Source organism: Ovis canadensis, chromosome 21, assembly GCF_042477335.2.
Source record: "Ovis canadensis isolate MfBH-ARS-UI-01 breed Bighorn chromosome 21, ARS-UI_OviCan_v2, whole genome shotgun sequence".
Lineage (NCBI taxonomy): Eukaryota > Metazoa > Chordata > Mammalia > Artiodactyla > Bovidae > Ovis > Ovis canadensis.
This window is the reverse complement of record NC_091265.1, coordinates 60,016,267-60,149,598: the sequence shown is the minus strand read 5'-3', so window position 1 is coordinate 60,149,598 and position 133,332 is coordinate 60,016,267. Positions and strand designations below refer to the sequence as shown.

Sequence of the window (133,332 nt, the reverse complement as noted above, 5' to 3'; positions counted from 1 at the left end):
AGGCAGAAGTGTTGGTGGTGAAGCAGGATGACCACGAGCGAGAAGAGCAGGAACTGGAGGAACCCCCCGAGGCGCTGGAGCGGGACTGCGTGAGCACTGGGGGATAGGGTTGGAAGGGAGCCCGGGTGGGAACCGCAGCCCGGATGCTGAGCCAAGGGCCCCTTCCCGGCCCCCAGGACCGCTTTATGGGAGCCACAGCCAGCTTCAGCAGCTTCACCGTGTGGGGCCTGGAATCTATCCCTGGTCCGGATGCCAAACTGCGTGGGGCCCTAAGCTGGCCCAGCCTCGCTGCAGCGGTGAGTAGATGGATGGGCCCTCTCCCTCCCAGGCTTTATCTAACACCGAACCCCCCCGCCCCCCACCCCCGGCCCCACCCCAGCCTGAGTGAATTTGGGGCTGGGGCGAACAATGGGGCAGATGGAGACCCAGTCTGACTGGAGGATTAGACTGGGTAGGGACAGCATGGCTTCCCCAGCACTCTTCTCTGGCCTTCTAGAAGGGCTATGATTCTGAATATCTGGGCCACCCAGTCACTATACTGCAGAAATCCAATAGTAGAGGTGATTCCTGTTGCAGATTCACGCACAGGTACCCGAAGACTGAGAACCAGAGCTTGACATTGAAAGCCACCGAACCCCTCACCCCAGTGTGAAGCCAGAGTCCTTCACCCAATAAAGGAGCTTTTCACAGAACCTGTGAGTTTGCCAACACTGCCCCTTCTCCCACAGAACCTTCCATAGCTCTGACCTCTAGGAACAATTTATTGCCAGGGGGCAATGGGGCAGAAGAGGCCATAATTTTGCAACCAGTACCCACCACACCCCAGCTCCTACTTTACAAAAGAAATTTGTACAGCCGTCAGTCCTCTGTACAAGGCACCCCACCCACCCCTCTTACTATATACACAGCTGCCTGGCTCCCTCTGGTCCCTGGTTCACAGCAGGCCTGGGCCTGCAGCCAGCTGACCGTGGAGTTGCCATGAGCCCTGAGCTCGCCTTGGTGCTGGGCACCAGCTAGCCTTGACCAGGCCCGTCCTCTCCTTTTGGAGTGGTCCTCAGCCCTGTCTCCCTTGGTGTGCCTCTTGGAGACCCTGCTGGGGGCGAGATGGCTGCCAGCTTCAGTTCTGCTGCCTTTGCCGGCATTCCCCGGGCAGCGTCCGGTCACCACTTTCCCCTCTTGCTCCAGTCCTTGGGAGTGAAGTGCAGACACTTGGAGTCGATCCGAAGAAGCCGTTTGAGCATAGCCCGTTCGTGCCCATCCACGATGTCCTCCGACAGGGTGAGGATATACTGGCCCTGGACAGGAGATGGGGCCAGGCAGGTCAGCTCAGGCGGGCCTGTACTCGGGATCCCTGCACACACCTGTCTCCCCCTGCCTGCCTCCCTACCTTGTAGTAGTTGATGAGGTTGAGGTACTGTAGAGTGGATATGACATCCTCCTTCTTGATGCTGGTGATTTCACTGATCTCACTGTGGGAGGGCAAAGATCAGGTCCCCTGGGGGCCTCCATCTCTGCCCAGGCCCCAGTAGCCCAAGGATTGAGAAAGCCCGGGAACAGAAGGTCATGCCATGCACCCCGGGGTAGGCAGGGCCAGGCTCACTTGATGGTGATCTGTGGCCTCTCCCCGCTCTCTGACTTCAACCCCATCAAGATCTCCAGGATGGTCTGGGACCAGTAGCTTCGGTAGGACAGGAGGCCAAGGTCCGAGAGGGGCTTCTCAGGGGTCCCCGTTTTCCCTTCCACTTTGGAGAGTTCATAGCCTAAAGCAATGGAGCAGGAGGAGGTGGATAAACGATCACAGTATTATGCCACTAGTGTCTTAAGAACGCAGGCGATCGGGCAGACTGCATGGCCCCGTCTTGGGCCTGCCACGTGGTGGTTCTGTGGTCTGGGTATGTGGCTTGTCTGTTCAGTGCCTTAGTTTGCTCTAAAGGACTAGCACGCCTACTCTTCAGCTGTGTGCTGAAGCTACAGTCAACCAGGAGCCAGCAAGGGCTTACAGGTGGGACGGGGAAGTGCAGAGAATGGCTTGTGGAAAGAAAGTGCCTCCAGTTTTCCTCGGTCCTACCACACTGGGTATGTGAGGAGAAAAGTGGGCCAGGCCCCACCTCTGGTCCAGGCCTGAGGATGCTCAGATTCTCAGTCATAACAGTCCCCCAGCTGTGAACAGAGAACCATCAGCGGCTCTAAGACCAGGCTGGGTGGCTGGGAGGAATTAAGGGGAGTGATGCCAAAGCACTTCCCAGTCAGAGGAGGCCATTCCTCAGCAGTAACTGCCTTTGCCAGGGCGCTCTCCCTCCCAATTCTACTGCTCTGCCCTCCTACGCGGGTGACCACTGAGCAGGCAGTTCCTGGTGAGACCCTCAAGCCCTGCAAAACCCTGAGCAGTTTCACATCTGTTGGACAGAGTCATTTTTCCCATCAGGGCCCTGAGATGTCTCCACTATTTCTAGAAGCCCTTCTTCACCCTCAGTCATCACGAGCCTTGTGTTGGAGCGTAGCCTTTCTGCTTTCCCCTTGATACGTCTTTATTAGCCAGTCTGACCCTCTTGCCCAACCTCCTGTGACTTCCACCAAAAAGCCTGGTGGGGAGGACAGAGAGGCCTCTGCTTTGGAGGCAGGAAGCAGGGAAGAGAGAAGGGGCACACTGGAGTTCTCACTCAGCTTTGCTGGGCAGGTGTGCGTGCAGAGTCCTGACCAATCAACTGGAGGCCACGCTTGCCTCCTTAGTGGCAGGGACTCCTGGCCCCTCCCAGTGAATACCCCCTGCCCCCAGGAGCTGCCTGAACTGGTGCTTCTGGTATCCTGTCTGCTCCTGCCAGGCACAGTGAGCACGTCTCCTTGGTGGCCCCGCACACATCCCATCTCCACTGGGTCTGAGCTCTAAGGCTTAAGCTGAGTTTCCTAAGCATCCTCCTGCCCTGCCAGACAGAGGGCTTCCTGAAGATGTGACCCCATCTTGGCATCTTTCTACCAATAAAACTTCTCAAGGTGACCTGTGATCAAGTCAGGCTTCCACGTCTTCATCAGGGAGCCAAGGCTCCCTCCTCATCTCCCAGGTCAGAGCTTGGTTATCCCAAGGGTGCAGTGAACAGTGAGGTGAACAGAATGAGGGGAGGAGGCTGGGCAGCGAAAGGGGCCTTGGAGGCCAATGCAGAGTTCACATTTGACAAAGGGCAGAGGCCAGGTCCCCTGTGAGTCATGTTGACGTGACATCCACTGTCTGCAAGGCTCAGGCGACAAGTGGAGAAATGAGCCACAGGTCCTTGCCCAGGAACGTGTACAACTGCACAGGCCCAGACAGCTGATCAAGAGTGGCTCACTCAGCTTCTGCCCATGGCCCTGGGCAGGGGCTGATGAGTCAGATTTGGGAACAGCTGAGTGGTGCTCAGCACCATGGCCAAGGAACTACGAGGGACTGAGAGCCTAGTGCAGACGAACAGGGGAGTCACCGCAGAACGGAGAGAACCTTGGGAGGGGCCCACCTTTATTCCTGGCCAGTTCCCCCGGTGACCGGACTGCAAGGCCAGGGCTGGGAACACAGCAGCCCCATCCGTCTGTGTGTACAGCCCAGGGGCCTGGGCCTGCCTGCTCCCACCCTGGCCCCCGGCCCCCGGGCAGCAGCGCAAGTACTCACTGAACTCGATCAGCAGCTTTCCGTAGCCCCGGCGCTGGTAGGGGGGCAGGGTCAGGATGCAGGCCACGTTGTAGTCTTCCGTGGACTCCTTTTCCTGGAAAAGCCGGGCTGGAGTGAGTGTGAGGGGAGGGACCCAGCTCAGGGCAGGACTGAAGGACCACCTGCAGGAGTGCTCACCTTGGAGAAGTAGCCCACTATATGGAAGCCCTTGCAGTCATACTCTGTCATGACGTAGAAGAGGAAAGGGTCTGTGTCATAGTACAGCGTCTTGTGGTCGAGGAAACACTTAGCCAGAAGACACAGGTTTTGGGAGTAACTCTGCGAAAGACAAGGTCTGTCACCACCCCGGTGGCTCTCTTGGAGTGTGGCCGTCAGGCTGGGGTCAGCTTGGAGCTTCTTTTTCCCCCAGGCTGAAAGGGTTAAGCATTCCTCCCTGGGGCCTGAACCCATCCATGGGCCAGGCTGTCCCGAGGCACGGGCCCTTCTTAGCATTCAGGAGTCCCTGTTCCAGCTGTGATGGTATTCAAGCACCAACCTCCAGGTGAGCTGGGCAGGTTTGCCCCTACTCCCCGTACCGCCACCTAACTGGCCTGGAAGGCTTCCACTGCCCTCTGCCACAGTTACCAGTCAACAAACTGATGAGTGCCCCCCAGGAAGACTGACCAAGGCTTATGAGAAAAGCTCTGCCTGTGTGACAGTCTCAGGAGTCCAGCTGTCAAAAAGCCACAGTACTCTCTTGCCCAGTCACATGTCCTGAAAACACATCTGCTCGTCTACAACACGGGTGAAGAAGTCTGGGGTCTCTCAAGGGCTGCCCCAGTAAAATTCATCTTGCAACTATACTCCATGCTCACAACTCTCCTGCATATCACCAGAGGCTTTTTAAGCACCTGCTAGGCTCAGAGAAGGCAATGGCACCCCACTCTAGTACTCTTGCCTGGAAAATCCCATGGACAGAGGACCCTGGTGGGCTGCAGTCCATGGGGTTGCTGAGAGTCGGGCACGACTGAGCGACTTCACTTTCACTTTTATGCATTGGAGAAGGAAATGGCAACCCACTCCAGTGTTCTTGCCTGGAGAATCCCAGGGACGGGAGAGCCTGGTAGGTTGCCGTCTATGGGGTCACACAGAGTTGGACATGACTGAAGACTTAGCAGCAGCAGCAGGAGGCATGGCCACTTGGATACCAAAGCCTGCACCTAACACAGTTAACGGTGGTTAAACCAGCATCTTTCTCCTAAGCTCCCCCAGCACTCAAGCCAGAGTGCTCTCCTGCCAGTCAGTGATTGTCCTTCCCTCCCCACCCTCCAGGGCCCAGGGATGGAGGCCTTTCACTCTTAAAGGTCCTTGCAGGCTATTCCCTTCTTCCTCCTCACAGCCAGAATAAGGCAGGTGTGAAGCCCCAGACCTGTAATGTCCCCACTTCCCAGCTGACCTCAGTCCCACCACCTGAACTCTCTCCTTGTAACAGAGCCTTCCTTCATCCTGTCTGCGCTCCAGCTGGAAGGACAGCTCTTTGATGCTCACTGTCTGCACAGGCACACCTCATTTTATTAGCTTTCACAGAGATTGCTTTTTTTTTAAACAAAGGTTTGTGGCAACCCTGCCTTAAGTTTATCAGTGCCATTTTCCCAACAGCATTTGCTCATGTCACATCTCGTCACCTTTTCATAATTCTTGCAATAATATTCCAAACCTATTCATTATTATTGTATTTGTTACAGTAATCAGTGGTTTTTGATGTTACCACTGTAATTTTTTTGAGATACTGTTATTGCACCCTTAATAGACTAGCACAACATAAATATAACTTTTATAGAGTTTGGGAAACCGGAAAAACTCTCGTGACTGCTTTATTTCAACGCTCACCTTGTCACAGTGGTCTAGAACTGAACCTGCAGGATCTCTGGGCTCTGCCAGTACGTCCACTCCTGCCCTTCAGAACCCGCTGCTGGGGATTCCTGTACCCACCCTACCCTTGTGTCAAGGTTCAGAGGTTACCTCCTCTTTGAAGCCTTGCTGATCACCCTGGGATCCTGACAGCCCACTTTTCTCATGAAACATATCACACTGGGATCCAAACTGCTACTGGCCTGTTTGTCTTCCCCTGTGAGCTCTCAGAGAACAGAGATTTTGTCAAATTCCTGGTCACTCTGTATCTACCAGCACCCGGCCTACAGCAAGAATGCAGTAAATGCGGTGAAGAGATCTGTCCCCTGTAACTGTCAGTGTCTTCCGGAGCTGGAAGAAGCTACTCACTCAACTCCCCCAGACTCCCGGCACCAAAGCCTTCCCGCTGCCCTTCAGCCCCTGACCTTGTTCTTACGTCCGTCGATCTCAAAGAAGGAGATGGTGCCCTTGCGGTAGATCTCATTGCCAGGAGGATGTCGCAGGTCACACTTGGTCTGAGGAAGAGAGGAGGATCAGGCACAGGGGCGGAGGTGAGGGGGTGCTGCTAGGAGGGTGGCCCCTGGGACTCCCCATACCAAGTGACGCTGCAGACACTTGAGGCTTCGGCCATACTTGAGGCAGAACTCGCAGAGGTAGAGGACGGGCAGCGCGGTGAGCTCCTGAGGGTACGGGGAGAAGTACCAGGGCTTGAGGCGGTGCCGGCCCAGCTCGATGCACTCGATGTTCTTCATCCGGGTGACGATGTCGTCGTGGCTCCGGTCAGATACCAGGCTCCCAGTCATGCGAGGAGCGGACGGGATTCCATCTGAGCTGTCCTGGGAGTCCTGCCCAGGGCCCGTGAAAGATACCAGGTTACAGAAGACAACGCAAGCAGCACACTCCACAGCTCACAGCCCTTCCACAGGTTTCCTAACAGCGACCCTCCTAGGGGAGGTACTGCAATCCCCACTTGCCAACTGAAGAAACCAAGACTTGGATGATTTTCACCTGGAAGGTGAAAAAGATCACCTAGTGCAGGATCTGAATCAGTTCCGCCTCACCCCTAATTCCAACACCCTTTCTGCCCAGTACCCCTTGTTCATTTTTAAAGTAGTCACTAAACCCCGTGCCCTCCTTATGTCCCCTTCATTTCACCCTTCCCTCCTCCCCAGACCTACCTCATCAGTGCCCAAACAATTTGATTTCCGCTTCCGCCCGGGCTGAGCTGCCACTGCCCTCCGGGCTGATCCATTCTGCAAATGATAGTGGAGGGACAGAAAGAGTGGCTGTGAGGTGAGCCCAAAGGGGCTATCAGAGGGTAGGAGGGCAGAAGAGATGGCTTGGGGGACTCACCTGGGGGAAAACTGAGGCCGGGGCTGTCTCGCTGGGCACTGGAGTTGCTGGTGAAACCACCTCCACCTTCCGTTTCTGCAGAGAGAAACCAGGACAGGTGGGTCAGAAGGTAGAGAAGGTGGGACCTGAGAGGAAAGCAAGGTCCCTGGAATTGCTGAGGGTACCGTTGAGCGGTGGTTGGGCTGCAGGCAGGAGCTGGAGGAGAGCGGCTGGTCGGGCTCGCCACCGGGAATGGCCTCCCGCTCCTTGGGCAGGTTGAAGCGGAGTGTGATCTGAACCGGGATTGGCAAAGTCTTCCCGCTGGCCTGGGCGGAGGCCGGCTGTAGAGATAGGTCCAGGGTCTTCCTCTGGGGCTGGGATGGTGGTGGGATGGGGAAGGGGAGTAGGGCCCCCTCGGCATGGAGTGATCAAACCCCACCCTCTGCCCTCTCAAGGACACAGGTACAGTCACTGGACTCTGGAAGCTACATCTGCAGTCTGGGCCCCATCCTTTACAAGCTGAAGCCAGGGTGGGAGGGCACAGCCTCTCGCCCATCTGGGAGCCACTGAGGCCAAGAGATTTTAAAAGTAGGCAGGAGAGAAGAGGTGAAGCAGGGGACCTACTCACCACCTCTCTCTCTGGAGAGCCGGGTCGGGACCCAGGAAGTCCGTTCTTAGTGGGGGTCTTGGCCTCTTTCTTGGGGAACTGGATCTTCTTCAGGTCCAGCCGCTCGTGGGTCACCCATTCATCCAGGCGTTTGTTGACTGCAGCAGTGGGTATGGCTCAGGAAGGAGTGCCAGAGGCTGCCCCCCAACCCTCCAGCCCCACCTCATCCCGGCCCAGAACTCACAATCAATGTAATGGACGTAGAAAAGCTTCCGGCCACTGATGTCCTTCACGCTCAGAATCTCAGCGAGTGCTGTGGGAACAGCAAAGGCAAGGGCCTTAGACTGGCCAGGCCATGAAGCTCCACCCTCCTACGATCTGAACTCCACCACCAGGCCCGAACCCTAAAGCCCCAGCACTTGGAACCGCTCTCAAAAGCCCCGGTCAGTCACCAAGTGCCATCCCCTCTTCAAGCCCTGCCCTGACCAGCTCTAAAGGCTAAAAGCCACGCCCCTCCTGAGTATCTGCGCCCCGCCCGCTCCAGGATTCTAGAGGCCCCACCCCCTCCCCGGGGTTCGGTTGACTCTCCCCCCGCCCCTCGCCCTCAGGTTCCTTAGCCCCGCCCCCCGACGTCACTCACGCCACTCATCTTCGTTGTCCTGGTTCCGCCGCAGCACAGGCAGGCGGCAGCCCTCGATTATCTCCCCCTGGGGAGACAGCGCGGCGCCAGGGTCGGCTACTGGGGGGCCTCGGGCTCTACCCACCTCCCCTGGCTCCCTCCGCCCCGCCCCAGGCACCGGACTCACCACCTCCGCCATCTTCCCTCCCTCCACTGCCACTTCCGGCCCCTCTGGGAGCCGTCACTTCCGGGACTGAGCACGTTGTAGGCCCCGTCTTCCCCGAAGCGGCTTTACGAGTAGGTTCTTAAGAGACACCGCCGCCCAGCTTGCTGACGGAGCCGGCCAGTTTGGCTGGCGGGGGCATAGGGTGTTTTAAGGCTCAGGTCAGGTCCTGGATGGAATCCCCACAACGTGTGCAACGATTGGAGGAAAACTGAGTCAGTCACGTGACGCTCACCGGGTGCGACGCCGGTCACGTGGGATTGGTGTTTGTGCCTAGCGGGCGGCCGCTTGGGCGTCTCCTAGTGGCGTCAAGGCTGCGTCATGGGGAGTGAGCTGCGTGTGCTCGGCTGGGGGATTGAGGGGCGGATTTCGAAAAGTGGGCACCAGGACCCCCGCAAGTTGTGGACTTTCCTAGGGTTGGGGGTCCACGGAAGAAGGTTTATAGGTTTGTTTTGTATGTTAGGTTGCTAATTATACGAGTTGTTATTGTTCAGACGTCTAAGTCGTGTCGACTGTTTGTGACTCCCGTGAACTGCCAGGCTCCTCTGTCTTTCCCTATCTCCCGGAGTTTGCGTAAACTCATGTCCATTGAGTCAGTGATGCTCTCCAACCATTTCATCCTCTGCCCTCCCCTTTTCTTGCCCTCAGACTTTCCCAGCATCAGTGTCTTTTCTTCGCATCAGGTGGCCAAAGTATCGGGGTTTTCATGTTCACCGTCAGTCCTTCCCATGAATAGTCAGATGATTTCTTTTAGAATTGATTAATACATTCAACAACTGTTTAATAATCTGTTACCGTGTCCCAGGCATTTTATCTAGGAGCCTGGGATACATCAATGAATAAAATAACTTGCAGCTCCTGGAGCTTGAATTCTTGGAGGCTGAGAGGGAAAAGAGGGGTGTGGATCACAAACAGTAAATATATTTTAAAAATAAATTATCTAGTCTATTAAAGAGTGATAAGTGTTTTGGGAAACAGCAACAACGAAATACACAAGGTGCAGGGAATGACCAGGTAGGCAAACTAGCCTGCAGGTCAAATCCAACCCTATTCTAGTTTTCCTGCTCAGTGGGCAAAGAATGGTCTTCATACTCTTTTTAAAGCTTGGGGAGACATAAATAGAATATTTCATGATACGTGGAAATTCTGAAATTCAAATTTCAGGGTCCATAAATTATGTTTTATTGAAACATAGCCACCATCTCATTCACTGACATTTTGTCTATGACATCTTCCACGTTAAAGCTGAATGCCCACAAAGCCTAAAACATTTACTGTCTGGCCATTTACAAAAAATGTTTGCCAACCCATGCTTTACCTTCTATTGTGCTATCAAACAGGGTGTCCCTGGTAGCTAAGTGGAAAGAATCTGGCTGCAATGCAGAAGACACAGGCTCAGTCCCTGGGTGGGGAAGATCCCTTGCAGGAGGAAATGGCAACCCACTCCAGCATTCTTGCCTGGAGAAATCCATGGACAGAGGAGCCTTGTGGGATCACAAAGAGTTCCCCATGGGATCTCGAAGAGTTCAGGCAGGACTGAGCAACTAACACATATCAAATACAAAAGTAGATTCTTAATGTGTCTGTTGTTCTGTGACCAGCTTGTTCACTTAGTAACATAAATCGAACATTTCTCACATTCTAGAGCACTATTTTAATGGCTACATAGTGTTTTGTTGCTTCAGTTCAGTTCAGTTGCTCAGTTGTGTTGGACTCTTTTCGACCCCGTGAATTGCAGCACGCCAGGCCTCCCTGTCCATCACCAACTCCCGGAGTTCACTCAGACTCGCGTCCATCAAGTCAGTGATGCCATCCAGCCATCTCTATGCACCTTATCTGCCACAACCAATTTCTTCTTGTTGAATATTCAAGTTCCAGCTTTCCCATCTTACAAACAGTGCCACAAAGAGCATCTTGATACATACAGCTTTTCACATATTCGTCCCAACATGGTAGCAGTTTCAATCTCTGCCACCTTATCCAAGTCACCAGTGACCCCCATATTCTTCATCCAATGGCCACTTCTCAGACATTTTGTCCATGACATTTGGCATGGTTGGTTACTTCCTACCTTGAAACTCTTCTGTCCTGGTTTCTAGGATACCAGGCTTTCCTGATTTCTTTCCAGCTTTCCCATTGCTCCTTATCTCCTTTATGGGTTGCTCCTCTTGTCTGTGACCTCTAAACCTTCCCAGGCCCCGGGTTCAGTCCTGAACTTCACCTGTATATCCACAATCACTCCCTTCGTGATGCCCTAGAAGCTCATGGCTTTAAATACCATTCACATGCTGAGGTTTCTCAAATTTATACCTCTGTATTTAGCCACTTGGCTTACTCCCTTACTTCATTAAAGTCTGTTCAAATGTCACCTTCTCCTTTAAGTCACCCCTGACTTCCCCAGTTGTCTGCTCATCCCCCACCACCTCCGCTCCCCTCCTCTGTTTCATTTTCCTTCATAGTATTCAGCTGTCAGATCATGTCTTCTCCTTATTCGCTTATTACTGTCTTTCCCTCACTAGAATGTAAGATCCATGAATGCAGTCTTTATGCAGTTTGCCCAGTGCTATTTTCCCAGCCTCCACAGCGCCTGTCTCATAGTAGGTATTCAGCTAAACTGTCAAATGGATGAAGAATGGGGAGCCAGAGATGTGAACTGACATTTGCTGCCAAGAGTCTTGTAAGTTGGGCTCTCCCTGGGACTCAGGGAAAACAGCTTGAGGTGGGGGCCCAGGCAGGGGTCTCAGAGCATCTGATAGGCGACCTGCAGTTGAGAAGGGGGGGTAGCATTGGCTGGAGAAAGGGGTTGGGACTGTTTCAGGCAGTGAGGACAGAAACAGCAGAGAGAAAAGAAACACTTGGTGATGGGACTTCCCTAGTGGTCCAGTGGTTAAGACTCTGCACTTCCACTGCAGGGGCCACTGGTCGGGGAACTAAGATCCCACGAGCCACTCGGCCTGGTCAAAATAAAAGAGTTAGGTCATCGGCCATTCACCAGTATTCACTGAGCACCCACCGTGTGCCACCCCTGCAGGAGCAACTTGAACAAGTACAGATGAGTCCCCTGCTCTAGTGGGTCAGACATGAGCAGCTGACAACCCAAAGCATAAGAGCCCCTTCAGACAGCAGTAAGTACTGTGACAATGTGGAAACAGTGTGAGGAGCTGGTCAGCTGGGGCCTCTCTAGAAGCTGTCACGCAGGAGTCACACAGTGTCCCTCGCCGGCCGCTTCCAGAGGGAATGTCTCCATCCCTGTGGATCAAACGTGGGCTTCAGGATGGTCTCATCTGGAGACTAGATGAAGTCACCAACAATGTGGGTTCTGTTCCCAGTCTCGCCTTGCCAGGGTTAGTCTCCTCCTACATTCAAGGTGGCCCCTTCTTATAGTCGCAGCACAGCTGCCCACGGTTCTAGAGCAGGGGTCCCCAGTCTCTGAGCCAAGAACTGGTACTGGTTCACAGCCAGTTAGGACCTGGGCCGCACAGCAGGAGGTGAGCGGCAGGCAAACCAGCGAAGCTTCCTCTACAGCTTCCTGTCCCTCGAGTTTCTGCCTGAACCATCCCCACCCCACCCATCCCACTCCCGGGCCATGGAGGAATTATCTTCCATGTTACTCGTCCCTGGTGCCGCGAAGGTTGGGGACCACTGCTCTAGAGCCTACATGTGTCCAAGGCCTTATCTATGGAGAAAAGCTGTGGAAGGAAAGCCCTAGGATTGAACCATTTGGGGGCATGTGCCTCCGCCACAGCCAATCTCGGTGACCAGGAGAATTCTACTGGTGTACACAAGCCAGGGCCCACCAGCAGGGGTGGGGGTGGGGTGCAGTTTAGTGTATCCCAGGAGAGAGAACCTGGGGTGGGGTTGGGAGATGGGGGGGAGTGATGATCCAGGAATCAGAAAGCAGGCCAATCCTGGCCTTTTATGGCACTTTTGTAAGGAAGTCAGGTATTGCTTTAAGTGCAGCAGGAGTCAATGGGGAATTTAGAGCAAGAAAATTAAGTATTGGATAGATAAAGAAGATTTGGTACGTATGTACAATGGAATATTTAGTTTATTTTAGTGAAGTTGCTCTTGAGAGTCCCTTGGACTGCAAGGAGATCCAACCAGTCCATTATAAAGGAGATCAGTCCTGGGTGTTCATCGGAAGGACTGATGCTAAAGCTGAAACTCCAGTACTTTGGCCACCTGATGCGAAGAGTTGACTCGTTGGAAAAGACTGTGATGCTGGGAAGGCTTGGAGGCAGGAGGAGAAGGGGACAACAGAGAATGAGATGGCTGGATGGCATCACCGACTCGATGGACATGAGTTTGGGTGAAGTCCGGGAGTTGGTGATGGACAGGGAGGCCTGGCATGCTGCAATTCATGGGGTCGCAAAGAGTCGGATACGACTGAGTGACTGAACTGAACTGAACTAGTGAAGTTGCTCAGTCGTGTCTGATTCTTTGCAACCCCATGGACTGTAGCCTATTAGGCTCCTCCGTCCATGGGATTTTCCAGGCAAGAGTACTGGAGTGGGTTGTCATTTTCTTTTCCAGGGGATCTTCCTGACCCAGGGATTGAACCCAGGTCTCCCGCATTGCAGGCAGACACTTTATCGTCTGAGCCACAGTACTCTAGAGGTTAGGACAATGGAATATTACTCAGCCATTAAAAAGAATGAAATAATGCCATTTGCAGCAGCATGGATGGGCCTAAAGATTATCATACTGATGAAGTCAGAGAAAGAGAATTATGGTATGATATCTCTTGTATGTGGGGCTTTCCAGGTGGTGCTAGTGGTAAAGAACCCACCTGCCACCTGCCAAACAATGCAGGAGACAATAAGAGGCATGGGTTCGATCTGTAGATGGGGAGGATCCCCTGGAAGAGGGCATGGCAACTCACTCCAGTATTCTTGCCTGGAAAATCTCATGGACAGAGGAGCCTGGCAGGCTACAGTTCATAGGGTCGCAAAGAGTCAGACACAACTGAAGCAACTTTGTACACAGCACACATACTTGTATGCAGAATCTAAAAAGAAATTATACAGGTGAGCTTATTTACCAAACAGAAACAGACTCACAGACTTGGAGAACGAACTAATGGTTTCCCTGGGGGAAGAGTCTGGGGAAAGGATAGTTAGGGAGTTCAGGAGTGATACATACACATTTTTTAAAATGGATAACCAACAGGACCTATTGTATAGCACAGGGAACACTGCTCAATGTTATGTAACAACCCAAATGGGGAAAGAATTTGAAAAAGAGGAGATGCACGTATATGTGTAACTGAGCTACTTTGCTGTCCACCTGAAATTAACACAACATTGTTAGTCAACTGTACTCCAACATGAAAAGTTAAAAACAAATAAAGAACATAATGTCACTGATTAAAGGTTCAAAAGATGGCTGAGGAAATGATACTTCTGGAAACAGGATATGAGTAGCAGTCTGAGTGTAGCTAGAAGGTTCTTGCTGCTGCAGGGGCAAGGACTGACGGTGGCTGGAGACTAAGGTATGGCCTACAGTGTGGTGAGAAAGAAGGCCTGGCAGGCACAAGAAGGCAGGGGCTGGCAGCCCTCCTGGGCCCCAGATCTCTGGGCGCCTTGGATCCTGAAGAATGAGAACCCTTATTCCATAGTCTGTTTGGAAGAGAGGAACACAGACATCTGTTTTCCAAACCCATGTGCTATGGTTGTGCTTATAAGATCCAGACCCATCGAAATGCTGGCTGAATTCACAGTGGGAGTAAAGAAACACTTCCTCTAAACTGCACTAATGATGTGCGAGAGATTGTTTTCTAATTTATTTATTAATTGAAGGATAACTGCTTTACAGCATTTTATTGTTTTCTGTCTTGTGATCTTGAGAGCTGAAGATGTTTCTTCCGGGTAAGAGCTCTCTGGCTCATGTGTTTTCCAGCACAGAGTTGTCATAGCAGGTGGGCTGTGATCCAGCTCATGGCCTTTGTGGAACGTTCCCTGTCACAGTGTCATGGAAGCAACAACTGGTTCGCGGGAAAGAATCCAAGGCAGGAAGGGGCCAGGAGCTGAGCCCCACTGAGCTCAGAGGCTCTCTCATTGAGGAAAATGGGCTTGAGCTCTCCTTGAGATCTCAGGAGATCTAAAAAAAAACAAGCACATGAGACAAAACTCAAGTATTCAGAACGATACCTTTTTGACCCAGAGAAGGCTTAAAAAAAAAAATCCATGAACACAATTCATTTTCATTAGCTCTGGTTTTCAGAGGGGTTTTTTTTTAAGTGCATTTGCTAGGACACCCATTAAAACACTTTCTTTAAAAGGTTGCCATGAGCTGTACTTTCGGGAGTAGGAAAAGTGAGTGTTGGTGGGGATGAGGCAAGGAACGAGGGCAGCAGGGGCCCATCATGGAAGCTGGTTTGCGGCCGTGGGAGAGGAGGTGCTATAGCATAAACCTTCTGCCAGCTAGGGGACTTACTGAAGTGCATGAGGAATGACTGCCAGTTGTTCTAGATTGACAAGGTGTTAATTTCTCAGTAGGTTGGAACTTTAAAAATAAGAAATTGGGACCTCCCTGGTGGTCCAGTAGTTAGGGCTCTGCCCTCAGTACTGAGGGCCTGAATTCAGTCCCTGGTCAGGGAACTAAGATATCACAAGCTGCGCAGACAAAAAAATAAATAAATGGAAAAAAATTATTTAAGCATTAAAGCAAACAGACAAAAACAAAAATGTAGGGGTAAAGGGTGCTTGCCAGGGGTTCCTAGGTTGCCGGTTGGGTCTGGGACTCCTCAGCGTGGATGGTAGCAAGGATAGGAAAATACCAGCTGGGCTGGGCGTTTGGCTGGTCATTCCAGACTTCGAGGGCACCTTCTGCAGAGGTGGGGGTGGGAGAAAGTCAGGCTGTGTAGGGGCCAAGGAAATGGAAGCAGCCCATTTGAGTTTGCATGAAAAGATAAATTTTTCTAATGAGTTTTGGTTTTTTTTTATTTTAAGGAGAGTGATTAGAGGGGAACCAGAGGGGGCTGCACAGATGAGAAAGGGCCTTTCTTTAAGACATGCATTAGGACTTTTCTGGTGGCACAGTGGATGGGAATCCACCTGCCAGTGCAGAGTGATTTGACACAGGTTCGATCCCTGCTCTGGGAAGATCCCACTAAAGCCTGCGTGTCACAACTACTGAGCCTGCGTGCTGCAACTACTGAAGCTTGTGTGCCTAAAGCCCATGTTAAAGTCACTCAGTCATGTCTGACTCTTTGTGACCCCATGGACTATACAGTCCATGGAATTCTCTATACAGTCCATGGAATTCTCCAGGCCAGAATGCCGGACTGGGTAGCTGTTCCCTTCTCCAGGGGATCTTCCCAAATCAGGAATCGAACCAGGGGCTTCTGCATTGCAGGCAGATTCTTTACCAGCTTTTACCAACTGAGCTACGAGGGAAGCCCACGCTCCCCAACAAAAGAAGCCACTCCAGTGAGAAACCTGTGCACGGCAATGAAAAGTAGTCTCGCTCATCCCAGCTAGAGAAAGTGGCATGCACAGCAACAAAGAGCCTGCACAACCAAAAATAAATAAATTATATAAAAAGAGACAAGATGTGCATGCATTATAAATAACAGGAAACAAAAGAATAAGCTTCAAATAAACTGGAGTTCTTACCTCCCTGGAGGTGGAGCAGCTCCAAGACTGGTCAACACTGTGACTCAAAGATGGCACCTTCACACACCTGCTCAGGGTCTTGGCTTTGTTTCCAAGAGGATTCCCCTCACGGCAGCCCAATGCTTGCTGCAGTCACTGGGCCACATGCTCTGCTTTCACACCTCCTGTCTCCAAGGGGAATGCCTTCTTCGCATTTCTCAGGAAGTTTGTGTTTGCTAAATCCTGAGAAGGGCTGACTTCATGGGTGTAAGACCCGTGCAACTAGGGCCTAGAGCTTAGAAGGGTCCTGCACTTAGTTTAATGCTCTGTCGCTGACATCTTGAAAATTCTTAATAATTTTTGAACACGAGGCCCTGCATTTTCATTTTGTAACAGGCCCCACAAATTTCATGGCTGGACTTGATTCTGAAAAAAAATCAGGAAAAAAAAAGATATTATAACTCTCCCTCAACAGTTAAGGCTTAATGATTCTGCTTCAGAAGAACTCACCAATGTTAGGTTAAAAACAAAAGGCAGAAATAGGACTATGAAAGCGAGAAGTCATCATGATGAAGTCAGTCTTGCTTCTTGTATTAATAGCTGTTGCCATATGTGAGTCATGGTTCATGGTCCTAGCTAATAGCAGTGAGTCATTTTTTGTTAAGCTATGGTAAAATACACATCACATAAAATTTACCATTTTAACCATTTTTGAGTGTGCAGTAGTAGTGACATTGTCATTCACTTTGTTGTGCAACCATCTCAACTTTCCATCTCCAAATCTCTTCACCCTCCCCAACATAAACTCTGTACCCACTAAACACTAACTCCCCAGTGCCCCCTTCCCAGACCCTGATTGCCACTTTTCTGCTTTCTCTCTCTAAGAGTCTCACTTCTCTAGGTGCCTCATACAAGTCAGATCATAGAATATCTGTCCTTTTGCATATGGCTTGGGCTTCCCAAGTGGCGCTCAGTTCAGTTCAGTCGCTCAGTCATGTCCGACTCTTTGTGACCCCATGGACTGCAGCACGCCAGACCTCCCTGTCCACCAACTCCCATTGAGTGGATGATGCCATCCAACCATCTCACCCTCTGTTGTCCCCTTCTCCTCCCGCCTTCAATCTTTCCCACATCAGGGTCTTTTCCAGTGAGCTGACTCCTCGCATCAGGTGGCCAAAGCATTGGAGTTTCAGCTTTAGCATCAGTCTTTCCAATGAATATTCAGGACTGATTTTCTTTAGGATGGACTGGTTGGATCTCCTTGCAGTCAGACTGCTAAGAGGGGGCGCTAGTGGTAAAGAATCCTCTTGCCAGTACAGGGGACACAAGAGACATGGGTTAAATCCCTGGGTTGGGAAGATCCTCTGGAGGAGGAAATGACAACCCACTCCAGTATTCTTGCCTGGAAAATTCCATGGATGGAGGAGCCTGGCTGGCCACAGTCCATGGAGTCGCAAAGAGTTGAAAACAACTGAGCGCGCGCGCGTGCACACACACACACACACACACACACACTATTTCACTTAGAATAATGTTTTTAAAATGTGCCCATGTTGTAGCATGTATCAGAATTTCATTCCTTTTTAAGGTTGAACAATTTTCCATATGAATAAGTCATTCTGGCAACTAAAATATAAATGAATAAATTTATAAGCTTGCATTCTTTATACAAATTTTGTGAATAGTATTCAAGAAATAACACCTTTTGGAAGTAAAATAAGTTCTTAATTTGGTCATTTCACCAAGGGATTTTGTGTAGTTCTGCTAATCTTGCTGGAAGACCCAAATATTACCTTATTCAAATACGACCCAACAGTGTTCACAGTAGCCTGGTATTTTAAATATTCATGGTAGGCTACAATGCTTTGTGACTACTTCAAGATGAGAGAGAGAGAGAGAGAGAAAAAAAAAGATGTGGATGTTATATAATACTCCAACAGGAAACCAGAAACTGATCTGAATTAACAGTATTGATTTCAATAGCAAAACCAAAATCAGGACTAGTAGACAAAACATTTTCCTGATTAAGGAAGTGAGCTTTTGCAAAGGAATGTGTACTCCCTAGTTGAAGATGCTTGTGGACGCCCATTCAACAATTTGACCAAGATCGAAGCAAAATGAAAGAAAAAATTTTCCATCTGAAATATTTGTTATGAAACAGTTATCAACTTTGTATGTTTTATCTTTGCATTTTAAGAATAGTAATTCTAAATGTTAAATGTTTCCAGTAGTATTTCTCCATCATTGGCTTCTAACTTGCATTTAAGGTGTTTATTTCCTTTTCTTTTTTTCTTTTTTCTATTATCAGAGGTCTGAATCAGGTAGAGATTATTTTTATTTGTCATGGACATAGTCTTATGATATATTGGTTCATAATAATACATGTTTGAATTATTATTATATCTTTTTTTACAGAAATCTCAGAAACTTTTGGAACATACGTTCAGTCATTTTTATTTTTTTCAGTCATTTTTATTTTTTTCAGTCATTTTTATTTGAAACCTATGGAGTATTGAGGAAAATACTGTAAAGAGTAACATAGTTTTAGCAGGATCATCCATGGGGAAGGGGAAGAGAGAGAGAGAGGATAACAGAAAGAATAAGAGAGAGAGGGGGAAGGAGGAAGAGAGACTCACCCTCTAGAGCTGGAGACACAGTAATAAGGACCGTTGCCTTTCAAACCATGTCCTGGACTCTATCCTTTCCCCCATCAAGCTCTCTCTTAGGCCACTCCCTGCTCTTTCTGTCTCCCCCTCCATCATGCTTTCTCAGATCAGATGCCTCTTCCTTCAGGAAGACCTCCAGACCTCATAGCCCCAGTTACTTGTCAACCAATGACATCTACTTCCCTCCTGGCTTCCTCAAACAGCCTTCATGGGGTCAGGGGCTGTTTCTGCATCATCCATCCTTATTTTCCTAGAGCCAGCCAGGTGCCCGTACAAAAGAGACTGTCAGTGAACACTTCCTGGAGGAATGAATCTGATCCTGACATCCCTCTCAGGTTAGATGCTGTACCCATTTAACAGGTGAACCACGAAGGCTCAGAAATCTGAGGACTCAACCGAGCCATTGAGCCAAGCATTAGCAGAGACATCATTCAAACACAGGCCCTTCCTTCCAACCCACTATCCAAACCCTTGGCAGCCTAGCTCCAGGAAATTCAGAGCCAGTGGGGCAGAGACCCTGGGACCCAGATCCCCCACCTCAGCAGAGAGACTGGGGGCATGGTCTAAGTGGCTACAGCAGCACTGGCTGGCAAGCAGGAGATCCTGAAGTGTGCCATCTTAAAGTTTATCTGAAATTTTCTTATTCTACTTTGGCAGAGTGGACTTTCATTGTTGTCAGATAGAATTAACTGGTGCTTACTCTATTTGTTCGAATAAACACACTTTGGCAGGCCGGGCGATTTCCCAAGCTGTAGGTTAACTTGAGCTCTGCCTAGAACACTCTCCTGAAGATGGAGGGCTTGTGAAGCCTTTTCAAAAACATTTTTTTTTTTACCATGTCCCACCACTTGTGGTATCTTAGTTCTCCAGCTGGGAATTGAACCTGTAGCCCCTTACAATGGTAGCACGGAGTCTTAACCACCGGACTGTCAGGGAAGCCGCTCAAAATTTTTATTTCATGTGAAATGAACTTTTTTTCTTAAAACGATTTCTATTCTCTGATTAGACACAAACATTGGAAGTCCTGTTTATCTCCTGCAGTGTCACCATCCTTTATTGGCCACATACAAAGTAGCTAGCAGAGAGAAAGGCCCACACTTCTACATCAGCCTCAGGGATTTGGCTTGAAGGGTACGAATAAAGTGCTAGGGGAAATGGGCCTCTGGTCAGGCGGAGCAATCTTCTTCAAGATGGCACCTGCCTTCCATTCTACATGTCACCAGCACAGGGGCCCCATCTACATTCCACCTCTTTAGAAGAGTTTCTGTGCAGAAGCACTGGAGAGATACTCCTTGCCCTATCACAGGGGAAAGATGGTTACACCTACAGATGATGCCCATGCAGGTCGGGTACCATTTCAGTACATCGTGAGCATCCAAAAATCAGTAGGTCTTATCCACAAATAGCATGGTTTAGTGTTCTCAATATCCCACTTATGCCTGCTGTTGCAAAACTGCAACATATCTGGAGGAGATGCTGCTTTGCTCCTCTCCCTCCCCTTCATATTCTCTGTGCACAGGGAAGGCCTCTCACTGCATATGCCTGCAGCTCTGACAGAGACTTCCTGGGACCACAGGAGGGTATCCAGCCAGTACATAGGGAATGCTGGAAATGAACACCTCCAGAAGCTACTTCTCAGCCAGTAACGGATGGGAGAAGGAGGATAAACACCCAGCTCCTTGCCCCTAGGGTGTGATCACTCCAATGGAGGGCAGATTTTTAGTTTGAAAATTTTTTCAGATGTATTGCTTATCTCAAATTTTACATAAATGCATATATGATCTTTGATGGTTAATTTTATGTGTCATCTTGACTGAATCACAGGGCACCTAGATATTTGATGAAACCTTATTTCTGGGTGTGTCTGTGAAGGTGTTTCTGGATGAGATTAGCGTTTGAATCAACAGACCTAGTATAGAAAAGGGCTCTCCTCACTGTGCCAGGGGCGGGGGCGGCGGCTGGGGAGTCTCCTTCAATCCGTTGGTCCAGAATAGAACAAAATGGCAGAAGAGGAGAACTGGCTCTGTCTGACTGTGTGAGCTGGAACATCAGTCTTCAGCCTCAGACTAGAACTTTCACTATTGGTTCTCAGACCTTCAGATTTGGACTAGAACTAGGCCACTGGCTTTCCTGGGCCTGCAGCTTGCCGACAGCAGATGGTGGGATGTCCCAGCCTCCTGTATCATGTGAACCAATTCCTTATCAGAGAGACAGAGGAAGAGAAATATATATAATAAAATATGAAGTGAAAAAATGTGCAAATGTTAGTTGCTCAGTCGTGTCCAGCTCTCCATGACCCCATGGACTATAGCCCGCCAGACTTCTCTGTCCATGGAATCTTCCAGGCAAGAATACTGGAGTGAGTTGCCATTCTCTTCTCTAGGGGATCTTCCTGACCCGGGGCCTGAACCCAGGTCTCCTGCATCACAGGCAGATTCTTTACCATCTGAGCCACCACGGAAGCCCATGCAAATATAAAAATATGAATATATATCTATATCTACTATTGGTTCTGGAGATCCCAATGAATACATGGTCATAATATATATTTTTTATACAGTCTAAATTTTCCTTTGTCCTTTTTGCTTGACTTCTCCCTCACTTCACCCATATTTCCCACCAACACCCCCCCATAACCCAGATTAACACTCTGCTCTGTATCCCCACATATTTTATCAATACTCATAATCAAGAATAAATCTATATATAATTATAAATATGTGCAAATGTACGTTACAGGATGTGGGTTTTGTTTTGTTTTCTGATTACTAGAAGTGTTGTACCAAATGCACCTTTGCACTTTTCTCACTCAGCAATACTTCGTGGAACTTTGTTCAAGTCAACTGATGTTGCTCTAATTCACTCTTTTTTAATGGCTATAATGTCCTACAAGTGGAATTCAGCTACCTGTAGGTTCTTGCTTTGGTCTTGGTTGTATGCCAATATGAATATTGCTGCAATAAATCTTTCATAGTGTCTAAGGGTTGGGATTGCTGGGTTGAAAAATACGAGAATTTTGTGTTTTGCTAAATATTAGCTGAGTGCTTTTTTTTAAGTAACATATCTCATTTCCACAAAAAAATGCATGGAAATTTCTGTTTTCCTGTATCATCTTCAGCCAACAGATGCTAAAGTTCTTCTAAATTTTTGCCAGACTAGTTAGCAAAGCAGCAGAATTGTGTCATTTTAATTTGCATTTCCCAACCTTTCAGTTTAATCATCTTTTCCTTTGCCATTTGGAATTTTCCTTCTGTGAACTGCCTCTTTACAGGCTCAGTTCATTTTTCCGTTGAGTTCTTTGTCCTTGATTTGTAGGGCAATAGTAAGCTGCTGGGCCCCTAGTGGCTCAGAGGGTAACGAATCCTCCTGCAGTGCAGGAGACCAGGGTTTGATCCTGGGTCCGGAAGATCCCCTGGAGAAGGGAATGGCTACCACTCCAGTATTCTTGCCTGGAAAATTCCATGGACAGAGGAGCCTGGCAGGCTACCATCCATGGGTTTGCAAAGAGCCAGACACAATTGAGCAACTAACACACACACATATACAGTAAGATGCTCTTGCCTTCTGCTTTGTAAATATTTTTCTTCCTTTTTAAAAAAAAATATTTTATTGACCACATTGCACTGCACTGCAGGTGGAATCTTTGTTCCCTGACCAGGGATTGAAACCACACCCCTTTGCATTGGAAGCTTAACCACTGGACTTAACCATTCCACTTAACCAGTGGAGTCTTGACCACTGGACTGCCAGAGATGTAACTATAAACATTTTTTTCTAAATCTGTTCTCTGTTTCTTTGTTTTGTCTCCAGCATCTTTTGGCATTCATATATTTACATTTTTAATTGAGTCAAATATGTCTATTCTTCCCATCATGACTTCTAGGTTTCCAGTCCTGGTTAAGAGAGTCTTCTCATTTTTTAAATTTTCTTACAAGATTTTTATTATGTTAACAAAAAACATAATAAAAATCTTGTACGAAAAGGAGAAGAGGGGGTCAGAGGATGAGATGGTTAGAAAGCATCACTCAATGGACATGAATCTGAGCAAACTTGGGGAGATTGTAAAGGACAGGAAAGCCTGGTGTGCTTCAGTCCATGGGGTCCCAAAGAGTTGGACACGACTTAGTAACTGAACGCAACAAGAACAACAAATTTATTATATTTAAGAGTTAGATCCTTCTGGAATTTATATTTTGGAGACTAGCATAAGAGATAGGCCCAATTGCATTTTCTTCTGGATGGGTAGTGAACTTTCTGCTGGCACCTCCCATTACTTAGTACAGCCCCTTTCTGCTAAATTGACACTCCACATGTGTCATATATTAAATCCTAAAATAGATAGGAACCCAACTCTATATTCTTAATTCGGCTGCATAAATCTGCTGGTCTAATTCTTTCCAATACCAAATTGCTGTGATTATGATGTTCTTATAGTGGCTCTTTTCTTGAAAAGTGAGGCCCCTTCATGATTCTTTTTTGTATATTTTCACTAATCCCAGACTTGTATTATTTGAGATAAGCCATTAGAATCATTTAAAGCTATTAAAAGAGGAAACTTAGGGACTTCCCTAACTGTCCAGTGGTTAAGACTCTGAGCTTCCACTGCAGGGGGGTCTGGGTTCAATCCCTGCTTAGGGACAAAGATCCCACATGCTACATAGCCAAAAAAAATGTAGAATGCTAATTTAAATTGCATTAAATGTATATACTAATTATGGGGACAAGCGATCATTTTATGCTATTATGTCTAACCATCCAAAACTCTAGGATAGCTTTCTATTTGTTCCATTTTAAAGCATGTCTTTCAATATGATATTGAAAAATGTGATTGTTCATATTGATCTGTGCTTTTCTTGCTAAATTTAGATTTATCTTTGATTCATTTTGAGTTAATTTTTGGATATAGTATAAGGTAAAAGGTCCAACTTTATTCTTTTGCATGTGAATATCCTGTTTTCCAATACTATTTGCTGAAAGACTGTCCTTTCCCCTTTGAATAGTCCTGGCACTCCTGTCTAAAATTGTGTGAGTGAGTGATAGTCACTCAGTTGTGTCTGATTCTATTGCTCAGTCATGTCCCATGGACTATAGTCAGCCAGCTCCTCTGTCCGTGAAATTTTCCAGGCAAGAATACTGGAGTGGGTTGCCATTTCCTTCTGCAGGGAATCTTTCTGACCCAGAGATCCAACACAGGTCTCCTGCATTGCAGGCAGATTCTTTACCACCTGAGCCACCAGGGAAGCCTACTATGAAGAGACATTTCTAAGTATAAAGACAGGTCAACAAAAACTATCAGCTGATATATGCTTGACTTTATCTCATAATCTGTAGACAATACATTAGAATATGTAATGAATCCATACACCTTTTTCAAAGAAATACCTGAGACAGAAGTAGCAATAAAGTTATAAATGACAGTCATCAATCAGATGAAATAATTTAGATGAAGCTTGTCTCTCTCGATGAGATGGAGACTGGGCAAGTAGTCAGGAAGGAAATACAATGTGCTTTTAACTTTGTATTAAAAAAATCTATTGACCATAAACGTGAGGGTTTACTTCTGGGGTCTTGACTCTATTCCATTAGTCCATGTATCTGTTGTTATGCCAATATCACAGTACTTTTGGCAGGTCTGTCTTTTTTTTTTAATTGAAATATATTTACCTGAAACTAACACAACATTTAGCTCATACCTGAATGGTCTAGTGGTTTTCCCTACTCTCTTCAATTTAAGTCTGAATTTGGCAATAAGGAGTTCATGATCTGAGCCACAGTCAGCTCCCGGTCTTGTTTTTTGCCGACTGTATAGAGCTTCTCCATCTTTGGCTGCAAAGAATATGATCAATCTGATTTGGTATTGACCATCTGGTGATGTCCATGTGTAGAGTCTTCTCTTGTGTTGTTGGAAGAGGGTGTTTGCTATGACCAGTGCGTTCTCTTGGCAAAACTCTATTCGCCTTTGCCCTGCTTCATTCCGCATTCCAAGGCCAAATTTGCCTGTTACTCCAGGTGTTTCTTGACTTCCTACTTTTGTATTCCAGTCCCCTATAATGAAAAGGACATCTTTTTTGGGTGTTAGCTCTAAAAGGTCTTGTAGGTCTTCGAAGAACTGTTCAACTTCAGCTTCTTCAGTGTTACTGGTCGGGGCATAGACTTGGATTACTGTGATATTGAATGGTTTGCCTTGGAAATGAACAGAGATCATTCTGTGGTTTTTGAGATTGCATCCAAGTACTGCATTTCGGACTCTTTTGTTGACCATGATGGCTACTCCATTTCTTCTGAGGGATTCCTGCCCGCAGTAGTAGATATAATGGTCATCTGAGTTAAATTCACCCATTCCAGTCCATTTTAGTTCGCTGATTCCTAGAATGTTGATGTTCACTCTTGCCATCTCCTGTTTGACCACTTCCAGTGTGCCTTGATTCATGGACGTAACATTCCAGGTTCCTATGCAATATTGCTATTTACAGCATCGAACCTTGCTTCTATCACCAGTCACATCCACAACTGGGTATTGTTTTTGCTTTGGCTCCATACTTTCATTCTTTCTGGAGTTATTTCTCCACTGATCTCCAGTAGCATATTCGGGACCTACCGACTTGGGGAGTTCCTCTTTCAGTATCCTATCATTTTGCCTTTCATACTGTTCATGGGGTTCTCAAGGCAAGAATACTGAAGTGGTTTGCCATTTCCTTCTCCAGTGGTTTATTGACTATGCTAAAGCCTTTGACTGTGTGGATCACAATAAACTATGGAAAATGCTGAAAGAGATGAGAATACCAGACCACCTGACCTGCCTCTTGAGAAATCTATATGCAGGTCAGGAAGCAACAGTTAGAACTGGACATGGAACAACAGGCTGGTTCCAAATAGGAAAAGGAGTATGTCAAGGCTGTATATTGTCACCCTGCTTATTTAACTTATATGCAGAGTACATCATGAGAAACGCTGGGCTAGAAGAAGCACAAGCTAGAATCAAGATTGCCAGGAGAAATATCAATAACCTCAGATGTGCAGATGACACCACCCTTATGGCAGAAAGTGAAGAGGAACTAAAAAGCCTCTTGATGAAAGTGAAAGTGGAAAGTGAAAAAGTTGACTTAAAGCTCAACATTCAGAAAACTAAGATCATGGCATCTGGTTCCATCACTTCACGGAAAATAGATGGGGAAACAATGAAAACAGTGTCAGACTTTACTTTTCTGGGCTCCAAAATCACTGCAGATGGTGACTGCAGCCATGAAATTAAAAGATGCTTACTCCTTGGAAGGAGGGTTATGACCAACCTAGATAGCATATTGAAAAGCACAGACATTACTTTGCCAACAAAGGTCCGTCTAGTCAAGGCTATGGTTTTTCTAGTAGTCATGTATGGATGTGAGAGTTGGACTGTGAAGAAAGCTGAGCACCGAAGAATTGATGCTTTTGAACTGTGGTGTTGGAGAAGACTCTTGAGAGTCCCTTGGACTGCAAGGAGATCCAACCAGTCCATTCTGAAGGAGATCAGCCCTGGGATTTCTTTGGAAGGAATGATGCTAAAGCTGAAACTCCAATACTTTGGCTACCTCATGTGAAGAGTTGACTCATTGGAAAAGACTTTGATGCTGGGAGGGATTGGGGGCAGGAGGAGAAGAGGACGACAGAGGATGAGATGGTTGGATGGCATCACTGACTTGATGGACGTGAGTTTGAGTGAACTCTGAAAGAGTTGGTGATGAACAGGGAGGCCTGGTGTGCTGCAGTTCATGGGGTCTCAAAGAGTCGGACACGACTGACTGAACTGAACTGAACTGAACGCAACATTGCAAATCAACTATACTTTAATAAAATTTTATAGGTTCAGTGGCTAAGAAAGACTTCCCTCTCCCATTGCAAGGAACCAGGGTTCAATCCCTGATCAGGGAACTAGATCGCAGATGCTGCAATTAAGTGTTCACCTACCACAACTAATGATCCTGCATGTGGCAACTAAGACCTGGTGCAGCCAAAGAAATAAGTGTTAAAAAAATAAAAACCTACCAAAGAAAGAGAAATACATTTGACAGATAACACTGTGGAAATTTAAGGTGTACAGCATGTTAATTTGGTATTTTATATATTATCATATGATCACCATTGTAGCCATTGTTAGGTTCCCATCAGGTTACATCATCATCCTTACATCATCCTTTCTTTTTAGTGGTTGGAATCATTAAGTTCTGGTCCCTTAGAAAGTCTGATGATTTTACTACTGTATTATTTGGCTGGTTTGTTTTTTTTTAACCTGATCCGGCAGTTTGTCTTTTATTGCAAGCATCCGGTCTCTCACATTTAGTGTAATGAATAATACACTTTCAATATTACCTTCAAGTCTTTCAATATTACTTTATGAGTAGGATTTATTTTACATCGCTATTTCTTTATTTACTTTACGTTAAAGTTTAAAGAAATGAGGTCGATCATAAAAGTGTTTTAACATACTATTGAATGAACCTAATGTTCCAGAAAGAATCCTTACTCTGCCACCTATTAGCTATATGATTGGGTGAGTAATTTAACTTCTCTGAACCTCAATCTCCTGATCTAAAACATGTGAATAACCAAACCTCCTTCAATTGGTGTTTGTGAGAAATAAATCAGTGTTGAACATAAAGGGCCAGCAGAGTAAGTATACAATAAATAGATGCTAAAATACACTTTATTGAATCAAAGACTGTAGATTTATCTTACGACATCGTGGGGCTTTGGCACTGCTGAGGTCTCCTGAGGTTTGAGAACCTCCTCCTAGGTCTCTATTTCTGGAGGGAGCAGGAAGCCACCCAGCTCCTGTTGGATGCAGCAGGTGGATGGGTGTAGAGGCTTTCAATTTTTTCCCGTTTTGGTCGTACCACACAACATGTGGGATCTTCATTTCCTAACCAGGGATTGAACCTGTGCCCCCTGCACTGGAAGCACAGGGTCTTGACCACTGGACTTCCAGGGAAGCCCCTGGAGGCTTTAAAAAGGCAGTAAATGTTTGGAATAGCTAACGGGGGCTGGAGAGGAGCTGCCCATGCAGAGTTTCTTCCTTGTGACATCCATGAGACTTCTGAGGTCCTCAGAGACAGAGGGATCAAGGAGAGAGCAGGAACTTTTCTGGGCAGAGCATAAAGGATCCGGCTGGTGGAGGGTGTGCAAGAGAATGGGGGGGGGGGGTTCTGGAAAAAGTAATTTACAAGTAGAGAAAGAAGATGCTGGGAATTCTCTGATGGTCCAGGGATTAGTACTCCAAAAGGGATTGATCCCTCCTGCACCTCCCCCTCCCCCCGACCGAGAAGGAGATGCTATGGGGTTGGCTGCCTCATAGAAGGACTAGAGTGGAGTCAGTCTCTGACATTAAACAGTATCCTTCTGTGCAGCAGTCACATTGCTGCTGTCAAAGCAGAGAACCTTGATTTTCTCTGCTATTCAGCTTTATTTCTGTTTTGAGATCCACCATTCCTTGGGAGTAGGGTACTTAATCTCAGTAATTTTTGAGGTGTGGACTTACATCTAAGGTAGAGATGGAGGGGAAGGAAGGGCTCCCCTGGAGCCATGGTGTTGGTCATTTGACCTGGTGGCTGAGTGCCATAGCTTTGTTTGAAATAAAGAATATTACCAGGTATAAAGAGAGACATTGTATAATTACAAAGGGGTTATTTCAAGAAAACATAAAAATCCTAACTGTAGGTACTCAGTAAGAGTTCCTGAATGCATGAAGCCAAAACCAACAGAACTGAAAGGAGAAACAGAAAACCGCAGTTGGGCATTCCTCCGTGGGTAATTGATAGAAGAAGTTCAGAGACCACCAGTGAATGCGGAGAAGATCTGAACACACTCTCAACCAAGTTGACCTAATTGACGTGAGTGTGTACTCAGTCCATCAGTCGTGTCTGACTCTTTGTGACCCCGTAACTATAGCCCACCAGGCTCCTCTGTCCTGGGATTTCCCAGGTAAGAATACTGGAGTGGACCCAGGGATGGAACCCATGTCTCCTGAGTCTCTGGCATTGGCAGGCAGAGTCTTTACCATTGAGCCTCCTGGGAACCCCAATCTAATTGACATTCATGGTCAAAGATAGTGCCTGCTCCAGTCAGAAAGAAAGACTTTGTTATGTTACAGGGAGCACTGACTCCTAGAAGGGTCATGCCTCAAGAGTCAGAAATAATTAACTCCTGGCTAAAGGATGTTCTGTTTCCACCTAACAAATCCCTGGTACAAAATATATAAAGTATTAAATATGTATTATATATAAATATATATTTATATAAATTTATTTATATGTATTTATATATATGCAAGGAGAAGGCAATGGCACCCCACTCCAGTACTTTTGTCTGGAAAATCCCATGGACAGAGGGGCCTGGTAGGCTGCAGTCCATGGGGTCGCTGGAGTCGGACACGACTGAGCGACTTCACTTTCCCTTTTCACTTTCATGCACTGGAGAAGGAAATGGCAACCCACTCCAGCGTTCTTGCCTGGAGAATCCCAGGGACAGGGGAGTCTGGTGGGCTGAAGCCTATGGGGTCGCACAGAGTCGGACACGACTGAAGCGACTTAGCAGCAGCAGCAGCATATGTATGTAAAGCATTATATATATATTTAGGCTTTGTCCTAGTTCCTGGCACAGAGTTCCTAAAACCCTTGGAATGTCCTGAGTAATATGAATGTCTTTTGTTATTCATAAGTCCTTTTCAACCATAGCCAAATTTGTGCTAATGAGGTTGTTATTGGTGTGCTCCTAAATAACTTCAGAATAGAGCAGGTAGCCTGAGAAACCACCCTTGTGATTGGTGGATGGAACTTTCAGCCCCCTGCCCCAACCTTGAAGGAGAAGAGCGGGAATAGAGATTCAGTTCAATCACCAATGGCCAATGACTTAATCAATCACACTGACATGGTGAAACCGCCATAAAATCTCCTAAACAGGGTATGGAGTGCTTCCAGGGTGGTGAACACCCAGTGCTGGGGAAATTGGAATGCCCAGAAAGGGCATGGAAGTCTGTACTCACCGCTATACTTCACCTTCTCTTCCATTTGGTGGTTATAAGGTTTACCCTTTATAACACAACGTTTCCCTGAGCTCTGTGAGTTGTTTTGCTGAATTACAGAAACTGAGGGAAGAGGTCATCTATAGATAGTGTTAGCATTGAAATGAGTAGTTGGACGCCCAGCTGGTATCAGAGCATTGCTTAGTGTGACGGGAAAAAAACCTTCAAAATCTCAAAGCAAGATCCAAAGTAGCAAATCATTTCAAAGCAATTTAAATGTGTCCTAGAATACAACTCAAAACTATTTGCAGGAATACAAGGATATCCTCAGTTCAGTTCAGTTCAGTCACTCAGTCGTGTCCGACTCTTTGCGACCCCATGAATCGCAGCACGCCAAGCCTCCCTGTCCATCACCAACTCCCGGACTTCACTCAGACTCACGTCCATCGAGTCAGTGATGCCATCCAGCCATCTCATCCTCTGTCGTCCCCTTCTCCTCCTGCCCCCAATCCCTCCCAGCATCAGAGTCTTTTCCAATGAGTCAACTCTTCGCATCAGGTAGCCACAGTACTGGAGTTTCAGCTTTAGCATCATTCCTTCCAAAGAAATCCCAGGACTGATCTCCTTCAGAATGGATATCCTAGCACACAAAAAACTGAAATTCATCAGGCCTCATACCCGACGAAAGGTTACAAATATGCAAAAGTGTAGGAAAATATGACCCATTAATGAAAAGGAAAATTAATTAATTAAAACTGCCCCAAAGGGATTTCCCTAGTGGTCCAGTGGTAAGAAATCTGCCTGCCAACGCACGGAATACGTTGCGTCCGTGGTCCGAGAAGATCCCACAGGCCGAGGGGCAGCTAAGCCCACGTGTCACAGCTGCTGAAACCCGCACAGCCAGAGCCTGTGCTGCACAGCAAGAGAAGCCACCACAATGAGGAGCCCGCGCACTGCAACTAGACAGTAGCCCCTGTCGGCTGCAGTTAGCGAAAGCCTGAGCGCAGCAGCAAGACCCAGGGCAGCCAAAAATAAACCAGTACAAGAAATCTATTTAAAAATAAAACACACACACAGAGAAAACACAAGTGAAAAGTCCTGCCCTGCCATTCGGTACTGTGTCTTCCCTTCTCTGGACTTCAATTCACTCATTTGTAAAATGAGAATCAGTGTGATACGGGGTTGTTTTGAGAGATTTAAGTGAGATTCATTCACAGGAAGGGTCATGTTCTGAGCCCTCCACAGAGGCGAGATAGTATTCCTGGGGGAGAGGCATCCAGCCCCTGCTGCGCCTATGGAAAGCCCACCTGGTCCCTTTGGGTGCATCTTGGCCCTCCTGACACTGAGAGCAGGGCCACTCCAGGTCTGCCAGCGCCTGGTGGCTGGGGGAAGCCTTCGCCGGTGCCCTGATCCCTGCTGATGCCTGGGGACTCTGTGAAGCCTCTCACAGTGACTCGGGCTCCCATCGGCTGTTAGCCTTAAAGACACGCTTGACCCTGGCTCTAGCCAGCCCAGAAGCATAGCGCAGGTGCCCGGGCTGTGAGCAACCCAGTCTCTCCAGGTTCTCTTTTTCATTTGCACACCTCAGCCAGGGTGGGGCCCAGTGGGAACTGGGACATAGGTTCTTCCTGGGTACACCCCAACTTCTCTGCTCCTTTCTGAAGCCTCTCCTGCGCCTCCCTTGTCCCCCGCCCTCATTATCTCCCTTGGGGAGGGTGGGACGTTGATGGGCTCAGTAGCTGAGCAGTCGTTCTTCCAAATCTATTGTTCATGACTCGGAAACCAGCATTGTGGCTCCTTTTGTCCCACTGTGTCCTGAGTCAGTGACTAGACAGGGAGTGTCACCGGATGAAAGGAAGTGTGTGTGTTTGTGTGTGTGTGCTTGACCTGTGACCCTCTTTCAGATGCCTCTGAAGAGGAACAGTGGAATGGCGCTGACGCTTGCTCCTGGGCCTTGCTTGGCTGGACTGGAGAGAGACTGAGGGGGATAGAGAGGCCAGAATAGGGGTAGGAATTGAGAAGCTGGGCCGGGGGCTCAAGCAAACTGAGCCAGAGAGAGTGGAATGAGTTTAGTCCCAAGTGCCCATGGGCTCTGCTCGGGAAGGAGGGGTGGATGCAGGAGATAGCTGGGGCTGGCGGAGGGGGACTCTTGAGTTTGCAGGTTGGGAGGCCGGTGGATGGGCCTGTCTTGCTGCTGCTTGTTTATGAATGGCAGCGAGGCAGCAGGATTTTCTTTCCTTCTTTGCCAAGATCTGAACAGCGTGAAGCTCTAGGATTGCCCTGGACCTACGGCCGCTCCCAGCCCCAAGTCAGGGCATCTCGCGTTGCACCACCCGAGCCAGCCCCATAGCCCTGGCTTTTATGTGGTTACCTTCTCTGGAACCACCTTTCCAGGGGTCTCAAACCTGGAAATCCACAATGATCCAGAAAGGCCAGAAGGGCTGGGTGGGTGGACGTGTCACTGTCAAAGTGGAACTTTTTAATTTCTCCCTTTAAATTGTCAATTCCACCAGGGCTAGAGCTTGTCTTGCTCACTGCTCTGTCCCACGTGCATTGTGGGTACACAGTAAATACCTTGCTTGGGTCAAGATCTGAGGGGATTCCCTAGGGTGGGGAGCAGACTAGTGCCTTCTTTGAGGCTCCATAAGCAGAAAAGGCTGACAATCTCACGGAGGACAGAGGGAGACAGATTTTGACCCTATGTCACAAAGGACCTTGAAAACCCAGAGCTGCTGCGGGCTTGCTATCGCCTGAGCTGACCACAGGGAAGCTAGAGTTAGACGGAGCAGGAAGGTGACTTGCTTCAAGACCCGAAGGGCCCCTGTGGGTCTTTCCAGCCACTGCATCTGGGACTGGGCTCCCGAACCATAGGTTCCCGCAACAAGATGTCAGCTCTTGAGTCACACAGAACTGGGTTTAAATCCTGGCTCCTCTATTGAGCTGTGTGACCTTGGGCAGGTTACCCAGTGTCTCTGAGCCTATTACTAAATCTGTAATATAGCCATCCTACTGGTGGAGAAGGCAATTGCAACCTACTCCAGTACTCTTGCCTGGAAAATCCCATGGGTGGAGGAGCCTGGTAGGCTGCAGTCCATAGGGTCACGAAGAGTCGGACACAACTGAGCGACTTCACTTTTCACTTTCATGCATTGGAGAAGGAAATGGCAACCCACTCCAGTCTTCCTGCCTGGAGAATCCCAGGGACGGGGGAGCCTGGTGGGCTGCTGTCTATGGGGTCGCACAGAGTCGGAAACGACTGAAGTGACTTAGCAGCAGTAGCAGCAGTGATACAACATTTGCCTCAAAGGCTGGCTGTAAGCACTAGATTCAGAGCTTCAGCCAGTACAGCATTTAGCTCAACAACTGGCCCACAGCCAAAGCTCAGCAAACATTAGCTATTGTTACTGGAGAAGGGAGGGGCGGTGGCTGAGGGGGGAGCTGGTGCTCACAGCCCAGTAAACTAGGACAGATCACACAAGAAGCAAATTAATGGGTGGGTGGCCAGAAAGGGACACAACAGTGCCCTCATTAAATACTTGCGTGCACTCTTCTTCTAGTTTGATAGAATTTAAAAAAATTTGTTATTATGTATGTATAGCTGTGCTGGGTCTTTGCTGTGTTGGCAGGCCTTCTCTAGTTGCGGGGATCAGGGGCTACTCTTTGCTGCGGTGCGCAGGCCTCTCCTTGTGGTGGCTTCTCTCGTTGCGGAGCACGGGCTCTAGGTGCGTAGGCTTCAGCAGTTGCAACATAAGGGCTTGGTAGTTACGGCTACCAGGCTCTGGAGCATAGGCTCAGTAGTTGTAGTGCAAGGGCTTAGCTGCCCACGGAACGTGGAATCTTCCTGGACCAGGGATTGAACCCGTGTCCGCTTCGGGCAGATTCCCATCCCCTAACCCACCAGGGAAGTCCGAGTTTGATAGAATTTTGATTCATACTCTTCGAAGTCATCACTGGCAGGACAATATTCAGATATAGGGAAGGTGCCATTTTTAGGAGATTTATAGAGACAGATGTGCTTCCCAGTTAGGTAAAGAATCCGCCTGCTAGTGCAGGAGATGCAAGAGACGTGGGTTCCATCCCTGGGTCAGGAAGATTCTCTGGAGGAGGAAATGGCAACCCACGCCAGTATTCTTGTCTGGGAAATTCCACGGACAGAGGAGCCTGGAGGGCTATAGTCCATGGGGTTGCAAAGAGTCTGAGCATAAACACATCGAGACAGATACTAAATCCATAACTGGTGCAGAGATTTCTCATACATGTCAGAGAACCGACAGATAACTTAGTTCTAAGTCCTTTAGCTAAGCAGGGAGGTCCAAGGATTAGTTTTACTCTTACTGTTCTCTGTTAGAACAATCAGCTCCAACAAAAGAACTATTTAGATTGTTTTATAGCCAATTTTACATTGTTTTTATCTCTGTGTTAATACAAAGTGCATCATTTGTAGAAACAGAAATTTTATCAACAATGACAATAAAGTTGTAATTCTTAAATATTCAGCAAATATAATCAACATTAGGCCAACATTTTAAAATTCTCAGACCCCTCACTCTACACTGTAAAGCAATTATACTCCGATTAAAAATTTTTTTCAGAAGAAGTTTAAAACACCAATTTTGAGACTCCCATTTGGAACTAAGCCCACAAGAGAGGCTGAATTAGTCCTAAAATGAACTCAGTACTCCTATGGCTCCCACTTCCACAGGAACTAACAGCAGAAGCAGAAGCAAATCCTTGTACCTTAGCCTGCATATACCTAGAGCTCTCTCTTGCTCTGGGCCCTGCCAAATCTGGCAGCCTTCCGGCCACTCGGTGAATGGAACCGAGGAGAATTCCTGAGTGTAGCATACGCTCAGGTCTAAATGCGAACAATAGCTACCAGGTGCGGCATGGTAGGAGGTACAGGGTGCAATAACTGTGGTCCACCGTGTGACTATACCACTTGATAAATATTTAGGTAGTTTACAGCTTTTCATACTAGAAAAAAGCTATAAACATCCTTGCACTTTTGGGGAATGTATTTTAAAATTTTTATTTTGGGAAAGCACATAGGAGAGAAAGAGCCAGTCAGGGGCAAACGCAGACTCAACTTTATAGACGCCAGTTTCCCAAAGTGGTTGCACCATTTCCCCTTCCCACCAGCAAGAGTCCCAGTTGCTCCACATGGGCTTATTTGATATTTTAGCTTGTTTTGATTCTAGTACATGTGAAGTGGTACCTTATTGTAGTTTTAATTTATGCATCTTTGATGACTTTTTCTTTTGGCTTTGCTGGATCTTAGCTCCCCTACCAGGAATGGATCCTGGGCCCTTGGCAGCGAAAGCACAGAGTCCTAACCTGGGCTGCCAGGACATTCTCTTTGATGAGTATGACAAACATCTTTTTATGTGTTTATTGATTATCTATTTGTGCATCTTTAACATTTTTTTAAATTTTATGTTGGAGTATAGTTGATCAATAATGTTGTGTTAGTTTCAGGTGTAGAGCAAAGTGACTCCCTTAAACATATAAAGGTATCTATTCTTTTTCAAATTCTTTTCCCATTTAGGTTATTATGAAGTATTGAGCGGGGTTCCCTGTGCTGTACAGTTTAAGTACTTGTTGGTTATATCTATTTTAAATACAGCAGTGTGTACATGTCGATCCCAAACTCCCAATCTATCCTGCGTATATCTCTTTTGTGTGAAGTTTCTTTTCAAATCTTTTGCTTGTTTTTTTATCAGTTCAGTTGCTCAGTCGTGTCCAACTCTGCGACCCCATGAACTGCAGCACACCAGGCCTCCCTGTCCATCACCAAGTCCCACCCAAACCCGTGTCCATTGAGTCGATGATGCCATCCAACCATCTCATCCTCTGTCGTCCCTTTCTCCTCCTGCCCTCAATCTTTCTCAGCATCAGGGTCTTTTCCAATGAGTCAGCTCTTCGCATGAAGTGGCCAAAGTATTGGAGTTTCAGCTTCAACATCAGTTCTTCCAATGAACACCCAGGACTGATCTCCTTTAGGATGGACTGGTTGGATCTCCTTGCAGTCTAAGGGACTCTCAAGAGTCTTCTCCAACACCACAGTTCAAAAGCATCAATTCTTCAGCGCTCAGCTTTCTTCACAGTCTAACTCTCATGTCTATGCATGACCAGTGAAAAAACCATAGCCTTGACTAGACAGACTTTTGTTGGCAAAGTAATGTCTCTGCTTTTGAATATGCTGTCTAGGTTGGTCATAACTTTTCTTCCAAGGAGTAAGCGTATTTTAATTTCATGGCTGCAGTCACCATCTGCAGTGATTTTGGAGCCCAGAAAAATAAAGTCAGCTACTGTTTCCACTGTTTCCCCATCTATTTCCCATGAAGTGATGGGACCAGACGCCATGATCTTCGTTTTCTGAATGTTGAGCTTTAAGCCAACTTTTTCACCCTCTTCTTTCACTTTCATCAAGAGGCTCTTTAGTTCTTCTTCACTTTCTGCCATAAGGGTGGTGTCATCTGCACATCTGAGGTTATTGATATTTCTCCTGGCAATCTTGATTCTAGCTTGTGCTTTATCCAGTCCAGCATTTCTCATGATGTACTCTGCATATAAGTTAAATAAGCAGGGTGACAATACACAGCCTTGACGTACTCCTTTTCCTATTTGGAACCAATCTGTTGTTCCATGTTTGGTTCTAACTGTTGCTTCCTGATCTGCATACAGGTTTCTCAAGAGGCAGGTCAGGTGGTCTGGTATTCCCATCTCTTTCAGAATTTTCCACAGTTTACTGTGATCCACACAGTCAAAGGCTTTGGCATAGTCAATAAAGCAGAAATAGATGTTTTCCTGGAACTCTCTTGTTTTTTCAATGATCCAGCAGATGTTGGCAATTTGATCTCTGGTTCCTCTGCCTTTTCTAAAACCAGCTTGAACATCTGGAAGTTCACGGTTCATGTATTGCTGAAGGCTGGCTTGGAGGATTTTAAGCATTACTTTACTAGCATGTGAGATGAGTGCAATTATGCGGTAGTTTGAGCATTCTCTGGCATTGCCTTTCTTTGGGATTGGAATGAAAACTAACCTTTTCCAGTCCTGTGGCCACTGCTGAGTTTTCCATATTTGCTGGCATACTGAGTGCAGCACTTTCACAGCGTCATCTTGCAGGATTTGAAACAACTCAACTGTAATTCCATCACCTCCACTAGCTTTGTTCATAAGTGATGCTTCCTAAGGCCCACTTGACTTCACATTCCAGGGTGTCTGGCTCTAGATGAGTGATCACACCCTTATGATTATCTGGGTCGTGATGATATGTAGGGATTCTTTATATATTCTGGATACAAGTACTTTTTCAGATATTTGTGTTGCAAATATTTTCTAGTCATTTTATTAATAAGTCACAGAAAGAACATATGGGAAGTGTGCAGGAGAGGTGATATATCAAAAGACAGTGGTGTTTCCCTGGTGGTCCAGTGGTTAAGAGTCCACCAGCCAATGCAGGGGACACAGGTTCAATCCCTGGTCTGGGAAGATCCCACGTGCTGCTGGTCAATTAAGTTTGCACTCCACAACAACTGAGCCCACGTGCCGCAACTCCTGAAGCCTGCATGCCCGAGGCCTCTGCAACTCCCAAAGCCTGCATGCCCGAGGCCTCTGCTCTGCAACGAGAAGAGTCACCGCAGTGAGGAGCCCTCGAAGTGATACAAGAGAGAGCCCACACAGCAATGACGACCCAGCGCAGCAGGAATGAATAAATAAGCAAATAAATAAATCTTTTTAAAAAAGACTGAAAGAGAGAGACGTAGTGGGGACTTCCGTGGTGGTCCAGTGGGCGACTCCGAGCTCCTAATGTAGGGGGCTTGGGTTTGATCCCTGGTCAGGGAACCTAGATTCCACATATCACAAGAAAGATCAAAGATCCTGTGTGTTCTAAGACCTGGCACAGCAAAATAAAGACATGTTTTCAAAAAGGCTTTATTAAGTTAAACACGTATGTTTAATACGATCATCTCAATAGATGCAGAAAAAGCATTTGGCAAAATTTCATTAGCATGATAAAAACTCTCAGAAAAGTAGTAATAGAAAGGAACTTCCTCAACCTAATTAAACACCTCTAGAGAAAAACCTGCAGCAAACATGTTGCTTAATGGTGGAAGAGAATGCTTTCCTCCTAAGATCTGGGAAAAGACCGGGATGTTCATTTCTACCACTTTTATTCAGACTTGTACTGGAGGTTCCACCCAGTACAATAAGCTAAAAAAAAAAAAAAAAGGAAAAAAGAAAAGAGATTAAAAGGCATCCTGCTATATGAATTGGAAAGGAAAAAGCAAAGATGCTTTTATTGTAAACAATATGATCATCTATGTAGAAAATCCTAAGAAATTTACCCTCTACTCATAAAAAAAAAAGTTACAAGAACTAAAATGGGAGTTCAGCAAGGTTGCAGGATGCAGTTTCCAACAATAGATTTCTATATACTAGCAATAAGCAATCATAAATTTAAAATTTAAAAACAATTAAAATATCATAAAATATTGAAAACTCAGGGATAAATTTGACAAAATATGTGCAAGACCTATACACTGAAAACTACAAAACAATGCGTGAAGAAATTAAAGAAAACCTAAGTAAGATTAGATACATACCTGAGATCATGGCTGAGAAGCTTGATATTAAGATGTCAATGCTCTCCAAATTGTAGAAATTAACAAGCTGTATCCTAACACTTATAAGAAAATGGAAGGGATTTTAAAGAAAAGAAGAGGAAAGTCGAAGGATTATAGTATCTAATTTCCAGATATAATGCAAAAAAAAAAAAGAACAAAAATAAAAGCAAGGACCTTCCTTCACAGTCCAGTGGTTAAGACTCCATGCTTTCACTGCAGGTGGCACAGGTTCGATCCCTGGTCAGGGAACTAACATCCCATAGGCCGAGTCTCCCAGCCAAAAGGAAACAAAAAAGATGTATTATAATGCTACAGTAATTGAGACTTTGTGGTATTAGCATAAAATAAACATATATAGATACAAGCAACAGAACAGAGAGTCCAAAAGTACACCTGTACATATATGGTCAGTTGATGCCAAAGTAATTCAATGGAGAAAGAATAATTTTTTTCAAGAAATGGTGTTGAAACAATTCAATAATTGTGTGAAAAACAGGAAAAGAAAGAAGCAAGCTCTTACTCAATACCATGTGCAAAAGTTAGCTCGAAATGGATTATAGACCCAAATGTAAGAGCTCAAGGTATAAGGCTTCTAGAAAAAAACTGAAGAAAATCACAGTGGCCTTGAGTTTGGGAAAGATTTCTTTAAAAAAAAAAATTATCGAAAGGCTTCCCTGGTAGCTCAGTGGTAAAGAATCACCTGCCAGTGAAGGAGACGTAGGTTTGACCCCTGATAGGGGAAGATCCCATGTGCTGTGAAACAACTGAGCGCCTGGGCCACAACCACTAAGGCTGTGCCTAGAGCCCGGGACCCACAGCTACTGAGCCCACGCGCTGCAACCACTGAAGCCCACGTTCCGCAACAAGAAAAACCACCCCAAAGAGAAGCCCATGCTTCTTGCAACGCGAGAAAAGCCTTCGGAGCAATGAAGACCCAGCACGGTCAAAAGTAAATAAATAAAAAATGTAAAACTCTTTAGAATTATTGAAGTGTTACAACATAACATTAGTCTCAGGTATACAACATATTTGATATTTTTAGAGATTTTACACTATACAGAGTCATTATAAAATCTTAACTATAGTCTGTGCTATGTATTACATCCTGTGCCTTGTTTATAAGTAGCAGTTTGTATTTCTTAATCCCCTTCACCTATTTTGCCCCTTCTCCCAACCCCTCCCCTCTAGTAACTACTAGTTTGTTCTCTGTATCTAAATTTATTTGTTTTGTCATATTTGTTCATTTGTCCCATTTCTTAGATTCTACACGTAAGTGAGAACATACAGTATTTGTCTTTTTCTGACCTATTTCACTAAGCATAATACCCTCTATGTCCATCCATGTTGTTGCAAATAGTAATATTTCATTCCTTTTGATGGCTGAGTAATAGTCCATTATATATCACATCTTCTTTATCCATTCATCTGTAGATGGGCTAAGATTTTTAAAATATGATACAAAAGGCATGTAGTACAAAAGAAAAAATTGGACTTAAGCAAAATTAAAATATCTTGTTCTGTTCAACCAGTAAAGAGTCAACCTGAAATGCAGGAAACTTGGATTCGATCCCTGGGTTGGGAAGATCCCTTGGAGAAGGGAACGCCTACCTACTCCAGTATTCTGGCCTGGAGAATTCCATGGGCTGTATAGTCCATGCAGTCGCAGAGTTGGACACGACTGAGCAACTTTTACTTTCACTATTCTGCAAATAATACTGTTTTAAAAATGAAAAAGCAAGATACACACTGAGAGAAAATATTTGCAAAACATACACTCAACAAAAGACTTGCATTTAGAATATAGAAAGCCATGTATAGTTCAAAAAGACCCACCAAATTTTTTAAAAAGGCAAATATTTGAATAGATACTTCACTAAATAAGATACACAGATAGCAAATAAGCACATGAAAAGATTCTCAAAAAACCTCTGGCAAGATGTCTACAGAGAAACAGAAAGTGCAAATAAATAATGTAATGAATGAAAAGGGACACATAACTATAGTTACAGCAGATACTAAAAAGATAAGAAAGTTATCATCAACTTAATGCAAATAGATTTAAAAACTTAGGTAGAATAAATTCCTAGAAAAACCATAACTTTTCAAAATTAACTCAGGAAAAGTCAAAATAGCCCTATAAATACTAATACAATTTTGATACCAAAATTAGACAAGGCCCCCCCCCCCGCCAAAAGGAAAACTACAGTCACTTAATTTACAAATGTAGTTGCAAAACCTCCTCCTAAAATATCAATAAATCAAATTCAACAATGTAACACACTGTGATCAAGCTAGGTGGGTCCCAAGAATGCAGGATAGTTTACTATTAGGAAATCTATGTCATACTCTGCATTTACAGATAAAGGATGAAAATATATGATCTCCATAGATACCAGGAAAAAAATTAATAAAAATCAACACCCAGGGAATTCCCTGGAGCTCTAGTGGTTATGGACTCGGTGGTTTCACTGCCGGGACTGGGTTGAATCCCTAGTTGGGGAACTAAGAGTCATGAGACCCACAATGTGGAAAAAAAAAAAAAACCACCCATTTATCACAAACACTGTAAACTAGAACTAGAAAGGAGCTTTCTTAACTTGATAATAGATATGTACAACAACAACAGAAAACCCCAAAACTGAATATGACCTAAGAACAAAAACTATAAAAATATACTCTATATTTAGTCACATTATTGGTGATAGAGTTAGTATCGTTACCGTGAGTGTTTTGTCTACAGGATGAGACAGACCAAATGAATAATTGATTGAGAACTGAGGTTTTTTTATTGTAGTAAAATATACATAATATAAAATTTGCCATTTTAACTACTTTTAAGTGTACCATTCAGTGACACTAAGTACATTCACATTATTGTGCCACCGTGACCACCATCCATCTCCAGAATGTTCATCGCCAACATAAACTCTGCATCCGTTAAATACTAACACCACATTGCTCCCCGCCCCACTGACCAGCCACTGAGAACCATTATTCTACTTCTTGCCCCTACGAATGTGACTATTCTAGGAACCTCACATACGTGGGATTGTGCAGTATTTGTCCCTTGGTGTCTGCCTTAGGGACTTCCCTATAGCTCAGTTGGTAAAGAATCTGCCTGCAATGCAGGAGACCCAGGTTCCATTCCTGGGTCAGGAAGATCCCCTGGAGAAGGAAATGGCAATCCACTCCAGTATTCTTGCCTGGAGAATCCCATGGACAGAAGAGCCTGGTGGGCTACAGTCCATGGGGTCACAAAGAGTCAGACATGATTAAGTGATTAACACACAATGTCACTTAGCCTAATGTCTTCAACGTTCATCCACATTACAGCATATGCCAGAATTTCACTCCCTTTTAAGGCTGAATTATATATATTTATATATATATATATATATATATACACATATATATATATATACACACACACACACACAGATATACACCACGTTTTGTTTGTGTATCTGTCCATTCACAATTGGGTTGCTTCTACCTTTTGGCTATTGTAAATAATGCTGCTATGAACACTGGTTTACAAATATCTAATTGAGTTCCTCCTTTTAGTTGTTTTCTGTTATACCCAGAGGTGGAATTGCTGGATCATATAGTAATTGTTTAATTTCTTGATAAATACTGTTTTCTATTTTCCACAGCACCTATACCATTTTACACTATCAATGATGTACAAAGAATCCAATTTCTCCACATTCTCAGCTACACTTGTAGTTTTGTTTTTCTGCTAATAGCCATCCTAATGAGCCATGAAATTAAAAGACACTTACTCCTTGGAAGAAAAGTTATGACCAACCTAGATAGCATATTCAAAAGCAGAGACATTACTTTGCCGACTAAGGTCCGTCTAGTCAAGGCTTTCTCCAGTGGTCATGTATGGATGTGAGAGTTGGACTATGAAGAAAGCTGAGCACTGAAGAATTGATGCTTTTGAACTGTGGTGTTGGAGAAGACTCTTGAGAGTCCCTTGGACTGCAAGGTCCAACCAGTCCATCCTAAGGGAGATCAGTCCTGGGTGTTCTTTGGAAGGACTGATGCTGAAGCTGAAACTCCAATACTTTGGCCACCTCATGCAAAGAGCTGACTCATTGGAAAAGACCCTGATGCTGGGAGGGATTGGGGGCAGGAGGAGAAGGGGACGACAGAGGATGAGATGGCTGGATGGCATCATCGACTCAATGGATGTGAGTCTGAGTGAACTCCAGGAGTTGGTGATGGACAGGGAGGCCTGGCGTGCTGCGATTCATGGGGTCGCAAAGAGTCGGACACGACTGAGCAACTGAACTGAACTGAACTGAACTGAATGAGTATGAAGTGGTATTTCATTGTAACTTTCAGTTGCATTTTCCTGATAGCTATTAGGTTGAGCATCTTTTCATGTGTTTATTAGTCATTTTTTATCTTCTTTGAAGAAATGTCTATTTAAGTTCATTGCCCATTTTTAACATTGGGTTGTTTGGGGCTTCCCTGGTGGCTCAGTGGTAAAGGAATCTGCCTGCTACTGCAGGAGACACTGGTTCAATTCCTGATCCGGGAGGATCCCACATGCCTTGGAGCAACTAGGCCCATATGCCACAATTATTGAGCCTGTGCTCTACAAGAGAAGCCACTGCCACGTGAATCCCGTGCACCCCACCTGGAGAGTAGCCCCTGCTCTCTGAAACTGGAGAAATGCCACCGTAGCAACAAAGACTCAGCAGAGCCAAAAATAAAATCATAAAAAAAATAATAAGTTGGGTCGTTGGGTGTTTGGTTATTGCGTTCTAAGAGTTATTTATATATTGTGGCCAATGATGGAACAATTTGAACTTCAGTAATAATTGTAATGGAATAAAGCACCTCATGCTTGCCCAGCTGTGTCTGACTTTGCCTGTCCCATGGACCATAACCTGCCAGGTTTCTCTGTCCTTGAAATTTTCCAGGCAAGAATACTGGAGTGGGTTGCCATTTCCTCCTCCAGGAGATCTTCCCAACCCAGGGATCGAACTCGCATTTCCTACATTAGCAGGCAAATTCTTTACCACTGAAACACGTGGAATCCCCAAAACATGTGAAAAACGTTTAAATCCATGCATGCGTTGATATTTTTTAAATGCTTGTTAATTAACTTTGGAGGATGTTAAAGAACCAAGGCATTATTTGGAAAACTGATAAACAGAAATTCTATACCTTAATAATCACATTTAGATATACACCCAAGAAAAATCCTGGATATATGTAACAGGATACATTCACAGGAATGTTCTGAACAACATTGTTTATAATAGCAACAAACTGGAAACCCAAACGGCCACCCTCAGGAGGAATAAATGAAAAACTGTGATATGTTTGCAGAATAGTACACAGTAGTAAAAAATTGAATGAACTATGAAACAGATGAATATTAGTAATGTGTTAAGTGAAAAATGTAAATAACGAAGGACAACAAATAATGCCATACTCTCTTACAGTTCAAAACTAAGCAAAAACAAACATCATGTATATATAATTTTTTTCTTAAAATTTTTTAGAAAAATTAAAGGAACAACAAATACAGAATTGTGGATGATGGCACCCTAGACACTGGGATAAGGAGGGGATGAACAAATGAGGAGCAAGTGGGTAGATATAAGTTCTGATGGCTTTTCCATCCAGCCTCTTGAGTTTTGCAGTGGGTGCACTGGAACTCGTATTAATCTGAAAGGTATACATATCTAAATTTTAAAAGAAGGACCATGCTAGCATCAATGATGATTGTGTGTCGTTAATCAAAGATTATAATTAATCCACTCTGTCTTCCTGAAGACTGCCTCCTCAGAAAAAGTAAAGTGCCGTTTCTAATCCGGGGCAGCCACAGGAGAAACCGAAATGAGTGGGAGGGGTGGTAACTGTTTTCACTTTTCTCTTCCTGTTTTTTTTGAGCCTGGGAAAGCAAGTCAGAATTTCCAATCTTTTCCAATTCCCACACGATTCCCTAATTTAGAACGAACTTAGAGAAAATAAAAACCCTTCCTGCATCTGGGGAAGACTGCCGCCAGCCGTGGAGCAGCCTCACTGTGGGATGAAAAATCCTCTCAGGGGCGGTGTGTGCTCCAGCCCGACCCCCAACCCGTTAGTACTTGCTTGTTCGGGGTTAAACCTTGGGGGACGATACCCTCGGCGAGTAGTCACAGGAAGGTTTATTAGTGGAAATTCTTTGGGAAACTTGGACCCCAGCAGGAAGCCATGGGAGGCAGGCGTGGGGAGGAGGGGCGGGTAAGGGAGTTCAAACGGAACAGAGGTGTCAGGTTGCAGAGACAAGCTCCAGAGATTTACCCCCGGGTGACTACCCCTCTCCACCCACTGGCCCCGAGGGTCGGCAGTGTGGAAGATCTTAAACCGACGAGCCTGCGGGTACTGCGCGAGCGGAAGCGGAGCGGAGCCTCTGATCACGCTGACGTGCAGCAGGCTCCGCGAAGGCCACGGTCCGAGTAGTGCCAGGTGGAGAGGTCCAGGCCACTTCTCTTTTTCCTCGTTGCATCCAGACTGGGGTGGACAGGAAATTAAAAAGTGCTTGTGCGGCAATAACCATCAAGAAGCACTCTTATTGACTAGGAAACCGTGAAGAGTTGAGCCACCTGGCCTTGGCGGGCGAAGCAGGCCGGAGCCTTTCCTGCGCGGGGCGGGCGGTCGAAGCCCGGCAGCCCTAGCTTGGCTCCAGACCGGCTCGGGGTGACATCACCAAACTCCTCCGATAGGCGGGAGGTGGCCCCCGAAATCCCCTAAAAACATAGTGAGTAATCGGAGGCCCCGCCCTCCAGGCGGGGCCCAGACTCGGGAGCGAGCCGAGCTGCCCCGCCAGCCCCGGGAGCGGCCTCCGGGAGAGCCGCCTGTCGGTGCCCCGCGCGGCGCGCACTAGCTCCGGGTCGCCGGCACAAGCAGCCTATCCACCCTGCACGCGGCCTGCCCATCCTCCGCGCAGTGCGCGTTCGCCCCTGAACCTCTCCCGGTGGCGGCGGCACCCGCAGCAGCGACGAGGGCGACGGAGACGCATCGCGCAGGCGCGGTCGGATTCCCGGCAGTGACGCGACGGCGGGCGCGCGCGGCGCATTTCCGCCTCTGGCGAATGGCTCGACAGTAGCGCGCGCCGCGGGCCCAGCTGCGACCCCGGCCCCGCCCCCGGGACCCCGGCCATGGACGGTGAGGGCGCCCCCTGACCCCGCGGGGTGGCGGCGCTGGGGCCGCGGGGACCGCGGCGGGAGGCCCCTCACCGCCTTCCGACCCTTCGTTCGCTGTTGGGCGCTGCGCAGGGAGCGGCCGGCCGGATGGTGGCGCGGGGCGGGGCGGGCATCGAGGGTTCTGACTCAGTTTCCCCCTGGGTGTGGGGTGTTGGGGGAAGCGTTAACTCAGTTTCCCCCCGGGACCCGGGAGTGGGGCTTGGGCAGTTCCACCTTAGTTTCCTTGTTAGGGGAGAATGTATCTGACTCAGTTTCCTCTCGGGATGGGGGAGTGCCCTCCCTTAGTGTAACTTAAAACAGAAAAGGCCGTGACTCAGTTTCCCCTGGTGGAGGGAGGCGGCCATCTCTGGTTTCCCTCAGGAAAAGGGTGCTTCTGGCTTCCTTACGCACACCCCAAGTTTCCCTGAAGGTTCCAGGTAGCAGGTCTGACTGAGTGTCCCCGAGAAGGAGCCTGGCTCCCTCTCCTCACCTCCGGGAAGCAGGCCTTCCCTGATGAGGACAGGATGTGGGCTCCTGCTGACCCTTGTCTCCCTCTCCTTTCAGACTTCTTCCCCATCATCTTCTCCGAAGGTAAGTGGCCCATCCTTTCTCAGTGGGTCGGGAGGAGCTCCCCAGGGTCAGGGGCGATGGGGTCAGTGGCTGATGGGCCTGGCCCGCATGTCCCCTGCAGAGCCTGTGCAGGCCTCTGGCCCCTATGTGGAGATCATTGAGCAGCCCAAGCAGCGGGGCATGCGCTTCCGCTACAAGTGCGAGGGCCGCTCAGCCGGCAGCATCCCTGGCGAGAGGAGCACAGACACCACCAAGACCCACCCCACTATCAAGGTCAGCAGAGCCCCAGGGCGGGGGACCCAGAGTCAGTAGGGCTGGGACTTGCTTTCAGCCCCCACCCCCCCATCCCGAAATCTGTGTCTGGGAGTTGGGTCTGGAATTCCAGCCCTCTAGGGTGCTCTCTGTACTTTGGACAGATCAATGGCTACACGGGGCCAGGGACAGTCCGCATCTCCCTGGTCACCAAGGACCCTCCTCACCGGCCTCACCCTCACGAGCTAGTGGGGAAAGACTGCCGGGATGGCTTCTATGAGGCTGAGCTCTGCCCGGACCGCTGCATCCACAGGTGAGCTCCTTAGGGGTGGCAGGGGGTGGAAGAAGGTGGTGATGAGATGGGAATCGGAAAAGCAGGCAAGTTATATTGCTGTTACAATGTTAATCGTTTCTGGACAGAGGGCAGAATTCCTCACTGCTTGCTCCCTCTCCAGCTTTGCAAGCTGATTCTTTTGTTTTGAAATTGTCTGTGTGTCTCCTCTCTCCAGTGGATAGGAGGAGCACCCTGTGAGCTCTATGGCAAAGGTGTGGGTCCCTAATCACCCCTGAACCCCTAACCCCTGGGGCTGGAGTGTCACATCTCTTGTAGTCAGAATGAAAGCCATTGAACCAACGGTCTCCCCTGAAGCTTATGTACTGGTTGACAGAGGCAGACCATAAATAAATGTACAAATAACTGAACAAGATACTGTTAGAAATCACCATTTCAGTGATGAAAATGAAGCAGTAATAGGTTGGAAGAATAGCCTGAGGTGGCAGGGAGTGAAGGAGCTGGTCCCACTCCTTTGGGCTGGGACGTCAGAAAGGCTTCTCGAAAGTAAGACCTAAATGTGAGAAAGTAGAGAAGCAGGGAAGGAACATGCCCAGCAGAATGAACAGGTGCAAAAGGCTTTGAAATACGAATGAGTGTCATGTCTTTGGAGAGGGTAAAAGAAAGCCCTGGGGCAGAGGGTAGGGAGCTGGCAGGGACTGTGGCTGGGGCCAGGCGGCAGGGCACAGGGCCTTGTCAGCCAAAGTAAGGAGTCGCTTTCAGTGTGGCACAGTTGGGTGGGGTGGCATTTAAGGGGGTTAAGAATAGAATGATTACCTGGTGAGTGGGGGAGGGGATAAGGGGCAGAGTGGGTAAGGCAGGAGGGCCCAGGCTCTGCTGGAGACAGTGGAGCTTATGCCTCGGGGGGCCTCAGCTTTCAGAACCTGGGGATCCAGTGTGTAAAGAAGCGGGACTTGGAGCAGGCCATCAGCCAGCGCATCCAGACCAACAACAACCCCTTCCAAGGTGAGGGCGGCCACGGTGGAGGCTTGGGCCTGCCTGGAGCACCTCCAGCTGCTGTACCCTTCTGAGGCCACCTTCCCCTCACGTGTCCCTCACCGGCCAAGATGCGGTGCCCATTCATTACATACACCCGTTCAGTACATTCTACCATTGGAGAAACAGACTGAGAGCAGGGGTGTAGGGGACAGGACATTCAGGGTCACAGGTGGAGTCAGTGATGGGTCTAGAACATTCCCACCACCCTCTTCTAGGACTCCTGCTATTTCACACACCTTCCAACAGCCCTCCCAGCCCAGAGCTATCCGCACACCCTGCTCCGCCCCAGCCCCACCCCCCAGCCCAGGCTCTCCTGACCATCGGTTTTTCTGACAGTTCCCATAGAAGAGCAGCGCGGGGACTACGACCTGAATGCCGTGCGGCTCTGCTTCCAGGTGACAGTGCGGGACCCGGCAGGCAGGCCCCTCCGCCTGGCGCCTGTCCTCTCTCATCCCATCTTTGACAACCGTGAGTGGTCAGGGAGCCGCATGAAGGGGAGGGGGGTGGGCCTGTGAGGAGGAAAGGAGAGGTGGGGAGGGGTGACCTGCAAGAGTCGCTCTGACTTCGTCCAGTCACCCAACGTATCAGTCATCCCCTCTGTGCCCAGCACTGTGCTGACCAAAAAGACAAGGCAGAGGAGACGCAGAGCTGCCCTTGAGGTGCAGCGTCCAGGCTGGCAGGGAGTCACATGGGAGATAGGCATTTCCAGCCCATGACGAGAGGGTGGTGTGCCCAGAACTGTACTGAGGACTCCAGGAAATGAACTTCCAGGAACGAGATAATGTTAGAAACTAAGAATTCAATGAGGAAAGCTCACAGGAAGTTTACAGATGGATTGGGCTGACATTGGTCAACTGCAGTTTAAAAGTAGCCAGTAGGATACGTGAAAATAAAAAGGCTTTGGAGCCCCAAGGCCAGAAAACCAGGATGAACCAGTGTGTGTGGGGGTGGGGGGCTCAGGAGGGAAGGATTCATTGCCAGAGCGTGTATGAATGGGTCTTGAATACTGCCTGGGTCAGGTGGAGAAACAGCAGTTGTGATCGCTTTGGTTCTCGTAGGACTGTATGCTTCATGATGGCAGAGATGTTTACCTTTTGTGCGTGGTTATGTTCTTCAGGCCTAGAGCAGAGCTGGGCATGGAGTAGGTGCCGGGAAAGAGTTGCTGAATTGGTTGGTGTGAGGAGCCAATGGGAATGGTTGAATCTTGGCTGCAGAGGTGTAGTCAGCAAATTCTAGACAACCTTGATCCTGGGCTGGGCAGGAGCCGCATTTTCCTGCAGGTCAGCCCGGGAGACCGCCGGTGGTTCAGGGCTTCCTTCCTTATTTTCACACCTTCAGGCGCCCCCAACACCGCTGAGCTTAAGATCTGCCGGGTAAATCGGAACTCTGGGAGCTGCCTCGGCGGGGACGAGATCTTCCTGCTGTGTGACAAGGTGCAGAAAGGTACACAGCCAGAAGGAGGGCTGGACCCAGGAGCAGGAGGCAAGGGGCAAGGCTGAGCAGACACACTAAGTGTTAAGGAGCTGGTTTAAGCACTGTCTCCAACTCTTTGGGGACAGCAGGGCCATGCATCTCTAGAGACAAGTATCGGCAATTGCAGGGGGCGGCAGGCTGGGGAAGCTGAGCACCCACACGGCCGCCCTGTCTCCTGCAGAGGACATCGAGGTGTATTTCACGGGACCAGGCTGGGAGGCCCGAGGCTCTTTTTCACAAGCTGACGTGCACCGGCAAGTGGCCATCGTGTTCCGGACGCCGCCCTATGCGGACCCCAGCCTGCAGGCCCCTGTGCGTGTCTCCATGCAGCTGCGGCGGCCTTCTGATCGGGAGCTCAGCGAGCCCATGGAATTCCAGTACTTGCCAGACACAGGTACCCAGCTGGGCAGGGCAGCAGCAGGGCTGTGGGCTCCAGCCGGTGGGAGTGAGGCTGGGCTGGATGCCACAGCTGTAGGTGAAGGTCAGAAGCTGGGGTTGGGCAGATTTCCATAGTAATCAGATTCTTCTTCTCACCTCATTTAATAGTGATGCCCAAGACTTACTGAGCTCTTGTGATATGTGTGGCCCTATTCCAGGCATATCAGTGAATTACCTGATTTTATTCTCTCATGAACCTTTTGAGGTGGGAGATAGCATCTAACTTGCCTTAGGTCACATAGCTAGTGAGTTATAGACCCAGACCTCATTTGAACCCAGGCCATCTGGCTTCTGGGACCTGTTGCCACAGTGTATCTATACTTATCACCACCACACAGCCATGCTGTGGTCAGGGCTTTCGGGCATCTGCTCAAATAGGAACAGCCAAAGTGATCCTTTATCTGAAGCCTGTCATCCAGCCTGAAAGTGTGTCCTGCCCTGGGACCTGTTTAACAGTCTGGAAAACAAGGCCTGAAACAGCCATCAGTTCATCCCACCAGATGAGGACTGAGTGTCCACTTGGCACCAGGCTCTGCGCCAGGTATCATCAATCCAAAGATGGATAAGACACGTTCCCTGCCCTTTGGGAGCTCGGTCACATGAGGAAGGCACACATGCAAAACAGCAGCCTGTGTCACAGAATGACGCGTGAAGCAGCGAGGTGTGTGCAGAATACTGTGGGAACTGGAACCGGCCACGTGGAGGAGGTAGCATTTAGATTGGAGAAAGACCCAGAAGCGCATTCTCTAGGCGGGTGGAGCAGAAGGGCAGGGAACGTGCACAGCACGTTTGGGGACAGCTTTGTGGCAAGAGTTCACGTCGTCGGGTAGTGAGCAGGCTCCGGCAGAAGGGCCTTGAAGGCTGGACTTGCGTTCATCTGGGGTCACATCCTAAGGCCTCGGGAGCCACCAAAGGTTTCTGAACAGAGAAGTGACGTGAGCAGGTCTGGAAGCAGCGTGCAGAGCATCTGAGAGGGGGGACATGGGGTGGGGAAGTTTCGGAAGATGTTCCGGTCGTTCCGGGAGAAAAGGTGCTGTGTGAACCTCACAGACAACGCACGAGACCGTCTCACCCACTGCAGGCCTCCTCCAAGACCCTGAGCCCAAGGGCCCTTTGTGTCCTCCTGGGGACCTGTGCTCTAGCTGTTGCCTCTGCTCGAAACGCTTGGCCCCCAGATCTTCACACGGTGGGCTCACACCGGTGCTTCCCTGGACCCCTCGACCTTACCTCTGGCGCTGTTACTCGCCCTGGTCTCCTCCTCAGCTCCTATCACTTGTGTCAGTGCCCCTCTGTCCCTTGGATGTCACAGCTTTGGGGAACAGGAACCTTGTCTGCTTATTCAGGGCCATACCTCCAGTGGCTCTAATGGAGCCTGGCACGCAGATGCTTGGTGAACATGTGTCTAGAGGGTGAATGGTGGGGAGTGAGAAAGAGGAAGCTGCTGAGGATGTGTCCAAGGTTTGGGAACAGGGCAAAAGAGGTAGGGCGGGAACACCAAAGGGGAGGGAACCAGGATCAGGTGCTTGAGGTGAGACGGTGAGGTTGGCTTTGGGCTCTTGACGTCAAGTGCTTTGGGCTTCTCCAAGTGCTGCAGTAGTTAGAGAGTTCGGAAAGCTCCAGACTAAACTCAGAAATGATCAGAGAGAAGGTTAAGAGTCTGTTGAAGTCTTAAGCCAGCCTGTCATGCTCGGGCTGCCCCAGAAAGCAGAGCACGCAGCACCAGGCCTGGTCAGGGCTGGACGGGAGCAGGGACGTCAGCAGTGCAGGTGAGAGAAGCCTGAGGTGGGACCCTGTGACGGCTCCTGGCTCCTGACTTGGGGTCACCTGTGTGGCCTTTGGAGGCCACATTCAGCTAATGGAGATCTCAAAAAGTCACGGCATTCTTATATTCGTGGAGTGTCACAGAGTCGTGCAGCTGTTCTCACTGGGTGAGGTTTAGAGAAAGGTTCTTAGAAAAAAGTTTGTCTTCTCGCCTACCTCCTGAGAGTCCTTTGGGAACTTTGGGGGTCCACTGGTACAAGCAGGACCCACTTCCCTCCATTACTTTCCCAGATGATCGTCACCGGATTGAGGAGAAGCGCAAAAGGACATACGAGACCTTTAAGAGCATCATGAAAAAGAGCCCTTTCAATGGTAAGAGGGGGCGGCGGGAGAATCAGAGAGCAGTGGGCAGGGAGGGGACCCTAGACACCAAGAACTGACCCAGCCTTCACCCCACAGGACCCACCGACCCCCGGCCTCCAACCCGGCGCATCGCTGTGCCTAACCGCGGCTCAGCCTCCATCCCCAAGCCAGGTGAGGATTTCCTTAAGGTCGTCACACTGGAACTGTAGGCTCAAATCTGTTCGATCCATGGTTTCCAAACCTCTTGGAGAGAGTCGAGCAGTCTCACCAGCAGGTGTCTGAAACCTGCTCGCTGTTGGGCTCCTGTTTCTCAGGGCCTGAGCCTTCGTGGCCTAAAATCAGAGCCAGCTGGGAAGCAGTGAAGATGCCGATTCCCGGGCCCCTTACAGACATGGGGAATCAGAGGCTTTGGAAGTGTGTCCCAGGAACCAGCACCCCCCTGGGGATGAGAACCCATGTGGTGTCAGTTAAACCCACATTGGATGCCTTGAGATGCAGAAGTTTCAAAAATGCAGTCTCTGCTCTTAGTTCTCCATTGAAGTGGGGCAAAACAGTAGCAAAACAGTAACCTGTAATGTATGTGCTGCTGTGTGTCTCAGAGAAGGAGGAAGAGGCGCTGCTCCCTGCCGGCTGCTCGGGCACAAGGTTGTGCCCGCTCTGAAAGCATCCTTTCCTCTAAAGGCTATGAGAGCTTTGTGGGCCGGGGTAGACAGGCAGGGCTCCACGGAGGGGAGCCTGGAACTGGGCCCTACAGGGGAGGCCAGATTGGGTAAGAGGAGGGAGTAGGGTGCCAGCGGTGATGCCACAGGGAAGGGGTGAGCCTCAGCACTCGAGGCAGCAGCTGGGGTGCAGAAGCTGGGGGGAGGGGTGCCTCCGAGGCTTTCTCTGACCCCTGCCTCTCTGTTTCTCTTCTCCAGCTCCCCAGCCCTATTCCTTTACGCCATCTCTCAGCACCATCAACTTTGAGGAGTTTTCCCCCATGGTCTTTCCTTCTGGGCAGATCCCAAGCCAAACCTCGGCCTTGGCACCAGCCCCCACCCCGGTCCTGACCCAGACCCCAGTCCTGGCCCCGGTCCCAGCCCCAGCCCCAGCTCCAGCCCCAGGCATGGCATCAACCCTGGCCCAGGCCCTAGCCCCAGGCTTGGCTCAGGCTGTGACCCCGCCTGCCCCCAAGACCAACCAGACCGGGGAAGGGACACTGACAGAGGCCCTGCTGCAGCTGCAGTTTGATGCCGATGAAGACCTGGGGGCTCTGCTTGGCAACAACACTGACCCTGCTGTGTTCACAGACCTGGCATCTGTCGACAACTCTGAGTTTCAGCAGTTGTTGAACCAGGGTGTATCCATGGGCCCCCACACAGCTGAGCCCATGCTGATGGAGTACCCTGAGGCTATAACTCGCTTGGTGACAGGGTCCCAGAGGCCCCCTGACCCAGCTCCCACTCCCCTGGGGCCCCCTGGGCTCACCAATGGCCTTCTCTCGGGGGATGAAGACTTCTCCTCCATCGCGGACGTGGACTTCTCAGCCTTTCTGAGTCAGATCAGCTCCTAAAGGGGTGATACCCACCCTGCCCAGAGCAGTGGGTTAGCAAGGGATTGAAGCCCTCCCAAAGCACGCACTTACGGATTCTGGGAGGGTGTGCTCCAGTTGCCCCCAGCTTCTTTGGGTGATGTCTTCCTGGGGAGGGGGGGTGCATTTTATTCTTTTATTGGCAGTATCTCTCTCTCTTTTTGGAGGTGCTTAAGCAGAAGCATTAACTTCTCTGGAAAGGGGAGAGCTGGGAAGACTCAGACTCTTCTATCCCTTATCCTGATGTTCAGCTCCAGGCTCTACAGAAAATTCTGGGGTCCTCCAACCCCACCCTCCAGCTTGTAGTACTCTCCTAGAGAGATGGGCAGGCTGGAGCTATGGCCTTGGAGGCCACAAAGCCTTATTACAAGTGTCTTCCTCAAATCATAGATTCATTTATACCTTGAGGCAAAATAATGCCCCTGTTATGCGCCCCTCTCTGGTGCGGCATTCTTTGTGCCTATCTACCAGCCTTTGAGGGCCTGGCTTTCCCCACCCGTGGAGGTCTCTGCCAGCTCTTCCCTTGCTGGGCTGTGGTTGAAGGGGACTGGCGGGACAGTATTGGCCTTCTCCAAGATCCAGGGAGGTTCTCTTTGAGACTGCTCTGTTCCTCCTTTTCTCAAGTGCCTTAATGGTAGGACGAGCTGTTCAGAGTCGGGGAGAGCAGGCTGGCTGCTCTCCAGTCAAAAGGCTCAGTTTTTACTGAAGAATCAAAGCATTTATAGACTATTGCTTTTTCTACTCTGAACTAATAAATTTGTTACAATGCTGGCTAGAGATTTGTCTTTTTTGAGCACACTCTTTGCTGGTCATTTCAGGCTGGATGTTGGTGATACAGAGTTGGAGGCACACATTTGCTGGAGGAATACATTGCCACTGGGGAGCTTGCAGTCCACAGACATCCCTGGACACTCGCTACCAGCCAGTGAATGAAAGCAGGCGGCTATAGGGGGCGAGGGGAAGTCCTAGCCTAGCGAGAGCCCGGTTGGACCCAGGAGTCGTGGGGATGGAACATTTTCAGGAAGGGCTTCACAAAGGCCACGCTAGCTTAGCTTCAGGTCTATACATCAGCAGAGGGGCTAGCCTGCATTTATAGGTAAGCGGGATAGGAGACAATGTTGGAAAGATTCTATGGGCCAGTCTAAAAGATGAAGAGGCTCGGCTAAGAGGTTTGGGTTTCATCTCTTAAGTGGTTGGGAAGGGAGGTGCCAGGTAAAGGTCTGTCCTTTAATACCCTGCCCTGGGAGGACCAAGGAAATCTTAAATCCGAAGCCGCCTCCCCTCCAACACCACGCACGTCCCAGGAGTCCTGAACAAAAAGGGCTAGAGGCAGACATACTTCCGTTTTGTCCCGACGCACGCGCAGTAAAGCAGAGTCAACCACCGGCCCTACATAGCGAGGGCCTGCCTTCCCGAGTGCGCAAGCGCTCAGATAGCTTTCTACAACGGGGCGGCCGGGCAGTGCGCTTCGGGAAAAGCCCATCCTGAGGCTGATGGCGTCGCAGGGTTGCGGGAGGGTGAAGGCACTCAGGTATCAGTGAGACGTTGCTGCAAATCTAGCGAGTCCCCTGGGAACACAGGAGGCCCAGGGTGCAGGTTCCGATGGCGTCTACGAGAAAAGATGCCAGCTGGCGGCGGAATGTTGGGGAACCGGAGAGCATCTAGCGACTCGCGCTACGCTGCGGCGTTTCTTTCGGGGGGCGGGGTCTGAAGCAGGTGGGCCACCCTGGGGCCTGGCCGAGCGGTACTTACGCCCGAGGGGCGGGACCCAAGAGCCGTGGCCGGGTCAGGACTCCGGCGTTAGTGCGTGCGGAGGTGAGGTTTGCAGCTGCTGCGCTGCGGGCAGGGCCAGGGCGAGCGCCGGGAAGGACCTGGCGGGGTGGGAAGACTCCTCGCCGGAGGAAACTGATGGCCGAAACTGCCCGCAGTGTCGTCCACCTGAGGCCCGGAGGGAATTAGTGAGTTTGGGTCCTCCACCTCAGGCTGTGCCTCGCTCTTGTCGGCTTCCCCAATGTCCTGAAGTGACCTCCTGCTCTCCCCCGAAAGCCCTTCCCACAGTCCCTGAGTGACCTCATCATGACCATGGCTCACCAGCCCCAAATCTTTTGTCTCCAGCTCTGACTGATCTCTCCTGTACGCCCGCCCTCTGGACATCTCACCCTGACATCCCTCAGGTCTTTCAAAATCTCGGTGTTCCAAGGGACCCTAGCCATCCCTGGCCTGCCCTTTCCCCTCAGTCACGGCCTTACCAGCCTCCAGGGCTCCAGTCAGAAACCTGGCCACCGCTGTGGATTCTGCACCTTCTCCCTAGCAACTGGAGCTCACTTCCTCACTTGGTCCTGGCAGATGTGCCCCATTATCCCCACCCCCACGGCCATCCCTTAGTTTAAGCGACCACCTTGCCCACTGGGGCTGCAACTACAGCCGTCTCCCTGGCCATCCCTTCCCTGTAGGGCTCTTACACCCAAATTTCATCACCCTCCCTTTGGACATCTACCCACCACATCATCAGACCCGTTTTCTGCAGACTCACAGCCAGAGAGTAACCAGAGCCTTCCACCCTGCCTGTGAGGGCTCCTCACTACAGTCCACCAGGTGAGACCTGGGACCCAGTGCTGGGAACCCCAGTGCTCCCATTCACAGCCCTTTCTGATTCAGCTCCAGCCTCCTTGACCCCTGCTGCTGCTGCTGCTGCTGCTAAGTCGCTTCAGTCGTGTCCGACTCTGTGCAACCCCAGAGACAGCAGCCCACCAGGCTCCCCCGTCTCTGGGATTCTCCAGGCAAGAACACTGGAGTGGGTTGCCATTTCCTTCTCCAATGCGTGAAAGTGAAAAGTGAAAGTGAAGTCGCTCAGTCGTGTAGGACTCTTAGCGACCCCATGGACTGCAGCCTACCAGGCTCCTCTGTCCATGGGATTTTCCAGGCAAGAGTACTGGAGTAGGGTGCCATTGTCCCTGCAAAAGCCAATTCCAGTCCAGTAGGCCCCCAACTAACTGGTCCTACACAGGATACCCTTGACTTCTCTATCTCATGAACAGGATAGTGAACCTCTGCAACTCACATTACCTCCTCCTGATCCCCTGACCCGGTTTCTCAGAGCTTGGCTCATCCTGCCAAAGCATAAGTCGGTGGCCTGGGTCTCAGCAGGACTGGACAAGGCATGTGATGTTGGCCAAGTCAGTGTCCTGTCTGGGCCTCAGATCCCGAAAACAAAGAGTTTAGACATAATCCAAGTTTGGACCTGCTGATGCCACTCATGGGAAAGAGCTCAGCCTGGTGAGGAAGAAAGTGAGTCGGAGACATGGAAACATCTCCCAGGCAGGTAAGGCAGAGAAGCTCCTACCCTCTGGAACTGGGCCCTGCAAGATCTGGCCAGGTGACTGAGGAATGCCAGGCTTGGGGTCTCAGTGTCTGCAGAGAGGAGAGGACTTCCTGTACTGGGGTCAGGGCCTTTAAAGGGGGGCATGGCCAGCACCTTCCCTCCCCTGCCCAGCAGGTCCACTCTCTTCCTCTGATCTCAGCCCCTTGGGTTTGGTTCCAGGGCAAGGGCCTGGCTCCTACAGTTAAGTAAAATCGGTACAGAGTGTGGGGACTTGCTTCCCAACAGACCAAATAAATGTCTGTGGAACAGAAGACAAGGAATGGCCTAGCCTCAGAGAACCCCCCAGTTTGTGGTAGCCCAACTCTGAACCAATGTCCCCAGGGCTTCCCTAACCAGTCCCGGGAGTTTGGCCAGAGCCTATGGGAGCAAAACCCCTTCCCCCATCACGTCGTGAACACTTGTGTAGACACAAAGAGCAGTGGCTTCTTTATTCCCTGAAGTGCCCTTTTCTCCACAGAATATTTACAAACGGGTGGGGTGAGGGCAACTGTGCCACCATTTGGGCCGGGGAGTGGGGCAGCGCCGTGCGCCTCCCGCAGGGAGAATTCCTGAGGAGGGCCCAGTTTGGGCGGCCCAGGGGCCCTGAGCAGCCGGGCAGTTCCAGCAAATGGGCAGCCAGGCTGAGGCCTGCCTGAAGGCTCAGGCCAGGTCGGTGGCCGGGGAGCCCAGCTGCTTGGAGGCCAAGAGCAGGCGGGTGGCCGCGCTCTCTGACTCGGCCTGCAGCCGCCGGTTGTTGTGCCGCAGGTTCCGCACCTCCTCCTCCAGGGCCGCCCTGTCTGCCTTCTCCTGAGGGGGTGGAGGTGGGGGGGAGGCAGGAGTCAGGGTGGCTGGGCCCCCAGCCCCGCTCCCAGGGCAGCCCCGTGAGTCCCCGCGCCCCGTGGCCACCGTGTCACCTTCTGCAGGTCGTCCTGCAGCTTTCTGAGCATGGACTCCAGGTGAGAGACCTTCTCGGACAGGCTCCTGGGTTCTGGCCTGGGGACATGGAAGTCAGGACTCAGGGGGACCGGGGCTGGGGGCAGCACCACGGGCTGGTACCCAGACCCACCCGTGTGAGAGGGGCCCAACCCCCGTCTTCTGACTCAGGTGTACAGAGCTTCCCTCTAATGCGTGGGCACGAACACTGGGCGTAGGGTGAGGGGTAGGTTGGTGGGAGGCTTACTCAGCATCAGACTTTGGAGTTCCCTTGGCGTCTCTGCTCTCGGGGATGGGCTGTCCTGTGGGGACAGAGGGACCGTTCGGCACATAAAGCAAGAGAGCCCCACTCTGGCTCCTGCACCCCTGATGCCCACCCCCTACCCTCGGAGCACCCTGGTGGCCTCACCCTCCCGGGAGAGCGACTCCAGGATGGTGTTGCAAGTGGAGGCAATCTCCGAGATGGACTGCCACTCGTCTTCCAGGGTCTCGCTGCCCGCCTCAGACATGACTGTGGGCAGCAGGGGTGGGCTCAGCCAGGGAAGCGCAGGCCAGGCTCCCTCCCACTCTGCTCCTAGACCCCCACCCCCACCCTTGCTCCAGACTTACTTTTGCTGATAGAGTTCCTCAGAGACAAGGTTCGTGGCAAAAAAGAGGCCCTCAGCTCTGGGGCTGGTTCGTCCTTGTCCTCAAAGCCACTGGGGCTGCCTCGCCCGTCCTGGGGGGGGCGGAAGTGGGTATAGATGAGGGATGAACACTGTGCCCACCCCTGCTTGTGGGGCTCCAGAGCCTTGCTTCTGCTCACCTGAGCGGGGGGTGTCTCCCTACCCGCACTGGGTGCTGCCGGCTTGGCCGTGGTGGCCAGGAGGAGGTCCGGGGTGGTGTTGGGCAGGACTGGGGCCTCATCGGAGCTGCGAGGGCAGGGACAGCTCAGCACTGGGAGCTGTGGCCCCTGCTTGCAGAGGCCTCCTGGGCTGCAGGAGAGGGGAGGCCGAGGGGGTACCTGCAGGGTGATGGTGGGTTCTGGCTGTGCAGGAACTCGGTCCTCTCCTCCGCCAGGTCCCCAGGCCCTGGAGGACCGCCGCTGTCATTCAGGCAGACTTGCAGCAGCTGCTTCGTGTCGGGCAGTAGGGCCTCAGCGGGGGCCTCATCCTGCACTGGCTCCATAGCCCCCCGCCGGCTAGGCTCCTGCAGAGACAGTGTATACAGCTCCGAGAAGCTCCTGCGGGGGGAAGAGGGGGTCAGGCGGGGTGTCCAGCACCACCAGCCCCACTCCCAGCTGTGCTTGCTTCCAGAAGGAGAGCACTCCCAGCTGCCTAACAACAGTGAAAGAAGTCTGCCTGGCTGCTGGCCATTGTTCCCTCGGGCGTGTGTGTGTGTGTGTGTGTGTGTGTGTGTGCTCAATCACTTCAGTCACGTCTGCCTCTTTGCGACCCTATGGGCTGTGGCCCACCAGGCTCCTCTGTCCATGGAACCTCAGTTCAAATCACAGGGCTGCCCACGTGTATCCTGAGCAAATCACTCTGTATGTCAACTTCTCCAACCGCGAAATGGAGATGATACTACTGATCTCCTGGCTTGCTATGAGGGTTTAAATAACGTGGGAAAACCACTCAGAGTAGAGATCCAGAAAGTACTGCCTGGGCACAAATCCAGCCTCTTGGCTTTTTTCTGTTTTAGCAGATGTGCCTGTTTCTGGAGTACTGAACACTAAGGATAAGTTTTTACGATCTTAATTGGTTGGGGAAAAAAAAAACACACAAAAAATGTATCTATGGCATGTGAAAGTCATATAAAATTCAAACGTCAGCGCTCACACTCATCATTTACGTGACATCTGTGGATGCTTTTGAGCACCTGTGAGGGAGTTGAGCACCTGCAGCAGGAACCAGATAGCCCAGAAAACCTGAAACATTTTCCATCTCTCTCTTTACAGAAGCCAGCATGTCCCTGCTTTAAAGCAGCAGGTAGTCAATAGTGTGTGTGAGGGTGTCTGTGAGAAAGCTAGGGGGGGCTGCACTTCGATCTTTCCTCGCAGTGAAGACAGTGCTTAATTGGCTTCCTTCTACCCACGACAAACGTGCCGTTCAGAGAGAGTAAATAAGGGACATGGGGTTCTCTAAAGGAAAAGCCTCCACGCAAGGTTCCTGTCGCCAATGGGACACAGTGAGCATAAGCGACGCGGTGGCCAAGCTGCCCGGTCCTCCCACCGCCCTGCGTCCCGGCGCCCTGACCTGCGGGGCCGGCCGCTGTCGTCGGGGGGCAGGACGGTGACGCAGACTTTGGGCGCCGAGCGCAGCAGCTGGGCAGCGGCCTCGGGGCCGAGGCTGGGCAGCGTCTGGCCGCACACGCGCAGCAGGCGCGCCCCAGGCCGCAGCCCGGTCGTCTCCGCGAACGTGAAGCGCTCCACGTGCGTGATGAAGCCGGCGGCGTCCACCTCGAAGCCCAGGCGGCCTTGGCCGTCGCGGGGCAGCGCCAGCTCGCGGGTCTCGCAGCCGCGGCTCACCAGCTGGGGCGGGGTAGGGCGGGGCGTGAGCGGCCGGGAGGACGCGCGGCCCCAGCGCCAACCCCAGGACGTCCCAGGTCACACGGACCCTTTCCCACCCCCCGCCCCGGGGAGGGCATTAGTAACCACCCCGTGGAAGAGGGCCTGAGGACCCCCAGTTCCAGCTCTGCCAGGCTCCCAGACTGGGTGTGCCCCCGCCACTCCGACTCTCCCTTTCGCAGGAGAGCCGGCGGAAACGAGGGGTCCCAAAGCAGGCTCCTCCCTGCCACGCCCCGAACTTAATCCCGCACCTCACCTGCAGGCGCGCCACGACCTCGCCAACGGCTTGGCCAGGGGGCCCGTCGAACCGCAGCGTGATCGCCTCCCCGCGGCCGTAGTACAGGTCGAGCCGCTGCTCGGAGAAGGTCCAGGCCAGCACGTCGCGACAGGCGCAGTTGAACACTACCCGGCCGTCGCGCGGCGCCACTAGCACCAGCGCCTCAGCAGAGATGCCTAGCAGACAGGGCACCTCGCCGCCGTCGGGGCCGCCTGCCTCGGCTCCCGCCGCGCCCCGCGCCCCGGGCGCCGCGCGCACGCCCCACACCAGTGCGCCTGCCGCCTGCAGCTCAGCACCTGGACCCCGGGGGGCTGCCCGCCGTCTCCCGCCCAGGGAAGGCAGGCCGAAGCGGGACGCAGAGTCCAGCGACGTGGTGGTCACCTCGTTGGTGGCCAGGTCCTGCAGGTACTGCTGGCGTGTGCGCGTGGCCATGGCGTGGAACTGGCGTGCGTGGCCCGCCGCCTGCTCGCCATTGAGCGCCTTGGCCAGCAGGAGGGCCCGGAAGTCGCTGTTGGCCGCGAAGGGCCCTCCGCCAGGCGGCAGAGCTGGCCCGAAGGCTGGCGTGTCCTGGGTGCGGCTCACGGCCACCCTATGGGGAGGGAGGCCGTAGTCAGGGGCAAAGAGAAGGTCCAGGAAGAGGCACCCTTGGCAGAACTGGAACCCCGGGGCGCCCACCTGTAGGAGGTGTGTGGAGTGCAGGGCGCCTCCGCCCGCACCACTAGGAATATGTGCTGGAAGTGGGAGCGGATGGTGGTGGGGCAGAAGGGCTTGCTGCCCGGTTCCTGGAACACGATGGTCACAATGTCGTTGCCGATGTGGCGCTTCCGCAGGAGCTGGCGGTTAGGAGGAGAGGCATGTGAGCAGGGCTTCCCCATGTCCCTGCTCGTTCAAGCCAGGCAGTGCCTGGGCACCCATGGCCCCCAACTGCCCCCCACCTGCCCCCCAGTGCAGGCCTGGGGTGTCTGTCTTTGGGGAGTCACACTAGCTGGGAGGGAGAAGCTGGGGGTCAGCAGAGCTCAGGCCAAGGTCCCGCTCACGCAGCACCCCTCCCTGGTTCCCCAGAGCCCCAGTCACACCTGCTGCTGGTTATTGGGGGTGTACGGCAGCATCGTGGATACGTGGAACATGATCTCATGGTCCTGGTATGTGGTGTAGACGGAGTGTGTGCCTGTGGAATCCGCTGTGGCCGGAGAGTTGGGGACACCGCAGGAAAGCAAGGGGAATCTGGGTGACTTGGACCTGCCATCCCTGAGCACAGGCTGGAGCCTCTGTCCTCCCCAGCCAGCAGGTGGACAACTCCTTCCCACCACCAGCCAAGGTCCAGGCCACCAGCTCTGCTCCCTTTTCCCCGCCCCCCCCCCAACTCCCTCCCACCACAGGATCCAGCCTGGGGTTGGGATGCTGAGACAGAATGGAGACAGAAACGAGAAACGATCTGCTAAGAGAAGCGGGGGCAGATGTCCCAGGAGAGGACAGATGTTGGCCTAGGCACCAGCATGTGCGGAGCAGCTGAGAGAGGAGGGCAGACAGCAGGTCACCTCCCAGGAACCCTGGGACCTTTCCAACACAACAGGCTGGGGCTGGGCTGGGGCTGTGTTTGGTGGGAAGAGGTGGTGCCCACAAACGCCCATGGCCCAGCTCCGGCAGTAGGGCACCAGGGCTTTCCCAGCCCCTCCTCCCAGCCTTCGCAACCCCCGATGCATGTCCTCGGCCTATCGGGAGAACTCTCCACCCCCAGCCCCAGCCCTAGGACAAGATGGGACAGAAAAGTGAGCCGGCAGCTAGTTCTTGCCAAGGCAGTCTGCCCTTCAGCAGGGTGGGTCTCCACCCACCCCACCCCACCCTGACCCCCTGGGCCTCACTTTTGGTGTCCAGCTGGGCCCGGTAGCTCTCAAAGCCTTTGAGCCGAACCACGTCGCCCAGTAGGGTGAGGAACTGCATGAAGGCGGGTCCTGCCTCCTGGTTGTTGTACATCTCCTCCTCTGAGCCCTGGCCCGCCCGGCAGTACAGGATGCCCACCTTACGCTGGAAGCTCAGCTGCAGGAGGAGGGCACAGGCGGAAGGCTCAGGCCTCCATCTCCCAGCAACACCCTGGGGGCCTTGGGGCATGGATAGGACACTGGCCTGGGGGTGGGACTGCCTCTGCCCTCTCTATGCCACGATCCTATCAAGTGGGTTTGGTCTCTCCTGCTCCGGGGGCTCAGGAGGGCAGAGGAGGGCAAGGTGGGAAGGAACCGGGAGGTGGTTGGTTCTCATGGGAGCACAGAGGACGGGGTTCACGGAAAGGACCCTGCACAGAAGATGCTTGATCCCAATCAGCGTCCACACAGTCATCTTCTTTAGCCCAAGGCCAGCCTGTCTTCCCCTCTCTGGAGCCCCGCACCACCTCTCACTCTCACCCTCTGCTCCCAGCTCCTCTGGCTCCTTTGCATCTGGGCTTAACTGTGCACAGCTCAGGGCGCCCTGCCACCATGCCAACGAGCCCAGGGCCCTCCAGCTCCAGCCTCCCTTTTTCACAGTAAGCCTGTCTACACCCACAGTCCCCACTTATATCCCTCCTAACCTCTAGAGTCCCACACTTCCACCCCAACTTTTAAACCCTGAGCCCCTCTTAACGACCATAGGCATGGCCTCACCCTGGCATACTCTCACCCTAGTTGGCACTTGCGACAACAGGAACTTCACTTGGCCTGTGACCCCAGGGGCCGCCCCCTTCATGTCCAGGCCTCTTCTCCACTCCTGGTCTTTGCCCTCAGTGGCCAAAGCAGCCGTCTCCACGGATGACGCCCCCATCTCGGCCTCCAGCGCAGCCCCTTTCCCGGCTGCAGCTGCACGGATGTCCGTCTAGCACCTGGCACCTCACCTCCTCCCTGTGACTCTTCCCTCCCGTCCATCCTCCAGGGTCCCTGGCTCCACAAAAATATCTCTCTCAGGGGCCAAGAAGGAGGGGAATCTCACAATACCCCCACCAGCCACTCTGTCCCTGGACTACCGCCTCTTCACCTCTGCCATCGTCACCACCAGGCCTGGCTTGGACAACTACAACAGCCTTCAGTCTGGCTTCCAGTCTGGGCCCCACACTGCAGCCAGAGGGCTGCTTGACCTCTCAGATCTTCCATGGCTCCACAGCGCCCTCACGACCAAAGGCCAGCCTTTGCCACCCTGTCCCCCCTAGGCCCACTCTAGCCACACTGAACTGCCCACAGGCCCCTGATGCAATAGTTCTTAGTCTCTAAGCTTCACCCAGGTTGTTCCTTCTGCCCAGAACATGCCTGCCCTTCCTGGTTTGAGCTCTTGCATTTCCTCTATAATGCTAATAACCTCCTGGCCAAGGAAGGCAATCAGCCCTACCCTTGTGCCCCACAGAGCCCTCAGCATCCCCCTTTCACTATTATCCTGCTCATCATTAGCCACGATTCTCTGTGGGTCTCTCCCCCACCTGGCTGTGAGCTACTCAAGAACAGAACCTGGTCTAGACAAGTCTCTAGCATCCAGTCTGGAGCTTGGTACCAAGGGATGAGGAAATGTTTGTTGAGTGACTGACAGATTGAATGACCAAAGAGGAAAGTCAGGGCCAGTGAGTAGTAACTTTCGGCACACGGTAGGGAAGGACTTCCAGCTGGCTTGAGTGGGCCTGCAGTGGAAGGAGCAAGCGCCCCAAACTAGCAGGAGGCCCAGCAGGGCCTTGCAGGGCAAACTGACAGAGAATGAGAGGGACTTGCGAGAAGAGGGAGTGGCGATCAGACAGTTGCTCCTCAGCTGACAGGCACATGGGAATCATCTCGGGATCTCTTCACGTGCAGGGCCTGAGTCAGTAGGTGTGGGTTAGGACCCAGAACCTGCCTTTCTAACAAGCCCGCAGGTGAAGTGGATGCTGCTGGTCTTGAGAGACAAGGTTCCAGATGACCTCTCATGCCCTCCTTTTGAAAAGCTAGCTCTTCTGGGGTCCCCATCCAGCTCAAGATCAGGGTCAAGGCTGGGTGGCTGGGAGCTGGGCAGACTCGATTCAGACTAGGTTGAGCTCTAGGACGAGGGTGTGCCCTGCCCACTCACCACTTGCTCGTCCAGCGTGAGCAGCGTGCGAGGCACCTTGGGTGAAGCTGAGCCCAGGCGTAGGCAGGTGGGGCTCAGCCGCGGGGCCACATGCTCTAGAAGCTTCCTCGGGGACAGGCCTCGGGGGGGCCCTGGTGGCAGCGCGTCCTCTGAGATGGTGCCTCGGAGGGTCCGGAGCTAAGGACGGGATGTAGGGGCGCTCAGGATACACGCAGGCGGCTCCGGAGGCAGTCCGCGGCCTGGCTCCCATGACCCTAGCCCACCTGCGTGGTCCGCACGATGATGCGGTAGCTGTGCACAGTACCCCCTCCGCTGCTGTCCTTCTCCTCCCGCCGCAGGCTCACTGCCACCGGGCCCAGCGCCTCGTCCAGGCCGAAGAAGTTCTGGTGTTCTGCCGGGAGCAGGAGGCAGATGACCAGCCTCGCCCCTCAGCAGTCCCACCCTTGCTCAACCACACCCATCACCAAGTCCCCCTCCCAGGTCCCCATCACACTAGCTCAGATCATCCCCTCCTCAGCCCTGCCCACGTTTTACCAAGCCAAATCCTGACTCCTGTCTGCACCTATTATACACTTGGGCCCTAAGCCTCGCCCGTATATCTCGCCCCGGACCCAGGGGGCTATGCCTCCCTGCTCCAAAGCCTAGGTCCTGCATGGCCTTGCCCAGCATGCCCATATTCTTTCCCAGAATATCCAGGGCTCTCCCATGTGAACACTGATGATGACAAGGTGCCCAAGTGCAGGGGTTCAGATTTCAGCTCCCAGCAATGGCCCTAGGAAATCTCTCCCCAGCCCAGAGGAGTACAATGAACCCGACAGAGGCAGAGGAACGTGTCTGGGTGTGAGGGGAGGCCTGGCTTGGCTGCAGGGAGGTGGTTATAGCTGGACAGCCTCGACCCAGAGACAGAGCCCGACACTTTACATAGCCAGGGACTCGACAGAGAGGACAGTGCGCTGCAGGTGACCCTCACCTTTGCCGTAGAAGTACTTGCGGTAGTAGCCGGCGCCCAGGTCTGCGTGCTCCAGGCTGTAGGCAGAGGTTCGGTTCTGCGGCTCCTCCAGGACGGAGACGGCCGCATTGGGCAGTGACGGGGGCACAGGTGGAGACACCAGTCCCCCCAGGCCCAGCTCGCCTTCGCCCCCGAGCTCGCTCACAAAGCCAGGCGCCTCGAGCAGCAGGTCTGAGCTAGCGGTCTGGTCCTGAGCCGTGGCGGGGGTCCCAGAGCTGGCCTCCGCCTGCGCCCCCGGTCCCCGGGGCCTCGGAGACCAGTCAAAGAGCAGGCTCTGCACGTCGTAGTGGGCGAAGCAGCGCGGCTCAGGCACCGGCGGGAACTCAGGCTCCGGCTCCTCCGCCGGCAGCCCCAGCAGTGCCAGCGGGTCGAAGAACCGGGCCGGGGGCGCGGCAGGGCGGCTGGCGTCCTCGTGGCTGTGGGCGCGGGCACGAGGGCTGGCTGGCGTCGGAGGCCGGGCCTCGCCTGCATCGCTGCCGCTGCGCACAAGCGGGCCCCGGGTCGGCCTGGGCTCGAAGGTGTGCGGCGTCAGCGGGGGCCGGGCCGGCTGGCGCAGCTTGCGGGCGAAGAGGTCATCGGTGGGTGCAGGGGCCGGGCCCCGCCGAGGGCTCCCCACGCCGCCGCCGGCCCACATGGGCGCGCCTCGGACCTGGGGACCTGGCTGTCCGGATGCCGGGCCGCATTGGCGGGCGCGGGTGGTTGGTGCCCAGCCGGCAGGCTGGTTCCTGCCCTGAGGGAGGAGTGGGCTTCTGAGAGGGGCCTGGGGAGAAAACAGGAACCCAGCCCCCAGCCTGGTCCTCCCCACGCGGGTTGGCTTCCGGCCCCCTCCGCGACCATCAAAGCCGCTTCCGCTTTCCTGGCCACTTCCTCGTCTGCCTGGGGCTGAGGTTTCAGCCCCCTCCTCCAGCTCAGCGCAGGGCAGGGCCAGGGACTGGGCTGTGGCGACCTTGGCCCTGAGGGTCTGGGAGCCCCAGGCCCCTCTAGGGCCGCCAGGGTTCCCCAGCTCCCACTTACACACCTTGGCTGTGGTCTGGGCCCAGGGTGAGGGTACCCACCAAGAGCTGGCCCAACCAGACAGATGATTTGTCTCCGCTGGGACGGGAAACCCATGGGGCCACTGCTGTCTGGGTCCTGCCCACTTGACAAAGGGAGGACGTCCTGTCCCCAGAGACCTTCCTCCCCGCTCCTCCCACTTCCTCCAGGATCCCAGAGGAACTAAGCACCCAGCGGCTGGGTCTCAATGCCCTGGCCCTCACCGCCTTGGTACCTCAAGGACGCAGAGGTTCCCAGGGGGCAGTGGCAGGTCAGGAGGGACAGCAAGAGGACTTCCTTCAGTGCAGGAAGTGGCCCCAGCTCTGGGCCCAGCCCCCTGCCCGGCCCCACATCCTGAGGAAGGTGCTGGGGTCACACCAGCTCAGTCATGGGACCTCGGTCACCCCAACCTGATGGACAGGTCTGGGCTCACCCTCCGGCAGGCTTCTGTGGTGCTGCCTGGGGGGAGGGGAGGAAGTCCTGGTGACCAGGACTGGAACTGGGACCCATGGGGACTTTGGCCTACCTGGCCACATTGAGGCTGACAGGGCATTCTGAACCCCACATGACAATCCAACCGAGGTCCCCATAAGGGACTGCTGTTGCCTAGAGCAACTCTGTATCAGCTCGGATCAGACTGACAGCTAGGCCTGTCAGTCTGCAGGGCCTAAGCGATGCTGTGCTTCCCCACTCCGAGCTCTGTGTGAGTAGGTGTGGGGCAGGTGGGGCTAGGCTAAGGCTTGAGGTCTCACAGGATGTTCGAGTGAGACACCGAAGGCCCCAGGGACCTGCTAAGTGCGGAAACGTGTCGAGACCAGGGGCAGGTGTAAAGAAAGGGTGGTGTGACAACGTGAGGCGGCCACCCTCAGATGAACCCAGGATGGAGTGGGCGGCTGGGGCAGGGCTGTGGGTGACCCCCTCCGGGTGCATGCACCTGCTGGTGGGTTTTCATGCGTCAGCTAGGGCTGCGTGGGGCTGGGCTGGGAGGGGGTGGGGGCACACGCTCTGCACCCCTCAGCTAGAGCTCCAGAACCAAGCAAGGACAGGCCTCCAAGAGCTCAGAGTACCTCCTCCCTTAGCTTCTCCTAGGACAAAGTTCTTGACGCTGACCCTGAGCCTCTGTTCTCTCATCTCCAAAAATGGGGTTAATTAACCCTTCCTGTCCCTTCCCAACCCTGCCAGGAGATTGCAAGCAAAGGGAAGTGAGCGAAGCTGGCCATGTGTTAAGCGTATGGTGGCAGATGCAGGCCCTGGCTCCATGGGCCAAGCTCCGGGGCCTGGGCTGTGGTGTGTGTGTGTGTGAAGTGTGTGTGATGGGGTGGGAGGGGACACGAGGCAGGGGTCTGTGCAGGACCCCGCTCCGTGCAGGTCGAGCTCTGTGTATCTGTGTGTGCACAGCTGGGGGCTGCTCCTTGCTCTGGCCCAGCGCCGGCTCGGCTCTGGCCCTGCCTTGAGGGGTGTTCTTGGGCTCTGCCCCCCACCCAGCAGCTTCACACAGGGTCCATTGAGGCCAGGACATTCCTTGTGGCCTGTGTCACTGGCGAGGAGGGGGCCGGCCCGCTCCCACAGATCCGGAAGGCCTGGCTGCCCCAGGAGGAGGCTCTGGACGCTTCCCAGCACATCTGGAGGTCATGACCCCATTTCTACTGCCAGGGGGCGCGACAGATGTTTCCTCCCAGGCCAGGCGCGGGACTGGGGGGCGGTGTGCAAAAGCTGGGTCGGAGGCCGCCCTAGGAGAAGGGGAGCCCCAGAACAGGGGGTGCCCGGCACACAGCCAGCAGGCAGCTGGACAGTCGCCAGCTCCTTTGAGAGGAGCCGGTAACTGCCGCATCCACTCACTCACCCGCCACAGGCTGGGCCGGGCTGTCCACGCAGAGGTGGGGGCGGCACCAGTCAGAGGCAGGGGACTGGACGTGCTGACTCGGGACTAGAGCCCAGTGGGAGGTTGGGAGGGTGCAGGCGGCGAACTTGGCGAGGACCCCCTACCACCCCCACACCACCCTGGCTGACCGGCAGGCCACCTCCTCCCCTGTCCCGCCCGACACAGTGCCGCCGCTCCCCCGCTCCCGCCGGTACCTCTGGGGCTCCCGCCCGCCGCCTCCTCCGGCGCTGGGGTCCGCTGCCTGCTCTCCAGCGGCGGCTCAGGAGGCCGGCTCCGCCTGGGGGCGGGGCCACGCCGGGGGCGGGGCCGGGGAGGAGAGGCGGGGCCGGCCCGGGAGTCCTCCGCGGCGGGAAGCACAGCGGGAGGGGACTCGAGGCCTGGCCGCGGTCAGCGCGGAGCGCCTGCCCTGAGCCAGGCCCGGCCCGGCAAGCTGTGAAACTGTGGGGCTTCCAGCCCTTGGCCGAGAAACCGGAACAAGTGTACCGGCCTTCCAAACCAACTTGGGGGCTAGACCGGGACGCCTAGTGTTGGGCTGCAGCCTGGGCACAGAGACCAAGTGCTCAGGAAGTGCCACTATTCATGAGTACTTGTAAGCGCTGCTCTACACACGCAGTCTGGTGTATTCTTAAAAGGCCTTAGACAGGTGTCATCTCTTATTTACAACTGGAGAAACTGAGGCTCAGAGAAAAGCTCTGGCAAGGGTCAGGCGGATAATTGCAGGAACCTGCCATTAGAGCTAGAAATCTTTGAACATTTTGGCGTGAGAAACAGAATTGCACACTTAAGGTCAAAGTTTAAAAAAGGAACAGACTTGTGGCAAAGAAGATCCAGTCCTACTTGAGTCCCACCCTGGTCTAACCTTGACCTCAGAACCCAGCCCCACATCCTTCATCCCTCTCTCTGTGCTCATCTACCCTGACTTGACCACCTCCTCCACCCTCCACCCAAACACCCTCAGATAGAAGAAGAAACTGCCAACCAAAATCAAAAATAGTGTTATTAATTCTGGTGTCTCCGAAGCACGAAAAAAAAAGAAAAAAAGAAAAAAAAAAAAAACCCTTTCCCACATTTCAGCCCCAAGTCCAAGGCCAAAGGGCCACCCCAGCAGGCGGTGCAGGTAGAGAGGCCCAGTCAGTCCTGGCCATGGGCTTGAAGCGGGACCAGCCCATGGGTTTGGCTCCTAGGGCCTGACTGGGATGCTGCCTGCCTCAGTTTGGGGAGCCCAGGCCCTGGATTAGGGATGAGAGATCAGGGGTCAAGGTCAGAGGTCTGGGCTATTCAGTTCCGGTGCTCTGGCTAAGGCAGCCAGAGGTCAGGGTTCACATGTGGAAGCCAAAGCCACTCGGTTCTGTGGTCCAGCAGAAAGGGCCAGAGGCCGGGGGTCCAAGTCCCCAAATACAGGGCTGAGGCCCAGAGGGCGCCAGGCCACTCAGTACTGATGCTCCAGCAGGGGCTGAGCTGCTGGGCTCTCTCGCTCCTCCGCAGGGGCAGGCCAGTCGCCCAGGGCCCCGGTGGGCGTGCCACTCTCAGGAGCACTGCTGTCCAAGCAAGGAATGTCCCGCACTGTTCTGGGGGGTGAGGCTTCAGTGCTGATGTCCGGGTTGAGGCTGAGGTCTAGGGGCGCCTGAGGGAAGGGAGACAGGTTGGTGGTGGGAGAGCAGACCTGAGCTACCCAGACCTGACCCCGCCGGAAGAACCTTACCTGAGATTTGGGGGTGCTTCCTTTAGGGCTCCCTGAGGCTGGCTCCCCCTCGGATCCCCCTAGTCCCTTCCGACCCCCCAGGCTCCACTTCCCACTGGGACCCTCAGAACTTAGGAGACCAGGGCCAGGGGGCCTTGAGGGCCTGGGACCCTCAGGGGGGGCCGGTGAAGCGGGGGATGGTCCAGGGAGCCGAGGGGGTGGCCACTGCAGCAGAGGAGGGGGGCGCCCATCACCAGAGCCGCTCAGGGAGGGCCTCGGGCCCCAAGCAGGGCCTGGTGGGAGGGGCTGGTCCCCAGCGCCTGTGGGGGACAGATAAGAGGGCAGACTTCAGTCGCTAGGCTGCCCTTCCCACTCACGGGCTCAACCAGGCCTTGCCGGCTCACCTGCTGTGTTCTCAGGTGTGGGTTGTGCTAAGGGGGGGTTATTGCTGAGGGAGGTCAAGCCACCACCTCCGCCACAGTCTGAGTCATCCACGTTCCCGCCGCTATTGCAGCCGGCTCCACAGCCCTTGTGAAGCCTGGGCGAGGGGAAACAGACGACGTTGGTGGGGGAGGAGGGTGCAATGCCCTCACAAGCACAAGTCCCCAACCCAAGGCACCTAACATCTCAGATCCTAGTCCTATTTCTAAAAGATTCTGCCATCTACTTTACAGGGTGTTTTTTTTTTAAGGTTACATTGTGAGGCATGTGGGATCTTAGTTCTCCGACCAGGGATGGAACCCATGCCCCTTGCGGTGGAAACGTGGTCTTACCCAATGGACAACCAGGGGAGCCCCTATAGAGGTTTTAAAGGTGGCATTATTGATGGTGCTTCAGGCTAAAGGCCACCTTCAGCTCTGGCTGAGAGGGTGGGGTATGCAGCTGGGTCAGCTTGGGGTTCACCCCTGGCTCCGGTGCTTCCTCAGTCAGACCCCGGAGGGCACCACTTTCTCTCTGTGAACCTCTGCTTTCTCCTGTGACCTCAGAGGCATGGGTCAGAGCTCACCTTTCCCAGCTGCGCAGAAGCCAGCGGGCAATGGCGCCCAGGCTGACGGGGCCCCCCCACAGCGCCCGCAGCTGAGGGTGGCTGCCGGCCAGCGAGGTGGTGAGGGGAGACACGTAGATGGGGTAGCCCAGTGGCTGGTCGCAGGAGGAGTTGATCATGTTGCGGAGCGCCTGCTTGGCGTTCTGGATGCTGCCACGCTCAGGGTTGCGGTTGCGCAGGAACACCAGCTCCTGCTGCTGCCCGGCCCAGAGGCCGCGCACACACTCGCGGTTCACCTGCGGGGGCCACACGTGTGGGAGGGGTCAGGAGGCCGCGGCGGGAAGGGGCCGGGAGGAGAGGGCGGCTGAGCCCACCTTGATGACGCGGAAACCGAGGTGGCGCCGGTTGAGCATAATGATCTTGTACTCGTCCGAGGCGTCGTCCAGGACGTGGCGCAGCGCCAGCAGCGAGGGCGTGTTGCTGAGGATGGCGCTGCGCCAGGCCGGGTCGCCCTCGTGTGAGATGACCAGCCGCTCCTCGTTGGCCGCGATGGCGTCATATAGGGCGGCCGGCTCCTCGTACTCGTCTGGGGACGTGAAGTGGTCCTGCGGGGAGGACAGGAGGGCTGAGGTGGGCTGCCCCTGCCCTGAGCGGCGGGTTCACTGCCTGCCCGCCCTGCCTGGGCACACCTCTGCCTACCTGGTGAAGCTTGAGGGCCATGCGAACCCCGGGCGCCACCACACGGTGAAGCAGGTCCATGTCGGCAAAGACCCACTCGTCCCGCGGGGAGGTGATCCGGAAGTCCCCCTTAAACAGGGCGTGCAGGCCGTAGAGGAAGGGCTCCAGGCTGGAGAAGAGGAGGGGGTGAATGCACCAGGCGCACTGGGGCTCCTCAGCGCTGGCTGTGTGTGTAGGGGTCAGAGGGCAGCCCGCTCTTCACGCTGGGCCTTAGTTTCCCGATCTTGACAAGGAAGTCAGTCCCTGCCCGTGTCCGTCACAGGGCGATGGTGAGGAGCAGGCGAGGTCCCATGGGGAGAGGAGGGGCTGCAGCCAGAGGCCCAGAGCTTGTCAGGAGGTAGCGGAGGGGAGGGCCACAGGCTGGGCTGGGCACTCACCTGGCAGACATGCTGTGCGAGGCGGTCCCCAGGGCCCGGCGGCCCAGCACACACAGGCCAAAACACAGTGTGACCAGCGGCGAGTTCCAATCCTGGTCCACAGGCTGCAGCACAAGGACCCCCATCCCCAGAGCCCAGCTCAGACCCGGCACAGGGAACTTGGGGCAGGGGCTGGGGCCCAGGCCAAGGGAGGCTGAGGGCGAGAAGAACCCGCAGGGGAGCGGGGAGGCCGATGGGGAGAGGGCAGCCCCAGGGTGCTGGTGGCCGGACCTGGCCGCGCCGGGAGGCACAGTACTGGATCCACTCCAGGTGCACAGCGCAGAAGGAGGGCAGCGAGAGGCCGGAGAGGCGAAGGTCGTAGTCCTCGTCCACGCTCAGAGAGAAGGTGGGGTCGGAGTCAGCATAGCCAGGCGCCCGCACAGGACGCAGGGCCGTTGCGATGCCTTCGTGGCTCAGCCAGGCCTCCAGCTTTGGAGAGCGGCTCACGTAGTAGATGATACTCTGTGAGGAGAGGGCAGGGGTCAGTGAATGGGGGTACGCCCTCGCCCTGGCCACTAGGAAAGAGAGCGTCAGGGTAGAGGCTTCTCCCCGTGAGTTCCCTGGTGGTCCAGTGGTTAGGACTCTGTGCTTTCACCGCAGAGGTCCTGGGTTCGATCTCTGGTTGGGGAACTAAGATCCCTCAAGCTATGTGGCCTGACCGAAAAAAAGAGAAGCTTCTGCCTTAGACTGTGCTGAAGTCAGCTTCCCAGGACACCCATCCCCTCTCCCATCTCAGCTCCCTGAAGCCACACAGGCCTGTCTGCTCCTTCTCTCGGTCAGGGAAGGGGAAGGGCAAAGCCGACAGGAAGCATCCCTCCTTACAGAGCATCCACTAGAGGGTGCTGCCTACGGCAGGTGCTTAGGTCACAGGTCCCTCAAGATAGCATGAGTGTGATCATAGGACTTCCCCTCAAAAAAAGAGGCACAGCCTATGTACCCAAGCCAGGGGCTCCTGGACCCCTTAAAAGAATCTGCTGAGAGCTTCAGTGGTTAAGAATCTGCCTTGCAGTGCAAGGGACGTGGGTTCCATCTTTGGCTGGGGAACTAAGATCCCCCGCAGGGCAACTAAGCCCACGTGCCACAACTACTGAGCCCGTGTGCAACCAGAGAAGCTGCGTGCCGCAACGAGGATCCCTCGAGCCGCAACTCAGACCTGACTCGGCCAAGAAAATAATAAAATACATATTTAAAAAAGAGAGAAGATGGCAATGACGACCCTGTATGCAAGACAGGGAAAGAGACACAGATGTGTATAACGGACTTTTGGACTCAGAGGGAGAGGGAGAGGGTGGGATGATTTGGGAGAATGACATTCTAACATGTATACTATCATGTGAATTGAATCGCCAGTCTATGTCTGACGCAGGATGCAGCATGCTTGGGGCTGGTGCATGGGGATGACCCAGAAAGATGTTATGGGGAGGGAGGTGGGAGGGGGGTTCATGTTTGGGAATGCATGTAAGAATTAAAGATTTTAAAATGTAAAAAAATAAAAAAATAAAAAATAAAAAAAAATAAACTACACAAAGCTTAAAAAAAAATAAAAAAATAAAAAAAATAAAAAAGAGAGATTCTGCTGGTTTCTAAGCAGGGGCGTGGGCGAATGGAGAAAAGCCTTTGGACAGTATGCGACTGGTATGGACACGATGGATGGGCAGTCTGAGGCCAACAGTTGGCAGCCAGTCAGGTTATGGGATCTTGTGTGCTGCCCTGGATGGAGCCAATGGGGGGTGGCCTTCTGCCTGGGGGAGGGGTGGGGAACCCAGAGCTCCAGAGGCTGGTACAGCTGGCCGTGAACAGGGGGCATCTCGGCAATAGGGAGTCCAGCAGCGTGGTAGGACGTGGGGGGCCAAGAACCTGGGCAAAACGGCCCCAGTATAAGCTCTTCCCTAGGAATGAGTGAGGGCATGGGAAAAAACATCTGAGAAGGCAGTTTCTCTGACAAGTGACACAGAGGGGCCGTCCACCAGCTGGTGGTCTGGAGGGTGGTCGTCAGCAATGCCCCTCCCAGCTCCGAAGCCCAGAGAGAGGATCTGTGTACGTGCTGCCCACTGGCCCCCAGTACTCACCACCCCACAGGAGACTCCTAGAGGCGGTGACAGAGGGCCCCACCCTAGGCCCCCCACGGGCAGAGTCACAGGGCCTGAGACCCGCTATCCGGCAGTGACTCTTAGGAAGATGCTTCCACTCTCTGAGGCCCCAGCTTCCCTTCAGAACAGGCTCCTGGAGACTTAGGAGGTGGCCTTCGGGAAGCTCCCACCCAGCGAGCCCTGAGTGTGGGGCCCTGGCCACCCGGCCTCACCCTCCTACCCTGACGTAGTAGGTGACGAGGATCTTTCGGAGGTCGAACACCTGCAGCATGGACGCGGCGTTGTTATCGCTGATGCTGTAGCCCTCCAGCACGTACTTGCTGGCCGTCACCTCCCAGGCCAGCCAGCGCTGCCCGAAGGCCGCATTGAAGGACAGGACCCGCGGCAGGTGGCCTGGCTCGCAGCAGCAGCAGCCCTCATCCTCCTCCACACCCTCGGTGATGGCCTCCACCTCCCGCTGCTGGCAGTATGTACCTGCGGGGAAGGGGGCCAGTCAGGGGACACGGGCCCATCCCTGCCTGCCTCCTCCCCAGAGTGCCCAGGCCCCTCCCCTGGAGGCGACGGGAGTCACCGTTACTTAGTGAACAGATGAACAAACGAGCCCCTTTCCCCTCCTAACTCCCAGTGGCCGTGGTGGGGTGGGACTGGGGTGACGGTGACAGGACAGATAGGGTCAGATCCCTCACTTATAGACGCAAAGACCAAAGCTCAGGCTCGCGCTGCTCTGAGCTGTGCTTTGAGCCTCTCTGCGCTCAGGGCCTCTTCTGAAGCTGGTACCTGCCAGGTGCATCCTTCCTGAGGGCCAGGAGCTGGCTCACTGCCCAGGGCTTATGCGTGGGCCCCAACGTGGGCCAGGCCTGAGTCCACAGAGCAGGCCAGCAGGAGCTCCAGGCCAGAGCTTCCACCAGAGCAGCCTGTTCACTACAGACCTGCCACAGTCAGGGCAGGGACGGGGCTGGGTCAAAGAAAGCCTGTTGCCTCAACGCTCAGACTAGGAATCCCAGGCCGTGGGGCCCATGGTGGAGAGTGCCTTGCTCAAGGGCCCCAGCAAACAGGGGTAAGAGCAGGGGTAGGGTCCGGCCCTCACACACTGACAAAGGCGGCACCCTGAGGCTCACCCCGGAACTCGAGGCCACGCAGCTGGAAGGTGACGAGTCCGTTGCCAACCTCGATGAGGTGGACCAGGGCATTGAGGTAGTCGGAGGCCAGGACGAAGCAGTCGCCGGGGCCGTAGTTGCCCCAGCGGCCCAGCACCAGGTCCCCACACAGTGTGTGCTGCAGCGAGCGGGTCAAGTGCTCGTAGAAGATCGAGTTGAGGTTGTTGTCATCAGCGCCTGGGACCCAGGATGGACGGACAGATGAACACAAGTGAGCAAGGCTCCCTCCCCAGGGCAGCCCGGCCCCAGAGCCCCTGATGGCTGGGTACACACCGGGGTTCCGGTCCAGCTGAGTGACCAGGCGGGTGTTGGAATGATCCACGCGTTTAGTGCTGTTCAGAGACAGGGTGACACACAGGTGGCCAAGAGGGCAAGGCTGCCCCAGGCTCAGGTGACAGTTCCCATCACCCTCCACCCACGCCCCTCTGGGCTTGCACCCCCATACTCTGAGGCAGACGCCACGAGAGCTCCATGACAGGGGGAGGTTAAGGTTCACAGACTTGAGGGGACTCCCCCAGGGGCACCACACAGCCAGGAAGCCCAGGGTGTGAGTCCCGGGCCTCCGTCTGGCTCAAGCTGTGTTCCTGTGGATCAGCCACCTCAGTGAAGCCCACGGTGCCGTTCCCCAAAGCCCAGCCTCCAACCTCCATCTGATCTCCCAGCAACCTGCCCCGTTCAGCCACCCACTCCCCACCAGTCCCCCTCAGGGTCCCACAGGGCACCCGCCTCCGTCCCAGGAGACTCACTTGTAGTCACGCTCCCAGAACTTAAGGGGCCGCGCATAGGACATGATGAAGACGGCGCTGCCTAGCAGTGGGTTGAGAGGCGTGGAAAAGAGTGCCGAGAGCAAGGCCTGAACGAACAGCATGGCCGAGTCTGGGCGCGAGTCAAGGAGGTGGCGGGCACACAGGACCCTCCCTAGCCTCCCTCACGATCCTTCCACCCCTGCCAGCCCGCCTGGATGCCAGCCCGCCTGGAGCCACCCATCCGGGCGACAGCCCTCCCTGCACACCCCCACCCGGGCTGCAAGCGGCAGGCTGGGTACGTGGCACAGCAAACGGCTGGGCAAAAGCGTGGAAAGCTGAGCCCCAGGTGATCTGCCAGGGCGCGATGTAGGTCAGCACGAAACGCAACTTGTACAGCAGGTCCCACAGCTGCAGGGGTGGAGAGGGGAGAAGGTGAGAGATATACGGACTGCTCACAGAAAAGGGGGCCCACCACGTGCCCCTCAGACCCCTGGGACTTCCGACACCATTAGCAACCCCAGACAAAGCACCCAAGGGGACATTAGCTATTTAATTCATATAATCATCCCGGGAGCCTCCTATCACTGTCCCACTTCCCAGATGGGAAAACTAAGGTTCAGACGAGGTAGAACAGATACATGACTTGCTCAGGGTATGCCACTCTTGGTGACGAGGCTGTGATACCAAAAGTTAAGAGACAGTCACAGGCCCTACCCTCAGAGGGGGATACAGACTTGATCTCCACCATCCTGGGCCAGGCCAGAAACCAGACCAGAGTGCTCACGGGAGTGAGATGAAAGCTCAGGCCTGTGCCAGGATCCCTCGTGGGCACCACTGCAGGCCTCCAGTACAGAGCCAGGGAACAGGCCTTTGTTCAAGTCCCAGCTGACCACCAGCTCTGCAGGAAACCTGAGGCAAATCACTTATGCTCTCTAAACCTCAGCCTGCTCACTGGCCTACGAGGAGCTGCTGCCAGGGCCCTCAGAGGGAATACCACAGGACTGGGGCAGGTCTCCCGCGGTGAGGCAGGAGAGGCCTGCCCTCAGGGCTGCAGTGCGGCCCGCAGCTCACCTTGCTGCAGAGCAGAGACATGACGAAGTAGTCGAGCAGGAAGCCCTGGGAGAGGCGCGGGCAGTCGAAGTGAAAGAGCAAGACGGTGAAGGCCAAGGTCAGGTACTGCTGCGGCGGGCAGCAGAAAGCCGAGCGCAGCAGCTTCAGCCCAGCCACGGTCATGAGCAGCGCCCGGCAGCTGTGGGCCAGAGGCAGGCGTTAGGGGCCGGGCAGTTGGGGGGGCCCGCCCCTTGGAGGCCCTGGCCTGGGCTCTGCTGGGCGGGGCCCGGCTCTTTTGGGCCAGCGACCTTCGTCTCTGTTTCCTGAAGAGGTCACTAACCCCTTCAACTTCAGGAGTACTGGAGGGACATGTCTGCTCCTGAGAAGGCAGGTGCTTCACTGGAAGCGGTGTCAGGAGCTGGGGGCCTACTTAAGCTTGCTGGCCAAGGGGACTCAGTTTCCCCCTGGGTTACTCGGGCAGGTAGGTGGTGGGATGACCAGGGGGCTGGCGGTCCTCACTAGAGGCAGAACTTGTCCGGGTGGCTGACGACTGTGTGAGCGTCCACCGTGAGGGCGTTGAGCACCACGGCTGGGTAGATGAGGTACTTCTCCACGCACTGCAGGCCAGCATACAGCTTCTCAAACCACATCACCTGGGCAGCACCTGCAACCACGGGCAGGAAGGTGGGACTGCTGTTGAGCTCCAGGCCCTCCACACCCCCTCCTGCTGCAAGGGAGAACAGTCGTGCTCTCCGAGGGAAGCTGGCAGGAGGGCAGAGCCCAGGATGTGGGGGTGCGCAGTTCTGGGACCCTAGAATTTCTGAGCAGCTGGGGGTGTTGATCTTCGGCAAATCAAATGAGGGCGATGAGGCCCAGGCAGGGCATGTTGGGGGCTCAGGGCAGGTGCTCTGCCCATTCAGCTGTCTGAAATAAAGGATGACGACAACACCCCCGGTGTCCACCGGAGTCAGGACAGGTTGGGTGAGGCCCAAGTTCACAGTGACCCTCAGTCACAGGGACCTTCGGACCAGGCCCCTGTCACCGGCTCAAGGTGACCGTAGCCACATGGAGATGCTGGCCCGGTAAACAAGATCCTTCATTGTCTAAGAAAAACAAGCACGCAGACCTTCGCACCACAGATCCAGGTATTTAAACACAAGCTCCAAGGCATCCGTGTTGCACAATTCAGTGTGCACTGCGCTGGTCTAGTTCATTAAGAACCAGCCTGTATTTCTCAACAACACCTCCTGGAGTTCTACTTCTACCTTCTCAGGGTCCACAAGGCGGGCAGGGAAAGGCCAGAGCAGGCAGGGCGAGAGTGAGGCAGGGGCTGAGGGGGGCACAGGAGAGGGTACAGAGGGCAGTGAAGGGGCCGCAGGGCCCATGCCATCGCACACGGGGCGGTGTGGGCAGAGGCTGCCCCCTGCTGGCACCCTGAGCTGAGAGGTCCGAGCTCTATAAGGCAGGTGCAGGGCCCCAGCCTGGCGGGAGGCACTCACCTCGCACTTCGTACTGGCTGTACTCCAGCGGCTTCAGCACGGGTTGCGACAGGCAGAACCAGGGCAGCTGTTTGCGGAGCTGCGGCAGCAGGTAATGTGTGAAGAAGCCTACGGCCCCCGCCAGCGCATACAACACAAAACCTAGCACGGACTGCAAGAAGGAGGGGAGGCTCAGCCACGGGGCCACCTGGTGCACGTCACCCAGGGCCGGAGAAGGATGTGGGCCATGGCCTCCGGCCCTCGGGGCATGTGGGCTCTGGCAAAGACCTGGGCGAGAGGACTGGCCTGTGCCCCACGAACCTTCAGGGCAATGAAGACGGTGCTGGCGCTGATGGCAAAGGTGAGCACGGCGATCACCACACACATCACCAGGTCGGAGTGGAGGACCTCGCGCTGCAAGGTTGGGAAACACCAGCGTGGGTGCTGCTGCCACCGGTGGCTGAACACACCCTTCCCCCCAAGACTGGACCCCGAGACTCCGGGTGCTTACCACTGACTGGCGCATCTTTTCTGGCAGTGGGTCTGGGGGCTCGGCACGGGCGGTCTCCAAGCTCCGCTCCTCCAGCTCGGGGAAGAGCTTGCTCCGGACCAGAGACCTGGGGGGTCGGGCCATGAGAAGAGTCAGGGGCCTGGGTCTGGGAGGCTGCCCCTCCTCCCACAGGCCCTGGGGTCAGGTGGTGACAGGCACATGTGCAGACCCCGCCCCTCAACCCTTGCCAGGCACAGACACGCCAGCACGCGCAGGCACCCACCAGAGTACGGTGGGGTCGCTGCTCTGCCGGCTCAGGTGGTAGGAGAGCGCCACCAGGAGGCCACAGAAGACGGAGAAGATGACAGGGACGTGCTGCTCGGGCCAAGGGCTCTGGGGAGGGAGCCCGCGCTGGTCAGAGCTGCGGGCGCCCCCACCCGGGGCAGAGGCCACTGCGAGCCCCATCCCACAGCCCCCCACTCTGGATGCCTCCGAGCAACCCCCCAGGTCATCCCTACCTTGATGGCCCCAAGGCAGAAGCCGTAGAGCAGGGCGGCGGCCAGCAGGCTGCGGGAGAGGCTGAAGATGGCAGTCAGGGGGCTGGTGGCGGCTGCGAGGCGAGCGGGGGCAAGTAAAGCCCAGAGCCCACCCGCCAGCCCCCGAGGCACTGCCCCCGCTGCCCCTCAACTTCCAGGGGCTAACATCCCCTGGACTTGGGGCCCGGCCCACTGTTCTCTGCTCCCCCAGCCCAGAGAGGCCTGCAGGGCTTCTGGCATTCTCAGGTTTAAACCACTTGCCTGGGGAGGAGGAGACGGGAGGGGTGGGGGAGGGAGGGGAAGAGATGGGTTCTTAGAATCTTCCATGTAGACTCGGACAAGCCTCAGCGAAGTGCTAAACCCATAGCTGTTTAGCCTCACAGCCCTCATACCCTCAGAGCCTCACAGACCCACAGGCCTGCACGTCCTCCTCACCCTCGAGCCCCGCCTTGGGCTCCATACCTGTGCCCCCAAAGCCGTGCATGTCTATCTGCTCCAGCAGGTACATGAGGCAGGTGTTCACCTGGGGCAAGAGGCCCAGGAGGAAGACGAACGGGAAGCACAAGGTGAACACTGGCAGGGAGGGGAAATGGAGGCCTGGTCAGTCTGCCGGCTGGCCCCTCAGCCCACCCTTAGGGCCTCACTCCCCCTGACCCCCTTGCAACCTCAACCCTACCCGGCCTTACCAGTGGCCACATCACGGGCACAAAAGAAGAAGGAGGCAGAGAACAGCGTGAGGCCGTAGAGGGAGACGGGCGGGAACGGCTGCGCAGAGCCCAGGGCGTCCAGCAGCCAGATGAGCAGACAGCAGATGCAGAAGTAGACGGGCCGGCTGTACGCGATCACCCAGTTGTGGCCCTGGGGAGGGGGCCTGTGAGGAGCCGCGCCTCCCTCACCAAACGCCCTACTGGCAAACGCATGCTCACGTGCCCCGGGCCCGGCCCTGGGTCCAAGAGAGCTTGGCAGAGGGGGGCAGAAGGATCAGGGGCCTGGGGGCAACAGGGAATGGTGAGGGTCTCAGCCCCACCCAGGCCCAGGCCTCGCAGGAGACATGCTCCGCTGTACTCACGTGCATGGGAGAGGCGGCATCCGGCTGCACGCTCTAGAAGAGACAGAAGCTACACTGGTGGCGAAAGCCTCACCCACGGAGGGTCAGAGGCCTGGGACCCGTTCAATTCCACTTCGAGGGCGTTATGAGGGACCAGGGCAGGACTCCCCCTTCCACTGTCCTGAGCCTCAGTCCCTCCATTTACTGGATGGGGATGGCAGTGGTAACACGGGGCCTGGAGCATCTCATCTGCTTTCTAGCTCAAAGCCCTCAAGAGGGGTCGTGGGAGGAGGAGGAAGAGACCCTGAAAGCCAGGCCTGACCTTCAGCAGGGAATACTGGCAGGAGGCGATGACCAGGCAGAACTGGAAGACCCAGATGTCCGTGAAGAAGCCCTTGAGCAGCAGCAGGTAGCCCAGGAAGGCGACGAGGCTGCTCAGGCCAACACCGAGGATGTTCTCCAGGAGCCCACGTGTCCTGGAGAGACCACCGGGTCAGAGCATGCCTACCTCCTCCTGTACTGGCGGGGCAAGGGATTCGGGGGTGGGGGTGGGGGACAGGACCCGGCCACAAAGACCCACATCCAGGCTGGCGCCCACGCCAGCCATCACCCTGAGTATCTGGAGCTATAAGCTTGGGCAGGGCCAGGCTGCACCTGCTCCATGAAGCCAGCCCACTGCTACCCTGCACGCAACCCCAGGCTCTGTCCCCTCTAGACCCAGAGACCTCAGGGGCCACCACCCTGGGATCTGGCTGATCTGCCTCCCACTCCCCCAAAGCACCGCTCACGGCGCCGGGAGAAATCCAGAGCACAGGAGGCCACCAAGACAACAAACATCACCTGACCTCTCTGCCTTTCTGGGCCTCAGTTTCCTCCCAGAAAAAAAGGAGAGATAAGACAGACGATTTGTTGGCTTTTTAGGCTCTACAGAATTCAACTGAATTGAATCTAACACAAAAGCAAATAAAAAAAAATAAAAACACACTGTGTAGAAGCCATGTCTCCCTCCAGCAAAATTTTGAGGGAAGAATGACCAGAGCACCCCCTACTAGGCCAACCATTCGCCCCTAGAAGAACCTAAAGCAATCCCACTGCAAATTCTAGCTCTCCACGCACCCTCAGTGACCCAGCGGTTAGGCTCTCTGTGGCCATGACGGCCTCCACACGTTAGAAGCCCTGGGGCCAGGAACGGCAGAGGACTGGGAGCTGAGGGGCTGAGTGCTCACCGGTCCAGCAGTGCCAGCAGGGCGAGCCGCTCGTAGCGCACAGAGGTCCAGCGGCCAGGAAGAAGCCAGTACTTATAACTGTGCTGGGCCCGGGGTGGCGCTTCCTCCATCAGCGTCTGCTCCTGGGATTCGTGCAGGGAGTCCTGGTCCAGTAGGTCAAACTGCGGTCCCCACGGCCGCGGCCATCAGCCCCGCCCCCCCACCAATGCGGTCCACGCCACCCCCTGGCACACACTGGCCATCAGCCCCATCCCCCACCACCGCAGTCCATGCCACCCCCTAGCACACATTGGCCCATCAGCTCTGATCCAGTCCCGTCCATGCCACCCCCTGGCACACACGAGCTGGTCTACAGAAAAAAGTCCCTACCATCTAGAGGCCCCGCACCCTGCCCTGACCCTCCACCCCAGGGCCTGCTCCTTTCTCCAGCTTCCCAAGATACGACTCAACGGCTGTGGGGGCTGCCAAGGGCCAGGGTTACCAGCTCCTGTGTCTGTCTTCCCCACTCAGGAGGTGTCTCCAGCCTCTTTCTGGGGTCGATGAAATCCACCTTACCCTTCAGGAGCCGGTACAAATGCCACCCTTTGCCCAGATGTGGCCACCAGGGTCACTTTGACCACTCTACCCTGGAGCACATGGAGGGCTGGCCCTGAGGGCAGGCCCGGGTGCCAATGCCACTGCTGTGAGGCCCTGGGCTGCCTACTTAACCTCTCTGGGCTTGTGGGGCTTCAAGTCAACAAGTGTTTATAGGACCCATCCATGAGCCTGTCCTGTGCCAGGCTCCAGGGACACAAGGAGAGCCCCCACAGCACAGCCCCTGCCTCTGGAGGAGCCCTCGCCCATGTAAGGACTGCACTGCTCTCCCACGGGACGGGGAAGGAGAATAAGCACATCAGGAAGGGGCACACGCAGCTTCTGGGCACTGCCCTTGGTCTCTCTGTGGCCCTGGCTGCGTGGGCACTACTCTCACGACTGTTCTTTAAGCTCTGAATCTGTGCCTTACACAACCTAATATTTCTGTCACTTCCTGACCGATTACATAAGTTTTTGTCCACACCAAGACACTTTCAGGAACAAGAAGAGGTGCTCTTACTAACCCTGCTGAAACAGACAAGCTCGACCAGCATGCCTCAAGCGACCCACCGCCACTGTCCAGTGATCTCAGCTGTCCCCTTTGCGGGTGCCATTGCACTGTCCCCACTAACTGCGGACCCTGCCAGGGTAATAAAACTATTCCAGACACGCTTACTGAGTAAATAAATAAGCAACTTGAGTCTTTCACGTTCTGTGTACCCTGTGCTGGCCACCATAGGTCAGGACAGCCACCTTAGGGCCCCTGGAGCCCTCACTAGGAACGACCTGGGCCTCCTGGGGCCTGCGGAAGCACTTGGTGGTCTGCATCCCCTACCCCTTCCTGCAGGTCCTTCCCCAATGCTGGCTTCTCACCTCCGGGATCTCCAGGGGCACTCGGCGCACCTGCATGCCCTGCAGGACCACGGGCCGTGGCTGCAGCAGGTTCAGGCCTCCAGTGGCCTCCGGGACGTCAGCTGAGTGGAAGCTGGAGGAATGCGAGTGGCGGTCCCTGTGGGAACAGCAGAGGTGAGGGTCAGAGCTGTGGGCGAGCCCAGGAATGAAACAGGGTTGAGGCCAAGGCCAGGCCACGACTGGGGGCCCGAGGGGGCTGCTCGAGTACCCAGAAGATGCACAGGGGTGTCAAGAGGAGACAGGTCACAGAGGGCCTCCCTCCCAGACCCTAGGCATCCAAGAAGGCCCTGGAACCTCGTGCTTGGAAGTCCTGTAGAGCCAGGGACCCAACGGATCCCTGCAGGCTTGCCCATCTCCCCTCCATGCCCCTCGCTGCCGCCTACCATCCTCTCCTCCTGGAGATCTGAGCTACCTCCTAGAGATCTTTGCTCCTGCCCAAAGAAGGAAGGGAGAAAACGCCCCAGGAATGACAACTCACCAGCCACAGGGCGGGGAGAGCCTGAGCTTGGAGACTCACCATGCTCCGTTGGCTGCCTGCTCCCCCTGCTGCCCTACGGGGTTCTCATAGCCACCCCCGGCCAGGCCAAAGGTGTAGGAACGCCGCACACCTGGAGCACAGACAAGTGTGGGACACAAGGCAGCCTGTCAGCAACACGAGCACTGAGGCCCAACCCACCTGAGAAAAACCGTGCTGGGTTCTCCAGAGGGCAGCCCAGCCCAGGGGCACCAAGGGTGCAATTTCAGGGACGATGACTCTCAAAGGCGGAGGAGAGGCTGGGCCACAGGCTTGGCCACTGGATGCAGGGAGGGGCTCACCGCTCTCGTCGTAGAAATAGTGCACGGCACCCTCGGAGGTGTCATCGAAGGTGCAGGCCTCGTGCACGTTGGCGCCAGCCCGGGTGAGCAGCAGTGAGGAGGCAAAGTGCAGGGCCGAGGGCAGCGTCAGAGCTCGGGAGTGGGAGGCTGCGCGGCCCCGCTGAGCCTCCTGCAGGCTGCTGGGGAGGGGGCAGCCCAAAGGCTGTCAGCAGCACTCAGAGCCAGCAGGCCCTCACCCCCACCCCGGGCAGCCAGCTGGTGCTCACCTGGGGGGCGAGCCCATGACCGAGGCTGGGGGGGTGGGGTTGCTGCCAGCGTTGTGCCGCCTCCGGATGGCCTGTGCCCGCCTCACATTGCTTGAGTGGTCCCGCTTGCCAGTCTCCTCAGCAGCTGCCCAAAGAGAAGCCCACCCCCGAGTGTAAGTGACAAGGGAGTGGACAGAGCCTGGGGGCGGGCGGCGGGGAGATGCAGATACTCCTGTGTGGGGCTAAAGGTCAGGCCTAGTCTAACCATATCCTGGCTCTGTGACCCTGCCAGGTGACCTAACCACTCGGGCCAGTTTCTAAATCTGGGAATAAGGACATGACTTGTTCTGCTAAGCTAGTGGCTCAGGAGGATGAGCATGGCTACAAAGAGACCTCGAAGAAAAGAGGCTCAAGTGCTAACTTCAGGACGGGAGACAGGTGTCTGAGGTCTCTGCCTTAGTCTCCTCTCTGCTCACCCCTGCTTATCTGAAGCACCAGCAGACGACCGTCACCAGACGGCCGTGTCCAGGTCCACCTGCTGCCAGAGGCTGAGCAGGCCCCCTCCAGCTGCCCTTTGCCCCTCCCCAGCCAGCACTCACCTCCCCCCAGCGCACCTTCCTCCCGCAGCTCCCCGCGCCAGCCAGGCTGGTTGGCGGTAGGCCCCCTGCGGGCCTCGGCGGGCAGCACAGTGGGATCAGCAGCAGCCAGCTCCACCCCCGCCTGGGCCTCCAGCTCAGCCTTGGAGCCAGCCGGAGGACCCCGCAGGGCATCCCCCCCGGCCCCGTCCATGCTCAGTACTCGGGCGTGCGTTTTGGCGCTGGCAGTACTAGGCGTCCGCTGGGTCCCATAGGGCCGCTTGGGGGGCACAGCCATCCCCTCCTCAGCCCCGTGGGGGGCCCGTCGTTTTCGGGCTCCCCCGGCGGCCCCCCGAGAACTCTCGGGGGAATAGCACGAAGTGGAGGAGGAGCTGTCGGTGCTGTAGCGGCGCTGGGACCGGAGGCTGGAGGCCGGGCTCAGTTCACTGCCCTCGCTGGTATCATCATCTTCGAAGAAGCCCCGGCCTTCCAGCAGCGGCCGCCGAGGGGCCCGGCTGGTGGCGGGGGAGTGTCTCCGCACGGGTGGCCGCCGTTTGCTGGGCCGGAGCAGCGCCAAGTCCTTGGGCCGCACAACCAGGAGAGGCTCGGCTGGGCCAGGCGGCGTCCCTGCTCCTACGACAGTGTCGAAGGAGCGCAGCGTGTCATCCGAGGGGACTCCGGCATCCGGGGAGGCGGGCAGCTCTGCCTCTGAGGGGGGGTCTGTGTCGCTGCCCTCGGGGGCTTGCCCGCCAGGGGGGCTGTCCAGGTGGGTAGAATTGGTCTTCTCACTCTTGAAGCTGCTCAACGTCTCCCTGTCAGTGCCACTGAAGCAGGAATCTGAGGAGCCAGCTTTCTGGGGCGTGGGGTCCCCTGAGCCCCGCCGGTCCAGGGGCTGGTAGCCGCCTGCTCCTCGGCGCTGTTCCCGTCGACTGCTGGTCCTCACCAGGGCCCGCTCGGGCCGGGTCAGGGTCAGGAAACTCTTGCTAAGCTCCTGGCTGAGGCTGCCCTTCAGGAGGGGGCTCATGGGGGTGTCAGCCACACTGCCGCCACTCCACGGGGCTCCGTCTCCAGCCAGGGGAGAACGTTCTGAGGAGTCCGTGCTGGGGAGAGAAGGGTCCGGGGCAGCCCCAGGAGGTGTCTGGGGAAGGTCTCCAACTGTCAGAAAAGACGACAACACAAGGCTAGAAAAAGGTGTTCTATAGCAGGAACTGATGGCGGAGAGGGTCCTATGGCCCCGAGTTCTGAGAGCCCAGGGGGGTGGGACACTGAGGTCCCATCTCAGAGAACTAAGAGAGCCCCGGGAAGCAAAGGTTAGAGTGACTCAAAGACATGGCAGCTAGTCTTCTCCCCAAGCCCTTGCCAATCATGCCCACTCACTCAGCTTCTCCTGTGAGCTTAGCTTCAGCATCTCTCGATCGGCTGAGGTCACGATCACGTTGTTGCTTCCCTGCTCTCGCACCAGCTCCTTGATGTCTACAAGCACAGCCCCAGATGCGTTAGCAGTACCTCAAGGCATCAATGTGCCGGGCCCCCGTTCTGCACCGCCACCTCAGTTCTCAACAGCAGCCACCTACCTCTGAGGGGCCCAGAGTCCTCTATCCTGGGCAGCAACTCCTGAGCAGGTAAGAGAAAAGTTTGAAGGGGCCAAAAGGGCAAAAAAGTAGGTGCAGGACATACCCACATCGGGGACACGCTCCCAGGAGAGGAGTAGGGGAGGCTGAGGGCCGGGACCACTCACCGAGACCTGGTTGAAGCCAAACACGGAATGCTGAGAGCTACAGCGCACGGGGGGCGTGGAACTCACTTTTCGAAATACGGTCATCTCCACTCCAGGGTCTCTAGCAGTGCACAGGAACATCAGCTTCGAGCTAACCTTCCCTCTTCACACAGCACCTCTCTCACCATCCCCATCACACCTCCCTCCACATCGATTCCCCTGACAAATCCAGAGCCAATCAAGGAATATTTATTCCACCACTCTTGGAGGCAATGTTCCCTAAGCCCCCCTCCATCCTCCAATGCCAAGGCCCAAGCACCAAGAACCCTCCATTTCCAGCACAAGCCCTACCTCACCCACCTGGGCAGACTGCTGTCCCCCTGGGCAGGCTCTTCCTCTGGTTCCCCCATGGTAGAGTTGCGCTTCTCCACAATCTCGCCCTGGTCGAACATAGCATGCAGCCGATAGTTCACAGTCTTGATGGTAGCGAAGATGACAGCCACCACAAGGCAGTACACACCAGCCACCATCAAGCTGGGGGGCAGGACCTGGAGGTGGCAGCAAGTCAGGTCCTTCTTCATAGAGCCCTGCTCCCACAAGGGGTGGACCTGCCACCGCCATCAAGGCTAGGATTCACAAGTTTACAAGAAGACTTCCTCACCCCTGCATACAACCAGTACAAAGACCCTGCCTTTTCTTTACTAACTGGACAGAGATTAGGTGAGGGGCTCAAGGTCACCCTGGCCAGAAAATTCTGGCCTCTCCGCCACACACTCTGAACTCTGCATTGAGTCCCCTTCCCACAGCCCGGAGTCCCTGTCAGTTTGCACCCCTCGGTGACATCTGCCCTCCCTTTCCCCGGCGGGAGTTACAGGTGGCGGCAGCGTCTCACCATGTACAGCAAGAAAGGGAAGGTGAGCAGGAAGATCCAGACATAGAGGTGGAAGCAGTTGGAGAAGGTGCTCTGGTGCGGGTCGAAGAACCAACCGCCGGTGAGCGAGGCCCACACCCCCTGGCGTAGGATCTGCAATACCTGTGACCCCATGGCCCCGCCGCTGCTGCGCGCACCCTCCTCCCGGGACCCTCATGGGGGCGGCCCCTGGCCCATGCCCCGCCTGGCGCCCGAGGGCCCCGGGGCCCGGCCTCGCGCTCACGCCATGGTCTCCCCCAACGGGGGAGAGAGATCCGAGGGGCGAGGGTGCGAGCAGGGGGCGGGGCCGGCCCGGAAGTCAGCGGTGTGAGACCCAGGCGCAGGGGTGGAGCCGCATCAGAGGCGGGGTCCTGGCCCCCACCCCCGCCCCAGAACTGATTCCGAGGGCCGGGCCGGGAGGCAGGCGCCGGGCACGGGCCGGGCACCCGTCGGCGGCATCCAAAGGTGGGCGTGGGGTGGGTGCTCCGGGGGTGCAGCGACCGCTCCCTCGGTTCCGGCCCGGGGAAAGCCCCGGGACCCTGAGGTCCACTTCCGGGGTCACAGGTCACTCGCTTTGGGCTCCGCGCTCGCCCCGCTTCTGCGGGAGCCGGCCCAAGGGGGAGGCCGGAAGAAGGAGCCGCGAGCCGCCAACCTGCAGTGGCGCATGCGCCCAACGAGCCAAGTTGGGACCCGGAAAAGGAAAACCTGGCGGCTTGAATGCGCAAGCGCAGGGAGGTGGTGGAGCGATAAGAAGCGGGAGGACCCTTCGGGCTTGCGCAGAGTCCGGGTCTAAGGGAAGGGACGGGCCGAGAGGCAAAAGCCCTTGGGCGCATGCGCACACCTGAAAGTTGCCAGCCTAGCGGAGACCACTGGGCGTGAACCCAAGGGATACTTGAGTGGCCATCGAGTAACGGCGGAGTTAATTGGCGCAAAACTCTCCCAGTGAGTTACAAGAGGCGGGGAAAAAGATGGAGGCATGGACCTGCCTGAGCTAAAGCTACAGTTCGGCGCTACGGGGGCACACCCCCGTCTAGGTCCAACTTATTTAGTGCGGGACCTCAGACTTCATGAATGGCCTCTACTTCCGGGTCAGAGCTCACGCCTTAGAGTGTAGAGAGCGATCCTTCAGAAAGGCAGAAATAGTCGAAGTAGGATAGCGTCGTTTTTCTTAAAGTGACAGGCTCAAGGCAAGCAAGGGGTCAATCCTGCGGTTGCAAGCGCGGTTTGGCTATTCTGAATCCAGTCACTGCGCACATTTCAAGACCACAGACTCAGGTTTCCGCCCCTTCACGGGGAAGAGGCATGATTAGGTGGTTTCCCAGGTGAGGGAAAGGAGGACCTGACAACTCGTTCCAAGAGCTCGAGGTGCAGCTAGTTCCATCCTCCTCGTCTTAAGCCGCCCCCCTACCCCGGCCGATCCCACTAGGTCTGCAAAGCTGAGCTTCTGGCCCCAATTTCAGATGCAAAGCGAATGAGGCGCAGAGAGGATGGATCACACAACCCTGCAGCATCGGAGCCAAGACCAAACTCGGGTTTGTCCCCTTCCCAAGCCAGGTTCTTTGCCCAAGTTTTCCTGATGCGGATGTAGAGGGGAGAGATGGCCCGTCGTTAGCAGAAACCAACTCGACCCTGAACCTGCTGTCATGGGAGGTGGGGGCTACTCTTCCCCTCCGTCGGCCTCTCATTGCCCGCCTACCCGGGAACTCCCCGGCCCAGTCGCCCCGCTGCCTCTGGGAGGGGAGCGGTGCTACCCGCCCGCGTCATCTGATGCTGTTTCCTGCGGGAGGGAGAACAGCGGAAAAAAGTGAAACTCCACCCTCCACCTCTGCCTCCCGCCCCCGGGGCCAAAGTACAAAGGGAGGAGGAAGAAGGGAACGGGGTTGGAGCCATCGGGTCGAGAGAGCCCAGCCAGGAAGAGTCAGCTAGCCCCAACAAGAGACGCTCCAGCCACCCGCTTCGCAAGGAGACCCAACCAGAGTCCAGGCGCTGCCCCTTGCTGGCCCCACCTTACACTTCGCGGGGTGCTGGAGCCAGGCTCCCAGGACTGGTCCAGACTGAGGGACGCCGGGGCCCCTCTTTGCTGGCCATGGTGAGACGCCGGAGGCCCCGGGGGCTCACCCCCCAAGCCTGACCACACTGCCCTGGGTGGCCTTCCTCCGGAAGCCCGAGATGCAGGGGGCCGGGAGGCGACACTCCTGGATCCCCAGAGAGGCGTGGGTCTGGGGCTGAGGGCCAGGGCCCGGATGCCCAGGTTCCGGGACTAGGGCCTCGACGGTCAGCAGGGGTGGGGACCAGGGGCACCCAGGGAAGGTCCCCAAACCCACCAACGCCAGCTCCCAGCCATGGAGCCCTTGAAGAACCTCTTCCTAAAGAGCCCACTGGGGTCATGGAACAGCAATGGCAGTGGGGGCAGCGGGGGCGGCGGCGGAGGTTGGCCAGAGGGGTCCCCGAAGGCGGCAGCTTATGCTAATCCTGTGTGGACAGCCCTGTTTGACTACGAGCCCAGCGGGCAGGACGAGCTGGCCCTGCGGAAGGGTGACCGTGTGGAGGTGCTGTCCCGGGACGCAGCTATCTCAGGCGATGAGGGCTGGTGGGCGGGCCAGGTGGGTGGCCAGGTGGGCATCTTTCCGTCCAACTATGTTTCTCGGGGCGGTGGTCCGCCCCCCTGCGAGATGGCCAGCTTCCAGGAGCTGCGGCTGGAGGAGGTGATTGGCATTGGTGGCTTCGGCAAGGTCTACCGGGGCAGCTGGCGAGGCGAGCTGGTAGCTGTGAAGGCTGCTCGCCAGGACCCTGACGAAGACATCAGTGTGACGGCTGAGAGCGTGCGACAGGAGGCCCGGCTTTTCGCCATGCTGGCACACCCCAACATCATTGCCCTAAAGGCCGTGTGCCTGGAGGAGCCCAACCTGTGCCTGGTGATGGAGTACGCCGCCGGTGGGCCCCTCAGCCGTGCCCTGGCTGGCCGGCGTGTGCCCCCCCATGTGCTTGTCAACTGGGCCGTGCAAATTGCCCGTGGGATGCACTACCTGCACTGCGAGGCCCTGGTGCCTGTCATCCACCGAGACCTCAAGTCCAACAACAGTGAGTTTTGGGGAGCATGGTTAGAGGGTGGCATGGCCTGAGCGCATACCTACTGCCAGCTCACAGCTGAGCCTACCTGGGGATCTACTAGAGACAGGAGCTACTGTTCTAGGAGCATCACAGTTGACCAGGGGTGCCCCTGGGCTCACACTAGCCCCAAAGCAAGAGTCCCAGGCACCCAAGAGTCCTTTACGCCCCAGCCCCAGGAGGAGGCCTTTACCCCAGCTCACAGGTGCCAAGTTAAAAAAGTGGAATCTCTCAGAACTGTAAGCAACCTGCCTAACCAGGGCCACTACCTCAAGGAAGGGCATGCTGGATCCTGGCACCCCTCATCTTCAGGGAGCGCCCACTTGTCCTGCGGGTGCCTCCTGTCTCCTCCGCTTGTGGTGGGTAGCTCCTCCAGAATAGACATCTCAAAGGGAAAAGCCCCTCCCCACTTCCCCACCCTGCGGTGGTCAAAGCTGGGGTCAGGGATGGAATTCTAACCCCACTCCTTTCCCTGGCTGCACTCTAGCTGGTTATTTCAACTCAGAGCATCGATTTCACTCTGTAAAAAGGGAGTGATTGGGAGGATGAAAGGGCTTAATCGTTGGGCACCTAATGCCCAGCATGCGGTGGGTTGTCAGCCATGGGTGTGGACATTTGACTGGATTGCCAGGAGGGCTTTGCCTGGAATCAGCACTTGGAGTGGGCGTGGCAGGGCTTAAGAAGACTCGAGGCGCTCTATCTCCAGCCATTTCGGGTCCTACGCACGGCCCAGCATGGGCCCAAGACAAGCAAGTGATAGGTTCAGAGCGCTTCCTGAAGCAGACAAGCTTCACACCTGGCCCAGAGCAGGGCATGTCCAGAGAGGCACGCAGTTGGATGTCCTGGCAGGGCCTGATGAGAGCAAAGTCAAGGAGGCAGCACCCAGCATGGGAGTAGGGATGTGGGTGGGCCTGCTGGGGCCCAAGGTGCAGACTGAAGAGCAAGAGGAAGAGCAGGCAGAGCCACTGGAGAGCCACAGGTGGCCCGTGGAGGGGTGAGCATGGATATTTTGAGCCTCCCAGCCTGGGCTGACCATGGATCAGAGGCTTGTGGGGAGCAGAACACCAGGGCCCAGTGATACCCAAGTCCTTTCCAGGGCTGGAGGGGCCTCAGGAGGTCTGCCAGCCACCCCACCCACTCCTCTCATCCACAATAGGGTGCAGGTCCCAGCACTCAGCTGTGCCCCTGAGTCCCAGCCAGCTAGGGACCCTCACTCCCTGCCCCAGCTTGAGGGGGATTCCCCGAAGGCCTGGGGGGAGGGGACTCCCGTCTACTGTTTTTCCTCCAGTTTTCTTTCCAGAAAAAATGGAACAATAGCCCAGGCCCCTGCTCCCCACCCTCCCCACCGCTTCCTGCGTTTCCTGCTGCCCCTGAGCCGGCTTCCTGCCCCTGCTCCAGCCTCTGCTCTCTCCCCAGCCCAGCTGCCTGCAGGGGAGGAAAGAGTTGGGGGTGGGGGGGTTTGTGGGAGAGGAAGGAGCCAGGAATGGCACCCCCACTACCCCCAGTTCCCTGCTTTCCTCCCTGAGTCTGGGTGGTGGTGAAGGGCAGGCAGGGTGCCCTTAGCCTCCCTGAGCCTGGGCTCCCACCTCACAGACCCCAGTTCTAGGCCCGGGGTGCTGTCTGCAGCATTGTGGCGGGGGGGAGTCCCTGGGTTGGGGGGGCTCAGGCAGGAAACAATGGCATGATTTTCCTGGACAATGGGGGCCTTGTGAGGAAGCCTGGAGGGGAGAGGAGGGGGAATTCTCCAGGCCCACGAGTCACAGGACTGACCAGCCAGCCCGGCCTGGGCCTGACCTCCCCCAATTCTCCCCCAAAGGACCCCCCCTCCATTGGAGACCTGGGCCAGGCCTCCCAGAAAGGAGAAGTAGGGACCATGGGAGGGAAGCGGAAGAGGTGTGAGCTGCTGAGGCCACTCCCGGGCTCCCCAGAGGCAGTCTAGGGAGGGGGCTGGGGGCCAGGTCCCTTTTCAGAGCCAGGGAGCCCTAAGCGGGTATTGGGACGGGGATCTCTAGCCTCTTCTCTGAGTGACCCCTGATCATCCCGAAGTCTACATCAGACACCAGAAGAGCAGCTTGGGTTAGAACAAATTCAAGGCCGTTGGAGAAAAGCAGGGCTCACGGAGGGGAGGCTAAGGCTTCACAGGTGTCAGGTCAAGCTGGGGACAGGGCTGGCAGAAAAGTCAGTACAAAGGAGTCCTGAGACTCTGAGTGGGTTGCCACCCCTGTCTGGGCTTCAGATGATTTGATTGAAAAAGGGAAGCTGGCCTCCCAGCTTGAGATGCTGGTGCAGAAAGTGCTGCACCAGTCCGTGAGGTACCACAGGAGGCTAGAGACCTGACCAAGAAGTAGCAGGGGTTGGTCTTCAAGGGGATGGGTGGGTCCTGGCACCAGAGGAAGTGGGAGTCCCTCCCCAACCCCAGCACATGGACCCCTTTGCCTGGTCTCTCTCCAGCCACCCGCCCCAGCCTGCTGTGATTCTTCTTTGAAACGGATATTCTCGGGGCTTACTAAGTGGTCCAGTTCTGAGACTCCGCACCCAGCCCAGAGGCTGTTGTGAAGCTGGGAATAAGATGTGGTAGCGGATGGAGAGGAGAGTCAGCTTGAGATTCACGGCATCTTTGGAACAACTGTCAGATCCTTGTGTGAAAGCTTTAAAAAGGGTGATCTTGTTTAACACTCCTGATGACCCTCTGGCTTTTGTTGTCATCCTCAGCTTTAACTGTTCAGGAGTCAGCCCCAATTTAGCTCAGAGGAGAGGGTAGGTTGCTGGACCATTCTCTGAATTTGGAGACAGGGCAGAAAGATTTGCCAGGCACAGTGGCAGGATGTAGGTGGTTGTTGAGAGCATGGAGACCAGGTAGGGTGACAGCTGGGCAGCTGGACCCACTTCTGAATGAGGGCCCCACATACAGGAGATGCCAATGAGGACGGGGCAGCCGGCACCTGGGAGAGGCCAGGACAGCCTGGAGGCAGTAGGCCGAGGTAAAGGGGAGGCCAGGCTCTGAGAAACACCGGCATTGAAAAGGCTAAGGGTGGGGAGGCCTGAAGGAAACAGCACAAGCAGCCAGAGGCCCTGGGAGCCAAGGACAGCAGGGAGGGGCTAAGCAGCAGTGCCAGATGCCCCCATGAGGCCCAGGGAGCTTGGCCAGCAGCAGGATCAGGAGTTGTGGCTTTAGGCCTAAACAAGTGAGTACCCTGGTTGTGCCACCTCCTCTGAGAAGTCTTCCCTGACTCACCTGTATAAGGTGCCTGTTTCCTCTGCCCCAACCCCAGTACCCTGTGCTGCCCCCTCTATGTTGCTGTCACCCTGGGTAGTATTGCTGAGAGGTGTGCCCTGAAATGGCAACCCACTCCAGTGTTCTTGCCTGGAGAATCCCAGGGACGGAGGAGCCTGGTGGGCTGCCGTCTATGGGGTTGCACAGAGTCAGACACGACTGACGCGACTTAGCAGCAGCAGCACGGCAGCAGTGCCCTGAAAGGATATGTGCTCAGGAATGTCGTTGGCTTGGATGTCCCTTCTGTACAAAACAGTTGACTATAACCAGAAAAGTGGAGAGCCCTCTTCAGACCCTCGAAGATTCTCTGACTTTGCCTTCCTTTTTTTTGTTTAAAGCCTCTCTCCTTTGAGCCATGCAGTTCCTAGTGAGACATTTGCAAGTTGCTGGCTTTCCTGTATATACAGGGTATGATGGTCCCATGAGGGACAAAGCCAGGAGCCCTTGCCGTGTCCATCCACTCCTACATTTGTCCTAAACTTCTTTCTAGTCAACAACCACCTTAGACCCCTTCATCTCTCATCACATCTAGCCACATCAGTGGATATCTTTCGGAGTCTTTCTCTCTTCTGGAAATGGCTGTGCTAGCCACAGTGGGACATGGGCACCAGGGGTCTATAGTGCCCGCTGGGCTTCCTTTCTCTCCAGGCAGTTCCCTTCTGCTCCCCACTCCCAGGGAGGTTCTAAATCACACTCTTGCCTCGACAAAATGGCAACACACAGGTTTCTTTTGAAATCAAAGTCACGAGTGCTGAGAGGCTGCCATATTGCCTATTTCTGTTCTGTGCAGGGTTAGGGGAAAGTTAGAACACTGGCTCTGGAACCACGCATACCAGGTTGTGTGCGATACCTGTTTTGTTTGCTTATGACCTTGGTTAAGTCACATTGTTGTTCAGTTTCCTCTTCTGAAAAATGAGGATAATGATGTCTTTGTTGTTGCTGTTTAGTCGCTAAGTTGTGTCTAACCCTCTGCAACCCCAAGGATTAGAGCTGCCAGGCTCCTCTGTCCATGGGATTGAACCCCCACCATTGCCTAGCTGAGGCCAACTTCTCACTCTGGTCTCAGCTTAAATGGCACTTCCTCTGGGAAATCTTCCCAAATCTTACAATTTACTTATTTATTTATTGGCTGAGCCAAGGGCGTGTGGGATCATAGTTCCCTGACCAGGGATCAAACCTGTTTGCCCTGCAGTGGAAGTGCGGAGTCCTAATTACTGAAGTGAACTGTTAGTCGCTAAGTCGTGTCTGACCCTCTGCAACGCCAAGGACTGGAGCCCACCAGGCTCCTCTGTCCATGGGATTTTCCAGGCAAGAATACTGGGGTGGGTTGCCATTTTCCTTCTCCAGGGGATCTTCCCGACCCAGGGATTGAACCTGTGTCTCCTGCACTGGCAGGTGAATTCCTTACCACTGAGCCACCAGGGAATCCCATGATGTTTACCTCACAGATTTGTGTGTGTGTGCTAACACTGAGTATAATATGCCTAACCTCTAGGAGCCCCTTGGTAAATATGTCCCAGCCTTGTGTTTACTGTCTCATTCTATCCCAACCCCAGATATGAGCTCTCCAGGGCAAGGTTGAGACCAAGTCACCTCACTGCCCCCATTACCTAGCCAGGATGTCTGTCAGGTGACAGTTTGCTCCCAGCTCCTCCGCTGTCCCCACCACCTGAGCCTGGAACCACAGTCCAGCCTCTCTTCCCCAGTTCTGCTGCTGCAGCCCATTGAAGGTGAGGACATGGAGCACAAGACCCTGAAGATCACGGACTTCGGCCTGGCCCGCGAGTGGCACAAAACCACGCAAATGAGTGCTGCGGGCACCTATGCCTGGATGGCTCCTGAGGTTATCAAGGCCTCCACCTTCTCCAAAGGCAGCGATGTCTGGAGGTGCAGCTGGGTGGAGTCTGGACAGATATGGGGTCACAGGGGTGGGAGATGTGGCAGCCAAAATCTAGGGCTGGATGGATAAGCAGAGGCCAGGGGAGGGACACAGACCACTTAGCTCTTGTTGCTTTGGGGTGAAATGGCAATGAATGAAGGAGTCGAGGCGGGAACACAGACCCTTTGTCTCACCCACAGCTTTGGGGTCCTGCTGTGGGAACTGCTGACCGGGGAAGTACCCTATCGTGGCATCGACTGCCTTGCTGTAGCCTATGGTGTGGCCGTGAACAAGCTCACACTGCCCATTCCGTCCACCTGCCCGGAGCCCTTTGCACAGCTCATGGCCGGTAAGGGGATGGGGCAGGAGGGTGAAGGGTAGAGCTCCTTGGCCCAACGGGACATATCCACTGACAGACCCCTTCCCCTGTTCCACCCCCCCCCCCCGTCCCCATTCCGTTTCCCTAGACTGCTGGGCGCAGGACCCCCACCGCAGGCCCGACTTCGCCTCCATCCTTCAGCAGTTGGAGGCGCTGGAGGCGCAGGTGCTACGGGAAATGCCGCGGGACTCCTTCCATTCCATGCAGGAAGGCTGGAAGCGCGAGATCCAAGGCCTCTTCGACGAGCTGCGGGCCAAAGAAAAGGTAGGAGGAGTCGCGGTCCCAGGGATGGAAGGAGACACCGGGAAGGGACGTCTCACGGAGGGTGGGGATGAGCGCTTGGGACCGTACCCGCCTGACGGCACCCCCTTCGCTGTCCTGGGCACAGGAACTACTGAGCCGCGAGGAGGAGCTGACCCGCGCGGCGCGTGAGCAGCGCTCACAGGCAGAGCAGCTGCGGCGGCGCGAGCACCTGCTGGCTCAGTGGGAGCTGGAGGTGTTTGAGCGCGAGTTGACGCTGTTACTGCAGCAAGTCGACCGCGAGCGGCCGCACGTTCGCCGCCGACGCGGAACCTTTAAGCGCAGCAAACTCCGCGCGCGCGACGGCGGGGAGCGTATCAGCATGCCACTCGGTAAGGGGCGGGGCCCCAGTGCGCCGCCCGCCATTGGCTTCGCGGGCGGTGGGGCGGGGCCAAGAGGGCGGGATTGGTCTAGGGCGTCGGTGGGTGGGCCTGTGAGCGGAGGCTGCAAGGGCTGGGATCGGGAGTGTGTTTTTGTCTGTGGGCGGGTTCTGGCGGGAATATTTGCATGTTGGCCTGGGAGTGGCTGCGACCGGGAAGGGGCGGGGCTTATGAATGTTCTGGGAAGGCCGAGGGCGCGGGGTGGTCCCTCTCCGACTTCGCTGCGCTTCCCGGGGTTGGGGATTTCCTTAACGAGAGCCAGGGGCTCAGGAAGCCAGTGAGGCCGGCCCCAGTCACCTAGCCTCCGTGCTAGGCCGGGTTCCAGCACTGCCTGCGTGGCCTCGGCGCTGCCGAGGGGCCCTGCGGGTTAGGATACTGTCTCTCCTTCACCACAAACTTGCACTCTGCTTCCCTTCCCCCAACCCTAGACTTCAAACACCGCATCACCGTGCAGGCCTCGCCTGGCTTGGACAGAAGGAGGAACGTCTTCGAGGTCGGGGCTGGGGACTCTCCCACCTTTCCCCGGTTCCGGGCCATCCAGTGTAAGCAGCTTCTCCTTCTCTTGCCCACGTCCTTCTCCCCAGATCTTACCCTTTCGTCAAACCTTATCCTTGGAAGTGGATCCGTCGCACTATCCACTGTCCTCGTCTTCCTCCCTGCTCCCAGATTCCCTCCCCATCCATCTAAACTGATATCTAAGTTTCCCAAGCAGCAGTCATTTTACAACTTTTTTTTTTCAACAATTGTATGATGCTATGTATCATTCACTTTCCTAAGTGCCTTGCTAATATTAGGGTGTCCTCGGTGGCTCAGAGCATAAAAAGAATCTGCCCATAATGCAGGAGACCCAGGTTTGATCCCTGAATTGGGAAGATCCGAGAAGGGAATGGCAACCCACTCCAGTATTCTCACTTGAAGAATCCCATGGACAGAGGAGCCTGATAGGTTACATGGGGTTACAAAGAGTCAGACACAACTGAGTGACTAACAGTTGCTAATTCCTCACAATGACCCTGTGAGGTAGATGTCTTTATTATTACCTAGGTTTTACTGATGAGAAAAGTGTAAGAAGTAACTGCATAGCTGATAAGTGACAGGGTCAGACCCACACAGTCTGCTGCAGTGTCTGTGCTAACTCCTAAGCAGCAAATGCCAGCTGAAGGACTAGAAGAGATGCCCCACTGCCAGTCTCAGGACCCACACTCACCTACCCCACCCCAGTTCTGTGCGATTTCTCTGTAAGCCCAAAGCTTACCATGGGAACGGGATGGGGCCCAGCCTGACTATCCACTCCCATCCTCTAAGAAGTTGCCCCTGGAGCCCCTTTACGGTGGGAGGATAAGGATCAGGGTCCTTGATCTTGACTCAGATTCCTTCGGTTCCTCCCCTCACCCCACCCGCCACAGTGGAACCTGCAGAGCCAGGCCAGGCCTGGGGCCGACAGTCCCCGCGACGTCTAGAGGACTCAAGCAACGGAGAGCGCCGAGCATGCTGGGCCTGGGGTCCCAGCTCCCCCAAGCCTGGAGAAGCCCAGAACGGGAGGTGAGTGCCTGACTGCCACCTACCCAGCAGCTCCTGCCTCCCAACAGTCCTGAGATTCACGAAGCACAACTCCCCTTCTCATCCCCTCACCAGGAGAAGGTCCCGCATGGATGAAGCCACGTGGTACCTGGATTCAGATGACTCATCCCCCCTAGGATCTCCTTCCACACCCCCAGTGCTCAATGGTGAGTGGCCTTGTCTGCCCCCAGCCAACTGGTGCTGTACTCCTGTGGGTACTATGGCAAGGCAGGCCATTGCTAGAACCCAGGTGTGACCTATAAGCCCACAACTGAGGGGGATCCTGCCTAGGCCTCAAGGGGCCCAGAGTGGTCCCATTGTGCAGGGCTGGCCTGCATCAGCTGCTGTGCCCTCAGCAAGCTCTAGGGAGCAAAGGAAGACAAGGAACAGTGGCCCCTGTTTGGGACCCAAAGGAAGCTGGGCGCAGAGAGGGGAAGGAAATTGTGCACGTGGGGTGGAGTTAGAAAAGTGGCTACTGCCCTGTGCTTCTCAGTCTTTTCTGGGGAGCTTGGAGGTGGAAAAGAGGATAAGAAAGCTGAACGGGTGGGCATCCAGGGCCCTCTCACTGCATCTGGGGCAGGTCTGGGCTCTTCTGTTTTCCATAATGGCAACAGCACTTGCTGTGTATCAGGTATTCCATCCAAGCAACAAGCCAATGAGGGATTGTTATACCCATCTGAGAACTGAGAAAACTGAGCCTCTGAGACATAAAGTAATCTACCTAAATCCCCCAGCTAAGGATCTGAACCTAGGAAAATGTTGACACTCATGCTCATAGTGAGTTTCCCCAGAAGCTTTCACTTAAAGAAGGGCTTTCTTACCTACGGGCTACTTGGGAAGCTAGGGGATCAGCAGAAAGCAGGGATCCTGGGTCAGTGGGACAAGGCTCATCTCAGCACTGCCCAGCATTGGCAGGGACTAGAAAGGCACAGCCTCCCTTGCCCAAGGGTCACTTTACAGCCCCCAGCTGCACCTGCTTCTCAAAGCCAGAATATAGGACCTGACTTAGCTGTCATCAGACCAGAGTCCTATTCAGCAAACAAGGTAGACTCACTCGTCTCACCCCACCCAGTGCATCACCTCCACCATTACCTAAGCGAGGATTCACAGTAATAACAACAGCAAACATTTATTGGGTCCCTCCTGTGTGCCATTTTATAGAGGAGAAAACTGAGGCACAGATAGCTACAGTGATTTGAAGTAGAACACACAGCAGAACAGGGATTTGAGCCCAGGGCCTCCCTTGTGGTTGAGCTGGTAAAGAATCCACCTGTGATGTGGGAGACCTGGGTTCGATCCCTGGGTTGGGGAAGTCCCCTGGAGAAGGGAAAGGCTACCCACTCCAGTATTCTGGCCTGGAGAATTCCATGGACTGTATAGTCCATGGGGTCGCAAAACTTTCACTGATTCCAGAAGCAGGGCCCTGAACCCCCGTCTGCAATGCCATTTCTTGCTCCAGCAGTTGCATTGCCCCGAGCAGGCTGTGCTACAGGGACTGAACTGAGAATTGGAAGGCCAAGGGGGCTGCTTGGAGTCACTTGCTCTAGAATGCCCCAGATCAGAAGGCTAAGGTCCTGTCAAGCTGGATGTGCAGGCCAAAGCAGCCCCAGACCATGGTCTACAGATCCCTTCAGATCCCTTTGGCCTCATCTTCCCTGGGCTCCCAGGAGCAGGGACCTCATCTTTCTCCAGCTTGCCCCTTTACCTGAAAGGGTATCACTTGTCCCAGCCCAGCTGCTGGCTGAGCATCTGTTTCCACTTGTGCAAGCCCTCATCCAGCTGTCGTGGCCCACCCACAATTGAGTGATCTTGACCTCCCAACCACCTACAGAGTCGAAAACCTAGCTAAGAATCAAAGATTTCCCTGAGAGATTGTCCCAGGTGTTAGCCACACCACTGGGGAGTCCCATCTCCCACCCCTGTCCCTGCCTGCGTGTGCTGGCCCCTGGGGAACTGGTTGTAATGGATTGGTGGGCACAGTCTGCCAGCAACTACCCCATGAAGCTTTTGCCCTGGAGCCACCAACTACCACATGGCCGTGTCCTTTCCATGAGGCCCTGTAGAAGTGATTTCACTTTCATCTCTGAGTCAAGAATAGTTTTTCTGCTTTCTCCGTAACAACAGGGTTGCCACCTCTTACTGCCAGGGAGTTTAGAGGTAAATTAAAATCATTGCCAAATGACCTGGGGCAAAGTTTCTGATTTCTGGGAACCTCAGTTTCTCAGGATATCAACCTCAGTAACTTCTTTCCATTCTTAGTTGGTGTGCTGATCTCCAGCTTCACTTTGTTCCATTTTTCTTGCTTGTTTTAAACATGTTTTTACCGTGTTCTGCTTTAAACTCACTGTAAATGATCAGTTTCTTCACCTGTAAAGTAGGGGAACAGCGATCACCTTATGTGGTTGTCGCAGGGATTCTAAGAATGGATTCTTCCATCAAACATGTACTGACACATATAATCAGCCAGGCATCATCGTGCTAGAGATCAGCAGTGCCTTGACCTCTGGGCGAGCCTAGTCTGGTGGAGGAGGCAGACTCAGAAATAAACAAGTACAGTAGAGAGTAGCATGTGGTAGGCTGAAGGACTGTACAAGGCATAGCATGAGCAAGAACTACATAGGTTAATGGGGGATTCTGAAAAAGCTTCTATTTTGTTTTTTAAACTTTTTTTTTGGTTGCACTGGGTCATCATTGTGGCGCACTGGCTTCTCTCATTGTGTGCAGGCTTAGTTGACCCACAGCATGTGGGATCTTAGTTCCTCCACCAGGGATCAAACCCCCATCCCCTACATTAGAAGGCAAATTCTTAACCACTGGACCACCAGGGAAGTCCCTGGCAAAGCTTCTAAAAGAGGAAAAATTCTTGTTTTCCTCTACATTCTCTTGCTTCACTTCTGACACCACATGTGTGGAGTTTTCCCCACACTGGCCAATTCTGGGACACCAGCTGGAAGTCCTATAATCCAATCCAATCCAGTTCTGACACCATCTACCTGGAATTAGCGTCAGACCCCACAGGTTAAGGGTTCAGGCCCACAAAACTGCTCCTCTGTACTGCAGACACCAGCTGTAAGTCCAGGTTGTCACCTGTGCTCCTCACCAACCAGCTCTAGGCACATACCTCTGCTGGTTCACCAACCCAGTTCTCCAAACCCTTTGTCTGGGTTTTTATGGAGGCTTCATTACGTGGATGTGATTGATTAAATCATTGGCCATTGGTGACAGGAGTCAATCTCCAGCCCTCCTCTTACCCTGATGCAAGTAGAAGTTGAAAGTTCCAACCCTCTAATCACACAGTTCGTTCCCCCGGCAGACCCCATCCCCCAACAATGACCGCATCAGGGACTTCCCTGGTGCTCCAGTAGCTAAGACTCCATGCTCCTAATGCAGGGGTTACAAGTTTGATCCCTGGTCAGGGAACCAAGATCCCTCATGCTGCACAGGGCTGCCAAAATAAAAAGACATCAATATGAACTCAGATATGGAAATGCCAAGGGTTTGGGGAGTTCTGTACCAGGAATGAGATGAAAACCAAATATGTACTTTTTTATAAAGCACAGTGTCACAGCTTCATAGATGCTGTGGTCTCTCAGCTGGGTCTTAAATGGTAAGGGACTACTGAGCGCAAGGTGGGAAAGGTGTGCTGAGTGGAGGGAACAGTGTGTGTGCGCAACCGTGGGGTTCACCAGACCTAAGGAAGAGGACTCCTGGTTGGAATTCATTGAAGGAGTTGAGAGCCAGGGACTCACAGGCCTGAAACAGCAGGCTGGGGCCAGTTCAGGAAGGATCTGGAAGTTGGTTGGGGGCGAGACTTGTCTTTAGCAGGTTTGCATTTTAGAAGGCAGTGGCCACTGCAGGGGTGGGGTGGGGTGGGGTAGGAGATAAGAGAGAGATGGGGTGGGGGTGGGGGGTGGAATTCCCTGGCTTTCTGATGGTTAGGACTTGCATGTTCTCACTGTTGAGGGCATGGGTTAAATCCCTGGTAGGGGAACTAAGATCGCACAAGCCTTGGGGCCCAGCCAAAAAAGAGAGAGATGAGGTAAGGGTTGTGGCTGAGAACCGACCCCAAGCAAAGTCCTGGTTCACTGCAGAGGCTCACGTTTTTCCCAGCTTTGCGTTTCTTCCTCTGGACCCCCCACCCACTGCTCCACACCAGGCAGGCCCAAGGAAGACAGAGAGGCCCTAGCAGCCGTGGAGAGCCATCGCAGGTTCTAGAGCTGAGGAGGACTTGACAAAATTGGGGTTTGTGGGGGGCCATCACAGGCTGCCCTACCTCCTCGATGACGGGTTCGCCAGACCCACCCGTTTGGTCTAGAATGGAGTCAGATTAACCCTAGGCCCACAGGTTAGGACACATGTCCTTTAATCCAGGGCAGGGTAGCCTTAGCTCAGCCTGGGAACCCCTGGGGCATGAGGCTCAGACAACGTAATGCCCCTAAATCACTCAGCTCAGGCCTGACACAAACAACTGACCTCTCTGAGCTGATTTCCTCATTTCTGGAATAGGGACAGTGTTATATCCCTTTAGGGCTGTTGTGTACGTTGGAATTGGCCTGTGTGCCTTATATAGGCTACCACTGGAGGCCAGAGCAGGCAAGTAGAAGGACCAGGGCTGCCCAACCAGGGAGGAGATGGGCACCACACAGGTCCCAGCTGTGACCCTGGCCCCTGCAGGTATTTTCTGCTGCCTATTGAGGGCACTGAGGCCGGCCCTGCTCTGGCTTGAGCTTGCTTCTTGGTGGACCCCGGGGCTTCCCTTCAGCCAGCCCTCCTTTCGTGGGCTCCAGAGCACCTGGCTTAGCTCCTGCTCCTTTCAAAGGTTGCACTGCCCTCCTCCACCCCCAACACTTCTGAAAAGCCAGAATGGGGATGCCGAGGGAGGACTTGGACTGGGGGAGTCGGGAGCAGAAGTCAGCCCTTGCTCCAGGGCCGCCGGAAATCGGCCTGACCTGTGTACCTGCCACCAGGTAACCTCCCGAGGCCGAGCCCGGAGCCCGAGGAGCCCCGGCGGCCGGGCCCGACCGAACGCGGCAGTGGCTCCGGGACGCCCAAGCTGATCCAACGCGCGCTGCTGCGCGGCACCGCCCTGCTCGCCTCGCTGGGCCTCGGCCGGGACCTGCAACCCCCGGGGGTCTCGGGCCGAGAGCGCGTGGAGCAGCCCTCACCAACACCGCCCCGCTCGTGCTCGTCGCTGCCCACCCCGTCCTCCGCCGAGCCGCCCCCCTCCCCGCTCATCCGCTTCTCCGAGACGCCCGAAACCCCAGCCTCCCCGCTGAGCCTCGACGCCTCTGGCCCACCGACCCCCGCGCCACCCCTGCTGCTAGAGCTGGGTGTCCCCGCCGCGGGGCAGCCCTCAGCCAAGAGCCGCCGGCGCGAAGAGGAGAGGCGCGGTAAGCAGCCTACTGCCTGGTGACGGGGGAGGAGGGGCTGGTGGGGACCCGCAGGGCAGTGAGCAGGGCCGCAGCTGTCTGCTGGACCTCCAGCTGCGCCCTCGGGGTGTGGGGAACCGAGTTCTATGTTCAGCCATGGTGGGGGGAGGGGCAGGCTGGTTGTGAAATAATAGAAGTAATAAGGCCCACCCTAGCAAACTCCTACTGGCTGTTTACCTGGGCCAGGTACTATTTCTAGTCCTTTAGAAAGGTTGCCTCATTCAGTTATGATAACAGTGCTATGAACTAGGCACTCCGGTTAGACCCATTTTTTGGTTGACATGTAAGGCACAGAGAGATGAAGGGACTCAAACTAGTCAGCTGCTGAGATGGGTTGATCCAAGACCTGCTCCCGAGGTCTCCTCACTCTTAACTGCTAAATCGCGGCACTATGGAGCAGGAAGGGTTATGGAAGTCTCGAATCCCGGAGCCCACTGTGCTGTGAGCAAACTGAGGCCCAGAGCAGGGCAGTGCCCCCTGGGGACACCAGGAGCTGGTGACTGCCTGACCTGGGCCCCCTCCCCTTCGTCGAATAGCCAGCGCTGTCTCACCGCCACCGGGAATATCACGCTCTGCTCCTGGCACCCCAGGGACCCCGCGCTCACCACCTCTGGGCCTCATCAGTCGACCTCGGCCCTCACCCCTCCGCAGCCGCATCGACCCGTGGAGCTTTGTGTCCGCTGGGCCACGGCCTTCACCCCTGCCCTCGCCACAGCCTGCGCCCCGCCGGGCACCCTGGACCTTGTTCCCAGACTCAGACCCCTTCTGGGACTCTCCGCCTGCCAACCCCTTCCGAGGGGCCCCTCAGGACTGCAGGGGGCAGACCAAAGACGTGGGTGCCCAGGCCCCATGGGCACCAGAGGCAGGGCCCTGAGCGGGCCGGTTGCTCCCCGCTCGCCCACCGCCCTGGAGGAGCCTCAGCATACACTGGAATAGGAGCCAGGCCAGTCTCTCCAGCTGCCTTGGTTTTGCCCAGGGACGCCATCCCCTCTGGGGGTCAGGAACACTACACTGCACAGGAAGCCTTCACACTGGATGGGGGGCCTGCACCCCCCACACACCCTGCAACGGGTGGGTCCCCCAACTTAGCCGCCCCACTGGGGCCCGACACTGTACCCAGCCAGTTGGGAGGACCAGGGCCTGTCTCAGGGAATTGCCCCCCGGGGGTGGTGCAGGGAAGCGGGGAGGTGCAGGGGAGCGGGGCCAGCCTTAGCTGTCACCAGCACTTGACCAAATCCTACTACTGTGTCCCCTGCCCCTGGGCTTAGTGCCTGGGCCCCCCTGCCCTGGGGGTCATCTGGGGCCAGGGCCTCAGGATCCAATGAAGCCAAATAAACTCCCCAAGCTGTCTCCCCAAGCACAACCTGTCACCGTTCTTGGAGGTAACGGGGATCCAGACCATCCCATGAGCCTGGTGACCTCAGGCCCCCAGCAGAATGGCAGGTGGCTTGGGCCAAGGTTGGGATCCTCTGGACCGCATCTCTCTCCCGGGATCAAGTTCAGTTGATCATGAGGTGTTACAAGGCCCTTCTTAGCCTCCCTGACACCCACACACTTGGGCCTTACTTGCCTGTTCCCACCCTGGCCAGGCCTTTCCCACCATTTCAAGCGACTGTTTGCCCTGATTTGTTCCTGTTGTGGGGTGGTCCCCACTTATCCTCAGGGCCCAACAACACCACCACCTCCCCTGGAGCTCCTTCCTGGCCATGCTGCACCCACTCCAGGCAGCTTGCTGAACTCGGGAGCCCGCAGTCCTCCGAGTGGCATCTTAGGGGTTTGTCCAGGGTTTGTTTTTATCCTGAGGCCTGGACACAGGAGGGGGTCATCCACCCTGACACCTGGCTCCACTCCACTTCTCTTAAGCCACGGGTGTTCTGCAGACCACCCCTCCCACGCACGCCCTAGGGCAGGGGCCCCTGGGCTCATCCCCCAATGTGGTCCAGGCTCCCTCTCCCCCTCCCATTTGCACTCTACCGCAGCCAGATCTACTGTGACTCATATTCAGCAGGGCGGGGAGCACAAAAGTTTCTCAGGAAGGATTGGGAATGGCGGAAGTCTCACCTCTCCAGAGCGCCCAGCGTCCTCCACACCTGTCCTGCCCGCCCCATCCCAAGTCCCACCATCCCTCTTCCCGTTCTACCCAGGCCACCACCTTCTCATCTGGGGTGCCTGCTGTAGTCTTGTCCATAGGTCCCCATTTTTCTTACCACCCAACCTCCTTCCCTCCTGGCCTGGCCTCTTCTCTTCCCCAGCTGAACTGTCGCTCCCCGGAGGGAGCTTTTCTGGCGAAGTTCCCCTCCCCCAGAACGCTCTACCATCATCCAGGGCGTTTCCTTTAGGGAGTTTATGACAATGTGAACTCGCCCTGCCTTCTTGCTAACAGGTTTCTCCTGGGAGGGCAGGGACGTGCCTCTGTCCTCTCCCCTAGTGTCCTCAGGGTCTGGGGACCTGCTGACCAGTGAATTGGATCTGTGACTGGGTGAGCTCGTCCTCGCATGAACCACTACCGTGGGAAGGGGAGCTGGTCAATCGCCTTGCCTTCACCTGATCCTGACCGCCCACCACTCATCCACCCAGCTTTGGGGACCTGGGTGGAAAGCTCGTTGCCCCCAGAAATGGAGGAATGACCCAGCTCCCTCCCAAGCCTGAGCCACCTCCTCGCCTGGCCCTCCTGGCCCCACTCACCCCAGCTCCATCCCAGGCTTCCTTCCCTCTCCAGCCACCCACGCAGCCCCTCCCCCCAGCCCCACCCTGCCCAGCCCCTCCCAGGTGACTGTGGTGGAGAGTTGGCTCCCAGGGCACCTCTGACAGACTCTGGTGGCATACCATGGGGGCTCTAAGGCCCTGGGCCCGATACGGGCTACTGGCTGTGGCCCACCTGCTGGCCCTGGGCCTTGGGGCCACAGTGCTCCAAGCCCTGGAGGGGCCTCCAGCCCTTCGGCTGCAGGCCAACCTCAGGGCCGAGCTGGCCACCTTTCAGGCAGAGTTCGGGGCCTGCTTGCCAGCTGGGGCACTGGAAGAGCTGCTGGGCACCGCCCTGGTAGCCCAGGCCCATGGGGTTTCCAGCCTGGGCAATGGCTCTGAGGCGAGGAACTGGGATCTGCCCTCAGCCCTGCTCTTCACCGCCAGCCTCCTCACCACCACGGGTAAGGTAGCCCCCGGCGGGGGGGCGGCAGGCACTTTCAAGGCGGTCCCTACCTGGGGTTCCTGAGGGTGCAGCCCTCCCCCGGCCCCAAACTGCTAGCCAGAACCCAGGCCTCATTAGGCCTGTCATCAGGGCTGGGGCTCCCCCCACCAACACACCCCAACTGGTGCCTCAACTTCAGGTGCCAGGGGGCGTGGCCTCCTCAGCCCCACCCCCAGGCAGCTGTGAGACCCAGGGGAGGTGCCCAGACCCCACAGGTCTGAGGTGCGAGACTGGGGAGCCTGTGTGGTGGGATGGATTCTTGAATGGAGGAAAATGGAGTGAACCCAGAGACCACCAACCCAGGAGGAGTGTGGGGGGAGGATGTTAGCTAATGAGACGTTAGCCCAGGCAAGAGGGCACAGAGACACAAAGAAATTCCTGGCAGAGGAAACAAGTGTGAAGGCCCAGAGCCCAGAAAGTGGGGGGCAGGGGGTAGGAGTGAGGCGTTTGCCCTGTAAAGTGTGTGAAATTCATTTATTTATCTAGGCTGCACTGGGTCTTAGTTGCAACACCCAGGAGGATCTTGGATCTTCATTCTGGTATCTTTAGTTGTGGCACGTGGGGTCTAGTTCCCTGACCAGGGATTGAACCCAGCCCCCTGCATTGGGATCACAGTCTTAGTCATCAGACCACGAATGAAGTCCTGAATATTTTTTAAAGTCCCATTTTCCATCTTCTTTCGGAGAAACTTGTAAACCTACTTGCGCTGAGCCAGAAGCCCCTTTTGGATAACAGGGCCCCCCCTTGGGACTGCGTGTGTACTCTTCGGCCCACCTCTGTCCCCACCACTCCCTTTTGGCTCACTTCTGACTCCTAGAGGCATCTCTGTTTTACAACCCTGGACCAGCTGATCCTGTTCCCCCAGCAGGCCCTGATCTTTCACCTCCCCTGCCTTTGCACACACCTTTCCACCCTTGAAAAGCACACTGCCTCTTTTGCAACCCTTCATGTCTGGTGTCTTGACTGATTTTCCTGCCGGCCTCCCATCTGAACCTGAGCAGACTCAGGTTCCAGCACAGGGCCTGGCACCCAGGGTAACTTGATATGCCTTTGGGGAATGAATGAAAGATTGGGTAACATTTCACCTGGTGAACTGGGAAGTGTGGATCAAAGACACACTGAGGAATCTCTCAGGTCAGGCTGCCTCAGGGTAGGACGGCAGCCCTCAGAATTATCCCAGCTACAAGAAGCCTTAGGGGGACTCTTCTCTTTTCATCCTTTCATGTTCCAGAACGTAAAAGAGTGACGCAGGGAGGTTCAGGGACTTGACCAATACTCCCAGTGAACGAGGGGAAGAGCCCACAGAGAACGGGGCCTGAATAGTTCCGGCCGTGTTGGCCACCAGAGGGCAACCTTCTGCAGGAGCGAGGCTCGGGGAAGTGGGCGCCAGCAGCCCCACCAGGGTCCCCATTACCCATGGCTCTCTCCTCTCCAGGTTTCGGCCACATGGCCCCGCTATCAGCTGGTGGAAAGGCCTTCTGTGTGGCCTATACAGCCCTGGGGCTGCCGGCCTCCTTAGCCCTTGTGGCTGCCCTGCGCCACTGCCTGGTGCCTCTGCTCAGCCGCCCCGGGGCCTGGGTAGCCACCCGCTGGCAGTTGCCGCCGCCCAGGGCTGCGCTGCTGCAGGCGGTTGCCCTGGGCCTGCTAGTGGTTGGTGTCTTCGTGCTACTGCCAGCACTGGTGCTGTGGGGAGTGCAGGGCGACTGCAGCCTGCTGGAGGCCATCTACTTCTGCTTCAGCTCCCTCAGCACCATCGGCCTGGGGGACCTGCTGCCGGGCCGCGGCAGTGGCCTGCATCCAGTGCTTTACCACCTCTGCCAGTTGGCGCTTCTGGGTGAGTCCAGCTGCTAAGGAGGATGGGGTGGTGAGGAGGAGAGGAGGGAAGAGGAGCCTGGACTACAACTCCCATAAGCCCCTGGGGGGAGGCTGAGCCTGGCAGGTTGAAAGGCCCCTGCCCCAGGGCATGGTGCAGAGTCTTAGCTGGCAGTGGGAAGAGAATTGTGTGGGTAGGAGGTAGGTGGGAGCATGAGAGCTGCCCTAGTAACCTCCCCTCCCCAGGTTACTTGCTCCTGGGGCTCCTGGCCATGCTGCTGACTGTGGAGACCTTCTCGGAGCTGCCCCAGGTCCGTGCCATGGTGAAGTTCTTCGGGTCCAGTGGCCCTGTGAATGCTGAGGACGAAGGTGCCATCCTAGGCCAGGACGAACTGGCTCTGAGCACCATGCCACCCTCAGCAGCAGCCCCAGCACAGGTCCCAGCTTGCTGACAGGTGTCGGTCATGGAGCTGCACTCCTTTCAGGTGGAGAAGCCTGAGGAGGGAGCCCTAGGGAGTGCCTGGGGAAGGCTCCGGAGGAGGGAAGGGAAGGCAAGGCATGGATGTGAGAACCTCAGGCAATAATGTGTTACTTTAAAAAAACAGGCAACACAGCCGGCTGTTCTCGTCTCTGCTTTCGAAACGGGACTTCCCTACAGCCATCAACAACCAAACTCCATCATCCTTTAAAAGGCAGAGGTCAGGCCTCTGGTCCTGCCTCGGCTGGCATCTGAAAACCTCCCCATTCCTGCACAGTCCCCGTGAGGATCGCAGACCGCCTTATCGGCCAAGGCCCCACCCCCTTCCGTCTATTGAAAGCCCGGGTCACCCTGAGAAAGCCCAGGCGCGTTGGCGTGGCCTTTTCCAACTTTATTGCTCGCTAGGAACAGGAAGGGGGGCGGGGTGTTGAGCGCGGCAGTTCACCAGCCGTCCCTCCCACCCCTGGAGCTCGCCAGCGGGGTCCGGCCATCGGGTACGGGCTCTGGGTGGGCACGGTTGGGACCCTCAGTCCACCACGAACACACACGCACACTCACTCACACGGACTAATAAATATGGCCCGGACGGCGCGGCCGCCCAGCCAGCCGCCCTCGTCCGTCGGGGCCCGAAAGGCTATGCTTCCTTTCCCGGTAAAGGGTCACGGCGGCCCCTACTGGTCGCGCGCGGCACCAGGGAGGGTCCGGTCCTCCCGAGCGCAGGGCCAAAGCGGCGATCCGGCGCTGCGGCGAGAAAGGCTGCGGACCGGGAGGGGCGAAGGCTTCTGGGCCCGCGCGGCCTCAGCTCAGCACGCAGCGTTCGCGCCGGCTCAGCTGCCGGCTCAGCTTGCGGCGCCGCTGCTCCAGGCCGCGCTCCAGGCGCTCATCCTCCTCCAAGGCGCTGGGAGGGAACGGGTTCCGGTCAGCCCCAGCGGCGTCAGGGCCCACACGCTGGCCGCCGCCCGGGGCCCAGATCGGGCACTCCTCCTTGAGCCCCCACTAGCGCCTCCCCAGCTCCCGGCGCATCCCGGCCCCACTCACGTCCGCTCCTTCTGGTCCAGGTTCCGGACCAGCTCGTCTCTCTGGTTCACCAGCGACACCAGCTCCTCCAGCAGGAGTTGCTCTCGGTGCTGCTGCGCAGCCGTTTTCAGCCAGTCTGCGAGCAGAGGAGACTGAGGGTCAGGAGGCGCCAGCCCCTGTCCCGTCCTGGTCCCCGGTCCCACGGCCCCATCTCCCACCTTCAATGGCCAGCATCGCCCGTAGCTCCCGGCTCAGCAGCTCAAATCTCCGCTCCAAATCCTGCTCTTCGATGCTGAGGGGTGGGGTGCCAGGTCAGGGAAAGAATGGCCGGGAGTGTCCAGGGTTCTGACCACTCCCTGGCCCCCACCCACCTCACCATCAGTTCCCACAAAGGTCATAGGCAGGCAGAGATATACCCCAGTCCCTGCTTGGAATTCTCTCTTTCGTTTCTTATTTTTTTTAAGCAACATACAGGATCTTAGTTCCCCCACCAGGGATATGGAACCTGCACACCTTGGTGGAAGCAGGGAGTCAACCCCTGGACGGCCAGGAAGGACCTCTTCTGTTTCAACTGTTCCCCATCATCATCGTCTCCTCCCCCACCCCACCCCTTTTTAAAAAACAAGAAACAACTCAGGATTGTTTGGATGAATATTATTCATAAATGGCAAATATTAGACTAAAATTTATTCTGAAAAATGACCCAAGATGCAAAAAGGAGGCAAAACCACCTTCACCATGCAGGACTATAAAAGCAATGATGCCCAGGAAATTGCTTCTGACCCCACTCAGGAACCCAGCTCAGCTGTCTCTAGGCCTCAGTGTTCCTTACTGTAAAGGAACGGGGTCAAACGGGGGCACTCAGCACTGACCTGCCATAGTTTTCTTTGGGCCTCGATTTTCTCATTCATAAAAATAGTACCAATTTAAGAAGTATACACTTTACACAGGAAGTTATGAAAAAACATTAAGACAGCTGAGCAATTTCTCAAAAAAAAAAAGGGAAGAAAAGAAACCATAACTTTGTAGAAAGAAAAAAGCAGTGAAGAGTTCTAATCAAGGTAATTAAGTTTGCATTTGCTCTGCCCAGGTGACACTAGTGGTAAAAATCCCTCCTGCCAATGCAGAACACATAAAAAACATGGGTTCGCTCCCTGGATCAGGAAGAACCCCTGGAGCAGGGCATGGCAACCCACTCCAGTATTCTCGCCTGGAGAATCCCATGGACAGAGGAGCCTGGCGGGCTACAGTCCATGGGGTCGAAAAGAGTCAAACAGGACTGAAGCAACTTAGCACGCACACACTGCTCTGCCAGCCCTGGGTGGGCAGAGGCAGGGCCTGAGTGGGGAGGACCAGCACTCACAGCAGCTGCAGCTGGTCCTGCCTCCGGATGAGAGCGTTCTTCTTGTTGACCAGAGTGAACCACTCCTGGATCAGTACCTCCTCCTGCAGCCTGTCAGTACCTGAATCAGGCCAGGACAGTCACCAGGCCAGCTCCTGATCCCTATGTCAGGAGCAGGGAGGTGGCGGCAGGGGGTGGGGTGGGGGCGCGGGCGTGGTTTCCCTCGAGTATCCCAGAAACCAGAGCTGTGTGCCTCCAGCAAGCTGCTTCTGGGCTGCAGGCCTCAGCGTGCCCAGCTGTAAATGGGGATGGTGACCCCAGCCTCCATCCTCCCAACTCCTCCCAGGGTCAGAAAGAGCTGCAGAGCGGGCCAGATGTGGTGGCATGTGCTGGCGAGTGGACTCCGGACGCCTGTCCCACCTGACTCCATGAGGCTCCTTAGCTGCTTCTCCACCTCGGCTGCCCGCCCATCTATCTGCCTCTGTTCCTGTTCCAAGGCCTGAAGCTCCGCGCACACGTACTGACTTGTGTCCTGGAACCGTTGCTGGGGTGCAAAGCGGAGGCAAGAGACAGGGTGGGTTTGGCCCAGGCCCTGCCTAGCAAGCCCACCCATCAGCTCCTCCCACTTCAGCCCTCCTTACCAGCCCAGCATCCTCCCCTGGGCTTGGGGGCGGTTCTTCCGCAGGAGGAGTCCCACCTGCGGACAGAGACCAGGCTGAGAGACCCCACAACGGACAGTGGCCCCCAGAGGGGCCCCAGCTCAGGATCTGTGAGCCAGCTGACTTGAGCTGAGTCACCACCCCTTCAAAGCTACTCACCAGCGGGCTGCTGTGGGGCTGAGGCTGCGGGAAGACCAGGGGCAGGGCTGGGGTCAGGGCTCGTGCCTTCCTGTGGAGGAAGAGGCCAGTAAGGGCTTAGGGCTCCCCTGACAACAGGCCCAGGGGCCAGCCAGAGCCCCACTCACATGGGGAGGAGGGGCCTCCCTGCCCCAGCAGCTTCTCAGTCCAGCCCACACAGAACCCCACCTCCACCCCTTCAGGAGAAGCACCTCCTAGAGCAAAGGCCGTGGCCTTCACCACCCCGGGCCCTGTGGTTGGGCCAGTCCACTCCTGCTGGCCGAACCTCCCAGCCCCCGTTCCTGGGGCCCCACAGGGCTTTTGTGAGTCGGAGGTGAAAGGCTGTGAGGGGCGCAGCTGGGGCCTCTCCTTTCCCCTCCCGCCCCCTCCTCCGTGGAGCTGTCTCAGGCCTCCTCAGACTCCATCACCTAGCACCAGCATCTCTGATCATGGCCGGGGCCCCACACAGGCCAAACGTGGCCATCATGAGCCAGCGCCTCCATCTCCTGGCCAAAAGGGGGTCCCCCTCCCGCCTCCTCAATCCCCACACCTGAAGGATGTGTCACATGACCGTCAGAACAGAACAGGCGGCTGGACCAACTGATTTTAGCCTGGAAGAGCAGCTGGCCCCTCAGGTGCCCTGCCCCAGCAACTTGCTGGCACTTGCAGCCCTGGGGGCCCCCAACTTTCAGCTCAGCTGATAGCCTGGCCTCCTTGAAGGCTCTTGCTCTGGCCACCTTTCCAAGTCACAAGGTGAGGAGAAAGCGCTGAGCCACCCCGCTGTCCACCTGACCTGACACCTCTCTGAGACACAGCCCTGGAAGTGCCCTGCTCAGGGGACATCCTCTCTGGTCTGGGCAGGTGGCAGCCTCTTTACCAGCCACCCCCTCCCTGCCACACGCCCTGCCTGCTGACTTTACCCTCAGGCCACAACTGAGGGGGGGGGTCTCCCTAAACCTTCACCCCAATAGTGTCAGTCTCCTCACTCATCTTCTCAGTCCCCAGTCTCACTGCCAAGGCCTGTTGGCAGTTCCAACAGTAACTCCTACTGCCCCGGACCCCATCCGGACGCCACCCTCCGGCCCCAGTGGTGGACTTTCGCTTCCCCAAATCGTTTCCTCAGCCTGGAGCAGCCTCTCTCTTGGGCGGCTGGATGGCAACTTGCCCTTCATGACCCAACTCAGCCCCACCTCCTCCAGAAGCTCCTTCACCCGCTTTCTTCCTCCCTTCCTGACTTTCATGCCCCCTGAAGCCTCCTCAATCCCCACCATGGCCCCCAGGGCCTCTCCCATTACAGCTCCAACCCCACTCCCACCCCGCCATGGCTTCTGGCTACTCCTATCTCCTGAGGCAGAGGCTGGGGTCCAGAGGACACACTCAGGGTGCAGCGCGTACCAGTAATGGCGAGATGGGCATCAAACATCTGTCCGTGTGTTGGATGCGGTGGGAGCCCTGACTCATTTCATCTTTCCATCATCACTGTGAGGCAGGGACCCTTACCTTCCCCATTCTACAGATGAGGAAACTAAGGGTCAGAGATGACACTCAAACAGGGCCTGGCTTGGGCCCCACTGTCTAATCCAACAGTCTGTTCCCAAGCTTGGCCACCAATTTGCTGTCTGTCTCTGGGCCAGTCATACCTACCAGGCCTGTTTGTGTCCTTGTATGAAAAGGACATACAAGCCCCAGGCGGGTTGCAGGGCTCCAGACAGCCTTGTGAGGAAAAAAGACAGTTCCCCCCCTTTTTTTTGACAGCACCCTGCAGTGGTCCCTCAAAACCACTTTGCAAAAAAACTTTCATGTCTTTGCTTCCCATCTTCAGGAAAAGAGCAGTGATGTGGCCTGTCCAAGGTGACGCAGCCAGTGCAGACTGCTGGGCCCAGTAGAGGGCGCCATTGGAGAGTTCCGTCTCAGTGGACCTGGGGGTTCACACCCGGGACCAACTCCCTTTACACTTCACATCCCTGAGCCTGGACATTCCTACTTGCAAAACGGAGAAACGGTTGCCCCCCAGAAGGGACACTGTAGGAGTCGGTGAGGAGTTGATGAGGGGTTGTGGAGGCGGGGCAGGCCAGGAAGGAAGCAAGTGCTCAACCAACAGGGCAGGCAGAGGCGGGAAAGTGGAGAAACCCCAACCTCAGCAGCAACTGAGCTTACTCACAGCTGTTCTGATGGGAATTCCAACACTTCCTCACGTCTGACCCAAATTCCCCTTTCTACAGCCTCCTGTGTGGCCCCCTCCTCCAGAAAGCCCAGAGGCACTTGGGCCTCCTGGCTTCAGCCTCGCCCCAGCTTCAAGCTGCCTGACTTCATCCTATCCAGGGGCAGGCCCTACCTCCTCTACAGTATGCACGGGGTGGGGGATGGGAGTGGCCAAGAAGGAAGCAGGCCCCTGCAGCCCCGTGAGTCAAATATCTCCTGTGGGACAAGGGCTGGAGGAGGGCCCTGGCTTGGAAGGACCAGACACTGGGACTTGGGCCCAGAAAAATCGAGCTTTCCTTTTTTCTTTTTCCACTGCTCATGGATGTGTATTTTAATAAGAATAATTGTGTCCAAATACAACAGGAGTTTTTCATCTCTCAAGTACAATGTAATAGAGCCTTCCCTTTTAAGATATAAAGAGCCATTGACGCACATTGAGGGGGCTTTGGCCACAGGCCAACACAGTCCAGGATAGCTGTCCAGCACAGCTCCGCTCGGTGTCTCTGATGCTCTCCCTGTCTCTCATTCATAGAGTCAACGCTGCACCACCGACCCCACACTCGGGGCTCCTGCTCTCCAGGCCAGCCTCATCGCTGCCTGTGGGAGGTGACCTTACAGGTGGTTTCCTTATGGGAGGTGACCGGCAGTTCCCTAAGTAAGACCCAAGCTTTCCTGCAACCACACGTTTACTTGTGAGGTCCCACCTCTTGAGAACCACCCCTCGGATTCTTCACCTGGGAAAAGCTGCCCATTTTATTAGCCTGGCTCAAGTGGCTACTTCTTCCAAAAAGCCTTTCCCAGTTTGTTCCCTCTTTTCCTTAGAACTCAGGGGTCATCCCCGGGCAGCCGAAGGCTTGAAGTAGCCTGACAGAGCTGCCCCTGCTGTCCAGGATGGTGCTGCTGGAGAGTCCAGGGCCTGGAAGTTGGCAGCTGTGAGTCCCTGAGCGAACCCTTGACCCCTCTAGAACAGTCTCCCTTTTAGTGTAGTGACCACAAGACTCCCTGGTGGTTCAGTTGGTAAAGAATCCTCCTGCAAGGCAGGAGACCTGGGTTCCATCCCCGAGCTGAGAAGATCCCCTGGAGAAGGGAATGGCAACCCACTCCAGTAATCTTGCCTGGGAAATCTCATGGACAGAGGAGTCTGGCGGGTTACAGTCCATGGGGTAACAAACAGAGTCAGACACAACTGAGCAACTAAACCACCACTGCAAGACACCCTGGGAAGCTGACCTGAGACCTGCAAGGGATGGGAGAACATGGGCACCCACCAGGGTCTCCCATCTCCAACTCTCCCTCATCAGAATCGAGAGGAAACTGGTCTCCAGCGTCTGGAGTTAAAGATCCAAGTCGGAGAGTCATGGAGCAGGGAGGCCCTGGAGAGCTCCCTTGAGTACAGAAACCCTGTTCCCAGCCTACAGGGAGGTGGTGGGCACCTCCAGCCGAAGAAATGCCCCAGCCCACTTGACAGTTGATGAAGACCCTGTGCTGAGTGCTGACTCCCGGAGCCTTCTGGGAACCTCCTATTACAGCCTGACTCCACTAGTGCCATCCCAAGGCTGGCAGCAAGTCAGCGGCTCCGGGCCGGGCAGGCCTTGGGCATGGGTGCCCCTGTTGAGGAGCTCGCAGGGGACTCCTCCGTGGCACCGGTGCCTCGGCGTCCAGCAGAGGCAGGTCGCCCCTACCCCCGCGCCGCCTCGCTCCCCCGACCCCGCGCCGCTGGAGGGCACTCACCGCCGCCGCTCCCGCCGCTCCGGAGTCGGGCTCGTCCCCGGAGAAGGAGCTGCTGTTCCGGAGCCGCGAGCGCCTCTTCTTCAGCAGGTCTGCGTCGCGCACGTGCGAGAAGGAGCCGTGCGCGCGGGGCGGGGGCACCGGCCCGGCCTCCGCGTTAACCGACGGCCGCCGCAGCCTCACGCCGCCGGCGGCGCCCGGCGCCCCAACCCCGTTCACCAGCCCCTCTGCTGGGGGCACGGACGCCCGGGCTCCGGGGCCGTCGGCCGGGGCGTCGGCGGAGCGCGCCTCCTGGGCGGCTACGGCCCCGCGGTCCTTGGAGGCCGCCTCGGGGGCCGCCGCGTCCACGCGGGTCGCGGCCTCCTGGGGCTGCTGGGGCGCCTCGGCGCGGTGCTCACGCAGCCGCTGCTCCAGGCCCCCGGTGTCCAGGTCGTCGGGCGGGCTCGGCTGGGCGCTGGCCACGCGGTACGTGCCCGCGCCGCCACCGCCCTCCAGCTGCACCAGCTGCAGCTCCTGCCCCGTGCAGAAGGCGCGGATCTGGCACAGGTAGGTCATGACGATCAGCTTGTCGGGCACCGACAGCAGCACCATGTCCGCCGGCTCCAGCAGCCGCGACACGCCCAGGGCCGCGAAGCCATCGAAGGCCTAGGGAGCATGCGGGAGGGTTACCCAGCGACTCGGCCGCCCCGCCCCTGCCCGCCGCGGGGGTCCCCGCGACTGGCACGCCCGGGTTTGCCCGCAGCGCCCTCGCCCTCTTATTGGGAGAAATCTAGCCACAGGATCCGCCCCCGCGTTACCCAGCAACAGCACACCAAAAGGGTGGTTTCAGGGAAAACCATCTGGTGGAAATATGCTTTGAAAAAAAAAACATAACTGAACTCAGAAAAACGAACAGTTTAAAGACCAAAAGGGTAATAAGTGGCAGAACTTCCAAAAGCCAGTGCTGGGGCCCTGAAGCCCACAGATTACTCTCCTACACACAGTCAGGATCCCAGATAGCTTGGGCCTGGCCCGGGACCCTTCTTCCCTCCTTTCCCTTCCCACCAGCCCTGCCCCTCCTCACCTGCTTGTTGTTCTGTTTAATGTTCAGGGGGTCAAGGGAGGCAAAGTCTCTGCAGGGAGAGCACTGATCAGAGGCTGGATTCCCACCATCCTCCCCTCCTCCACAGACTTCCCCATGCACTGCCACCCGCTCCAGCCGCTCACATCTTGTCTGGGTAGAATCGGTGCAGGATGGCACAGAAGGCCAAACCGTTGCGCCAGGACGTGGTGAAGTTGGTGATGCGCACACCGCGGTAGCCGGCAGTGACTTCCTGGCACCACTCCAGCAGGGACTGGCTGAAGCTGACCTGGGCAGGTGGTGCCTGGGGACACAGGGATGGGCTCAGGGAATGCGGACGTGGGACTTGCACCCTCTGTCCCTTGGGCACAAAACAGCTCCAGCTCTGGGTCTGCAGGAGTCACCGCACACTGGCCAGGGCCTTAGCGTCAGGCAAAGGGGTTTCCAGCTCCAGGGTTATCTATCAAGGTCACCTAAAAGGTCAGTGGCCCCCAGGCAAGAACAGAAGTCACCAGCAGCCACACCTCCAGGTCAGCCCAGAAAATCAGCTTTGAGGGGGTGGGGGTCCTACTCCATGCAGCCCAGGGAAGAGAGGGTAGGGGAGCCAGGGCATCCTGAGAGGGGAGGGGGCGAGGGGCTCCTGGAAGCTGAGCCCCTGTCCCACCCCACCCCAGTCAGCCAGGTGGGTCCATGCAGAGCCGCCGTTCGCTCAGCCCAGGTTAGTGGGAAGCAGTAGACTGGGCCCTCGGCGGCCCCCATCCCTACCTGGCTGCCTGGCAGCCTCCTGTCCTCTTCAGGCTCCTCTGGGGAAGAGGCCCCGGAGGGCCTGGACATCTCAGCCCCTGCCCCACTGGCCACCTGCACCTCCATCAGGCTGGCCTCTGGGAGGTTTCCCTCAGCTTCTTTTCCCTTCTCGGCTCCTGAGACCCCAGCCTCTGCTTCCTGGGCCTCAAAAATACCAGATGGGTTTTCTGAAGCCCCTGAAACTTCCACCCCTGCTTCCTTGGCCCCCCAAACCCCAGACTTGGCCTCTGAAACCCCCCAAATCCCAGTCTCCGCCTCCTGGCCCCTTGAAACTGTAGTTTCTGCCTCTGTTCCCTGGGATTCTGAAACTTCATGCTTTACAACTGGGACCCCTAAAGCCTCATATTTGAGGGTCTCCCCAAGTCCAGTCTCTGCCTCCTGGACCCCGGAAGTCCGAGCCTTTCCCTTCTCCGCCTCTAAAACTGTAGTTTCTGTCTGTTGATTCCCTAGTCCCTCACCCTCTGCCATTCCAGCCTCTGACCCTGAGAACCCTGAGCTCCTCACCTCTGTCTCCCGGGTCCTCAGGGTCTCGGTGTCCATCTCTGGGGCCCCTGAGCCCCCCACCTCTGTCTCCCGGGTCCTCAGGGTCTCGGTGTCCATCTCTGGGGCCCCTGAGCCCCCCACCTCTGTCTCCCGGGTCCTCAGGGTCTCGGTGTCCATCTCTGGGGCCCCTGAGCCCCCCACCTCTGTCTCCCGGGTCCTCAGGGTCTCGGTGTCCATCTCTGGGGCCCCTGAGCCCCCCACCTCTGTCTCCCGGGTCCTCAGGGTCTCGGTGTCCATCTCTGGGGCCCCTGAGCCCCCCACCTCTGTCTCCCGGGTCCTCAGGGTCTCGGTGTCCATCTCTGGGGCCCCTGAGCCCCCCACCTCTGTCTCCCGGGTCCTCAGGGTCTCGGTGTCCATCTCTGGGGCCCCTGAGCCCCCCACCTCTGTCTCCCGGGTCCTCAGGGTCTCCGTGTCCATCTCTGGGGCCCCTGAGCCCTCCACCTCTGTCTCCCGGGTCCTCAGGGTCTCGGTGTCCATCTCTGGGGCCCCTGAGCCCCCCACCTCTGTCTCCCGGGTCCTCAGGGTCTCGGTGTCCATCTCTGGGGCCCCTGAGCCCCCCACCTCTGTCTCCCGGGTCCTCAGGGTCTCCGTGTCCATCTCTGGGGCCCCTGAGCCCCCCACCTCTGTCTCCCGGGTCCTCAGGGTCTCCGTGTCCATCTCTGGGGCCCCTGAGCCCTCCACCTCTGTCTCCCGGGTCCTCAGGGTCTCCGTGTCCATCTCTGGGGTCCCTGAACCCCCAGCTTCAATCCCCTGGTTCTCCAGTATGTCAGCTTCTGCTACCTCAGTCTCTGTCCCTGGGACCCCTGACCTCCCTACCTCTGTCTCCTGGCTCCCTGCTATCTTGGATTTTATCTCTGAGACCCCTGAACACCCCACTTCTGTGTCCTGGGCCCCAAGTATTTCAGACTCTGCTGTCTCAGCTTCCTTTCTCTGTATCCCTGAGCACCCAGATATCTCCTGGGTCCCTAACATCTCAGTTTCCGACATCCCAGTCTCTGTCCCCAGAACTCCTGAGCCCCCAGCCTCTGTTTCCTGGATCCCCAGTGCCTTACACTCTGCCGTCCCACCCTCTGTCCCTGAGGCCCCTGAAATGCTTGTCCCTGTTTTCTGGATTCCTAGATCCTCAGACTCTGCCATCTCAGCAGTCTCTGACTCCAGGACCCCCGATCTCACTGCCTCTGTCTCCTGGGTCCCCAAGGTCTTTGCTTCTGCTGCCTCAGACACTATCTCTGGGGACCCTGAGATCTCCTGGGTCCCCGATAACTCTGACTCTGCCACTCCAGGCTCTGTCCCCAGGACCCTCGAATCCCCAGTTTCTACCTCCCAGGCCCTCAGATCCCTGGACATCACCCCTTGTTCAGCTGCTGTTAGGGGCCCCTCGTACCAGCTCACCTGGGGCCCAGCGCTTGGTGCTCCAGCAGAGGGCCCCTGCTCCAGGCCTGTCCCCCCAACACCAGGGGCTCTGCCCCTCACCTCTGCACACTCTCTCTCCTGGCCTGCAGCAGCCCTGGCCGCCTGGTCACCAAGATGCCTGGAATGCCCCGCAGGCTCTGCTGGCGTTGGGCTCAAGACTGTGGGAGCTTCATCCCTGGTCTTGACCCCTATTCTCCCCTGAGAGCCCCTTGGAGGAGCCTCAGGAGTCCCCTTGAATCTTGCCTCAGATGTCACTTCTGTGGCCTCTGGTCCCTTAGTGTCCACAGGTTTCACCTTTGACCTCTGCTCCACATCCAGGTGACCGATCTCTAAACTCTCTTCAACCTCCCCAGGTCTGACCACTGACCTCTGACTGTTCACCTCTCTGACTCCTGGCCCATGCCCAGTATCCACCCCACTAGCCTCTGCCCTGTCTCCAGCAGGCCCCTCCTCAACCTTGGGTTTCTGCCCTTCCAAAGAGTTGCTGGAGTCTCTGTTCTCAATGCCTAGGCCCAGCCCAGCTCCCTGGGCCTCTGTCCCTTCCTGAGGGCTTGCCCGAGCCTGGGTCTCCACAGCAGAATCCACTCCTGCTGGGGGAGCCCTGGAGGCTTTGGGGGCCTCATCCTCTCCTTGGTGGACTGGGGGCCAGGGGGCATCAGAGCCTTTCTGGAGCCGAGGGGCTGGAGTGGGGGCCACGTCCTGGCCTGGCTGTCTTGAGGACCTGTGGAGAGAGCAGAGAAGGATGCACTGCAGGAGCTCAGTTGTCCCCCCCGCCAGCCCCCCTCCCCACCTGCCAGACTCCTGGGACCCTGGAAAGGCAGGTTGGCGTGGGGTATACAACGTCTGAAGAGCAGACGGGGGAGAGGGGCTGGAGTTGATTCCAAAGCTCACCTTGTCTCTGGCAGGGTTCCAGGGGGCCTTGGGGCCTTGAGCCCTACCTGGCCCCCTGCTACAGTAGCTGGTTCTGAGCCCTGGCCCCGGGAGGCCCTGGCTGGGGGTGCAGGGGCACTCACAGGGGCTGGGCTGGTATCCTCAGCATTAGAAGGGCTGGCAGCTGCAGGAAGGAGGAAGGGAGAGGATGCTGAGGCTTAGGACCTGGGAATGGAAGTCACAGTCCCCCCGCCCCGGGCCAGCCCCAACCTCAGCCTGGGCCTCACCTGCCTGCCAAGGCCGCAGTCGGCCCTCTTCCTCCTCCTCACAAAGTGTCTTCAGCTCCCGAGGGGTCTCTGGGGGTGGGACATTGGGGGCACGGTCAGCGCCAGGAAGAGCCCTGTAGGTCTGACCCCCCCCTTCCCCCAACTAGAATGCTGGGCCTACCTGGGAAATGCCCCAGCCTCAGGGCACTGCCTGGGCCTAGGAGAAGACACAGGCCCACAGATGCAGAGAAAAAGAGAGAGAGATGGACAGACAGAAAAATGAAAAAGCCTTAACAACCAAAAGAGAGGGACGAGGTTGTGTGGTGAGGGGTGTCGAGCCCAGACTGCAGCCCTCTCTGTGCTTTTGGCCCAGCTGTCTCCTGGCAGCTTTGTGGGGCGGTGCACACTCAGGGCAAGGAGAGAGTCAGGGGCACGGGGCGGGGCACTGGGAACCCATCTTGCAGGACACTCAGGGCTGCTGGGCAGGCTGGGAGCCCTGGAAGCAGTGAGGTCCCTCTACTAGTCCTGCCCCAAAACAGCAAGAGGATTTTGGGCCTGGGTGATCCCCCACCCTCTTGAGGTCTTGGTGATCTCAACCTCCAGCTGGGAGCCCACCTGGCTGGGGGACACGTGCCCGTGCCTCCAGGGCTCCTGGACCATTGGCCTCCTCCTCATCGCTCTCAGCAAAGTCATCCAAGTTGCCCACGTCACTAGGTTTCATGCTCATGAGGCTCGCAAGGCTCTGCATGTCATCATCCCTGTGGATCGGAGACCAGGAGTGAGGGCTGGTGTCAGAGGTTGTGGACTAGGGCCCAGGAGGGCGGGCAGACACTCACGTGGCACGGCCCTCCCGCAGCAGCACCCCGGACAGAGTGAGGCTTAGCTCGGCCTGTACCACCTTCACTGACTTGGGCTTCAGCCGCAGCCGCAGCGGGACCTGGGTTGGCACGGGCCCTGCGTGGCGGGCCAGGTCCACCTCGGCCGTGGCCAGCACCTTCCGCTGCCCCTTGGACTCCTGGGGGCAGGGGAAGGAACATCAGTGCTGCCCCAGAGTCCCCGAGACCCCAGGCTCCCGCCCAACCCGGCCACTCACATTCTCAATGATGAACGTCCACTCTTTGGCCTCATACTGATCCACATGGGGGTCCTGGGGAGGAGGGGCACCAGTGAGTACAGGGGCTGCTGGGTCGGGGGCAGGGCAGGGAAGAGAGCCTGCGCTAGTTCAGGAGGTTTGTTTGAGGCCTTCAGACAGGCTGGTCCCTCCTGGCAGGTATGCTCCCCAGCTCCTCCTGATCCCAGCTCTCCCTCATGTGGTGGGTAAATGCCACCTCCTCCAAGGATGCTTCCTGGGCCACTCAGGCTGAGTAGGCCCCCTGACATGATTCTTGGTCTCGCCCCTCTGTTCTTTTCTATTTGGATGGATAACCCATCTCCCGTGGCCCCTGGGGTTGCAATCGCCGGCTCACTGTCCCTCTGGGCAGGAGGGCTAGAGACTCACCCGGTACAGGGTTACAGAGATGTCCACATTCTCAGGTACCATCCACACCACGGTGCCCCGGTATGGGTTCTGGATGCCCGGCTGCCAGCTATGGGCCTACAAGGAGCCGTTTGAGTCCTCCCTCCATCCTAATGCCCCCCTTCACCACTTGTCCTCATCTCCAACCTTGACCTCATCTTTTTCTCTCTTCGATGGATTCTGACCTGAATCCAACTCCAGTCCCCCAACAGCCCTCCTCCACTCATCCCATCCCCCAACTGGCCCCACGCCCCCAACTGGCCCCACCCCCAATCTGGACTCCCAGCTGACATCCTCCCCACCTTGGAGCAGATGCGTCGGTTCCGCCGGGTCCACACTACCACCAGCTTATCCGGTTGCCTGGGAGGCGAGGGGCAGGGGAGAGGGGGCCACTCAGTCAGGCCCACCCAGCCTCTCCATCTCTTCCACAGTCTTCCTTGGGCCCGCATCCCCCTCCCCCAGCCCCCTTATCTGGGGCCACAAGGAGCAGGGTGGGGCTGTCAAGGCAGGGTGAGGCCTGGGCCAGAGGGCAAAGGCCTGTGGGTTGACAAGGATTATGAAGAAAGTCATACAGAGACACAGGCACATACAGGGACAAAGACAGCAACCCAACAAGGACCTGCAAGACACACAGACTCTGAGACAGCGAAAGAGACAAACTTGGAGTAAAAGGAGTCCATTCACTCACAAATATTTGTAGAGTGCACACTATAACCCCCGTCCACGCCAAGGAGAGGCTAGACCCTGCTGGAGCAGGAATGGGTCGTGTGAGGGTCTGGAGAAGGTAGGCTCCAGGCAGAGGGGATGGCAAGTGCCAGGGTCCGAGGATGGGGGTAGGTGTAGGGTCGGGCAGGGGGGCAGAGGCTGGCAAACAGAAAGGCACAGGGTCAGCTTGTCATTTGATACCCTCCCAGGACCTTCCACGCCCAGCCCTTCTCTTTGCAGGGACCCCTATTCCCACAAGGGACATCTAAGCTGAACAGCATAAGCTGGGGAAGAGGCAAAGAGATGCAGGGAGACAGAGACAAAGCCAGAGGAGCGAGTCGCCAGGCACGTGGCTGGGCCTGGGAGGGAGAGGCCGAGTGCTGCCCAAGAGGGTGGGGAGGGCTCGGGGATCATCAGGCAGAGGGGGCAACACAAGAGCCCTCCGTGCCTGTACCCAGTCCCATGCCAGGACACTCAGGTTCACCCAGCTCACAGCCCCTCTGGAGGCTGAGCCAGGATAACTGGTTCTCCTGTCATCTTCCAGGGGATGCTGAGACCAGAGAGGTTAGGGGCCGGGCAAGGGCACACACCTGAGCCTAGTGCCCCTCCTGGACCCTCCACTGCAGGCGACAGCTAAGGGCAGCCATGGGGCCTTCCCAGAAAAGGGAAGCCGACTGTGGGAGCCTGGGGAGGGCGGGGCCTGCTCGGGCAGCCTGACTCAGGCGGGGCACACCCTCCCGGGGAGCTGTGACCCGGGCAGGGGCAGCTTCCTAGCCGGGGCTCCAGGCAAGAAAGTCCAGGAGGCCCTGCCTGCCCGTTGTGACTCAGACACATTGACACTGCCCACACCCTCAGCCAGCTCTCTGCGATCATGCCCAGCATCCCCCCTGGCTTCACCCAGGATGCTGGGGCAGAAGACAGAAGCCACAGGTCAGAGTTCAAGTCCCACCCCAGTGCTGTGTTACCCCAGCCAGCTCCTGGGCCTTTCTGGGCCTCGCTGAATGGTGTGAAGCACACTCTGGCTGGCCCGGTCAAGATCAGGGATATGACAGCTGCCCAAGGGACCCCAGGCCTCCTGCTCACTCCCCTCTCTTTGGACCCTCTGGTCCCTTCCTGTCCCTTCTCTTGGGAGCCTAAATTTAGCCCCGCCTGGCGGGTGAGGCCCCCACAGCTGCGCTATAATCCAGCCAAGGGAAGCTGACACCAAGGAGCACGTATATTTAGGGTGTGACGCAGGGGCCGGGGCAGCTGCGGCTAGGGGCGTGTGAACCAGATGCCCCCAGGCCCTTTGGTAGTCCAGGTCAGGGTCCTGCATCCCCTGACACATCTCCCCCCACCCCACCACCTTGCCTTCTCCAGGCTCTCTCCTCTGGGACCCACAACCTCCAAAACCCTCGGGCCCCTTTAAGCTGCTGCCTGCCTCCCTCCTCATCACTCCCAGCGCTCAGTTTCCCCTTTTAAGGATATTATGGAGATGAGGCCCAGGGCCCACTCCAGCTGAAGGGGCGGGTGGTTCCTCTGGTTCAACAAACAGGCAGAGGAGGAGGGGGCACCATCCTTATTCTGAGCTATACTGAGGTCATGGAGTTGGTTGTCCCAGGCCCTCCACCCACGGATCTGAAAACTTGCCCCCTTTTCTGATGTTCACCTTGAACCACCCCTCTGGCCAGAAATATGAGGCCACACTTTCCTCAGCTCTGATCGCAGCTGAGGAAAGTGTGGGCCCACACAGATCCTCAGGCCTGGAACTCCTGACCTCCACTCCCCAAAGGCTGCCCACAGTCCCCCGACTCTGGGGATCCCCTAGAGTCGCCAGGGCCCTTCTCTGTGTCTGGGTCCCCAGGACCCTGGCTGGAGTGGGCGGTCTCTTTGGCCACTGGACAGAGGTCAGGGTTCTCAGGCCCCCGGATGGGGTCCCAGCCAGTTTGGGGAGTCCCCCAGGCTTCCCTCCCACTCACCATTTCTTGGTGCACTCCACCACCAGCTCGTGGTAACAGGCCACAAACTGGAATTTGGCGGCCCGCTTGCCCACGCGCTGCAAGCGCTTCCACACTGAGGTCATGGCCCCGCCGCCTCCGCCGCCCGCTCCTCAGACCCGGGACTCCCGCTAGTCCGCGACCGCTGGCCCGGCCCAGGTCCCCATGGCCTCCAGGATCCTATCCGCGCCGCCCGCCCCGTCCGTGCGGAGGGGTCCGAGGCGCGGGATCCGGGGCCGCTCTTTCCGCCGCGGCCGCCGCAGGGGCCCGCCGGTGATCTGGCCGCCTCGGCGGGGTCGTCTGGGGCGCGTCGGGTTGCTGGAGCGCTGAGCGGCGAGCGCGCCGTTTCCTGGAGCCGCACCCCCGTCGGAAGGCGGGCGGGGCTCCGGCGGGAGGCGGGGGCCGGGGCGGGAGCGCGGGGGCGGGGCGGCCCGGCTTCCGGGGCCTAGCGCGGGAGGGAGAGCGGGGTCGAGGGGGACGTCTAGACCGCAGCGTCCGCCTGTTGCGAGCCGAGGCGGTGTGGAGGCGCGGGCGGGGTAAGGGGGCGCGCGCTCCGGGGCAGGGGGCCACCAGCAATTGGTGCCGCCCGCGAGAGCGCTGCCCGGCCGCCTCCCTTCCTGCCCGCAGCCCTGCGAGGTACGTACCGGTGGCCCCATTACACAGGCTGGGGAAATAGAGACCAGAAAGGAGAAGAGACGTAAAGGGTCTCAGTGCGCTGAGCCAGAGCCAGCTGGGGAGACAGACGCCTGCTGCCACCCACGTGTTAACCAGAGGAGGAAGGACCAGGGTCAGGGGCCAACCCCGGTGGCCCTACGGTGAGCAGCACCCACTTGCCAGCCTCTAGACCTGGCTCTCCAGCTGTCAAGTGGGAAGGCAGTTCCAACACCCCACAAGCAGCTGACCTCCAACAAGAGTGTGACCTTGGGCAAAGTACCAACGCTCTGAGCCTCAGTTTTTACCTCTGCAAAATAGGGATAATTATAGTTGCACCTTTTACATCACTGAGAATGAAACCTTGGAAAGCATTTAGTGTGGAATCTGGCTGATCTTTGCCAGGTCTTACTAAATGAAATCCGTTATCGTGGAGAGTAAAAGTGTGTGTTTACTCTCCCTCCCCTGGAAAGCCTGCCGCGGGGCGTTAACCACTGTGTTCACACCTAGATTAGAGCCCTTATCGCCAGCCCGCCTGCTGGGTCATGAACCGCTGCAGGTGTCAGGCCCAGAGTTAGGAGAACAGCCCTAGAGCAGCACACTGGCCTGTTCCCTCTGTCATTGCAAACGCTCTGCTAGGCTTGTGAATGGACAGAAGCCTGGTCCTTGATAAATGCTCAGTCTGAACAGGACGTCTGACTGCCAGGAGTGTCAGCTGAGTTCTGTCCAGGACGCAAGTGACTGCGCAGCGGACGTGGGGACAGGCAGCCAGCCGGTAAGCCTAACTGTGCAACTTCGAGGTCCTTTCCTCTTTGTTTCAGGAAGTTGTGGGGTATTGTGTGCGCGAAAGCCTTAGCACCCACCACTCGCAAATGTGCAGACTTATCTGGGGGACGAGGGAAAAAAGCTGACACCCCGGTTTAGCTGCAAGACCCAGCTCGTGGCTCTCCACTGTAAAAGAAAGCCTTTTATGTACAACTCTAAAGGTCCCAGGTGCTGTAGAGGGGGAGCCAGGCAGAGAATGGGGGTATTTGGCCGCTGGGAGTGTCTCAGGCATTAAAACCCACAGCCCCATCACCCCTCCAGGGCTTGCCTAGACTCTGGGGGGGGCCTCGGGCACTGGGGCTCCATCCCTTTCTGCTTCTGCAACTCTTTCCTCCCGCCCATTGGTCACTCGTTCCCGAGGCCCTTCCAGGAGGCGCTTTCCCCTCTCAAGCCCAGGGCCCCTCGGCCCGGCCTGCTTGCCCGGGCCCACCCATTTCCTGTGCCGCCTCAACTCCGCCCCAACTTGGGGTGGAAAGTTTCTCTCCTCGAGATGGGCGGCTGCTTCTCCTTCCTTCCCGGCCGGCCAGGAAAGCCCGAAGCGAGTGGGTAGGCTGGTTGGGCTCCAGGCCTCCAGCCAGAGAGGGGAAGTGACTCGCCCGCAATCACACAACCGCGAGACACGCCGAGCCAGCTTGGACCGATGGGCAGGCAACTCTGCCCGGGGAGCGAGGTTTCGCACCCGGCCGCAGCCCAACCTCTTCCAACGCGGGGTCTCGGGCGCCACCCGCTGGCGGAGCGCGGGGCAGCACCTGTCAGAATCACCGCTATCTTCCCGCCCGAGCCAAGCAGTCAGAACACACCAATGCTGAGACAGTGTTTATTTATCTATGAGCCAAAGAGGCTGACCCCTAAACTTAAATATCCAGCACGAAGCCTTGGCCCTCCTGACCTTGGATGGTGCAGGAATGGGTCCTGGAGAGCCCCTGTCTAGGGCAGTGGAACCCAGGGGCCAGAGGTGGGATGCCCCTGAGCCAGGAGCTGCCAACAGCAGCGAAGGTGAAGAGACAGGAGCCAGGCCACTCAATCCCAGTCCCAGAGATGCCAAGGGAAGTGCTTTGGACCCCACTGCCGGACTGAAGGTCGGCCACGCTGGAGGTCCCACAGGTGGGATAAGTGGAGGACCAGTGCCATGGGCAGAGGCTATGGCCCAGGTACCCGCCCCAGTGCCAGCTAATCCAAGACATGAGAGGGTGGGCAGCTTTGCCTCCGTGGGGCCCAGACCCTGCCCTCCTGTGAGGTGAGGTGGTATGGGGGAAAGCAGGCACCACAGTCCGAGTACTTGCTGAGGGGTGAGTTTCTGAGCCTTTTTCGTGGGTGCATGCCCCCACCCTCCCAGCTCTCAGAGGCTGATGTGGAAGGCATCCTGCAGCCACTGGTCCCGGACATTGTGTGTCTGGGGCACAGTGAGGGGTGGCGGGTCTGGGGGCAGGCTAGCATCTGGAGGCTCCTCGTCATCAGACAGGCCAGCGTCGGGTGGGTAGGAGCTGTCTGAGTGCAGGGAGGACGACAGGTCCTGGCACAGGCTCAAGTCTTGGCACAGGTGCTTATAGTCCTGGATCGACTCATACAGGCCCCACAGCTGGCACAGCAGGGACATGTCCAGCTGCCGCAGGCCCACCTGCAAAAGACTGAAAGTGGGCTGGGGTTGGAGTGCCAGCCACCCCTCCGCCCATGCCATTCTTCCCAAGCACAGGTTTCTGTGGACAGCTTTGAATCTTTAGGCAAGTCAGTAACCCCTATCTGCAGGACAGGGACAAGACAGCAGAATGGAAAGAACACTAGTAAAGCATTTAAAAATACATGGTAACTATCGCCAATAAACATAGCTATAATTATTACCGTATCCCCTCTAACCCAACTGGCTTCTTTCTGTCGTTCCACTAGACCCAGACCGCGTTGCCTGTGGACCCCGCCCCGAACGCGCCTGGACTCTCGAGCTTGGTGGCTGCCCCGTCGCCCCCCAACGCCTAGCTGACCGAGGCCCAGCTACTCACCATTTCCTTGCGCAGCGCCGCTAGCGCCGAGTCGAGGTTGACAGGGCGACGTGAGCCAGGAGTACCCGCGGCAGTTCCCGCGTTGGCGGCGCCGGTGGCTTGGCGGGGCCCGTCCGGGACGCGGGCGGCTCGGCTCAGCTCATCGTGGATGCGGCTGCGCTGACTGTAGACGCGCTCTAGCTCTCTCCACGAGCCCCCGCTCGCGTTGAGAAGACCGCTGAGGCCGCGCGGTAACGGCGGGAGACCAGCCAGGGCGCAGCCCGCGCCGCTCGGCGCCTCGGCAGAAGGCAGCCCATTCATGGCCGGGCGGATACCAGAGGATGATGCCGCCTCTTTTTCGCCAACGCTCCGCCCGGGCCACGGCCCGCAGGCCCCGCACCCCGCGGCCCCGCCACCAGAGCCCAGCCGCCGCCCGCAGGCCGCGCTTTGTTCCCACCCGGACTCCTCCGACTCCGCCCCTGCCCCACCCCCTCCGCGTGGGCGGGGCCTGTCTTAAAAGGGCAACAGCTCTGTGCGCCCACGTTGCCCCAGGAGACCAGAGAAAAGGGCATTGGCCACCGATAGAAGGGAAGCAGGTAAAAAGGAGGGAAGAGGTTAAAAGCGGAGGGTGCGGTTCCTCCCCCTCCCCAACACTGTTTATTCCGGCCAATTACAACTCTCAAGGAAAAGGATCTAAAGGGGGTGGGGTGTGGTCAGGAGACAGATTAAGACCATCCTTGATCCCTATCTGACTACATCCTGTCAGTATCTGGGTACCTGGTCTGGGCCTGAGGTGGGACAGGATGATGGTGTCTGGATGCTTGGGGGAAGAAAGGGAAGCTACCGAGGGGACTGGAACCCCAAATCTCTCTCAAGGGTGGGGAATAGCGCTGGATGGCTGGGGAGGTTCCAGGATTCCTTCAGAGATCCACGCCTCCTGTTTCTGCTTTTGAGGTTGGGGCCTCCTCACCAGAAAAAAAGAAAAAATAGCACATAGTCCTCTGCCACCTCATCCTTTGAGTGGGGATACTGAGCAGAAACAAACCCCACTCATTTCTCAGGGCATCAAGGAGACCAGACTGTGATACCATGAAAGACCAAAAGCAGGGAAAAGACGAGTGGAGCTGGGACTTGCATGCACACTCAGAACCAAAAAAAAGAACGAACCACACAAGAGGAACAGCTGTTTTTCTACAGGGTTTTTCTCAGGAGAGGTTTTTTAGTGTTGCAGCTGCTGCAGACTACGCAGGGCTTCAGCACACGCCCGGATAAGGCTACACAGCTGGATGCTAGTCTCCAGGGAGGTGCTAGAGCCCAGCTCAGCTGAGGCCCAGGTCAGCTTCTGCAGGAGAGCCTCCTGTGTGCAGGCCACCACATCTGCATTTGGAAGCACAGCAGGAGGGGGTGGCCCCTGGACTGCCTTAAGCCCTGCTGCAGCTCCCTCACAGTGTTCAGGACGGGGTACTGGCGGCTGAGGGGCAGGCCGAGAGCTCAAGGGGGGCTCCGAGGCAGAGGCGAGCTGGTGCTCCCGAGCTTGGGAGAGGGCAGCCTGGGCATTCAGAGCTAAAAAAGGAGAAAGCCAGTGGAATGATCAGGATATACCTGGCCCCACATCAGCCCTAAGACACTTCCCCTACCCTTCACTGTTCTGCTCTCTCTGTACTTGAGATGTATTCCCTGCCCCAGTATAAGAGAACACATCCATTTTCTTTTTTGTATCAGAGGTATTTACGCCCTTGCTTAAAGAGCATAAGGCCTTCTCTCATCAGAACTATGCCTAATAAGCTCAGGCTCGGGTGTCTGGCACACAGTAGGTGCTTAGTGCTCTTACTGAGTGAATGGCCGTTTCTAGGAGAAAGGAGAACGCAACTCACCCTTGCCCCACCCACAACTACCACTCTCACCTCCCAACTACTGTTCCTGAGTCTCTATCACTAAGCACCCTCGACCCCTCACCCGGGTTATCTTTATCCACGTCTGAATCGAGCTCCTGACAAGCCACGCAGTAGATTTTCCGCTGTTTGTCTTGGAGGAGGATCGTCTAGGGGCCAGAAAGCACAGGGAGCAGGGGTGAGACCGGCGACGGGGTTCAGAGGGGAGAGAAGGGGAAAGGGCCGTGTGGCCTGGTCCGCGGCCCCAGCCTGGATCCCACGTCCCGAGTATCTCCTCACCCCACAGTCAGCACAGGTCTCGCCCAGCATGCGGTAACCACGCAGCAGGTAGTCGCCCATGAGCCGGGAGATGCGATCCTGTCGCTCCCGCCGCGCTTGCAGCACCTTCGTCTCCGCTTCGGTCGGGGGCTCCCAGGAAAAGTCGTCGACTTCTGGGGGAAGAGAGGCACAAGGGGCCGGAAGGTCTTGCTGAAGCAAGGTGCCGCCCGAACCACGAAGCCACAGGCCCCCACAATCCATGGCCTCACCAGCGCCGTTTAGGGCCATGTTGCCGTTGTCGCCGCTAGACTCACCGGAAGTGACGCACAAGCAGCGCGCCTTCTGCTTCCCCGCCCTTCCCTGTCGGGCCGAGAGTGAGGGCGGAAATGACGCTCTCTCTGCTCCTCCGACGTCGCGATGCCCAGAGTGGGGCGTGTCTGCTGCAGTCTGGACCCTGTCCCACTGGCACGCCCCTCGGTGGGATTCTGTGGACAAAAACTTTTCGACTGGCTGGGCGTCAGGAGGGGCGTCTCTCTGATAATGCCACTCAGGTCTCTGGACCCGAAAGTGACAGTGCAGGGTCGCTCTTCCCGCCGCAGTTGGAGGGGATCGCTTGGCTTGAGAAATCTCCGCTGGCCTCCGCCTCCCTGGTGTTTCCCTTTCCGCACTGGCAGGATCCGGGACAGGCGGGGCGGTTGGCATCATCGCAACACCACTCTTGATAATAACAAACGGCCCCTTCCGCGTGCGTGGAGCGTCCTCGGGCCTCACTCGTTCGCCATTCAATTGGCAAAGCAGGCCAGGCAACGAAAGTTCTCCCCGTCAGTTGTTCAGTCGCCAAGTCGTGTCCAACTCTAGGACCCCAGGGACTGCAGCACGCTAGGCTCCCCTGTCCTTCACTATCTCCCAGAGTTTGCTGAAACTCATGTCCATTGAGTCAGTGATGCCGTCCAACCATCTCATGCTCTGTTGCCCTCTTCTCCTTTTGCTTTCAATATTTTCCCGACGTCAGGGTCTTTTCGAATGAGTCGCCTTTTCGCATCAGGTGGCCAAAGTATTGGAGCTTCAGCATCAGTTCTTCCAATGAATATTCAGGGTTGATCTCCTTTGGGATTAAATGGTTTGGTCTCCTTGCTGTCCAAAGGACCACAGTTCAAAAGCATCAGTTCTTCCGCGCTTAGCCTTTTTTGTGATCCAGCTCTCATATCCCTACGTGACTATGGGAAAACCATAGCTTTGACTATACATACGGACCTTTGTCTGCAAAGTCTATACCTTCCAGCTTATTTCAAGACCCCTCCCCTTCTGCATGTTCAGTGTTCCAGTGTGCCCACCCCACTACCCCCTCCATCCCCATCCAAAGGCCTGGGACTGATGCAAAGTCAGCGCCTAAGCAGGTTTTTTATTTTGTTGACGTTGGCGCGCTCAAAAAGCCAGCTAATGGAGGCGGAGGTCGGGTGGGGTGATGGTGGCAATCGCTGTGCTGGACATGTGCTGTTTCGGTCCCAGCTGCATGCTGGAGAGTGGGGGTGAGGGGTTTATTATGCGTGCCTGTGACCCTTTTGGGGGTTCCACGTGGTGAAGTGGTAAAGAATCTTCAGGCAACACAGAGCAGATTCGATCCCTGCTGCCGCTGCTGCTAAGTCGTTTCAGTCGTGACTGACTCTGTGCGACCCCAATGACGGCAGCCCACCAGGCTCCCCGGTCCCTGGGATTCTCCAGGCAAGAACACTGGAGTGGGTTGCCATTTCCTTCTCCAATGCATGAAAGTGAAAAGTGAAAGTGAAGTCGCTCAGTCGTGTCTGACTCCATGGACTGTATAGCCTACCAGGCTCCTCCGTCCATGGGAGTTTCCAGGCAAGAGTACTGGAGTGGGGTGCCATTGCCTTCTCTGGGATTCGGTCTCTAGGTGGGGTAAATCCCATAAAGGAGGAAATGACAATCCACTCCAGGATTCTTGCCTGAAAAATCCCACGGACAGAAGAGCCTGGTAAACTACAGACTGTGGGGTCGCAAAGAGTCAGACATGACTGAGCACACACATGACCGTAATGC

At 55.5% G+C, this 133,332-nt stretch overlaps 10 protein-coding genes, 3 long non-coding RNA genes and 1 other non-coding gene across 43 annotated transcripts in view; 6 read left to right on the top strand and 8 right to left on the bottom strand.

Annotated features, from left to right (window-relative positions):
- RNASEH2C (ribonuclease H2 subunit C) overlaps positions 1-692 on the top strand; it is a 1,234-nt gene extending 542 nt beyond the window's left edge. Inside the window, exons 2-4 of the mRNA XM_069566262.1 lie at positions 1-89; positions 177-296; positions 577-692. The exon at positions 1-89 is cut by the window's left edge and continues 90 nt beyond it. Coding sequence (XP_069422363.1) covers positions 1-89; positions 177-296; positions 577-603 — 236 coding nt within the window. The 3' untranslated portion in view covers positions 604-692. The remainder of the gene's footprint in view (positions 90-176; positions 297-576) is intronic.
- A 51-nt stretch (positions 693-743) lies between these two features.
- On the bottom strand, positions 744-8,579 carry KAT5 (lysine acetyltransferase 5). Of its 4 annotated transcripts, XM_069566258.1 has the most exons (14): positions 8,273-8,556; positions 8,107-8,173; positions 7,711-7,779; positions 7,488-7,624; positions 7,045-7,200; positions 6,881-6,955; positions 6,706-6,780; positions 6,124-6,372; positions 5,953-6,042; positions 3,815-3,955; positions 3,638-3,731; positions 1,601-1,760; positions 1,388-1,469; positions 744-1,295 (listed from the first exon to the last, which is right to left on the bottom strand). In XM_069566258.1, exons 1-14 carry the CDS (start codon positions 8,282-8,284, stop codon positions 1,161-1,163), a joined length of 1,542 nt encoding a protein of 513 aa, XP_069422359.1. In that variant the 5' UTR covers positions 8,285-8,556; the 3' UTR covers positions 744-1,160. The 4 variants fall into 4 exon arrangements, with proteins under 4 accessions (XP_069422359.1, XP_069422362.1, XP_069422358.1 ...); XM_069566261.1 differs by lacking the exon at positions 7,045-7,200 and having other exon boundaries at positions 8,273-8,579; XM_069566257.1 differs by having other exon boundaries at positions 8,107-8,503.
- A 5,484-nt stretch (positions 8,580-14,063) lies between these two features.
- Positions 14,064-16,435, bottom strand: LOC138426564 (uncharacterized). The gene is made up of 2 exons (XR_011251694.1): positions 15,925-16,435; positions 14,064-14,407 (listed from the first exon to the last, which is right to left on the bottom strand). It is a non-coding gene; the product is annotated as an uncharacterized lncRNA (long non-coding RNA).
- A 27,998-nt stretch (positions 16,436-44,433) lies between these two features.
- RELA (RELA proto-oncogene, NF-kB subunit) lies at positions 44,434-53,908 on the top strand. Its single transcript, XM_069566251.1, has 11 exons — positions 44,434-45,359; positions 45,941-45,967; positions 46,068-46,219; positions 46,363-46,511; positions 47,404-47,495; positions 47,865-47,996; positions 48,867-48,971; positions 49,183-49,395; positions 51,492-51,572; positions 51,660-51,734; positions 52,481-53,908. The coding sequence occupies exons 1-11, from the start codon at positions 45,353-45,355 to the stop codon at positions 53,113-53,115; spliced, it is 1,668 nt and encodes a 555-aa protein (XP_069422352.1). The 5' UTR covers positions 44,434-45,352; the 3' UTR covers positions 53,116-53,908.
- LOC138427050 (uncharacterized) lies at positions 53,737-56,666 on the bottom strand. The gene is made up of 2 exons (XR_011251881.1): positions 54,886-56,666; positions 53,737-54,742 (listed from the first exon to the last, which is right to left on the bottom strand). It is a non-coding gene; the product is annotated as an uncharacterized lncRNA (long non-coding RNA).
- A 252-nt stretch (positions 56,667-56,918) lies between these two features.
- Positions 56,919-68,504, bottom strand: SIPA1 (signal-induced proliferation-associated 1). Of its 2 annotated transcripts, none has more exons than XM_069566246.1 (16): positions 68,420-68,504; positions 65,273-66,041; positions 64,566-64,693; positions 64,303-64,479; positions 62,112-62,286; positions 61,326-61,429; positions 60,925-61,082; positions 60,229-60,838; positions 59,662-59,936; positions 58,431-58,649; positions 58,233-58,338; positions 58,037-58,145; positions 57,837-57,938; positions 57,675-57,729; positions 57,409-57,487; positions 56,919-57,301 (listed from the first exon to the last, which is right to left on the bottom strand). In XM_069566246.1, exons 2-16 carry the CDS (start codon positions 65,943-65,945, stop codon positions 57,155-57,157), a joined length of 3,117 nt encoding a protein of 1,038 aa, XP_069422347.1. In that variant the 5' UTR covers positions 65,946-66,041; positions 68,420-68,504; the 3' UTR covers positions 56,919-57,154. The 2 variants fall into 2 exon arrangements, with proteins under 2 accessions (XP_069422347.1, XP_069422348.1); XM_069566247.1 differs by lacking the exon at positions 68,420-68,504 and adding an exon at positions 66,367-66,455.
- Positions 68,505-69,204: 700 nt separating this feature from the next.
- On the bottom strand, positions 69,205-87,850 carry PCNX3 (pecanex 3). Of its 6 annotated transcripts, none has more exons than XM_069566220.1 (35): positions 87,597-87,850; positions 87,065-87,252; positions 86,726-86,825; positions 86,562-86,601; positions 86,365-86,460; positions 85,012-86,142; positions 84,434-84,557; positions 84,168-84,346; positions 83,869-83,959; positions 83,313-83,448; positions 81,867-82,027; positions 80,963-81,116; positions 80,662-80,694; positions 80,279-80,450; positions 80,055-80,165; positions 79,575-79,666; positions 79,340-79,449; positions 79,078-79,183; positions 78,888-78,980; positions 78,588-78,738; positions 77,608-77,752; positions 77,110-77,287; positions 76,338-76,446; positions 76,039-76,168; positions 75,566-75,624; positions 75,254-75,469; positions 74,356-74,609; positions 72,277-72,507; positions 72,007-72,110; positions 71,591-71,738; positions 71,266-71,496; positions 70,913-71,187; positions 70,311-70,444; positions 69,928-70,226; positions 69,205-69,849 (listed from the first exon to the last, which is right to left on the bottom strand). In XM_069566220.1, exons 1-35 carry the CDS (start codon positions 87,747-87,749, stop codon positions 69,655-69,657), a joined length of 6,129 nt encoding a protein of 2,042 aa, XP_069422321.1. In that variant the 5' UTR covers positions 87,750-87,850; the 3' UTR covers positions 69,205-69,654. The 6 variants fall into 6 exon arrangements, with proteins under 6 accessions (XP_069422321.1, XP_069422324.1, XP_069422325.1 ...); XM_069566223.1 differs by having other exon boundaries at positions 81,867-82,009; XM_069566224.1 differs by having other exon boundaries at positions 81,867-81,988.
- Positions 72,603-72,675, top strand: TRNAE-UUC (transfer RNA glutamic acid (anticodon UUC)). The gene has a single exon. It is a non-coding gene; the product is annotated as a tRNA-Glu (tRNA).
- Positions 87,851-88,294: 444 nt separating the features above from the next.
- MAP3K11 (mitogen-activated protein kinase kinase kinase 11) lies at positions 88,295-105,280 on the top strand. 2 transcript variants are annotated; one of them, XM_069566249.1, is made up of 11 exons: positions 88,295-88,556; positions 89,075-90,695; positions 95,703-95,883; positions 96,076-96,224; positions 96,343-96,518; positions 96,643-96,886; positions 97,363-97,476; positions 98,341-98,476; positions 98,570-98,661; positions 103,462-103,884; positions 104,460-105,280. In XM_069566249.1, the coding sequence occupies exons 2-11, from the start codon at positions 89,957-89,959 to the stop codon at positions 104,795-104,797; spliced, it is 2,592 nt and encodes an 863-aa protein (XP_069422350.1). In that variant the 5' UTR covers positions 88,295-88,556; positions 89,075-89,956; the 3' UTR covers positions 104,798-105,280. The 2 variants fall into 2 exon arrangements, with proteins under 2 accessions (XP_069422350.1, XP_069422351.1); XM_069566250.1 differs by having other exon boundaries at positions 88,468-88,556; positions 89,041-90,695.
- KCNK7 (potassium two pore domain channel subfamily K member 7) lies at positions 105,059-109,535 on the top strand. Its single transcript, XM_069566255.1, has 3 exons — positions 105,059-107,069; positions 108,546-108,944; positions 109,169-109,535. Exons 1-3 carry the CDS (start codon positions 106,751-106,753, stop codon positions 109,372-109,374), a joined length of 924 nt encoding a protein of 307 aa, XP_069422356.1. The 5' UTR covers positions 105,059-106,750; the 3' UTR covers positions 109,375-109,535.
- A 235-nt stretch (positions 109,536-109,770) lies between these two features.
- Positions 109,771-126,057, bottom strand: EHBP1L1 (EH domain binding protein 1 like 1). 18 transcript variants are annotated; one of them, XM_069566227.1, is made up of 21 exons: positions 125,661-126,029; positions 123,300-123,357; positions 122,980-123,075; positions 122,575-122,628; positions 122,318-122,496; positions 122,097-122,239; positions 121,663-121,698; positions 121,503-121,571; positions 121,237-121,399; positions 118,894-121,066; positions 118,351-118,533; positions 117,732-117,889; positions 117,589-117,637; positions 116,529-117,170; positions 112,578-112,647; positions 112,401-112,456; positions 112,180-112,303; positions 111,781-111,880; positions 110,636-110,709; positions 110,439-110,553; positions 109,771-110,298 (listed from the first exon to the last, which is right to left on the bottom strand). In XM_069566227.1, the coding sequence occupies exons 1-21, from the start codon at positions 125,762-125,764 to the stop codon at positions 110,199-110,201; spliced, it is 4,746 nt and encodes a 1,581-aa protein (XP_069422328.1). In that variant the 5' UTR covers positions 125,765-126,029; the 3' UTR covers positions 109,771-110,198. The 18 variants fall into 18 exon arrangements, with proteins under 18 accessions (XP_069422328.1, XP_069422329.1, XP_069422334.1 ...); XM_069566228.1 differs by having other exon boundaries at positions 118,351-118,527; XM_069566233.1 differs by having other exon boundaries at positions 120,325-121,066.
- Positions 126,058-126,075: 18 nt separating this feature from the next.
- LOC138427049 (uncharacterized) lies at positions 126,076-129,874 on the top strand. The gene is made up of 3 exons (XR_011251880.1): positions 126,076-126,314; positions 126,969-127,104; positions 129,039-129,874. It is a non-coding gene; the product is annotated as an uncharacterized lncRNA (long non-coding RNA).
- FAM89B (family with sequence similarity 89 member B) lies at positions 127,958-130,690 on the bottom strand. Its single transcript, XM_069566256.1, has 2 exons — positions 129,149-130,690; positions 127,958-128,772 (listed from the first exon to the last, which is right to left on the bottom strand). The coding sequence occupies exons 1-2, from the start codon at positions 129,446-129,448 to the stop codon at positions 128,494-128,496; spliced, it is 579 nt and encodes a 192-aa protein (XP_069422357.1). The 5' UTR covers positions 129,449-130,690; the 3' UTR covers positions 127,958-128,493.
- ZNRD2 (zinc ribbon domain containing 2) lies at positions 129,743-132,885 on the bottom strand. 3 transcript variants are annotated; one of them, XM_069566253.1, is made up of 4 exons: positions 131,547-132,885; positions 131,299-131,450; positions 131,084-131,168; positions 129,743-130,690 (listed from the first exon to the last, which is right to left on the bottom strand). In XM_069566253.1, exons 1-4 carry the CDS (start codon positions 131,980-131,982, stop codon positions 130,347-130,349), a joined length of 1,017 nt encoding a protein of 338 aa, XP_069422354.1. In that variant the 5' UTR covers positions 131,983-132,885; the 3' UTR covers positions 129,743-130,346. The 3 variants fall into 3 exon arrangements, with proteins under 3 accessions (XP_069422354.1, XP_069422355.1, XP_069422353.1); XM_069566254.1 differs by having other exon boundaries at positions 131,592-132,885; XM_069566252.1 differs by having other exon boundaries at positions 131,299-132,885.
- Between the last annotated feature and the right edge of the window lie 447 nt (positions 132,886-133,332).

What these genes read in the sequence shown, in the direction of transcription:
- KAT5 (XM_069566257.1), bottom strand. Translation starts at nt 8,284, where the DNA reads ATGGCGGAGGTGGTGAGTCCGGTGCCTGGGGCGGGGCGGAGGGAGCCA. An exon ending in AGCCCAACCACCGCTCAACG is followed by an intron (nt 6,956 to 7,044) that starts GTACCCTCAGCA and finishes TTCTCTCTGCAG; the next exon opens with AAACGGAAGGTGGAGGTGGT. An exon ending in TCGACGGACGTAAGAACAAG is followed by an intron (nt 3,956 to 5,952) that starts GTCAGGGGCTGA and finishes TGTCTTTCGCAG; the next exon opens with AGTTACTCCCAAAACCTGTG.
- RELA (XM_069566251.1), top strand. An exon ending in CCGGACCGCTGCATCCACAG is followed by an intron (nt 46,512 to 47,403) that starts GTGAGCTCCTTA and finishes GGGGGGCCTCAG; the next exon opens with CTTTCAGAACCTGGGGATCC. An exon ending in CCAGTACTTGCCAGACACAG is followed by an intron (nt 49,396 to 51,491) that starts GTACCCAGCTGG and finishes TTACTTTCCCAG; the next exon opens with ATGATCGTCACCGGATTGAG.
- SIPA1 (XM_069566246.1), bottom strand. Translation starts at nt 65,945, where the DNA reads ATGTGGGCCGGCGGCGGCGTGGGGAGCCCTCGGCGGGGCCCGGCCCCT. An exon ending in CAAGTACTTCTACGGCAAAG is followed by an intron (nt 64,694 to 65,272) that starts GTGAGGGTCACC and finishes TGCTCCCGGCAG; the next exon opens with AACACCAGAACTTCTTCGGC. An exon ending in AACCCACCATCACCCTGCAG is followed by an intron (nt 58,339 to 58,430) that starts GTACCCCCTCGG and finishes CTGCCCTCGCAG; the next exon opens with CTCCGATGAGGCCCCAGTCC.
- PCNX3 (XM_069566220.1), bottom strand. Translation starts at nt 87,749, where the DNA reads ATGGGGTCACAGGTATTGCAGATCCTACGCCAGGGGGTGTGGGCCTCG. An exon ending in TCCCTTTCTTGCTGTACATG is followed by an intron (nt 87,253 to 87,596) that starts GTGAGACGCTGC and finishes TGCCACCTCCAG; the next exon opens with GTCCTGCCCCCCAGCTTGAT. An exon ending in CCGTCTTCATTGCCCTGAAG is followed by an intron (nt 78,739 to 78,887) that starts GTTCGTGGGGCA and finishes TCCTTCTTGCAG; the next exon opens with TCCGTGCTAGGTTTTGTGTT.
- MAP3K11 (XM_069566249.1), top strand. Translation starts at nt 89,957, where the DNA reads ATGGAGCCCTTGAAGAACCTCTTCCTAAAGAGCCCACTGGGGTCATGG. An exon ending in GGAGAAGCCCAGAACGGGAG is followed by an intron (nt 98,477 to 98,569) that starts GTGAGTGCCTGA and finishes TCCCCTCACCAG; the next exon opens with GAGAAGGTCCCGCATGGATG. An exon ending in CACACCCCCAGTGCTCAATG is followed by an intron (nt 98,662 to 103,461) that starts GTGAGTGGCCTT and finishes ACCTGCCACCAG; the next exon opens with GTAACCTCCCGAGGCCGAGC.
- KCNK7 (XM_069566255.1), top strand. Translation starts at nt 106,751, where the DNA reads ATGGGGGCTCTAAGGCCCTGGGCCCGATACGGGCTACTGGCTGTGGCC. An exon ending in CAGCCTCCTCACCACCACGG is followed by an intron (nt 107,070 to 108,545) that starts GTAAGGTAGCCC and finishes TCTCCTCTCCAG; the next exon opens with GTTTCGGCCACATGGCCCCG. An exon ending in CTGCCAGTTGGCGCTTCTGG is followed by an intron (nt 108,945 to 109,168) that starts GTGAGTCCAGCT and finishes TCCCCTCCCCAG; the next exon opens with GTTACTTGCTCCTGGGGCTC.
- EHBP1L1 (XM_069566227.1), bottom strand. Translation starts at nt 125,764, where the DNA reads ATGACCTCAGTGTGGAAGCGCTTGCAGCGCGTGGGCAAGCGGGCCGCC. An exon ending in GGAACCCTGCCAGAGACAAG is followed by an intron (nt 121,067 to 121,236) that starts GTGAGCTTTGGA and finishes CTCTCTCCACAG; the next exon opens with GTCCTCAAGACAGCCAGGCC. An exon ending in AAGGAGCCTCATGGAGTCAG is followed by an intron (nt 111,881 to 112,179) that starts GTGGGACAGGCG and finishes GGCCTGATTCAG; the next exon opens with GTACTGACAGGCTGCAGGAG.
- FAM89B (XM_069566256.1), bottom strand. Translation starts at nt 129,448, where the DNA reads ATGAATGGGCTGCCTTCTGCCGAGGCGCCGAGCGGCGCGGGCTGCGCC. An exon ending in CGGCGCTGCGCAAGGAAATG is followed by an intron (nt 128,773 to 129,148) that starts GTGAGTAGCTGG and finishes AGTCTTTTGCAG; the next exon opens with GTGGGCCTGCGGCAGCTGGA.
- ZNRD2 (XM_069566252.1), bottom strand. Translation starts at nt 131,982, where the DNA reads ATGATGCCAACCGCCCCGCCTGTCCCGGATCCTGCCAGTGCGGAAAGG. An exon ending in AGACCTGTGCTGACTGTGGG is followed by an intron (nt 131,169 to 131,298) that starts GTGAGGAGATAC and finishes TCTGGCCCCTAG; the next exon opens with ACGATCCTCCTCCAAGACAA. An exon ending in CGTGGATAAAGATAACCCGG is followed by an intron (nt 130,691 to 131,083) that starts GTGAGGGGTCGA and finishes CTCCTTTTTTAG; the next exon opens with CTCTGAATGCCCAGGCTGCC.